This window comes from Neltuma alba, unplaced genomic scaffold (genome assembly GCF_004799145.2).
Source record: "Neltuma alba isolate B1F8T4 unplaced genomic scaffold, ASM479914v2 tig00010746_pilon, whole genome shotgun sequence".
NCBI lineage: Eukaryota > Viridiplantae > Streptophyta > Magnoliopsida > Fabales > Fabaceae > Neltuma > Neltuma alba.
In genome coordinates this window covers 961,996-1,106,174 of record NW_021635573.1, presented here as the reverse complement: position 1 = coordinate 1,106,174, position 144,179 = coordinate 961,996, and the positions used below count along the sequence as shown (strand labels likewise).

The window sequence follows — 144,179 nt, the reverse complement described above, 5'->3', positions numbered from 1 at the left end:
ATTTAGTAATATGTAAATTATTATGCTCACAACTATCTTCTTACATTGTCCTCCAATCCTTAATATAAGATTTATTTAATTAATTTGATTGGATTAAAGAAATTAAGTAAGTTAGTAAATTATAAAAAAATGACATAATTTTCCTAAAATACTATAATCATCTTACTTAATATCCTATCTTCTTCTTCTACTTGATTATGATTGATAGAGTATTAATAGAGATGATTTGAAAAAAAATTGATAAATGACAAATAAATCTTACATTTAGAATCAAAATTAACTTAATAATTAGATTTTATATTAAGAATTGGATGGGTATATATAATGCATAATCTAGTTGATTTGGATCATTAACAAAATTAATCTAGATATATATTGTGTGAGAGCCATATCATAAGCTACTAACACCATTTCTTTGACAATTAAAAAATTATAAGTATAAGGATCAACATTTATAATTGAGAAAACTATAAGAATCCAATAATTATAAAAGATTGATTAAAAGTTGAGATAAAATTACAATAATTTACATATTAATTATTCCTTTTTTTTAATGTAAGATTAGATTTGACAATTTGCCATCCAATACCAATACTAGCAGTTCTAAACTTCTAATCTGTAAACACGTTTATTCCATTTTGTTTAAAAAAAACAAAACGTTTATTCCGTGACATGATGTCATGATCATGTCACTTCTCCGGATTTTATTCTCGGATTAAAGATTACTATTAAAAAATTAGTAAGTGGAATTGTAGAAGGATAAAAATTGGTCTCTTAATTTCACCCAAAAGAAAATTGGTCTCTTAATAAGTCATAATTTTAATTATTTTAACAAGCTGCTTTGAATGAGATTAGATTCTAATTATTTTAATTTTAAGAAGTATTTTCAAGTAAAAATTTTTTTTTCTGATTGTAGTCAAATAAAAATAAATTCTTTCGAGACAAGGAAAAAAAACAATATACTCTTTTTTTAAAATATATTTTATACATTTAAACATACTCATGTCCAAATATATCAATACCAAACCCGAGTCTAGAGTTTTATTCAAAGCGTGATGAGTAGTGCTGTTATTGAGAAAACTTGCCATTAATGAATTAACTTCTTTTTTCTGGGTAAAAAATAAACTTCCTTTTAGAACAATATGAAAATCACTTTCTTAAATAATTGGGTGATAAATTTGAAAGATTATTATTTTAAAGTTTAAAAATATTAAAATAGTCATTTATTGAGAGAATCAAGTTAATTATTATTATTGAGAGAAGAGAGCATCATGCTATGATCCAACAAAATTTGATTGTTTTTAGACATTTTTCTGAATATACATTGATTTATAACTTTTAATTTTAGTCATTTTTTAATTTAAACTAGACATGTTTTTTCCCATATATTACACATATTTTTAAAAAACGGGTTACACCATTTATTGTTTATAAAAAATGGGGTTTAATATGTACATAAATAAATGCATAGATATATAATAGACACACTCATGTGTGTGTGTACCTTTATGCTAAGGAAATTGGAGAGTGAAGGTAGCAGAAAAAATTAGAAAAGAAAAATAATTAAGTAAAAAGTAAAAACACAGTAATTTTCAATACTTCAGACTTTTAAGAAAAATGTCATATTTTATCGATATGACTTGTATTTTATTTTTCTTTATTTTGATCAACAAATGAAAGATAAACTCCAAATGCAGTATAGACATTTTTTTTTTTTTTCATTCTGGCGAATGGATAAGTTCAAGTTGTTGCCCTGAAAATCAAGACAGACTTGTGTAAGTTACAAGAAAGTGATACTTTGAGATTATATAATCACTAATTCAATTTCGCTTTTGTAGTATTTGAGGGCTTCTTTTTTGTTTGATTATATGCTTAAAGCTTAAATCTTTTCAAACCCACACAGTGAAAGTGTTCACCTTAGGATTATCTTTAATTATTTACAATAATTCTTTCTTCATATAACACCAAAAAGAAAGAAGGAAATAGCTTTCTTGTCCCTGAAGGAAAGATACATAAAGACACATGGAAATGGAACCCTGTACCAATCTTCAGTCTTTCCGTTTCGTGCAATCCCTTTTTCTCCCTTATCTTTTCTCAAACCTTATACTGCAACAAGTTTCTAGAATTCTTTTCCCATTTATTTACATTCTTTATTGATATTCCTTACTCTCTCTCTCTATATAAATATATATAGAGAGGGAGAGACACACGGACACAAACACCAGTAGAAATCACCAAAATCATATTTAGTAGTTATTTGTAATTTTGATAGTTTTTAACATGAAAATAAACGCAGTTATTTTAAAAAAAATATTTATTACATCAAGTTTTTCAATGGTCCTATTTTTAAAATATTAACACTTAATAATATTTAATTATAAATTCACATAAAATAAAAAAATAATCAGAAAACTTGACATAAGCCCTCCCTCGAAAAACATGGTTACAAATAGAGCTGGTAATATGGGTTCAACCCGCAGGTTCAACCCGCCAACCCGTCAAAAATAACGGGTTAGGGTTGGCTAAAAACCAACCCGCCAATAAACGAATCTTTCCAACCCGCACCGTTAGGCCCACAACCCGCCGTGGGTTAGCCCGCCAACCCGTGGGCTAACCCGCATATATTTTTTTTATTTTTAAAATTTTTAAAATTATTATAATTGTATTATTATATATGATATTATATCTAAAAAATTAAAAAAAAATACCTATATAATTTATTTGGTATTTTCAATCAAATATTTCAAGAAAAAAGTAAAAATATCATTATATTTTTTTAAATATTGAATAAAAAAATAATATTAAAAGATTAAAAAATTAAAAAAAAAAAGTAAATAATTTTTGGCGGGCCAACCCATCAACCCACCTTGGCGGGTTAGGGTTGGCTAAAAGCCAACCCGCCTTTAAACGACGCTTTTCAACCCGAGTCATATGGATTGAACCCGTCACGGGCCAACCCGTAACCGCGGGTTGGCCCGTATTACCACCCCTAGTTACAAAACGTTCAAACTCCCATTTAACTATTCAAAGCGGGAAAAGAAGCTTCCATTATTTAATTATTCTTAATTTTTTAAAATTAAAGAATCATTAGACATATCATTATTTTGATTTTATTATTCAGACACTATACAGAACAACTAAAATCGTTCACTATGAGAACCTACCAAACCATATTATCATTGGTCTCAAAATTACCAGTACAAATAACGTAAATATATTTGAACTTGCTAAATTGACCCAGCTGTTCTTCTCAGTTTTCTGAACAATGATAGGTAAGCAAGCCTGTTCCTTTGCCCAATTATAACTTTAGGGGAGGATAGCCGGCAAAGCTATCTTAAATTTATGGCAGGTAGGATTTGGAAACAAATGATGTTGTCATCAATAAATCTACTTTGCTCATGCGCGAAACTTCAAACTTAATTGACTCGATCTGCTAAAGAAAGCAACATCATACAATATCCACATGAATAACCAATGGTTTCAGGTTCATCTAATCCCCTAATAATGTATATCAAAGTTTGTCCACAAGTGCTTCAAAAACTTCCAAACCCTTTGTAGCAGATAACACGCTTTTTATCATAGCCTTATTGTTAGGGTACTGGGGAAAGAAACTACATTAAAAAGCAGTAAATGCACAGGACGATGGAGAAAAATACAGAGTCTAACAAACATCCGGCAGAATCTGCAGCCAGAGTACCAATATGGGTACGCTGGAAGAATCAAAAAGGGAAGCAATGAGGATGCTTGAATGTAATTTTGGTCGAACTTCGTGCATTTAACGTAATCTGATGGCTCAGTACTTGACCAAACTATAATTAAAGCAGAGGACATATTATTGAGCATTGATTTATCGAAGCTCATTTGCCAAAGATCTGTAGACTTCAATGTTCTGTCACCTTGCCTTTTTATTTATTTCAATAATCGCTTGCCATTCCCATTCTTTGCCTAGACTCAATATAGTCCGCTTTCTGTTGCTCCACAATCTTACGTATCTTGGGATCAAAGAAGCGATCGCGGACATATTTCCTCTCTTCAGCTTGTATCTCCTTAACTGCACTAGGATAAGGGTTTGGAGGAGGTTTCTTCCCTTGAAGACGGGCAATTTGTTTCAAACGAGCATGTGCTTTCCTCTTTGCTGTCACCTCTGCTCGATATTCCCTCTATGAAGCAGAAGAGCCAAGTGATTATTGGAGTAAAGGGAAAAACATATTGTGGAGAATACATTCAGCAAAGTAGGAACATACATCAGCTACAGCCATTGCTTGTGCCTCAGTAACTCCCCGCTCTGTCAACTCCAAAACCCTCGAAGCATAGACCCGAGATGGAGGGGGATCAAAAGCAGATATCCTATTGAAACATTAATCATATATATGAATAAGCGACATAATCAATGCATTTGACTTTTCACTTTCACCATTACCAATAATATATTTTGGCATGGTACACCTCATTTGAGAAGTCTTAAAATAAGAATCAAATATTGAGCTGAGGAAGCATGGCACTTGAATAAAACATTAAAACCTGATATGCTGGTTTGAAGCTTAAAGGATTTATTTGTTGGTAGAAGAATACTTGAAGACTCTGCGTAACAGAAAAATATACAAGAAAGTAGGGTTGTCTCAATGTTGACACAGACTCAAACAAAATAGTTTTTCACGCAGTTCAATGACGAGCCCTTAAAAGTATTTTATCAGCCAATATAATTAGCGATATGATTGAATCCTCATCAATTAACTCAGTCCACCACTGATAAGGCAGATCTAGAAAATTGAAAAGAGAGAATAAACAAGAATCAAACTTTATACATTCCATCCTTTTTCTTGGAGAGGAACTGAGACTATAATCCACTAAATAGATCCGAATAATCATTTTATTTTTCAAACTTCTACTAGAAGGAGATATAGAGCAGTGGAGACCGATACACCATCATAGACCCAGACACAAGGTCGAGAAAGACAAACAAGCACTATTAAAATGTAACAATGTTGTCCAATCCCCATACGTATCATACATTGAATCCTCACAAATTTCATGTGCAGATCATCATTGGAGGTCACAAACGACACTCCCATAACAAGCCTAAGAGCATATTTTTGTAGTTACAACACAAATGACAAGGGATTAATTAGGTTGAGAGTAGTATATAAGGGCCACGGATACTTATGCAAGCTTGTGAACAGAACGGCAGAGTTAATGATGGGAAATTTTATGGGAAATGGTATTGGAGCTAGCTTCATTAATGCACATGCACAAGGGAAGAGTGGCGCACAGTGGTGACAGAAATGCATCATGCCAGAAAGGAAATACAAGAAGCCAAGGAGTAGCCACCGAAGAAAGTGGCGGCAAGGATTATGAAAGTTGAAGAATATAAAAATCCAGTTTCATCAAGCCAAGAAGTGCATCATAAAATTCAATAACCTCCCTAAGATTACAATAATGGAAGCAGTGAGAATACCCAGATTCAGGAATTTATCTCTTGCCCGCTGGTTTTCACTGGCTGGAGAATACTCAATCACGATTTGCAAAACAGGAGGGAAACTGGGTCTCTTGGCCAAGCTGGTTTAGTTAAGACGAAGAGAGTAGGGAGGTCAGAACCTTGTATGAAGCATCTCTTCTGCATTGCCAGGTCAGAGAATATTCAGTCTGCACCCAATGGCAGTGTTCATTGGAACCCAATCACTATCATCTGACATCATAGCAGGCGCACGTGTGGGGGGAGACAGCAAGACAGCTATGCACTTTCTCTAAGTTCCAGAGAACTTCTTAGAATCAGTAGCAAAGGAAGGTGCAGTGGAGATTGTGCTACTAGCTCAAAATATCAGCTTAGTCACTTTAGCTCCAACCCAAAAGAATAAACGGATATGAAAAATAGGGCTTTGGATTACAGGTAATTCGCTCAAGTTACATTACATTTCGTGCTTTTGAAAGAAACACAAATCCTAAGTTGCAGAATAGGAATCTCAGGAAACTACAATAAATTTTGATTTTATTTTTGAATTCTTCTGGACTTTTGCACTGTATCTTTGAAATTTGGAAACATCCAGACCCTCGAGGACAGGATGTTTTAGCAGAGTTGTTATAATGCAGATGATGATAGGAAAGGATTATTTAGATTGCTAGGCTGTTATTACAGCGAAGTGCAGCTGGGGGCTTGTATCCTGGGTATCTTGACTGCATGCGACGGCCATGGAACTCAAGTAAAAATCATGAAGTGAATAATAGAGTGAATAGTGGAAAACTTTGCACCAAGCATAGAAATGCCTTTCGATATACAGGGCTTTTATTCTTCCAAATACATTTTAAGAGAACAAAACCAATATCCAGAAGTTTATTAGAGCTCATGTGTCTGGTCTATAACATAACAAGCATTTGCATAGCACTTTGCTATATAACGTGGACATGTCTACAAAAAGTAAACACAAAATAAAACCAACCATGATGAAGTTGTAGTTCTGGGGACCCAGGAGAAACAAAAATATACGACAAATCTGCATTTTATAAGTGCATCCGCTCTAATATTGGTGGAATTTCGTTTTTTGCAATATGTTAATAGTGACTAATGTAAATGATCAACATAATACAGGCTAATGTAATCTAGCGTGGCTACAATTGTGAGATCCAAAAAGTTTCTACCAATGAAAGAAAAACGACACAAATAAAGCTCACTCAGAGAGGTAACAGTGCAAACGAGAGAAACACAATTCCAGCTACTGATAGATGGCAGCAACCACTTCTGGTTTATACCAGAGAGAAGAGCCAAAATTAGGTGGTTTAAAGCAGTTTAATGTTAGTTTATATCAGTCGTTTAAGTTTCTATCTTAGGGGAGTCAGTTATTTTCTATTGTTGGTTACTTTCGGTTATTTGGCAGACTAATATAAACTTGTCGTGTAAGACGTTATGGGCATGATGATATGTACTATTCATTCAGATAATCTCTCTTTTCTCCCTCAGGATTGCAGATACTGGTCCTATGTCCCTCTCTTCCATCTCAACTCTTATTTCCAATTCTGTTCTCCTACTTTCTGTTCTTATCTTTCTTTTTGTAAGCCCAATCAGTTACCCATCCATAAGCACCATAATTGATGAAAATCACCGCTTTTTGTCCTGTTCTACCATTAATCAAATTGGATATGAGTAAATTAAATTTTGGATCATCAGTATTCAGTAACAATTTCTCATGAAAATGCTAGAGCACCACACAAAAGCCAAACTCATTGCAATATGTGAATCTTACAGCATAACGGAAGATAAAGGATTATATACTAAAAATTGTAAAGGAAGATAATAAAGATATAGAAAAAAGAGCATACTTGATGGCATCAAAGTATTTTGAATCCGGATATTTCTTATAAAACTTCTTTATGTAAATATCCTCCGGAAGAGTGATTGTTTTAATTTTCCCTTCAGGTCGAGGAAATGTTGCAGGCGGTGCTCTGTTAAAACACAATTAAATGAGATATTAAAAACACCACATTCTTCTTAAAAGGACAAAACAAGCCAGCATAGACAATGAAGCTACTCATATATTTTCTTGACCAAAGTATGAAAATTCAACAAAAACACCACACAATACAATTGTTCACTAAAACAAACAACAAAACAGCAATTTAAACCAGAAAGACAAAAACAAAAACCAGAATAGTAGCCATGCGAGCTAAACCCAAAACTAAATAAATAAATCAGAAGATAAGACCAGAAATCCTTATTGAGCTCAATTATCCCTATGCTGACGGAAATTACTGTTTTAGAGAGAAGTATTCCTGCAATTGTTAAACCCTTTCGGGGACTGAACTGCAATTGTTAAACTTAAGAAGAACATGCCTTTATTAAAATACCCAGAACCAAACACATTGTAATATTAACACTAATAATTGCAGTAAAAAAATTCAGTTTTCAAGGATGACATCGAAATGAATAATTCTCCTTTCTATTGGGCTCAAAAACTAGATACAAGAAAAGGATGCAAAGCATCCTTCACCAACCAAAATTTCATATGCAAATTTTCAACCATACACCCACCCCATGAAGTCATGATTCAAAAATAACAAAACGCAACTAAACAGAATGACTCTGAAATCAAGGTGTTGAATCAAAAGGGCAACAAAACGCTAGGAACCATTTAAAGACAAACCCAAAATGAAGGATACCAGACGAGAGAGGTGACACATACTGTTCCATGGCTTTGAGCCATAGGGGTTCGGTCTGGGCCAAACCCTTCACAAGCTTTCTGGTTCGACACAGCAAATCTCCCCGCATAAACGACATTGCTGCTGCTTCTTTCTTCTCCGGCTTGCGCCGTCCCTTGCTCGACAGCGATCCTGCAAAACTTGCACGCACTGAGCTCGACGACGCCGTTTGGACTTTTCTTTATGGGCTTTGTTCGCTCTTCGTAAAAATGGGCCGATAAACAGCTAACAACTCTTTTTTTTTTTTTCCTGCCATCCAAACAAAGTCACTTCAACTATTGGTAAAACATTATTGGAAAAGTAGCCTATATGGAAGTGAAGCTGGTAAAAGTTAAATTATGTTTGAATTGGAGTTCAGAAAAGCTAATTTGTAAAAGTGATATTAGTAAAAGTTCATTTAGATTATAGTTGAATAAAAGTAAATTTGGTTGTAAAATGACCAAAATGAGTTTGAGTTTTAATAAATAATAGAACATGATTAAAAAAATGATTTAACATAATACAATGAAATTAAAATAATTTTTTTATGAAGGAGTCAAATTTAATGAGTGAATTAAATTTTAAAATTTTAGAGAAATTATAAAAAATATTTTAAATATAAAAAATGAATTGACATAATACAATAAATTTAAATTAATTTAATATAAAGAAGTGAAATTTATTAAGTGAATTAAATTTGAAAATATCAGAAAAATGTAAAAAAAAATATTGCAAATTCCCTTAGCTCCATATTCAGTCGGCCTCCAGCTCCTCACTTGCATTTTGCTCGCTTGAAAAATTAGAATATGAACAGCGATAGTCCAGTCGGTGAACTCCCCCTCTCCTAGCACGTTGAAGATGATGATCAGTGGCCCCAAAGTCCCCTTAAAAGCCCGATCTCATAAGATAAAAGCAGAACCATCCTACTTATTCAATCGGGCTTAAAAATCATAGCTTTTGACTACAAGTGAGATTGGTTAAATGCTGAACCAAACATCTAGTGAGAGACCAACAGCACTTATAGCTCCCAAAGCTACTTAACAAGACCTCAAACGCTCAGGCTAACAGACGAAACATCCTAGTGAGAGAGCAACCACACTTATAACTCCAAAGGCTATTTAACAAGACAGTGGATAGGCTATAGGGTCTCGGCATACAGTATGGTCAATTTAAAAAATTACAGGTACAATAATGTCTTTCTATCTTAATTAAAATCTCTGCCGCGTAATATCATCATTGCTAATCCTTGCCCTGCTTAAACCATCCAAATCATTTAAGGAAAAAAAATTGTTTTATACTTTTATGAAGAAAAACCTAATCTTATATATTTATCCATGCAAAATAAAATCACTTGAAATAAGTCAAGTTAAATAATTAAATAGTCTTCTAGAAAAATTTCAAAAAAAAAATTATAGTTGAATTTTCAAAAACAAAATGTTACTCAATTTTGCAAAATTTCAAATCGGTAATTAAATTAAAATTTTCAAATATTGACTAATTTACAATGTTGACAATTAATTTCTTAAGAAAATCACAAATAAGGACCTTGGAATATACTACCTCCGGTCCTTAATATAAGACCCCATTTGACTTTTTGTTTGGTCGTAATTATAAGACCCCAATCTATTTTTTCTCTCACATTTATGCATTTTTTTCCAAGATAGTCCTTCTAATAATAATAGTTCTAGCCATACACTTAATTAGCAAGGATATTTTAGGAATGACAACACTTATTTATTACAAATAACTAACTTAACTTACTTCCTTAATCTCCTCAAATAAGTCAACTAGGTCTTATAATTAGGATCGAAGGTAGTATAAAATAGCGATCTAAGTCCTTGAATTTATATAATTACTATAGAGACCTGATCCTAAATAGAAATTATGAAATCTTGATTAAAAGACGAAAATACCCTTCTACTTTTCCCCTAATCCTTCATCTATTCCTCGACTGAGATGAGAGACTGGTTCTTTTCCAATTCTTCCTCTGCTCCCCAAATCCTCATCCTCCTTCAACGCCGATGACGAATCCTTGTCCAAAGTTGAATGTCGTCTCCCTCAGTCTCAATCTCGACAGCAAGCAGGTGCGGCTTTCACTTTTCCCTCTTGCTCCATCTCTCTATTTCTGAACAATATGGGGCTTTGTTTGAGAGAGCTGTGAAGAAAAGTCTTTAAATCAATATTCCAAAATTCTTCCTTTGTAAGTTAAGAAAATGACCCAACCTCTTCGCATTGGAGATTTGATTTCATTGCACCATCTCATGCGTGCATAGTCTCTCTCAAGGGATTAAAGTCTAACACTACGAAGCCCGATAAGATTGAGGTATTTGGTTTTGGTTTCAATGTTCCATTAAAATTGGGATGAAATTATGTTAGTTATTTGGTTAGGCTTGCTCGTGAATTAGATGTCTTTTGCTTTAACCTTTGAGCAACCCTCCAAATATGCAAAAAGAATACGCTATCCATGGGTGATGATATGTAATTCTTTTTGAATTTATGTTGTGCTGTCATTTAAAATTTAAAATCGGATATAGTTTTTAATTTGTTCTATATTATACTAACAGTTGGCAGAAATAAATTGGCAATTGATAGGGTTAATTTGACATGATAATCGATACAACAAAATTTTCAATGCCTCTCAAGCATCACCATTTATGCCTCCTTTTCATTTATGCCTCATAAAGGATGGTACTAATGCCTTCTATATTAGTTTTATGCTAGGATTCAACAGTAAGATATGACCCATATCAGAAATTCATTTCTGATGTGAAATTGTTTTTTTAGAGTTTTCTAAATCTTAAAATCCATTTTTGAGTTGGGTAATTCTCTTAAATATCAAAAGCATTTATCTTTCTGCTATTATATGTTAAAAGAGTGATTCCCAACATTATGATAAAATCCCTTTCATGTTTGAAAGAAATTAATTTTTCTAGTTGAGGTGGTGAGGAACTGATCATACAGGTGGGGGGAAATTTGATTTTAGTCAAATACTTTGTAGCTTTGGAAAAATGTGATAAGATTGATATAAAGGAAGCTTTCTAATTTTATTATAGTACAAGTTCTAATTGGAAGCATGATAAATCTTTTAACGACCCAGTGACATCGGTGAAGACTGTGATGCTAGAGAAATAGAGTTTTGATGAGTTTCTGTCCAATATCAATAAAAGAAAGGCTGTGAATGTGTCTCTCTCTTCCCAATCAAGGGTTTCACTTGCAGTTCATTTCTCTGTTTATCCTCTTCTTTGCCTCCATCTTGTACAGTTTTCTTTGCCTTCTAGTTCTTACCATTTGAACTATCTAATATATTTGCTTTCCCTGGTTTTCATGTCAAAGGATCGAATTTCAGTTACATTCTTTATATCTGGACTTTCTAATGAGTGAATATTTTATAGTTGTAACTACATGCTTTCTGCATATGATGACATCAATTTTACATTGTGTTCTGAAAATCATGGTATTTTGTTGATAGGCATAACAATATCATTATTTTGTATATATATGCTATTAATGATAAAAATGCGGATGTATTACTTTTTTTGAACTGTATGAAAAAGTTGCTGCCATGGATATACTGGTTTTTTATTATTGGTGATAACATTATTGTTATTTCTCAATGATGACTCGTTATTGGCAAGTAAAATATGAAAATAATGTCACTTTTCAGACTAAACTAAGTTAATGGTATTAGCTTCTTAGGACTTGTTATTTCCTAATCACCGCTTGTTATTTCCCAATAATAACTTGTTATTGGCAACTAAAATGTGAAAATAGTATCATTTTCTGGACTGATTTAAGTTAATGGTTTTTGCTCAATTGAATGTGATAATGAAGTTATTATTTGATATATTTAACTTGTCATATATAATACTTAAGTTTTGATTTGTTAAACTGAACTCATTATTTGGAATAGTAAAATTGTAATTTGATACACGTAACTTGTCATATATTATACTTAAGTTATAATTTTCTAAACTCAACTTGTTATTTGCAATATTTAAGTTATATTTGATATAGTTTTTTATGTAATATTTTAGTTGTCATTTACTAAACTCAACTTGTTATTTGGAATAGTTAAGTTGTTATTTGATATACTGAACTTATTATTTGTTATACTTAACTTACAGGAACTAACAAGGGACAGAAGACCAAAAGAAAGAGGAAGTCTTTATAAATAGTTTCAATAGGAAAATAAGGATAAATTGTATATATTGTTACTGCATTTAAGATAGGTATAATATGTTTTACTTTGTTGATGAGTGGCCATTGTTGATAGTTATGTATTGCTGAAATAACATTTAAATTTGAGATTATTATATGTTTCACTTTGAATTGTCACTATTTTCATATTTCACTACCAAATGACAAAAGTGGTAACTCAAATAATAAGTTTGATAAGCAATATCATATGCATGTGACTGGATTTCTAATTAAATTAAATTTTATAAAAAGTTATTATTTTCACATTTCATTGTCAAATGATATGAGTAGTAAGCCAAATGACAAGATTGATAAGCGAAATAATAATTCTATAATTGAGTTTCATAAAATGTTGATATTATTTTTGCATTTTACTGTCAAATGACAAAAGTGGTAAACTAAATGACAAGAATAGTAAGCCAAATAACAAGTTTGAGAAGTGAAATTGTAAGTCTGTGATTAGATTTCTCATTAACTTCAGAATATTCAATAGATCTATATTGTTATCATTTAGAACTGATAAGACAAAATGTTAACATTATTCTACCCATCAACAAAATATAACCACTTCCAAATCATCATATAATGTTACTGTCATCAGAGTAACAAGTCTGTAGTTGCAATTCCATCATGAGAAATTACAACAATGGTATGTAAAATAACCAAAAAAACATGTGCTGACAGTAATAATTTTTTGCAATATTCAGTGGCAACTGACAAGCACACATTAAGATAATCTATCCACTTAATGTTTTCTTATCACCAAACAGACTACTTACCAAAAAAGTAGTGTGCACATCTACCAACACCCTCCCTCTAAAAATAATTATAAAGGGTGGAGCTTTTATACATCAAGAAATTAGTTTTCTCACATCTAAATTAACTTCAAAATGAGTTAGGATTTTTGTAAGTCCTCTTTATGTGTTTAGATTGGTGACATTTAGTGCAATAGTAGACTTTTTTTGTTCTAAAATTATGATTCCCATTTTTTAGTTCTTGGTTCCCCATCTTAGTCATTTCTTGTGATAGTTCCAACATATTCTCAATCCTACCAACAAAATAACAAGTTAGAACGCATATATTTAAATTACAGGAATAACAGATATGGATATGAAAATTATAACTTTAGTAAGTAAAATAACAAGTATGTATATAAAAATTATAAGTCTAGTAATTGAAATTACAAGTACAGTATATCAAATAACAAGTCTGCATATAAAAATTACAAGTCGAGTAAGTAAAATAACAAGTCTGATAAGTGAAATAACATGTCTAGATATAGAAATTACAAGTTTATTTAGTGCGATTACAAGTTTAAATATTCCAAATTATAAGTTTAGTTAGTGAAATAACAACTTCGAATATGAAAAATTATAAATCTAGTAAGTGAATTAGTAACAATTCATTACCAAATAATAACTTATTGCAAAAACATAAACACTTACATTTCTGTATCATTTTTTGTTCCGGGTTTTTTATCATTCCCTTTGGCTGCTATGTACAAATAAACACTACTGTCTTTATATCTAAACATATTGTAAATATCACCATCATCATAAAAATCAATCAATGTTATCTCATCAAGCAAACATCCATTACCTTGTTTCATTTTTCCTCTCACTCTTCCATTCCTAACATTCCCAACCTCTTTCTGTCGCAACCAATCCCACGCAAATCACAGGTCAACAATGGGACATCCATAAACAAAAATACCCTATCTCAAACTAATAACAACCTCCTCTAATTAATATTTCCCATTATCAACTTCAACTCCCATTCTTTCCCAACGTATAAACCTACTCACCCACAACGTAGCTCACCAAAATGAAGAAGAAAATCATTTTTCTAGGTCTTAGAGGGAAGAATCTAAAAGAGTGTAGTTAGAAATATTACTCACTTGATTCCCATACTTGCAAGCTCCTAAACATCAAAAGAGAATGAGGAAAGAGAAGGAGATGTGGTGATAGAAGAAAGAGAAGAAAGGAGGGCATTTTCGTCTTTTTGACTTGATTCTATAATTGCAATTTGAGACCCGGTCCTTCCAAGTAATTAAGCTTATTTAGGTGTGTTATCTGCTAATTTACTAATTCAGGGGTCTTTATTTGTAATTTTCTCTAATTTCTTTTTTTTAAGGAAATTCAAATCCTGATTCTAGAGTTCCGACCCCAACGGCTATTATTTCCATTTTTTCTACATTCGTAATATGATTAACAACTCTTATAATAATATACATAACTTTATTAAAGTTATTTATCATGTATTTTTTAGGTTTTTAAACTGGGATTTTTCTTTAATATTTGTAAAGTAGATTGACAAATCTTATAACAATATTCACTAGGAGTGTGCATAGACTAGACTCGATTAAATTTGCCAAAATCTAGTCCAATAAAGACCTCAGGCTGAAAAAGACAGCCCGAGGTCCGGTCCAATCTAGTACCATCCCAAGATCAGATTAGATTGGACTTTTGTCTGCTTGACTGCTTGGGACCATAATTTTTTTTTTTTTTAAAGATTTCAACTTACTATATAAAATTTTTCACATGTTTTGATCCAAACTTCATCAATTTTGATTATTTCCTTTCAATTTCTCCATAATGTCATGTTTTATTTATTAATTCTCATCAATATAGATCTTATATTAAAGAAAATACATATGCATACTCATCACTTAGGAAGTTAATAGATAAATTTTGATTATTAGAATTGATAAAGAAAACTTGTATATAAGTATTAAAATAAATAAAAATTATATAAATAATAGTTAAAAACGTAAAAAAAAGGAGGGGTTGGATTGGACTAAAGCAGCTAATCTGAGGGGTCAGTTACTAGTCCAGTCCGACCTAAAGAGATCATTCGGTCCAGTTTTGCTTCCGGTTAATTTTTTCTAGACTGGACTAGATCATGTTTGCTTGTGTTAGACTAGATCATATCGGACCATCGGGTTTTTACACAACTCTAATATTCACAACTCCATTGATGTCATTTAAGTTGGGACTAAACATTTATAATATGGTTGCCAACTCTTATAATAATATTCACGGCTCTATTAATGTGCTTAATCACCTTATATGATAGACTTTTAAACATGGAGAAATTAGTAAGTGCCTAACGTTTTGGAATTTTTTTTTAAATTTGTAACGTGATTAATAATTGTTTTAATGACAATCACAACTCCATTAACATTACATGGCAGGTTTTCAAATTGATATTATTAATTTAATATATATTTAAATTAAATTAAATAAATGAATATTAAGTATATAATGTCATTAATAGTATTAATATAGTCGTGAATATTGTTATAAAATATGTTTCAAGTATTGAAACATTTCAGTTCTAAATCCTAAAAAATACATGATAAATGGTGTTAAAAAAATCTCATACGGTTAGGTACTCATTAACTTCTCCAAGTTTAAAAATATAAAGTGGTCAATGATATTAATAGAAATGTAAATATCGTTACAAGAATTTGCAACTACATTACAAATATTAAAAAAAAGGGAAAATGACACTAAAATATCACTTGAATTCCAAAAAGACAAATAAGGCACCTGAATAAGCAAAATGACAAAGAAGGCATCAGGTACCAATCTGGAATTTTGATTTTTGGCCTAAAGACTGAATTGCCCTTATTGTGTTTGAAAACTGAGGAGATAGAGAAAGGTAGAAATTGCCTCCTCCCAGCGAAAGCAATTCCCCCCACTCGGCGAAAGAGAAACTGCCCCCACTTGGCGAAACCAATCCATCTACTCGGTGAAACTAATCCCTCCCCTCAGTGAAACCGAATCCCTCTACTCGATGAAACCAATCCCTCCACTCCACGAAACCGAACCCCCTCCAGTTGACGAAACTAAATCCTTCGCATCACCATTCTATAGAGATTGTTGATTTGGTGGGTTTTGGTTGTGGGAAAGAGGATTTGTAGTGAGAGAGGGAGTGAACCTGTGGGAAAGACGAAGCGGAAATCAGAAAACAATGGCAAGCAATTACGTAATGTAACTGCTGTCATATGCCTGCTGGTTTTTGGTAAATCCCATTACGTGAATAGTAAATTTCACTATACATGTAGTTAATTATGAATTTTACAAAATACATATTGTGATTTACAACTTTTGTAGTGAAAGTGACTACTTTGTTAATGGGTTTTGCAACCTGTTTTTAGGAGATAAACAACTTGTTTGTAAAAACTAATAAAATTCCACGTTAAATTTGACAAAACGTATAGTGGGATTTACAACTTCCGTAGTAAAAATGACCACTTATTGAATGGGTTTTGTAACTTGTTTTCAAGGGATGGGCAGCTTGTTTCTAAAAACTAATAAAATTTCCTACTAAATTTGACAAAACACATAGTGAGATTTACAACTTTCGTAGTGAAAATGATCACTTCTTCAATGGGTTTTGTAACATGTTTTCAAGGGATTGGCAACTTGTTTCTAAAAACCAATAAAATTCCAGCTGAATTTTACAAAACATAGAATGATATTTACAACTTTTGTAGTGAAAATTACCACTTCTTAAATGAGTTTTGTAACCTCTTTTCAAGGGATTGGCAACTTGTTTCTAAAAACCAATAAAATTCCATGCTGAATTTTACAAAACATAGAATGATATTTACAACTTTTGTAGTGAAAATTACCACTTCTTAAATGAGTTTTGCAACCTCTTTTCAAGGGATTGGCAACTTGTTTCTAAAAACCAATAAAATTCCATGCTGAATTTTACAAAACAGAGAGTGATATTTACAACTTTTGTAGTGAAAATTACCACTTCTTAAATGGCTTTTGCAACCAGTTAATTCAACGTGACTACAAAAGTTGTCACTTTTATTAGTTTTTACAAAAAGTTGTTTATCTCCTGAAAACAGGTTGCAAAACTTATTAACAAAGTAGTCACTTTCACTACAAAAGTTGTAAATCACAATATGTATTTTGTAAAATTCATAATTAACTACATGTATAGTGAAATTTACCATTCACGTAATGGGATTTACCAAAAACCAGCAGGCATATGACAGCAGTTACGTTACATAATTGCTTGCCATTGTTTTCTGATTTCCGCTTCGATTCACTCCCTCTCTCACTACAAATCCTCTTTCCCACAACCAAAATCAACAATCTCTACAGAATGGTGATGCGAAGGAGTAAGATAATAGCATTTCCAACATTCTTCTTTCCTTCTTCCCGCATTTCATCAGCGTCGGTCTTCCTCTCTCCTTTCTCTCACTGCGTCGGTCTTCCTCTCTCCTTTCTCTCACTTTCAGCGTCGGTCTTCCCACATTTCATCAGGGCATTTTGGTCTTTTGGCCGAAAATATGAATTCCAGATTGGTACCCAGTGCCCTATTTGTCATTTTGCTTATTCAGGTGCCCTATTTGTCTTTTTGGAATTCAAGTGATATTTTATTGTCATTTTTCCTAAAAAAAACTTTATTTAAAAACCTGAAAAATACGTGGTAAATGATGTTAATAAAATTATGAATATCAGTATAAGAGTTATCAATTGTATTACAATGTTGAAAATGGTGCCAACTGCCAAAACTCTAGAGCTGTAGCACCAGTCGCCAGGTAATAAGAGTAACTTGGGGTTTTTTCTAATTTAAAAAAAAAAATTAAAGAGAAACATTGTCAATTCTGTTATGAAATTAACCAATAAAAAAAGTAGATTAGAGAAGAGATGTGAACAAGAAAATAAGAGAATGATATTATATTCCTTCACTTGCTTCACTTATATCACAATATAATGGCATGCCTTATTTATATGCATAGTCTTACACATAAGTTACATTTGCACTTAAATGATAGATAGTGGACAATAAACAACATGAATATGAGTGGAGGGAGTTACAAGATTAAAGGTATAGTAGAAAGGTAATGGAGTAGTAGAAGATTAATACCCAATGGAAGTAGTGGGAGTTAATGATGAAGTTGAGAGGAAGAGGAAGAGGAAGAAGAGGAGATGGACATCCATATGTTATAATATTCATAACAAATTCACCAATACTTTAAAATTTTAGTCTGGTAATTGATTTGGAACTTTCGCAAATTCGTATGACCTTTTAGATTCTAGAAATTCACCTGTCATTTTTTTTGTAAATTTTCATAGTCTTTTCTTATTATCCGTAAGTCAAACTATACATATAAAATTAATACATCATAATTACATATAAACCCTTTTAATAAAGGGAAATCTAATTATAGTTTTCGCAAGTTTTGAATCTAAGTCCTTAGACTTTTTTTTTTTTTTAATTATGTCTTTTAAGTTTCATCTACTAGATTCATTAGTCATTTATATATAAAACCATTAAATAGAGATTGATGGTGTTAGAAAATTGAGAGAATGACAGAAAAATAAGTTGGAAATTACAAATTTCAAATCAAGTTTGGTAACACAACTTTATTTAGTATTGACAAGTCTGAATTTATAAATGATAATAAATTTTTGTTGATATTTCTTGTTTGGCGTTTATAAAATTTCAGCTTATTTTTGGGTCATTGTCCCTAAAAATTTTTTTAGACTCCGATCGATGAAGTGGAGGATAACAGACATATTTATCTTACATCTAGCAGAAAAAACAAAGCCACGTTGGATATAAGTCCCATCGACTTTGCTCATTTAAAAGAGAGCCGTGAAGACGCAAGCATATGACAGACGTTTCACACCAGGGTTTGCTTGTCTTCTGCTCCCTTATATTGCATTGAACTTCAGTATCCATGCAAGGGGGAAGGCAATAGGACTTTGTTCTACCTGGGAACTTCTTTGCCTAATTTTGAAGACGATTTTGAACATGATTTCTACGTATGCCACAGATTTTGCAGATGGTTTTTTCTTAAAAATTGCTACAAGAGCCGATTTTGACTCTGGATTTTGTTTTGCTAATAAGAGTTTCTTTGCCTGATGCTTTTGATCTTAACTACTCCATAGTCGTAGAATATCGACGTTTTTACTAGTTTCGTATGAAGTACCATCGGTTTGAGAGTTTGTCGCAGACGACATTGCTCGGCGGCAACTTCTCTTGCCCTAGCCTCCTCTGCAATTGATTATACGCGACCTTCTCTCCCACAACCTCCTCTACAATCGATGACTTAATCCTTTTCTCACTCAAAAAATGCCCTAACTCGATCCCCAAACAAGAGAAGTACTATTATAGTTAGCATGGACTTACTCATGTCTGATCAGATTCATCTTATCAGCATATCTGTCATGTCTTCCATTTTTAACTCATTTTCTAATGTTAATATATGTTTAATGGTTTTATATATAAAAAAGTAACGGATCTAATTAAGTGACCTCAAAGGAGCCAATAAAAACAAAAAATTAAGAACTTGATTCAAAACTCATGAAAACTATAATGATTGGGAAATAATTTTCCCTTTAATAAAAATCAAAGCAACTGGGGCATTTATGACGAGCAAAAGGTATGTACTTGCTAAAATAGGAATATTTCATATTTTTATAAATCTATACAAGAAAATTTTGTTAATTTTGAATTTACTAGTACAAATCGTTGCATACTTCATAGCAGAAAATTTTATATTGACAACATGCAAAGCCTATATGAAATTTAGAATAACTTAGACTAAACTTTTTTGGAAAAAGTATATCTTTTTATTTATTTTTAAAGAAACTTTATATACATTTTAAAGGGAAGAGTTCTATATCATTTTAACACAATTTATAAGATTATATAAATATCTTATCCCGGTATACACAACTCGCAAGAAAGATTAACGGCTTCGCGCCTTTCAGACACTCAAGCTCAAGCTGTCAAGCAAAGACCAGCAGAAGGCTCAATGGCTTCTGCCATTTTCTCTGTACTTCAGGGCTCTGCTTTTCCTTCTTCTTCTATATCCCACAAAATCAACTCCTTCACCTTTCCGATCTCAGCCAAAGTTCCACTTGTTCACTTCAGAAAAACTCTGTCCGCTAAATCTCTTGCTTCTGTCGAATTTGACACATCATTGTCGCCTGCGATTCAGACATTCTGGCAGTGGCTATGGGAAGAAGGGGTCATCTCTTCGAAAACGCCAGTGGAGCCCGGGGTCGTGCCGGAAGGCCTCGGACTTATTGCCAGGAGAGACATTTCGCGAAACGAAGTCGTTTTGCAGGTGCCCAAGAGACTATGGATAAACCCCGATGCCGTGGCGCGTTCGGAGATTGGGAACGTTTGTAGCGGATTGAAGCCTTGGGTGTCGGTTGCTCTGTTCTTGATTAGAGAGAGGTCCAGGGATGAGTCTGTTTGGAAGCATTACTTCAAAATTCTCCCAGAGGTCACTGATTCGACGATATATTGGTGGGTTTTTGTTTGTTTTCTGTATTGACACATTTATTTGAATTCATACCTTTGAATGGAATGGATTGATCGAGTTGGTAATTCTAAGTGTTTTATTTTGCTTATTCCAGTGCAGGTCAGAGGAGGAGCTCTCTGAGCTTCAAGGTTAGTGATCAGTGAAGTCGCAGTTTCTAATGCCATTTCTATGTTATCGTAATCTATACTTGTGAATTTTAACATCATGCTCCTCACGTCAATGAAAATTGGTTCATATTTGTGACATAACAAGACTTTGTAAGGTTTTCTATCTTGTTATATCCATGCTTTTCTCATAAAATAATATACTAAATGCCATGTTTGCTAAAGTACCTCGGTGTTCCAACATATGTCCAACAACAACATGCTTGGAAACAAGTGGCTATGCTTGATATAACAAGTGGCTATGCCGTGGCGCGTTCGGAGATCATATTTCCAGCATATTGTTGTATGGCCTGATTGAATATGATATCTGCAGGTACTCAACTTCTGAATACAACACTAGCCGTGAAAGAATACGTGCAGAATGAGTTTCTAAAACTGGAAGAAGAAATCATACTCCCTAATAAGAAGCTTTTCCCTTCTCCGATCACACTGGATGACTTCTTCTGGGCATTTGGAATTCTCAGATCAAGGGCTTTCTCTCGCCTTCGCAATGAAAATCTAGTGGTGATTCCGCTTGCAGACTTGGTAAGGTTCATTTCTTCTTCCTTTCTGTTCTGCGGCAGCTAAGGACTTCAACAATATTACTAGTAGAAAGAAAAGATAGAAACATGATGTTATGATCCTAAGTGTTCCATGTTGAAAAGAAGAAGCGATGCTCATTTTTTCTTAGAGAAATTTTTATTTCCAACTAACGCATCTGTTAGATACCTTTTCCGTCACTGTAAATATTTGGGGGGAATGACAATCTGGTCCCAGTTAAGAAAGACACTGACAATTTAGTTCCAGTCCCACGAATTTGATAAACTGACTTGGGTGGCCGGTGAAGGCGGTCCGGCAGCCAATGAAGGTGGCTAGTGACTAGGGAGGTGGAAGGAGGGAGCGAGGGGAGAAAATAAAGAGGAGGGCTGTTTTGTTCTCATTATAATTGTGCAAATGATACTCAGGTCATGAGACCTCTGTATTAAATTATGGAACTAAATTGTGACTATAATGGGGAATGAACTGTCATTTCTCCTAAATCTTTTCTCTTTTCCAGTCGGCGGATCTAGAAAAAGTTCTAAGAGATTTTTGTATTTTGAAAGTGACTTGTTGGAAATCTCATAACTAATGTAATTATCTCTTCAACTATTGTAATAAGGAATTGAGTCTTACGTTGAAAGCATGAGATTCTATTACAAGGTTTATGTAAAAACTAGACATGACTTCTCGTGCTCTAGAAGTGTGCCAGACTGATTAAAACCTGTAAACAGTGCGGCTTTTTGCAAACTTCATACCGTATAAATGGATAGATTAGACTGTCCAAACTCATTAGTCAGTTTTTCAAATACAGCTATCCTCAAAGGTTCATATGACCTCAAGTTGACATCCTTTGTAGTTATTCTCTGTACTTTCTTCTACCAGTGTGTTGCCTTGCATTGAAAAATTGGAGTTCTAAAAGTTCTATTTGTGGATCAGATAAACCATAGTGCCAGAGTAACAACAGAAGATCATGCTTATGAAATTAAAGGGGCAGCAGGTCTTTTCTCGTGGGATTACCTGTTTTCTCTAAGGAGCCCTCTTTCTGTCAAGGCTGGGGAGCAGGTGAGTTTATCCCTCCTCTTCTTTTCCTTTCCATTTTCTAATGCCATGCAATACCCAATATGTTTGAAGAACTGCTGCAAAGTTTTGATACGAGGCCCCTACTATCCATTAGTGCACTGTACAGTTACACAAATTTGATCTCCAATTCGGATCTTAATACAGTGCATTTGAAGAGAAATTAAGATTGATGTGAATAAAAATAGAGCTACCCAGTTACACTATTCTGCGTCACTTTCTCTCTCGATGTATATTAGTATGACTGTAGAAAATTCAAATTATTAGACATCTCATCCTGAAGATATTGCGTTCTTTATTGTTGGCCCTCATTATAATCATCAATTATGAATCGTAAAGCAGGACTCGCTTATTTGTGTTAGTGTTTCAATTTTCTACCATTTGTCAGATATTGTAACGACAGTGTGAACACGTTAAAACATGTATCCAATATATATACAGACAATGAAATAAGAAATGCAAAATTTCGACAGAGCTGGGACTGGCCAGGTCTATGATCCTCGAGGACAAGGATCTTATGTAAGGTGAGTATTGTTATGTAGGGAATTGAAAGTTAATTAGGTGAATGGTAGAGAGAGGGTAGTTTGGGTATTTATAATAATATGTATAGGTAGGGTCTTGAAACATGTAATTGGTATCTAGTGAAATCAAATCTCAGTTTTCTTTGCTTTGTGTATTATATTTGTATTACTGTTGATCCTTTAAAAAATGAAGATATTAAATAACATAAAATGAAATTAGAAGTCCTATGAAAATTCGTTTTGCATGATACAATCTGGCATTTTTTATTCAGCATATTTTGCTATAAAGGTTATAGTGTATGAAATAAAAATTTCACGCGCGCACATGTGCACACAAAATATTTTATAATTTTGAACACTTGACCTGTATTTATTTGTTATTTGTGTCATGAAGTATGATCATGGACCGAAATGGGCATGGCGCTGTATATTCTTTTCTCTGGGACCCATTATATCCAGATCTATTTGCCAGTGAATTTTTAAAACCAGTGAACTCATTTCAGGATAGAACTTACCAATCTTTAGTCCACTCATATAAACTAACAAAATAAGAATATCTACAGATTTCAAGTAAAGTCTTCAAAAAACAACTTTCCTGGACCCTCTGATCAGATTCAAATTGATAAATCTCTTGGGATGGTGAACCGTCTTTTTGAAAAAAATAATTCATCCTCACTGATGGAGATTGTCCCAGGGGTTGGTGATGGAAATTATAAAATTCCGCGTAACAATGTTTGGAATTTTTGCTGCAGATATATATTCAATATGATTTGAAGAAAAGCAATGCAGAGTTGGCTCTAGACTACGGCTTCATTGAACCAAATTCAAACAGTATATTCTTTCTCTGGGACCCATTTATATCCAGATCTATTTGCCAGTGAATTTTTAAAACCAGTGAACTCATTTCAGGATAGAACTTACCAATCTTTAGTCCACTCATATAAAACTAACAAAATAAGAATATCTACAGATTTCAAGTAAAGTCTTCAAAAAACAAACTTTCCTGGACCCTCTGATCAGATTCAAATTGATAAATCTCTTGGGATGGTGAACCGTCTTTTTGAAAAAAATAATTCATCCTCACTGATGGAGATTGTCCCAGGGGGTTGGTGATGGAAATTATAAAATTCCGCGTAACAATGTTTGGAATTTTTGCTGCAGATATATATTCAATATGATTTGAAGAAAAGCAATGCAGAGTTGGCTCTAGACTACGGCTTCATTGAACCAAATTCAAACAGGAATGCATTTACTCTGACGCTACAAATATCTGAATCAGATCCGTTTTTTGATGACAAACTAGACATTGCTGAGTCCAATGGTTTTGGTGAGACGGCATATTTTGACATCTTCTTTGACCAAACACTTCCACCAGGAGTGCTTCCATATCTGCGTCTGGTGGCACTTGGTGGCACCGATGCTTTCTTGTTGGAATCTATATTCAGAAATCCGTTTGGGGTCATCTTCAGTTGCCTGTAAGCCGTGACAATGAGGAGCTAATATGTCGAGTTGTTCAAGATGCCTGCAAATCTGCCCTTGCTGGTTATCATACTACCATTGAAGAGGTATGTATGCGTGGCTTTGTATTTTGCTTGGTATCATTCTCACGTGAGGAGGCTCAGTATCGGTATATGGATATTGGTTTTTATAGGTAAATTTAAACGGAACTTAAGATTGCTGAACAAGAATTTCTGATCCCATGAAAGATTAGCGGCATTCAAAATACTATTACGCATAGATAACTATTTTATACCACATAAAAATTATGGAGATATCACCTTTTCTTTTTTTAAGAATAGCTCTCTTAGAAACGGGTTGTAATTTCCATTGCAATTTCAATTGTTAAAAAAAACATGGGAATAATAAATACCAGGGTATTTGATGCCATCCTTGTTGGTATACAATGCCAATTTGTCAAAGTTATTAAAAAAAATGTAAAATAAGAGCTTGCCTAAGGCTTTCATGATATATTAGATAATTATGGTATGCTATCGTGTGTAGCAACGTGTAAAGCTAAAATCAACTGTGCAACATTTTGTTTACCGTTACTTTATAGTATCGTTTCAAAAACTATGACTTAGAAAATGGTGCATTAAAATGCCGAAATTTTGATAACAAAATAGTAAAAACTTTGAGGATGATAAAATGCCGAAGAACTGATTGAACACAAACATGTCAATGGCAGGATGGGAAGTTAAAAGAAGAAAAGCTAGATTCAAGGCAGGCAATTGCAGTGGGAATAAGAGGAGGAGAAAAGAAGGTGCTGCAGCAGATTGAAGGGATCTTCAAGGAGAAAGAGTTGGAATTGGCTCAGTTAGAATATTATCAAGAAAGGAGGCTCAAAGATCTTGGTCTTTGCGGGGAAACTGGTGAGATCCTTGGTGATCTCAGCAAGTTCATGTAAGATGGCAGAAAAAGCGCCTTAAACTTGCACTATATTCTACATTTCCCAGAGGAAGAAGAGAAAACAGAACTTGGCAAAAGGGACTCTCTCTCAAAGATGAATCTGTGCCATTCACTCAATCAATTCATGGAAGAGGGTCAAAATCAAGTTTTTGACATTGCCTAATGCTTCATCAGAGAAACATGTAATGCAGGAATTACAATTCCTTCTGTATTAATTGTATAACAGTTCAACAGGTGTGGTAAGAATCAGAATGAACGTTTGGATGTTGATATGGTGCTGGTCTGGTGTTACCAGGATATCCATAACCATAATTCATGAACACATAACTGGAGAAGAAAAATAAATCAATAAATGGGAAGTGAAGCTGAAGACCTAAATCAACGTATGGGAGTAGTCGCAAGATTTTGGTCCGTCCAAAAGGATGCCCTATCAGTTTCCATGTCATAATTATGAAGCTTCCAAAGTTGAAATATGAGGATCTAATCTTGGAATGGAAGCATACAAGTATGAGAACGTGACCAGAAAATCAAATTTTAATTCCTTAGAGTAGAATCTGAAATAATTCGTCGATTTAGTCTCAATATTTTTGCAAAGCATGCGTTGAAATCTGGATTTTTGAAAGGCCATGACGTTGACATATACTTACAAATGCTAGTTCTAATGTCTAGGCATTGTTCTTATGTAATAAAATACTCATTTATCAATACTAATCATTCCACTTAAAACAATATTTAGGCTTGAACATTAACAACCACTTAAAAATTTAAATAGAATTAAATAAAAATTAATAACCAGATTAGATAAAAAAAAAATATTGGATCATTCTTCATCCCATTGATCAATACACATATTTGTACCACATTGCAAGCATAACGTCGTTTTATAAACCAATTATGTCTTTACCTAAAAAAAAAGCACGAAGAGTATGACCCAAAAAAAAAAAAAACAAAGAACATCGTAGAAGAATTAAAAAAAAAGAAGAAGATAATTGTACCCAAAGGAAACGACGACAAAAATAATAGAAGATGAAGTCTGACGGTTTTTTTTTTTTTAAATTAGGTTGGGAAGGGTATAGTTTTCCCCCCCTTACTCTAATTTCTTTAAAAATATTTTGATTGTAACCAATTTCTTCTAAACCAATTTTAAATAGCACACTGATTTGTTCTCAGTTTTTTTTTTGTATGTGGCCCAGAAACTAATAAATAAGTTAGAATGAGTGACAATCATTTGAATAATCAATCAGAGACTTTAACTCTTCTTCGCCTATAAAATAAATCTAGTGTGAAATGATTGTATTTTCTTTGTTGATAAAAAGAGAATACTCCAGTTTGCTCATAAATATTTTAATAAAAATTGTTTTCATTGAAATGGTTGCCTTCAAAGTGAATTTGAAATGATAACATCCTGGTAAATTCTTTTCATCGTGTAGGGTTTTTCTGGTAGTATTTAGCTCAATAACAACCTAATCAATGCAATTAACAAATTAAAATGACTTCAGTCAGTTTCATAGTATGCCTCAAGATGGCTCCTCCCCACATTTTATTGTTCAAATCAACAGCAGTGCGAGAAAATTTGTTTTTTGTTTTTCATTTTTTCTATTTCTTCCATTTCCTTCAAATTTCAAAATCTAAAATGCAAAATGACCACTTGACATTCTCTATTTCCCACCATTTGGATCCCTCATCTCTTTTACCATGCTCTTACCCTCTTTCATTTTGGCCCCATCTCGTCTCTCTCAGCCTCCAAAGACAATTCATCAGTTTGTTTTTTCTTTGTTTTTTTTTTTGCCTTTTTCTCTCCCTTCTTCATTGATTTCTTCTTCTTCATCTCTGATATGCTGGGAATGGGATGCTAAGATTCACGGATCTTACTTCTTGGTAACTTGGCACCAAGGACTTTTCTTCTCAAATTCCATGGAAAGCCTTCGGGGCCAAGCGTGGAAAACCCTTCTCTTTTCAAGAGTTGTGTTGGTTGAATAAGGGATATTGGTGAAGGGAACGAAAGCAAAGGTGGCAATGACAACGACATGGAGACATTCTCTTCTATCTTTAGTGGGTGCTCCTGATTTTCAATATTTGTTTCTTGTGATTGCTCAAAACTGTGAGGTTATCGCCTGCCATCAACCAAGATGATTTTTATCTTCTTGATTTTATTTATTTTTTTCTCATTTTCATTGATTAATACTCCTTCGATCCTAAATGTAAGACATATTTCTTATATTTATCAATTTTTTCTGAATTATTCCTATTGACACTCATTCGATCATAATCAAGTAGGAGAGAGAGAGAGATGATATTAAGAAAAAGATGATTGTGGTGTTTCAAGAAAAACATGTCATATTTCTTGTAATTGACTCACTTATTTCTTAGAATTGACTAACTTACTTAACTTGTTTAATCTAATCAAATGAGTTAAATAGGTCTTATATTAACGATCGGAGAACTGGTATGTTTCATCTCATTTTGGTCATCATTTTTTCTCTCTTGCAGCACAGCTAATAATTATGAATGTTGAATCCACATGTCAAATACCAAGTTTCTATTATTTGGAAGTGGGTTCTATTTAGTCATGATTCAAGCACCAGCTAATGGTCAAACCATTTTGGTTTCCTAAAGGGCTGGGGGACTTGTAGATGAAGGATTTGGAGTTGCAATGTAGTGGCAGCAACCATGGTTACCACAACTGGTGTGGCTTTTCTTTTATACTACCTCCGGTCCTAATTATAAAAGCTAGTTGACTAATTTGAGAAGATGAAGTAAATAAGTTAAATTAGTTATTTGTAATAAATAGGTATTGCCTTTTCTAAAATATCCTCGTTAATTAAGTGTTTGGCTACAACTACCATTATGAGAAGGACTATCTTGGGAAAAAAAAGGCACAAATAGGAGAGACAAAGTGGATTGAAGTCTCATATTTAAGACCAAAATAAAAATTAAATGAGGTTCATATTAAGGACCGGAGGTAGTACTATATATCAAATCAACAATTACAATAGGATATAAGAGATTAAGAAGAAAGTATTAGTTATTCATCCGCCATGGTTGCTTCAAGAAATATTTTATCATGGGGTATGGTGATGTAAATTGCTGAGTATTGTGTTAAATTGTTAATCATGTTTTTATCTCTTCAAGAAATTTATACTCCAATCATAAAACCCTCTAATTAACCATAAACATTTAATTATACATTTCATCATGATATTTCATGATTAATTATCCATATATCTAATAAATAAAAATCAAAGCTAAGCCGAACTATTTTGCTATTATATTGGCTCCTCACTCATTTTATTGTGCTATGAACAGTAAAGACTTATGAACAATGATGGCTCATGCATGTGGCTCTCTGCTTTCTTTTCTTTTTTTTTTTTTTTTTTTTGGTCAGGCTATCTCATGGTAAGTGACTATGGTAAGTGACTGAGGTCTTTTTTTTTTTTTTTTTTTGTGTTAAGCACCCGGTATCTTGAACTAGACTATCTTTTAAGCATAACAAGTTAGACTAATCTAGATCAAGGCAAGACAGGAGTCATTAAAGTTGGTGCCCTTGGCCCCTAAGATATTGCATTCCTATGTCTCGAACTCGAGACCTATGATTAAGTTAGAACAGTCCCAACCAACTGATCTAATTGTCAAGGTTGTGACTGAGTGTCTTTCATCTGGTAGCTGCGTTAGATTTAAATTTCAAATTTTAAAATCCCCTCCATGTTTTGTGGTCTCTCTCTTTCATTATTATGGAGTATGTATTTTCTTTTTTTTCTTTCAAATGCCTTCGTCCTTTCTCTTTCACTACTTCTTTGGTCCTTCGAGCTCCAATTCTTGCCAATTAATTAAGATAAGACTTATTTTATTTTATTTTTTGGCCTGAAGATAACACTTATTTTATTATATCCTACCTACCATTTGCATGGAGAATAATACCAGTGACAGAAGTAAGGCAAATATTTTGTTATTTGGTTCATGGAAAGGGGAAAAACAAAAAACAAAACAAAACAGATCCCATGCCAATGGTACTCACACAATGGTCAAATACAGGCCACTGGGTACTGTATAAGCCGTTTTAAAAACTATGCCTGACACGCATGTTTTTGTATACATCAGATTAAGTAATTTTGCTATTTGTCTATTTTGATTTCTGTGCGGGTTAATACTAATTTGGTTCTTTAAATTTTTTTATTTTGGTTTTGATCTTAAAGTTTCAAATAATATTGTAACCCCTCAAGTTTTTTTTTTTTAATTCAAAACATTGGTTCTTATAATCTAATAAAAACTTGAACTATTTTGTCTGAACCAAAACCTATAATTTGAAATTTGATGAATTAAAATCAAGATGAGAACAAATTTAAAGGAATAAAAATTATATTAATATTTTTCATTCTAATTAAAAGGCATGATAGTAAAACCTCATACTCTTCATCTTTCTTAATTTGTTTCTTCAAGTCTTGGCCTTAATGTTTTTTTTTCCTGATGATGATGTAAAATTATACTAACGCAGTGGTCAAAATGGCATCAGAAGTGAAGTAATCATATTTAGGGGTGTTTGGCATTCTCAACCGAGGTTTCAGGCATTTTCGCAAAACGAGATAATGCCTCACATATTAGTAATCCGTAAATCACTTCTGAAACCATGGTTTGGTCCAAACCCCCCTTAAAGAATGTGGAAAACATACCCGTGGTGAAGGCATGTCCTGTGATACGTACTGTAGATTGATGTGACTTCACCTCTCATGTTTTGTAGTAGAACTGTTGGCTTATGAGGTATTTAGATAGAAACCAAATTACAGTTTTAAGAGTGTTTTTATGGTATGTGAAGTAAATATGTGGAGAAATTTGTATCGTTTTACAAAAAAATTGCTTTTGAAAAGCACTTATATATAATCCCAAACACCCTCTTAGTCTATGGCTCTCTTTATACATTGATGAAATTTTTCTCATCAATTTTTACTTCTGCCATCTAACTTTAGAACTCATCCCAGAAATATATAGTTATTTTGCTTTAGGATTCAATTGACGCCCTCACGTATTTACGTTCCATCAATGGCACGACTTATCAGTGATATTCTAAATTTGCCACGAGTAACTTCTTAAATTAATTTTTTAAACTGTTTTGTTTTAAATTTCATTTATTCAATTTAATAAATTAATATCAATATTATTTTATTCAATTTCATTTATGAATTTAATTGCATACAATTTAATCAATATTAATATAAAATATAAAAATTATACTAAACAGGGAGTTCCTCAAAAATTTTATTTGTTATTTTTTATGTTTAAATCTCAATCAAAGCTAAGACTCAATTATTTATTTCCTGAAAATAATTGATAGGATAGCAACAAATAAATATAATCTCCCTTAAATCAATGTGTGGTTTGAGTTGGCAAATAATGTGGAGTTTGAGATTTGCAACAAAAGAAATAATAAAATAAAATGTAAATTAAGGAAAATTAGTAACACAAGTCTCTAATTTTAACTATGATATAAATCAAAAGCATATTTAAATGTACAATGATTTAAAAAGATATAAATTTTATCTCGCACACCCCACAAACACATAATATTTACATTTATTAAGGGAATGATTTCACTTAAAATATATAACAAATATACAGTATAAAATTTTTATTCAATATTTTATTCTGCCAGAAAATTTTTATTCAACAAAAACTAAAGCAAATAAAGATCAAAATAATGATAAATAAAAATTAAATTACGACTGATCAAACCTCGTACCCCGCATCTACTCACCTAGTCATTAGTATCGGAAATTTTATGTTTAACCGCATCTAGATTTTAAAAACATGATATATACCGGCTTATATCACCGGCTCTCGATACACATGATTCTAACAACAACACTTGAGGCATTATTGCATTCTAGACAGCAATATATCTGTCTCATCCGACACATTTAAGAAATACTAATACAACTCAGCTCCGATGTTGTAGCAACTAGGCAAGAACTTCAGTAAGAAAGTTCGCACGTCCTTATCCAAGCCTTAACCTATGTGGCAATTTGACGACTATAAAAAATAAAAGTAACACTTGTAATTTGCAAGTGGGAAGGCAATATCTCTTACCCCTAGCTTTGATTGGTCTCATCAAGAACAGGAAAAGCTTGGCGCAAGCTCAAGCTCTTGTTCTGTTATAATTAGTGGAGGAACAAGCCTGACAACATTTCCTTTTCCGGCTGTTAAAATTAGAAGACCAGAATCTCGGCATGCACCGACAAGAGGCGAGGCGGGAACATCTAAATCAATTCCTATAATTAAGCCAGCACCACGAATTTCTCTCACGTGCCGGTTTCCTCCCAACTTCTGTTTTAGAAGATCTTTGAAGAAGGAACCTTTCTTAGAGACTGAAGCCAGGAAATCAGGTTTTGATACTTTGTTCAATACAATAAGAGCAGCAGCACAGACAAGAGGACTTCCAGCAAAGGTGCTTCCATGGTCACCATAATTTATAGCAGAACCAACCTTTTCAGTTACCAGCACTGCTCCAGTAGGCAGACCGCCAGCAAGAGGCTTGGCAAGTGTCATCATATCTGGAAAGACACCATAAGCTTCATGGGCCCAAAGATACCCTGATCGGCCTAAGCCACATTGAATCTAGAAAATTGTACAAAAATGCCTATTAGAAAAAATGGAATAACCAAACATATGATGGCACCATATAATTTCCTCAGGCAAAAAATAAAATAAAATAAGATGATATGTTGGGGGAGGGGGGGATCCAAGTGACTATGTCCTCAGAAGTGATATGACAGCAAAAATTGTAAATTAAACTAAAATATCAGATGAATTTAGGAAAAGGCTGCTTGTTAGCGGCTCCCCAAAATTAGCTAAGAAGAAATGCATTTAATTACTTCTATGCAAGAAGACTATATACCTCATCAAACACAAGAAGAGCCCCAGTCTCATTACATACATTTCGCAGAGACTCCAGAAATTCTTTTGTGGCACTGTATACTCCCCCTTCTCCTTGGATAGGTTCCACAAACACTCCAGCAATCTTACCCTGGCGAATTAAGTCTATTGCTGCCTGGGTATTTCCATACTCTAGAAATGTCACTCCAGGCATAACAGGTTCAAATGGCGCTCTGTAATTCTCTTTGCTTGTCAAAGCAAGTGACCCCAAGGTTCTTCCATGAAAGCAATTGCTAAAAGCTATAAACTCTGTGGCTGGCTCTTTTCCATCAGCACATGTATGTCTTTGATATTTCCTAGCAAATTTAATTGCCGCTTCATTTGCTTCAGTTCCAGAATTGGCAAAGAATACACGGTCAGCAAAAGAATGAGCTACTAGAATCTTTGCAAGTTCTACCTGCGCCAAAGCCAAATTAATTATGAAATTTATAAGCGGTTCAAAACATTGATGTGACAACATAAAACACAAGACATGAAATCAACTAAACTAGAGTTACAAGTTAATAAACGAAGTAACAAAAATAAATCTCAAACCCTGAACAAGGACACAGCTATGATATTAATGGAGGGACAAGTAGGATTATAAACAGACTGTTTTACCCCTTCTAGACAGACTGTAGTATTTTTTATATGTTGCTTTATTTGGTTTACTATTTTATATCTATAATTCAAAGAGAACTTTGACATACAGAAATACAGGATTATTACGTAAACATTGCACACACTTCTAAGTTAACCAATACTTTTGAGTACCGAATTTCAGACCACTCACAAATGAAACATTAGTACACTGAATTGCACTCCTCAGAAATTTAGAATTTTCTTGCCATTCACAGTCCTTCCCTTTTGATGCCATTGCAAAGTTTAAAGCTGTATGATTTTTTATCAACTAGAGTGGGGCCAGTGCATTTCCACAGAGTCTAAGATGCACCACACTGTTCACGGTTTGTGAATAGAATTTCCTAAAAGTTCTATGTATATAACACTGATAATGATTTCTTCTATCTGGCTTAACCTTTGCCATTGTGAGTAAAGTGAAGCACTTCCAGAATCTCTATACAAACCTAAGCAACAATTTACACACCGTATACTCAACAGTGGGCACTAAATGATATTAACACTTTTGACACCTCTACAGCTCAAACCCTGACCTAAAGATAATCTCTAACCCTAAAAACCCTGCTAAATTAATGAAAATCAATACAAGGAGGAAGCATTCAACTTTGAAAAGGTTTATGATAAAAAATAACAAGTAGCAGTATTATTTCCTGGTTTACATTTTTCTAAGATCATATCTCAATGTTGACAACTTAAGAAATCATTAGCAGTTAATGTTATTTCCATGCTTTCTCAGAAGCTGAAGACAGTTTGTTTCAAATACAAGCAAATGAATCATGGCATGCCCATACCTGTGGGACTGAATGGTACAGATTGCTGACATCAGTGAGTGTTCTGGCTTGCTCAACTAGAGCCTCAAACCAGTCTTCATCCCCATGCCCTAGTGCATTAACTGCAATCCCAGAACTCAAATCTAAATATTCTTTGCCTTCAACATCATACAACTTACACCCTTTACCACTTTCAAGCACAACTGGAGTTCTTGCATACGTTCCAACCAAAAACTTCCCTTCTGACTCAATCACCTCCTTAGTCTTTCCCAGTGATATCTTCCCAGCATTATTTGGTGCCTCAACATCCACATTTAGACAAGCAGTCACAACCCTCTGACAACTAATTTGAGTAGATTTTTTTTTCTCTGGCTGATATGCTTTGTCTATCCACGTTGAAAAACCTCCGAACAATGCATGACAATTGAGAAGCTGAATCATTAAGACCAATGTTAACAGCACTCATTGTGTTAGCCAGCGGTTGCAGCTCTTGACCTTTTCACCCTTTCTCTTTGCTACAAAGAACGTCAAACTGACAATCAGCTTACCACAACTGTTTTAGAGAATCAAAATGTCAAGCCAATTTATTTTTTTTTTGGTTCAACTATATTTGTTCAAAGGAAAAAAAACATAAAAAGAACTAGGACTACTTTTAGTTTAGAAGAGGCCAAAACATGGCTGCATTAAAGTCAGAAGCAAAACGGGCCACATAAAATGGAATCCATTGAATGGCAATTGTTATAGAATATAGTGTGAAAAAAGGAAATGCTTACAATGACACTCAGATGAATGATAAATTTTTCCATATTAAGTAGACCTAAATATACAAAAATTACACATAATTTCTGGGCTATAACATGCTATTTCAAAACCTATCTTATATTCCCCTATCGTGGCCAACTTGAATAGAAGGCACAATCATCACGACCAATCATCTGATCATCTGAACTAGAATATATATATATATATATTTATATATATAAATGAAGAAGTTAGTGGAGGGTAATAAGAGAAAATGGACATTTTCAATTACATTTTAGGGTTTACAAAATCAAATTAGCTGCGAATCAGGATGTATCTCCATGCCTTCAAACAAAAGCAGCACTTCAATTAAAATGAACTAGCTCATACTGACCACTGAAAGAACGAAGCAAAAATAAAAATAAAAGAAGGGTTCTTACTTGCCTTATCACGCAATTCCAGAGTCTCTCCCAAGTAACAATGCGTCGATGTATAGAATGACCAAAAAAGAAAAAAAAAATCGTCTTCTTCTTCCGCTTGGTAAGGATCAGAATCAGAAAGGAAGAGAAGCTAACTAAATGTGAAGTCCTTCTCCTTCTCAATTATAGTGTTTTTTCCAAATTGGCCTGGCAATGGGGATTTGATTTATGAAAGAATCACTATGGCGCTATACGAGTCAGAGGCGGTGGCCTCAACTCTTGTTCGGTTGGCTAGCTACTATCTGAATATGATGAGGCTTTCTAGGTTAATTTTTTTGTGTCTGCTTAATGTTAATTGATGTTATGAATAGATATAACAAAAAGTCCAAATAAATGTTTGTCCTTTGATTTAAAAAAAGATAAGCGATAGTTTGAAAGAATCAAAATCTTTCGATTTGTTATAACTTCTAATTGCTTGTTATCATTTCCAATTGGACGATCCATTAATCCAATTAACGGAAAATTATAAATAGATCCAATATTTTTATTTTCACTCGAGATTCAGAATAGATGGACTCTCTGTAGGCCCTATTTTAGTGACATGATTTATCACCACTTTAGCAACACAACCGGTTACTTGGGAATCCCGGTTATTACATTTCTTGATAGCATCAATTAGCATTAAGTAGACACAAAAAAGTTAGGCTAGAAAGCCTCGTCATATTCAGATAGCAAGTAGCCACCCCAATAAAAGTTGAGGTCAACACCTTTGACTTGTATGGCCCAATAATGATTCTTTCATAAATCAAATCATGATTGTCAAGCCAATTCGAACAAACACTCTAATTGTAGCACAAAGCAGAAGAAGAAGGACTTCACATTCAGTCAGCTTCTCTTCCTCTCTGATTTTGATCCTTACCAAGCAGAAGAATTTTTTTCCCCATCCTGTACTTCGACATGTTGCTCGGGAGAGACTCTGTAGTTGCGTGATTAGGCAAATAAGAACCTTTCTTTCGTTTTTGATTCATTCTTTCAGTGGTCAGTACAAGCTAGTTCATTTTAATTGAAGTGCTACTTTTGTTTGAATGCATGGAGGTACATCCTGATTCGTAGCTGATTTGATTTTGTAAGCCCTAAAATGTAATAAAAAATGTCAATTTTCTCTCGTTACCCTCCACTAAATTCTTCATTTACATATACATTCCAGTTCAGATGATTAGATGATTGCTCGCGATGATTGTACCTTCCGTTCAAATTGGCATTAGTTGGCCATGATAAGGGAATATAAGATAGGTTTCAAAATATCATGTTATAGCCCAACAATTATGTGTAATTTTCATGTATTTTGGTCTACTTAATATGGAAAAATTTATCATGCATCTGAGTGTCATTGTAAGCATTCCTGTTTTTCACACTATATCTTATAACAATCACCATTTAATGGATTCCATTTGTTGATGTGTTTCCCTAACCACTTCATATTCATAATAGGAATATGGCAAATCATGCACAATGCTAGCCTTAGCAAGCAATTCCCAGAATTTGTTATTATCAAGATGTCTAGCTCTCATTTTCCTAGCTTAATCTAACATCATACTACCAATGTAATGGTATTTAGGGACTAAATGACATGACTTTACATGACGCCAAAGGGTGGAAGTGCCACAACTCTTACTCCCACAGCAAAAGGCTTTCCACACCCATTACATGTAGCCTTTTCTTGCCCATTTACTTTGCTAATTTTAGTAAAATACTTCCACACTTCATATGTGCATTTTTTTAGCTTTCTTTCCACCATTGTCATGCACATGCACAGAAGAGTCAGGTTCAGACCTTTTTTCTCCATCAACAACATTGGTTTGAGTTTGAGACTCATTAACAACATTCTTAGCACCGTCATCAGGCACAAGCATACTAGGACTAGCAGAAGACATCCTATATAAAACCAATACAACCACCACCAGCACACACCCAAAATACCCACATCAATACAACATTCAGCAATATATTAATTAAAAAAATCCAGATCGAACAGTGAAGAGACAAAATCAGAACATATTCAGATTCAGACTCCAGTGACCAGTCGACCAGGCCAGAGGGAGACGACGACAGATAGGGAACTAGGAACTAGGAAGAGACGAAGTGTACCTGAGATTGAAGACTCGAGAGCGAAAAGACGGGTGTCGAGCGTCGACACGCCTTCAGGTCCCGAGTTTGCGACACAGCCTTCAGGTCCCGTGGTGCGACTCTCGACTTGCCGGCGTTCAGGTTGACGAGAGGAGGTAGGTAGGGGCGACGCGGCGACGCCGATGACGATGAGACGATAAGCTCTGGACGGCTGGAGCCTGGACCTCTGGACTCTGGTTGTGGAAGATGAAATCGAAAGGTCAGCATTCAGGGCGTGTTTGGTTTGCTAAGAGTGCTTCTTTTATAATCATTTTCACACAAATCCAGATAAAATTTTTCCTGTCATAAAATTACTTTTGTTTTCACCCAAACAGTTATAAATGCAGGCAGCAAAGTGAAGGTTAGAGCCGGGAAAACGGGCCGAGCCCGTCGGGCCGGCCCGTTTAAAACCCGTTTAAGTCGAGGGCCGGGCTTGTATTTTGGAGTCTTGAAAGGGAAGTCGGGCTTTAAAAGGACCAGCCCTGTAGGGCCGAAAAATAAACGGGCTGGCCCTGTAGGGCCGCGGGCCGGCCCGTTTAGGCCCGCCAATTTTTTTTAATTTTTATATTTTTTTCTTAACTTAAAAAAAGAAACCCTAAATTTTAGACATAGCATATCTTAATTTTACTTATTCCAACCGTTCACATAGATAGCATTCACAAAAAGAAAAAAAGAATCATTATAGTTGTGGGAAAAATAACCAAAAAACGTGAAAATTGCAAAATTTAAAACTAAACATATTCACAAAAATATATTGTTATTTATAAGTTGTCAAAACTTGTTAAAATACTGTATGTGTAATTTTTATGGTCTTTATTTGTTATTCTCCCATATTTTTTATACTTGAAATATAATTGATCAAAAAATCTTTGAACTAAAATAAAGATCTATATCATTTTTATAGTTAGAAACAAATTTAGAACTAAAGATGATGGACTCTTTTCTTTTTTATCGGTATGACAAATGATTATTCTTTATGTATACTATGTTTGTTAGTTAAACTTTTTTGTTAATTATTGATAATTAAACCAGATCATCTACATTGTAATTATCTACTGAACTTAGTGCTTATTTAGTTGTTTACGTCTGTCCTCTATTTAGTTTGTTTATTCAATAGACTCTATTACACTGTGATATATGTTTAGACATGATGATGTTTATATTTGTGAGTTAATTTTATTTATATTTATACCTTTTATTAGTAACTTTATTGTTTTATTTTTATTATTTTGATAAAATATGCAAAAAAAATTTAAAAATTTCATTTTAGTTAAAAGGGCTAAAAGCCCGCGGGCCGGCCCGAGCCCGTTATCTCGCGGGCCGGGCTTGAAAAAATGAGTGATTTTTGGAACTCGGGCTTAAACGGGCCGGCCCTGCAGGGCCGGGCCAGCCCGTTTTCCCAGTACTAGTGAAGGTCCCGCGTTGCAGCGTGAAATGGGAGGAGAGAGATAGTGCATTTTGAACATTGAAGGAAAGACAAAAAAAATTCAAACAAAAATAAATAAATAAAACAAGCTAGCCTGCTAACCTTGCAAATTAGCCCATCACGGTTCAGTTTTGATGGTTATGGGTTTAAAAAATTTGTTTTAAAATGATTTCAATTTTTATCAATCCAATCAATTATTTCTTAGCATGTTGATCTCACAAACTTACCTATATTAAGGGCTCTATCTTAAACTTCATAAAATTGCTTTTAGATATGTGTTTGAATGAGTGTTTTGAGGCAAAAACGTGACTTGAAACACATGAAAAAAATTATTTTTTGAATAATAAGCTGGCTTTTATTGTTTGAATTAAGAGGTGTTTGGATAACTAAGGGTGTGTTTGGATGAAACCAAACCGTGGTTTGGAAAAGTGATTCTGGAGAATAGATTCTGGAGTGATTTTGAGAAGTGAGAGTGTTTGGATAGTTGTTATCAGAAGCACTTTTTATATACACAAATTACTAAAAAAAAAGACATAAGTTAATATGATAATTACAGAAAAATAGATTTTATAATATATTTAATTTGAAGGAATAAAATTGTTAATAATATATTTTTTACCAATATATTAATAATACTAAATAATATAATAATTAATAATAATTGTATGTATATTTTTTAAAATATAAGATTAAATATGTTAATAAAAAAATATGTTTATAAAAAAAATAACAAGATACATATCCTATAGGCTCTCACACTCTCCCTTTTTTTTCTTCAAAAGCAAAAATTTTTTGCTTTTTCTAAAACCATGGTTTTGGAGTCAAAACCATGGTTTTGACCCAAAACCATGGTTTGATTTTTGGAATGACTGTTTGGACAGTTTTTTACCCAAACATGGTTTGGGCCCCCAAACCATGGTTTGGATAAACATCCAAACGGTACCTAAGATAGTGTTTTTAAAAAGCACTTTTTTACAAATCGAAGTAAAGTTCTTCACATATTTAGTTTGTATATCATAAAATCACTTTTAAAACTATAGTTTGATACTCATTCAAACACCTTTTTATTAGTAATGTAACTTTTGTCTCCAAAACTAAAGCTTTTTTTTTTTTTTTAAAACTTTTGATGCTTGTTATTGTGGTGGCAATTTCATTCTTTCTCTACTCTTTACTTCCCATAGTTTATCGGTCACTTGATATTAGAAAGACTACTTACTTTACTGAATATCATATGACTAAAAATTAAAGTAGAATAACTTTTTAATAACTTTTTATTATTTTTTTTAATTTTCAATATTATTTTATACATTATATACTTACATATATTTGTATTTTTATTCATAATATGTTTTTATGATATTTTATAAATTTTATATTTGCATGTAATTATATTTTATTTATTAAATATTTTTTTTTTTTATAACTTTTCAATAATACATTAATTCTTTTTATTTTTAGAATATCCATATCATTTTTAGTTATTTTATATTTAAACTGATTTTTCTATTAACAATGTAAATAAGTTTCAACTTTTCAAAGTGACTTTTTATAAAAGTCAATTCAAATATAAATTACATTATATTAACTGATTTTTACAACTTACATTTGCAAAAGTTATGTGAAATAAAAGTTATTTTTATCACCGCTAATCTAAACATACCCTAAAAGCTAATTCAAATACCCTCTTTATCTCTTAATAAAAGAAACTATTAATAAAAGAATTTTTTTGTACTCCAATTACAAAATTCTCTAATTAACCATAAACATTTAGTTAAAATTTTCAAAATGAGTTTTCATAATTAATTATTATTAGTAACAAATAAAATATTGAAACTTATATAATAAATTATTAAGTAAATTTTGAATAATTGTGTAAAAAATTATGGAATAAATTTAAACAACTTATTTTCAAATATATTTCTTCATTAATATTCCTAATTATTTATGAAATTTTTCTCATCAATTTGTACTTCCGCCATCTAACTTTAGAACTCATCTTAGAAATACATAGCTATTTTGCTTTACAATTTAATTGAAGCCTTATGAAAAATAATATTTTGTGGCAGTTATTTTTTTCATGTTTGCAGCAGTTTATTTGTAGTGATTTATAGAACTGCTATTAAAATGGGTGTGGCAAAGTACTTTGCAGTGGTTATTTAAAACTATTACAAATGTTGTCAAAACTAGAAACTGCTACAAACCATGCCAGAACTAGAACTGCTACAAAGTGTGTTAGAGGCATTGATCGAATTTAAAAATTAAAAAAAAGATTGTTGTCTAGGGATTTATATTGATTTCGTTACAACTATCTTATTATCTACTTAATGTCCTTCAAGTATCCTATTTTATCCTATAAGGCAATGGAAGACACTTTCTTGCCCCTACCATGCCTTTGTGTTGGTTGCTTCTGACTGTAACATCAGAATCTTCCTGAGAAAATGTTTGATTATTATCTTGTAACTAAAAATTAAAAGCATGTTGTAGCAAAATACTTTGCTAGATTAAATCTTTCAATTTATAAGCGTTGTTGTCATTGCCCCTTGTCCTCTGTTGTCTGTTTATCTAATATTTCAACTGTTATACAACTTCACATGTAATCCCCCCTTTCTTCGCTTTAAAAGATTTCTTGATAAAAAAATAGAGAAAATTTTGATTAAGGACAACAGATGGGAATTAATTTCAAAGAGCCCCTAAAAAAATCTGAAATTTCAGTTCAGGATTCTAAAATTTCACTGAAGGACCTAGGGGGCAAAATGAAATTAATTCCTCAACCCAATTTACTTCAAATACCCTTCAAAATTTGCTGAGTTGAAAAGGCAGAAGAAAGAGGAAAAAGAAGGAAGTTGGCGCCAATTATTCCTATACCCATATAGTGATGAAGGGAGGTGATCGATGAGAATAAACTGAGAAAATGTAATGGGTGATGATCAGTCTGAAGGTGTATCCGTCAGTAGTCTATGGAAACTCATCGTTAGTGTTGGTGGTAGTGAGAGAAACCAAATCCCCTGCTTATGGTGTGGCATCGTGATCATCTCTGGTGCTTGGTGTATGAGGTAAAAATTTTTTCCAAATATTTGTTTTTTGAGCTAACTTGTTAAGCACAGTTGGGTTGTGGTGATTGAATAATGGAGAAATGAGTGTTTAAATGCATGGGTAAGTAGGTAATGAGGGGGAAAAAATCTGATAGTGCTTTAAATTTTAGAAAGAGACTGTTATTGTATTGTTGTTTGAAGTTAATAAACAAGAGGTGTTAGTGATTTTTGAAACCTTTTCAAAAGTGGATGAGAATGGGTGAGAATGGATGAGCATGGGTGAACAGTGATTGAAATGCGTGGTTGAAGGAACTTGGGGACGAATGAAAGGGAAATGATGTATGTGCTGAAATGGGTAATGTGAAAGGTAAAAGTGCAAAGAAATGGTAACCTGAAGTTGTGAAAATATGTATTCGGATTGTGATCTGGCAAATTAGAGTAGTGTAGGAAAATGGCAATTTAATGTTGTGAGGACCAGTATTTCTGTTGTCAAATTGTAAATTCATATTGTTAACATACATTGTCTATTATTGTTTACAGGTAACTGAAATTGAAAGCTAAAGGATGTGCAGGAATGGATTATAAATGGTTGCTAGTGGGGGGAAACAATTGTTTTGCTTCTTCCATACGAGAGGGGAATTTGTGAACACCCCAGATGGAAAATTGATATATAAAGGGGGTATTGTAAGTGGAAGATTGATCACAGCAGGGATGATATACGAAGAACTACAAAGAATGGTAGCAGATGATGTTTGGCCAGGGAGGGATCAATATAAAATGAATTACACAGTTAGATTTGACACAAGAACATTCTTGGACCTTGTTGATGATATTGGAGTTGCCCAATTAATTGAGTATAATGATAATAATGGGCATGTTTATATATCTAACAATGAAAAAGAGTTGAGACAAGCATCACAGTTGGAGAGTGCACAAGAGTAAGTTGTTTTTAATTGGAATTATTAAGATTTTGGTATAATTTTACAGAATTGAATTGCAAAACTCACATGTTATATTTATATATGCAGAATAGATGATTTGGTTGGGCCTACATTTGTAAGATCAGTATCTCCAAGTGTATTTGATCAAGATATGGGTAACCTGGACACATCTCCAACAGAAGATGTGGCAACACTGATAGGAATTGAAAGAGGGGGAAGACAGTCAAACATTGGAAGTTTAAGTGCAGAAATGTTGCCAACCCCAATGCCGGTGATGAATTCTACGAAGTGGACAGATCTGTTGATATCAAAAGGTCAAACTTTTGTTAATGCTACACATTTCAGTTTAGCCTGGCACACAAGTTTGGATACCTATATGTTAAGTGCTGTGTGGATGGTTGTCAATGGCAAATTTCAGCATATGGTATAGGCAAGAAGAATGAATTCCTAGTTGTAAGAAGATTTGATGATGAACACTTGCACTATGCGCAAGACAACTTAGTTTGTTCCCTACAAGAAGAAGTACAGACTTATTTTAGGAGTGATTGTAGATGAGTTGAGTTCCAGCATAGACAAATATCCCAACGACATTAGACGGGATCTAGAGAGAGAATATAGGTTGAGCCTTAATTACCAACAAGCATATAGGGCAAAAGAGAAAGCAGTGGCCCAGATTCATGGTTGTCTAGAGGATTCTTTTATGTTAATCGCTTGGATATGTGAAAGGCTAAAACAAACTGATCCAGAGACTATAGCAAAGTAGGTTGCATCATCAGATAATAGATTTTAAGCTGTATTTATTACGTATCGTTGCTGTATAAAAGGGTTTTTAGAAGGTGGTAGACCTATGCTATATGTGGATGGATGCCACTTGAGTGGTCTGTACAAAGGGATTTTATTGGGAGCACAAGCCTATGATGCAGACAATGAGTTATTTCTGCTTGCATATGCAATTGTGGGGGGTGAGACTTTCAAGGAGTAGGTATGGTTCTTGGGTAACATAAAGGATGTTACTAGATCATTGCAATTAGTAATAGTTTCGGATAGGCACAACTCAATCAAAAATGCAGTGCAAGTTGTGTTTGGAGGAGATCAGCATGCTTTTTGTTATTGGCATTTGAAAGAGAATTACAGTGCCGAGTTCTTAAAAATAACAAGGGGAAAGAGGAAGACCAATGGACAAACAAAGGAAGTTGCTCTGAAATTACTTGATTCAATTGTATATGCAAGACTGGATGGGGACTTTGATCGTAGTATGGAGAAGCTAATGGGATTTTGTCCAGAATTGGGAGGATGGCTACAACGGAATGGAGACATTGAGCATTGGACGCAAAGCAAATTTTCTTACAAGAGGTGGGACAATATCATGACAAATCTGGCTGAATCCTTCAATACCTAAATTGTTCGTGAGAGAAAGCACAACATTGCTGTCTTGATATGAGCATAGGAAAAAAATTAGCAAATAAGATGTATCGTAACAAATTGGCGATGAGCAATTGGACCAATGGTGTGGGACCAAATATAGAGAAAAAATTGATGGATCATATGGCTAGATCGGAAAGAATGGATGTACAAGACTATGGAATAAACACATTTAGGGTGAGGTGGGGAAACATGGATGTGCGGGTAAATCGGATATTACGTATATGCACTTGCAAACGTTGGCAGATGTCAGGACTGCCATGCCCACATGCATGTGCTGCAATCAAAAAGGTATATGGTAATTTATATGCATATGTGGATGATTGTTTTTTACTTCCATCTCAAGAAAAAAATTATCACAGATTTATTATCCTAGTTGAGACACATGACATTCCTAGGCCAGATTCCTTAGGTATGAAGAATACTCATCAACTACCTTTCTACAACCACCAATAACTACTCGGCATCCTAGAAGGCCTAGAGTTAGGAGGATTGAGTCACAATTTCAGGACAAGAAACTGTATCATTGCTCAAGATGTGGTGAAGGTGGTCACAGAAGAAAGACTTGTAGTAACCCAAACCGTATATGACTTTATTGCTAATAATAGTATTGTTTTGCTTCAATATACAACTACTTTTGTACATGAATGAACCCCAAAATGTAATTTTTTAGATTGGGTAGGGAAGTAGCCAAAACAACCCATTTAGTATTTTTGGTGGTAGGTTGGAATATATTTTGTATAGTGACATGATAGTTAAAATATTTTAGGATGATACTTGACGACATGGTATCCCAAGTACTGCATTGAAATCAATACAATTATGCTGTAAATGTATGGAAGACATTGCCCACTTGTGAGTGGACATATTTCTGTTGTTAGTTAGTGTATTCCTACTGCACATTGTCTTATTTGTGTTGTTAACTACACAAAATGTAATACAATTTCGTTACCCTATTAAGAAAATGAAGGCATTTATGCAAAGTCTAGGTTGCGAATAGTTGAGTCAGTGTTGTTAATAATGTAAATCCAGTTGCAAATTTTTTGAGCCTATTGTGAACTTTGGGGTCAAACTAGATAGAGAATGATGGCATTTGTGCCAAAAAAGGGTATAGTAAATACACAAGTCCCAATTGTTAATAATCTAAATCTAATTGCAAATTAGTTCATTAGACTTGTCAACTCTGGGGTTAGGCTTGTAGAAAATGATGGCATTTGTGCACAAATAGGAGCTACGAATACACGAGTTCCTATTGTTAATAATCTAAATCCAGTTACAAGTTGGTTAATTGGTGTTGTCAACTATGGGGTCTGACTTCAAAATAAAGGCATTTGGGGAGAAATGGGTGTTGTGAATACATGAGTTCCTATTGTAAATAATCTAAATCCAGTTGCAAATATATTAATTGGTGTTATGAACTGTGGGGTCATACCTGTAGAAACTGAAGGCATTTTCTGAAAAAATGGGGTTGCGAATACCCAAGTACCTGTTGTAAATAACCTTATTCCAGTTGCAAAATGGTTAATTGGTGTTGTCAATGCTGGGGTCAAACTTGTAGAAATTGAAGGCATTTCTGAAAAAAGGGGTTGCTAATACCCGAGTCCATGTCGTAAATAACCTTATTCCAATTGCAAATTGGTTAATTGGTATTGTGAACCATGGGGTCAAACTTGAAGGCATTTCTGGAAAAATGGGGAGTTGCAAATACAGGAGCTCCAATTGTTAATAATCTAAATCTAGTTGCAAATTTGTTAATTGGTGTTGTCAACTGTGGGGTCAAGCTTGTAGAAAATTAAGGCATTTGTGAAAAATGGGGAGTTGCAAATACACGAGTTCCAGTTGTTAATAATCTAAATCTAGTTACAAATTTGTTAATTGGTGCTGTCAACTATGGGGTTAGGCTTGCAGAAAATTAGGGCATTTGTGAAAATAGGGAGTTGCGAATACACGAGTATGAGTTGGTAATAATCTAAATCTAGTTGCGAATTTGTTAATTGGTGCTATCAACTATGGGGTTAGGCTTGTAGAAAATTAAGGCATTTGTGAAAAATGGGGAGTTACGAATACACGAGTTCTAGTTGTTAATAATCTAAATCTAGTTGCAAATTTGTTAATTGGTAGTGTCAACTGTGGCTTATAGAAAATTAGAGCATTTTTGAAAAATAGAGAGTTACGAATACATGAGTTTGAGTTGTTAATAATGTAAATCTAGTTGCAAATTTGTTAACTCGAGTTTGTAAACCTTGGACTAAGAGTAGATAGAAAATGGATATATAAGGACAGAGTTGGGGTTGTGAATAAACGAGTCCCTGTTGTGCGTATTTATAATTCTACTTGTAAATTGTGTAAAGCCAGGTATTCGTGCACATGACAGTCCGTAGGTTGATAGTTATATGAGGTAAAAACCACTTGTGAAAACATGAGTCCCTATTGTAAACTGAACTATCATTGATGCAAATTCCCTAATTTCAGTATTGAAGATTGTCAATCAAAGTGTGATATTTCTGGGAGAAAATAGCATAGCATCACTGGACATGTAATAAATACATTATATATATGTTCAATCTGATGACATAAAATGAAAGTGTTGATAATCCTCATATGGAAAATTTTGACACATCCTATGGTTGTCTAAAACACATATTTAGTAGACAGCTCCGTCTTTAATTTCCTCTCAGTTGTGTCTACATCTGTGAAAGTAGTTCCACAACAGCTGCTGACCATGTATTTCTTGGATGGGTAACAAGTCACCACAGCAACTCTGCCCTCATATAACTGAGTTCTTCCTGTTACACAACATAAACAAACATCAAACAAGGGGACATAGTGGAGTCCAGGATTGAGATATAAAAATAACACAGTCATACACAAACACTAAATGAACTCATACTTCTGTATAACAAGAAATTGTATATTCAATCCCATCTTTGTCTTCTGCGTAGGGCCACTCTCTGCGATATGTGATGACATAAATCCCACAATCATCGCTGGAGAATTGACAAACCCACACAATTAGGTTGTATTAAAAATGGGAAACGTAGCACATAAACGCTATTCAAAACTCATGTGTTCTGTTGGAGATGAACAACAGGGTAGAAGATCTCATTGTTCTTATCTGGGTTGGTCAGTGACTCCAGATCAAGCTTAAATCTCTTTAGTATGTCAACAAAGTTTACTCGCTAGACAACAAAAATACAACTGTCAAACACAAATTTCACTCAATGGTGACATAATTAGTGCATTAATAATTACTAAACTAACACAAATTTGAGCCATCATGTGCTGGTCTTTGTCTTTAGGATCAGCTTTTCTCTTCTACTTTTTCTTGGTATCTGTATCCACATCGCCACCATGAAGGGAGTCCAACACATAAAACCTTAGCGTGCTTGGTTGAAATACAAAGCAGAACTAGTGCATAGCAAATATGACAAGTCCAAACAGATAGTCATAATCTCCTAAATTATAGCCTAGGTTTTCTGGTAGTAGTTCTTTCAAGTGTTTCTGCACCTCCCACGATCTTGTTGTTGCGCTATTCCTATCTAGGATAGAAAACATTGGACACCATGATGTTGTTAAAATCCAAACTTTCATAGAAAAGACCCTAATTCTTATTATGTGCAAAAATTTTAGGTGTGAACATTGTTGCTCTATATGCAAATTTTTGAATTTTTTTGGTCACGGGACAGTGCAACTCTATGCATTGTCAGACACATGTACACCATAAAGTTGTTAATATCTAAAATTGAGTGTATATATCCTAAATCCAATTGTAAATTTTTGAATTGTTGTTGTAACAGGACAACGTTATTGAATGCATTGTGCGGGATAAACTAGTAAGCACTAACCATGAAATCAGCATCAAATATGTGCCTCTTCACCACAGAAGCTTGTTCTTTATGTTCACCATTCATTACACAGGCAATCAATGACATTATCTGCATATTTATGCAACATGAAAATTAAGATTGATTCACAATATATGCCTCTACAAAATCATTTCAACATCACACATACCCGGTTGCTTATCTACTGCCTTGGACCAAGGACCTGCAAGTCTTGCCGTGTTGCATAATAGCCAAACATGTTCACCAAAACCTTACACAACAAACATGGAAGCAAAATGAGCATAGTGCTATTATTCCCATCACAGAAACAACTCCAACCACTCCTACTTACTGTCCAACCTCCTCTTATGGACACCAATCACAACAAAGTTTATAAAATGATTTCTTCTCATTGACTTTGATCTTTCTCATGTATGTCGCTTGGTATGGTGACTTTACAGCTGGTTTATGACGTCTTTTTGACCTCCTTGCTGGTAGTTACACCGCTTTTCATTTTCTCTCCCCTTTATCAACTTCTTTTTCTTTTTCAAGTTCACCATCTTTCTCTTTTCCTTCATTTTCATCTTCATCTTCTTCTGATTGATTTTCTTCATCCTTTTTCTCATCATCATCTTGCTGTTCCCCTTTTTCTTCATCATCATCTTCTTCTTTTTCTTTTTCTTCCTCCTCATCTTTTTGCCCATTTTTTCCTCATGTTCAGCTTCATATGTTTCTTACCTTTTTCTTCGCCTCCATCTTCTTTTTCTTATTCTTTTCCTTCATCTTTATTTTCATCTTGTCCTACCTCTGTAGCATCTTCTCCTATCTTTTTCTTTGAGGGTGCATCTATTCCTTCTTCATCTTCTCCTTTTTCTTTTTCTTCATCTTCATCTTCATCTTCTCCTACCTCTGTAGCATGCATTCCTTCATCTCCCCCACTAGTAGGCTTTTTGCTTTGTAACTGCATTAGTTCCTCCAAAACAAAACTTTTAAGCTTTTCCATCTCATTATTTAATTTATTGTTGAATTTCAGCCAAAATTCCTAAATGTCCTGCATATTTAAAAGTTTATCAGTAAACTTACATTCACTGTCAGTGAATTAGACTAATTTCTTAGTACTACTTACTGGGTTTTCAAAACTTGTCCCCCTTGGCTGTGTTGCTGACTTGACTTCTGCAGTATTGCACTGTGCCATAGGCCATGTTTACTTCCCTTTTCTACTTTAATCCTCTCTTTCACAGTGTTCTCATCTCAAAACTTCATTGCCTAGGGTGATTTTGGTACAGCATTCCCCAAGGGGAACCTTTGCAAGAAGTAAAGGTGAATAAGAAAAACACAAGAAGTTATTAATCAGAGAAGGCAATACGGGAACAACTTAACTAGTGAGATCTTCCATTTAATTATGTGGACAAGTACTAGTAACAAATACATGCAGCCTCCAATGACTCCCTTCTTTGCTGCCCATGTTGTACCATTGTATTTCATCACTAAGTTCATCAAGCACAAATGTTGCCCAATCAAATTCTGCCCACTTATTCTTTGTCTAGGCTATTACTTTCAACACTTTCTCACTGACACTTGTACTCCTGGTGGGACAAAGAAAACTTCCTAGTGTAAAGGGAACAAAATAGAACTTAAACGTTCCATCATCTTCCTCACTCATTATCTTTTCCTGAACTTCAGCATGTTAATGGGGTGTATTTCCTTTTTAGCTCTTTCATTTCATCTTTGAAGCCATCTAACTTCACTCTTACACCTTTATCCTATAACCCCATTAGCACTTTCACATCTTTTGGTGTTATCATCAATGTCTTCCCCCTTATGGTCAGTTGTTTTGACAAGGGATCAGATGCACGCATCATCTCCATACATAATCCTCTTGGAATCTTGTTCAGGGTCATATTTAACAGCTTCCCAAACCCCAAATTTTGTACCCTATTCTTCAAATTTGTTTTCCCCTTAACAAATTTAGCAACTTCCTTGAATTTAGATGGGGAGCATTGTGTCGAAAATGGTGTCACGTATTTCTTCTTCTTTCGTTCTGATGCCTCTTCCTCCTTTATTCTATATGGCTCCTTCTCAACAGTAGTCATGTTCTTCTAAACTTCCAATGCTGTATCTGACACAGTTTCCATCCTTTGTATGTCCTCTTTATTCTTCCTCCAAAATTCAGTCTTAAAAACCTTCTACCCTGTAACTTTGGGATCCTTCTTACTCATCTTTTCTAGCCCTACACACAATAATTCTTGTTTTATTAATCAATATGGTGCACAGTTCATCAACATCGATTACATGTAGCTCTATTTGTTCAATGACCTCCACACTTGTAAATACTCTATTATTGAAAATTTCTTTACTTCATTTGTTATAGGATGACACATGACATTGTTCTAGTTAGGTTGTAAATGCATTTATTCGTCATGTAAATTGCCTAGAATTGATTGTCAGTACACTTAAGATAAAGTTGCCACAATGAACTTGTTAATGCACTACTTCTTCTGGTAAATTCCCTAATTGCAATTGTTACACCACTAAATATCAATTAACCACTTTCAAATTGTAAATGCACTATTTTTTCTGGCAAATTGCCTAACTTCAATTGTTATCCCACTAACCACAAACAATCACAGACAATAAGTTCTTCTCTTAAGCCCAAAACCTTGTCCCAAATATAACGTTCCCCCTCACAATTTCGTTCACCTACCGCTCATCAAAAAATTTCAAATGCACACAAATGCAGTACCCACCTTTATTAAAGTAAAAAACAAAGCACCCACCACAATAATAGACCCACACAATTAGTGTTTTTTTCTCAATCTACTAACAAATAAATGGATGATTCAGTCGCACAAATAGAACTTCATTCGCCTATCTCACTTACAAATAAACCCAATAATGCAAAAACAGCATTACAGATACATGAGGAGTCTTACCTTCACTGAACTTCACTCTGCTATTTGCTTGAAGTCTCTTCTACTTTTCGTTCATGCTATCTCAGTCGCCTTCCAACTGATTTCTACTTCTCCTTCTTCTTCTTGTTGTTCTACCGACTATCATGCATCAAAGAGCTGGCCTTCCAAGTTTCCTCCTTTATCCACGGCAATGGCTATACTGGAACCATGGCCATGGCGATGCCCATAGTCTCCTTCGGTGGTTGAATATCTTTGATAGTTTTCAGAGACACAACGCAACTGTGCGGAGGGAAGAGGGAATATGACTAAAATGAGAGAGGGAAAAGTAGGATCATGTTTTCATATTTTTTTAGCCATCTCATTTCTAAATTTCAGGCAACAATTTCGCAGGGCATTTGACTAAATTGGGTTAAGGAATTAATTTCAGTTTGCTCAGTAGGTCCTTTAGTGAAATTTCAGAATCTTGAACTGAAATTTCAGATTTTTTCAGGGGCTCTTTGTAATTAATTCCCATATGTGGTCCTTAATCAAAATTTTCCCTAAAAAATATTACCTCTGATCCTTGATATAAAGTGTAGCACCTCACATAAATATATCTATACACATAATAAAATACTTCATTTAAAAGCTAAAACGTCTTCCTAGCATTCAAAATAGGTCATAATTTCAAAATATTTTTCTGACTTAACAAAATAAACAATTGAAGTCTTATAGTCATGGCAAATAAAAATATAACATAACATGTGTTTAAGGAGCACAAAAACATTCACGACTCACTCCATCAGTGCCTTCTCTTAATTCTTACTAAATCTTTTAGTTAAAAATATTAATATAAAGGATGAAAGCTAACGTCTCAATAACTACTAAAATTCTAACCTATACCGGCAAATCATATATGACAAACAAAAATCTGTTTGTATGTATATATATTTGAATATGAAAATCACGGATTTTTACATTCAACTTAAATTCACATTTACTTCAACAATATGTCAATATCATTTTCCAATATATCAAAAAAATAATGCAACATGCAACCTCCCTTATATCATCGTCCATCCTTATACAACTGATTGGAACCATAGGCTAAAACATAATCCAATAGAAACTAATCCATTTTACTGGATTATTTCAAGCTCACCAAAACTGGAGATATATCCGACCAAAGATATAGAGCTCAAGTTCAAACTATAGCTCCTATCCTTTGCAAACAAAAATAAGGAGGTGCCATATGTCTCACAGCACCAATAAATTTCTGGCGAAAGAAAAACATGGAAGAAGATAACCTGACAAGTGCCATACACTGTGCACCAAGTGATAGCATACCACGTGATAATTTTATGTTCATGCATATCTGCTTCTATTTTTAGCCTAACAATGCATATGTCATATGCAAATAGTATCACATCAGAAGTATGTCCTTAAATATATTAGTAAAATAAGAGAGCACTAAAATATCTATACCATGTAACTGTAGCTCATTATAATTCAACAACTATCAATATATTTAAATATTGATCATAACTAATAGCAATAAATCTTAACAAAATAAAGTAACATATTAAAACATTTATTTGAAAAATCATAATATATACATATATTTCAATATGATATAAAAACTAGTAAATCCACTACATAATCATACACGATTTACACGTACATGAAAGAATTTTTAGAGTTACCTACTACTTTTTAGCTTATAAATAATCACATAATAATTACTCCAAAATTCTCAAAAGTTTACAAAATTACACATAAATATTTACTGATATATATCTAAAAACTATTATAAAACTATTCTAAAATTCTAATACTACCCTTTAAACCAAAATTGTATAAACATATTAACTCTCACATATTTAACTATTTGTAATAGATACAATATTATTCGACAAATACAAATTTTCGTACAACAAGATTTAAATTTAATAACTTAAATATATATAATTTTTATTACCCAAAATCAAAGTATGTCACATTATAATATCAATTTATTATAGTATTATTAAATTTTTCCTTTCAACCAAAACACTTCTTTTGAATTATAAATAAACTTTAATTTTTATGAAATTCTCAATTTATAATTTTTCAAGCCTTCAAAATTTTTTTGAACTATTTATTTTTAACCTATTCAATATTCAAACTGATTAGAACCTCAATAATTTATTAAATAACCCAAATAAGTTATTTAACTTAAATTTAATAGGTGAAAATATTCTATATGTCTTGAATAACAAATTTTCAACTAAGATATTAATTTAAAGTTATCAAAACAATCAATGAACAAATATAAACTGATTAAAATTCTTTAATAATATATCTTTAAATTTCTACGATCATATATTGTCAAAACTCTATATTTACTCCATATTCAAAACGTAAAATTTTCTCTAAATATTATAATGATACTAAAATATAAAGCTCTAAATATATGGAAAATATTCATAAACAAAATATGATAAAAAGAAGTATTTTTGTGTACCTAAATGATCCCCAAGTATAATCTTATCCTGCAGACAGCACGTAGTCTGCAAAAGTTCTAGCTTGCTCTCTCTCTCTTTTCCTCTCTACCTCTCCTTCTCTTCTTCACCTATTACGCTCCTTTTATTCTTCCAACTTTAACCATCCCTTCCCTAATTTTTCTTTTTATTTATTAACTCGTTCTCTATTTTTTTCCTCTCATTTAATACAACCACTCCCCCTCCCCCATCTTTTCCACCGAATTGGCTTTTTTTTAAAATTTAAGTGTTAATAAAATATTAATTTATTTATATATTTTTTTATTACAATTTTTTTAAAAAAACACAGTATGTTACATAAAGTGTGCCTAGCACTATATGCTTTTTAAAAGTACAAAAATACCCATAAACTTACAAAACTATAGCAAAAATAATACAATTGTTAAATTTACCTATTAGCAGTTACGTTTGTAATAGGGCTTATGGTAATATTATGAAAGTATCAAAATTCAAAATACCTCAGCTTAAATAGCAAAAAAAAAAAAAAGGTCAATGTGTAAAAATACTCATAAACTTTTAGTTAAAATGCCAAATACCATATGCTTTTTAGAGGTGCAAAAGCACCCATAAACGTACAAATAAATTAGGGTTAAGACACAATTTTAACAATAAAATTTTATGCCAAAAGCATTTGGGACAATTTGGCTTTGAAAGACGCAAAATTTGACATAAACTTTTAAAAATGGAGCAATTTTACTATTTCTGTCAATAAGCCCAAACATCTATTATTTATAATTTGGTGGATCCCACTTCATAGCCGTATCATTTATATGCTCTAATGAAAATGCTCCACTTGGCTTCGGTTCTACAAAATTTGACCTCTTTTCTCTCTTTGGCCAAAGCATCTTCCTTGCCTCCTATCTTTCTCTCTCCCATCTTTTCACCAGAGACTCATTATTAACTCAAAACAAATGGTATAAAGACTTCAACTACAGCTTAGAGTCGAGAATCCTTTTACTTGTTGAAATTATATTTATCGTACTTCTTGCTGATTGAATCAACTCTAGTTAGGATATTGATAACACTCATTTTTTTACTCAATCCAAATCCGATTTGCTTGAGCACTAACTAGCAAATCAGTCATCAAAGAGTTCCTTAAAAAAATTAAAAAAAAAAGCTTACCTAGATTGCAATTAAACAATTCCTTACTCCAATGTTTCACCCCTCGCCATCTCTGACCTCTTAAAAGGTTAATCCCACTCTTAAACTGACTATTCGCTGGGCATTTCATTCTTAAATTAGATCAAAACCTGCAAGGTACAAAAAGACACTTGATTATATCATAATGCTAAGGTTAACTCACAATCTAGATCAAAACTAGTGAGAGGAAAGCAAAACAACAAGGGGCAGTTACAAGAGCAAAGATAGAGAGAGACGGACAAGGGAGCAAAATAACCCAAATCACCACCAAGCACTCATTATCTTCAGCTTTTTCCATTCTTCACCTTCACTATATTGGCAGTGAGTTCTGCATTGCTAGAGAGAGGGGAGGGAGTTTGAAAGAGAGAGACAGGATGAAGAAAAGATGAAAAGGAAGAAGATTAGGTGGAGAGAGACAAACAAGCATGAGGATTGAGGAGAGAGAGTTTGGTAAAAAAAAACATTTTTAAGAAGGGATGGACGTTTGGGCTCATCAATGAAAGTGGTAAAATTGCTCCATTTTTTAAAGTTTATACTCTTCAAAACTAAATAGTGCCAGATGCTCTTGGCATAAAACTTTATTATTAAAATTACACCTTAACTTAATAAATTAATGGGAAAATGGCACTAAAAAACTCCTGAATTACTAAAATTCTTAGAAGCACACTTGAATAAGCATGGGGAGAGGTAGTCTTAAATTGCAATTGATAAATCATGCCTACTACACTAAAATAGCCCTTAGTTTCTCAAACTAAATAATGAAGGCAGAGATAACATATTAATGGAAGGAGAGCTTTTAGAGAAGGAAGATTGGATGTTGCTTGTAGTGTACGAGCTTGAGAATAAAGTGGGTAACACTTCTAACTAAACTATTTTTCTCCTTTGGCCTCTAAGACTGAGGAATGTGATCTTGTTCTTCAATGTGGTGAGTTGCATTATAGGTTGATAGGTTATAGGCATGGAAGGAGTGAGAGTGAAGTTGATGATGGAAGATGGTAGTTTGATGAAGTTTTGGTTAGTTTAGGGTTGGATATTTTTGTCTTTATGGTCAAATTTTTAACCTCTAATTTCTATGGGGTATGTTACAATGGATAGGGGTCGGGAATGTCATGAATGATAGAGTGTGGGAGGAAAAATGGAAGGAGATAATAGTTGTTAGGTTGAGTGTGAAGTTTCATGTGGTGCAATGGGGAGAGGGAATCAGTATCTTATCATTTTTGAATGTTGAAGTTGTAAAACCTTAATATCAAGTTGGGAAGAGAAGAGGTCATTGGTGTTCATTTCTTTACATAAATGATTCATTTGATTGAATAAAATGATATTGAAGCTGATATATTTATTATATGTAAATTCTTGTTGCATGTTAGCATGAAAAATGAACTGTAACAATGGCCCAAGCACTAGGAAGGATTTGTTTTGTTTTTTTTTCCATGTTGGTAGAGATTTTGAAAGAAACAGTGAAGGTGAAGTTAAATACATTGGAGGGAGTGTGAGAATAAATAGCATAAAAGAATAGATAATAATTGAGGAACTAAGGGAGACAATATCACAATTGATTGGCAGTGATAGTAAAGGGTGTGAGATTAAGTACACAGTTAAATTTGGTAAAAGGACACTGATTGATATTTATGATAAATGTGGTATTTTTAATATGTTTAGATATAACGATAGCAGTGCTCATTTGTGTATAGCAGCAAAAGGGAATGACAAGGAAGGTGGAACAATGAATGATAGAGAAATGAAAGTGGTTATATTTTTACAGTTGATTGTTGTTATTTGCTAATGGATTGTTGTTAATACCCAAAGAAATCTTGTTGTCATGTGTATCGTGTAGCAATTGAAAGTTGTTATTTACTAATGAATTGTTAATTGGGATACAAATCTTGTTATTAAGATTGTGAAGTTGCAATTGAAAGTTGTAATTTGGTAATGAGTTGTTGCTATTTCCTATACAAATCTTATTATTATGCTTAGTTTGCTACAGCAGAAAGTTGTTTTTATGTAATGAGTTTTTGCTAATTCCCATTGAAATATTGCTATTATGCTTATAAGATTGAGAATTTGTTTGGACTATAAGAAGAAATGAATAAAGGTGTGGTGAACTTTGATAATGACTAGGAGCCAGTCAACGTTGACAACGGTGGTAAATGCCTAACGTATAAAGGAGGGGGTTTAAGTCAAAGAAGCTTGTGTAGCAGTTCAGAGAGTGAAGGGACATTGATAGGTAATTTAAGTTGTATAAAATGGGTTAGAGTTTTTCTAAGAGTAGGGTAATATATTCCACATACTGAAGCTTTTAGACAGGCTATGTACAGGTTTAGTATTGCACAGAAGTTTGAAGCAAAATATGTATGAAATAGTAAGGAGAAGATGAATGTCAGGTGTAAAGTGGAAGGGTGTCTTTAGGAGATATGTGCAAATACTATTAGGAGGGATATTCCTTTATTATGCGTCACTATATTCTGCAATGAATACATTCATTCAGTGTAAGACAATCTACATGTGACTTATGGTGGGAGCACTACTTTGACATAATCACTAATACTTGAGAAGATAAGAAACCATACAAAAAAGTATCCCAATGAGATAAGGAAGATACTGGAAAGAAAGTATGGTCTGAGATTAACATATTATCAAGCTTATAAAGTAAAGAAAAAGGCAATGAAAGACACATATAGGAAATTAGAACAATCTTATATGTTCATACCATGGATATGCCAAAAATTGAAGGAAATTGATGATAAAACAATTGCTAAATACGCAGTCATTGGTAATACATTTGAGCATGTTTTCATTGTGTATGATGCATCTATTGAGGGTTTTTTGGGTGGTACAAGGGCTATATTGTATATTAATAGAATCATTTAAGTGGTTCATATAAGGGGATACTTTTCTCAATTTCAGGATATGATGTAGATAATGACTTATTGCCTTTTACAATAGCAGTGGTGAAATCAGAGAATCTTAATGATTGTATTTGGTCTTTGTACAAATTAAAGAATTTATTACTCCGGTGCAATTGATGATTGTGTCAGACCAACACAATTTCATAACAGGAGTTGTGCAAGCAATACTTAAAACATGCATATTATTATAGGCATATGAAGAAAAACTGTAGTGCTGAACAAGTAAAAGTAAACAAAGGTAAAAGGAGGACAAGTCAATGTTTAAAAGAAGATGCATTAAAGCTACTTAAAAATGTGGCTTATGTAAAGGTTGACAGTGAATTTGATCATGCAATAGCAGAGCTGAGAACTTTGTCTTCTGAGTTACATGATTGGGTTATCAATGAATATGATGTGAATACGTAGGTAATGAGCAAGTTCTCATATAAAAGATGGGATAACATAACAACCAATTTAGTTAAATCTTTCAATGCTTTGATGGTGAAAGAGAGAAAACATAATGTAGCTCAAATAATCTATGAGCATTGAGAGAAAGTAGCAAGAAGATGCATGTATTATATGTGGCAATGACTAAGTGATGAAATTGTATTAGGCCAAAAATTAAGGCAAAGGTTCTGGAGAATGTGCATTTCAGTAAGTATATGGCTTGTGATAATTATGGAGGCGGAAGACTGTGCGTACATATATCTCATGGAGACCAAAGAGTAGATCTTGGTCTACACCAATATAGTTGTCTTGGTTGGCAAATGTCATGAATTCCGTGCTACCATGTTTGTGCAGCTATCAAGACTGTATGGGAAAATGTATATATGTTGAAGAGTGTTATAAAATTTCAGCACAAGAGAAAATTTATACCAGGAGTATGGTTCTAATGATGACAATTAATAAGCCTAAGCCAAATAATTATAAGTTTGAGAATGTTGCTCAATAAATGCTTTTATCACCAAACACAACTTAGCCTCCTAGAAGACCAAGAACTAGATGGCGGGAATCACAACTCCAAAACAAAAAAGTCTATCATTGCACCAGATGCCACCATTTTGGACACACAAGAAAGCCTATAGGACAACTAATTTGAACATCTATAGAGGCTATACCCTTTTTTTTTTTTTGAAAGAAGGGTGTTGGTAGAGTAATATGTGTGGTGATAAGGGAACATTAAGTAGACAGATATTGTTGATGTGCACTTGTCACTGAATATTAAAAAATCTAGTTGCTGTCAAAGCACCTTTGGTTTTTTATTATTTGACTTAGTGTTGTTGTAATTTCTCATGGTAGTGTTGTAACTACAGATTGAGTAATTTAATAATGGCAACATGACATAACAATCTAAAAATGTTGGTATTTTGTTTATGGGCAGAGCAATGTTGATATTTAGTATTTAACAGTTGTAAATAGTATTGTGTAAATTCATTTAATATTCTGAAGTTGATAATAGACCAACATAGTTATAATTTTTACTTATCATAGTTGTTATTTGTCTTTCTACTCTTGTCAATCGCTTTTCATAACTTGTTATTCACCTATGTTGTACCTAACATATTGTGGAATTATTTGTCATGCATGATAGTTAGGTTCCCAACGAGTGGGGTCACAGATCATTAACTCTTGATAAAAGCACAAATTTTTTTTGAGCAAATCATAAAGCACAAATTAAAATTGTCATTTTGTAATTAATTTTTTAAAATAGTAAATGCCTATATAGACTTATTATTATATATACTACACGTGTCATAAATTGCTTAAGCAAAAAACTCATCATGCAAATGATATCGTAGAATCGATCTCTCCACACATATATCTGACTATAATTTTAAATAATAATAATGCAGTTTAATATATCAAGGTCATTCTTACACATCCTATGATGACCATTTCTTGAGGGTCATACGTGATAGCCTTCTTCTTCTTAGTTGTGGTCTTCTTAGGTTGAACAGTTGCTCGTATGGAATTGAAGATATTGAATTTTTTGGTCTTTGGCTCAAGGTAAAGCAGAACCAATGTTTACCATTATCAAGTCATACTCACCTATGTTATACCTAACATATTGTGAAATTATTTGTCATGCATGATAGTTAAGATCCCAACAAGCTGTATCACGGATCATTAACTCCTGGTAAAAGCACAAATTGAAATTGTCATTTCTTAATTAGTTTTTTAAAATAGTAAATTGCCTATATGTACTTGTTATTTTATATTCTACACTTGTCATTTTCCTATCCATGCTTGTCATAAATTGCCTAAGAAAAAACCTTACTATGAAGTTCAAATCAAATATACACCTCCTAACTTGCCCTTTTACTACCAGTTGCTCACCCACCACATCCTTATAAACCAATGACATGACCCTATTATTTACTCTGTTATTTCCTCCCAATGACCATCAAGTAATGTTTTCATCAAACATTCAAATCAAAGGACTGACAATCATTCAAGTGAGTTAATATATAGGTTATGTTAATATTTGCTAACATAACATCACAAAGGCTGAGAATGATAATACATACTAGTTACCCTTATCACTACTTCAGCTGACAACGGTGAAAAAAAAATCCTTGTCCTCTATAGGCCTCTTCAACCTCATTTGTGCTATCAACTTTAACCAAGGAGACTTAATTTTGCTGAAATAAACCCTCGTAGATCTACTTACTTGTTGTGGCTGCACAGCTTCAGCTGCTGTCGCAGATTGCACTGTTATGGGGCTTTGATCCTCAAGAGGGTCAATATATTGAACAATTGCCAATGGGAATACTGCCACAATATATCACCCTTCACATTATCACCTTCAACATTGGATGACACATTTATGGGAGAATTAGGCGTGGGTATGTCATTCTTCATTTCATCATTGTCTTTATCTTTACTCTTCCCTTCATCTATTTGATCAATATCCCCATTACCACTGCCTATATTGTCCTTGTCATCCTTCTCTTCACTCTGTCGATCATCCTTCTTTTTACTCATCTCACTACTCTTATCTCTATTGTCCCCTTCATCCTTGTCATTATTGTCTCCTTCTTCACTATCTTCATCATCACTCCCTCTATCATCCTTCTCCTTCTCTTTCTCCTTACTAGTGTTATTATCACTCTCTCTATCATTCTTATTCTTCTCTTCACTAGTCTCACTAGCATTCTACCTCTCTTTATCATCATCTTTAGAGTCATTGACAGTTGATACGACTGTTTAACAGGAGCCTTTCCTTTTAACTTACCATTTTCCTCTCTTGAAATGTGTCCCTTCAATAGCTCCTCATCTATCATATCTATCAACTTCTTTTAGCTTTCATCTATCCTTTTTATTAGTTGTGCACACAACTGCTTTAGTTCTTGCATGAAAATGACATTTATCAAATAAATAGCAATGTAACTATATGACATAATGACCTAACAATTGCAATGACAAGTTGACTTTACCTTATCACAACTTAAGTATCATATATGATAAGTTAAGTTTATCAAATAACAACCTAAACTATAGCAAATGACAAGTTTATTTTACCCATCACGACTTAAGTATCATATATAACAAGTTTTATCAAATAACAGCCTAAACTATAGCAAATGACAAGTTTATTTTACCCAATCACAACTTAAGTATCATATATAACAAGTTTATCAAATAACAACTTAAATTATAGCAAATGACAAGTTCACTTTACCTAATCACAGCTTAAGTATCATATCTAATAAGTTAAATTTATCAAACAACAGTTTAACTATTGCAAATAATAAGTTTAGTTTAGCAAATAAGAATATCACTTTACTAAAGATACCATATACTAGATCCAAAGAGTCAACACATATCCTCTCCTCTTTGCTAGACACAACTTTATTCCCTTTCTTTACATGCAAAATTCCTTTAACGTTCTTCCTCTCCTTACTCGCCATTTCTTTTATCTTCTCATAGGTTAAGTATTGGATCACACTAGTGGAGCCTCGGTCTACAGATTTGTTGAGGTTAAAATGCTCACACAAAAAAGTTGCAATACCACATATCATCAACATTAACATTATCCAGAAGCCAGTATATGCAGCCACCACAGTGCTGCTCCCTTGCCCATCATTAGCCTACCCATATAGTTTCAGATAGTCAGCTATCTGTTTCCATAGGTCCTTTGTAATATGTGTGGCCTAATCATAATTTATAAAGTCATCCATTATGCAACGGTTGACTCTTATCAGCTTGTTACTTACTTTTGAGCCTAACGAGGGACATAGAAAAGTACCTAGCATGTATAGGACAAACAAGAACTCAAATATGTGATCCTCTTGGTCAAAAATAATGTCTTTCAGTATTTTGCTAAATGACACTCCGATAATCATTCTTAAATTCTTATACATTGTATCATCCTTGGAAACCTTAGCTGTGACCTTTTCCCTACTATGGTGTATTCCTTATGCTCCTATTTTCTTAGTTTTATCAATGAGTTGGTGGGTCATATGATCTGAGCATAGTCACAATTTGATCACGGGAATTCTATTCAGTCTAACCTTCAATAAGCTTTCAAAACCTATCCTCTCTACCCTGTCCCTTAAGTCATCATTATTATTTACAAAGTGTAGTAATTTTTTAAAACCCTTCATGAATACTCAAGTTAAAAACGACAGTACATATTTCTTTTTCTCCTCATCTTCTACCTTTTTTGGCCTTGTTTTCTTCGCCTCCTCCATATACCTCTTCCTCTCTTCATCAGGCAAAGCTCTTCAAGCATTTGATACATCTTCTCTTTTTTGTTAGCCTTTGATATCATCGTCACCTAATGTTGCTAGAAACTCCCTCTTGAATAGAAACCACCCATTGTGTGCCAGTTTCATTCCAAATGCTCCCTCAGATGCCATCTCTTTTTTCCTGCAAAACATTTAACATACAATCCTTCACAATGACAACTTATTAACTAACAACAATTCCATCAATACTAGGTTTTTTCCAATCAAAAGCCTTCTTACTTAATAAGCACTAACTTCTTATTTCCTAACGTTAACTTGTTATTTTCTATACAAAAGTTGTATAATCCTCGAACCCAACTTGTTATTCACAACTACTTATCATAATTGTTATTTCTAATCATAGACTTGTTATTTACAATTATGAACCTATTATTTCAAATGAGAAACTACTCAAACTGTTATACTCAGCTTTGTTATTCAAACTTGTTGTTTCATATTATAAACTTGTCATTTCTTGTTATCAACTTGTCAAGTCCACATAGCAATCTTGTTATTCCCAACTACTTAATAACGTGTTATTCAATATTATAAACTTGTTATTTCCTGTTAGCAACTTGTCAATTTCGCATAGATATCTTGTCATTCCTAATTACTCAACAACTTGTTATTTCCTACTATAAACTTGTTATTTTCTATAGGTAACTTGTCAAATACCAACATCCATTTTGTCATTTACAACAACATAAGCACTTTAATGACTCTTCAATTCAATTTACACTTTACCAAATCATTTATCTTTATTTCTCAAACCATTGTTCTCATCTGCCAAATTGATCTTGTCATTCCTTTCCCACCTAAACATTATTCCCACAAGTTATTTAACAAAAAAACATATATATTTCACAGCAAAACATTCATCGTCACTCAATCACAATTGTGTCCTACTTTCCCGCCCTAAACTCCTTTTCTCTCCTCAATGAATCACACATACTCACAGCAACCAACCCAAACAAATTAACCATTAAACTTACCGCAATTAGTGGCCCAATGTAGCTGCTAACTCGAATAACCAAACACAGCCACCACCTACTGTGCGATGATGCCTCAACCTTTTCCTCTCCCTTCCATAATGCCCAGAAACCACTTTTTCGTTTGCCTCTCTCACAGCAAATATACACTTCTCTCAAGCAACACTCCTCTCAATGCTACTCTTAGGGCAAAATGGCAGCAAGATCGTACACAAAAATGAAGAGAATGAAGGGAATGCAGAAGAGAATAGGAAGTCATCAATAGTGGAGGGAGTAGGTGCCAATAGGGTCTTTTTTTCAAATTAATAATTAGGGGTGTGCATGAGGCTCGCATGCCCAATAAGCCCGCCCTAGCTCGCAAGAAAAATGCTGATTCACGGGCAGGGCAGGGCCGCGGGCAAGGTATGCTGCCCTGCCCATTTGGCCCTGTCCGAAAAAATATATAATTATATATATAAGATAATATTATTTCAAGTAATTATCTCTTTTATTTTGGCTAAAAAAAATTAGGTAAAATTAGAAAAAATGAAAGGAACATAAAAATTATAATTATATAAAAGAGCTAAATATCAAAATATAAGATTCAATATGCTAAATTACTCCAAGTCAAATTTTCTTCTTTTTCTCTTACATCCAATTTTTTAAAACAAAAAAAAAAGAAAAATAAAACCACCTTTCAAATTTTGTGCTTTCACATGATTATAAGAATTCACCAACTATATGAGTAAACTAAGAAATAAAAATACTGATTTAGCCTAATTATTAAATATATTTTTTTTTACCTCCCATAAGAAATCAAAAGCTAAAGAATAAGACTACATAGGCCTTATATATATATATATATGAGTGATAGACTCATTCGTGATAATTTTTTTTCCTCTCACTTGTCTCAAAACGCGATAATTGAATTTTTTTTTTTACATATGACATAGGGCATTGTGTCATTACGCTTGGCAGAAAAGCCCGCCCTGCCCAGCCCGCCCTTGTCCTGCCCAAAATGGTTAGGGCTTCTACTGGGCAGGGCCGGGCAGCGGGCTGTAAAACACAGCCCGCTCATCTTTCGGGCTGGGCATCGGGCAAGGGGCTTGCCCTGCCCAGCCCTACCCATGTGCAACCCTATTAATAATAGTCATTTTCATCTTTCCAACCTCATTTGCTAATTGCAATTTAAGACCAGGTCCCTTAGGCATTTTGGCTTATTCAGGTGTCTATGTCACAATCTTGATAATTCAATGGTCTTTTAATGTGATTTTCCCTAAATTAATTCTTTTAATTTTTATCAAATGTGATAGTCTGAAAGAAAATTTATAAGTTTGAAAGGCAAAGTAAATTGAAGTTTTACATTTAAAATTAAAGCAAACTCTTCAACTAATTCTTTCATAGCAAAGAGAGTATTTAACATGGTAGTTGTATTATTCTATAATAAGAAACTTTTATCCTTAAGAACTAACTTCTTTCTATCTTGATAAACACTGAAAATGCAGACTTTGCATTCTCTGTAATAATGTTAGTAATACAATAACAAAGAGGGTGGTATAAATAAATAGTATATAGTACTTGTTTTATTCCTTTACATTTAAACTTTATCCCTCTATATTTTGCCCTTACAACACTATGAGCGAAAAATTTAGAGAACCCCAATCCAAAAACTTTGTAGCTTCACTGTGATTAGCCAAACCACTTTTGGGCACATGCAAGTAAATTATGTACTCTGACCAAAAGAAGCAAATGAGTTCATCTAATTCAATTCATTGAAAGAAACTGCAAATAGACAAAAAAAATCTGACTACTGATATGATTTTATAAAAATATATTATCTCATTGGCTATCTCAGCATCAACAATAACTATCCATCTATACAAGAAAGCAAAAATCATATAGGCAAAACAGTCTTCAAATCCTTATGCATTGTCCTAATCACAGTGGAGACCTGCTCAGTCTGATCCTCATTGGAACATGCTGCTAGGAGTACCTTAGCAGTTCCTGCATCTGGGTAACAACCAGAATCAACCATTTCTTCAAATATTTCTAAGCACCTACCATAAAGTTTCTTTCTAGAATAAGCTCCAATCCGAGATGTCCAAGTCACCACGTCAGGTTTTAAATCCTTTCCAAGAAGAGACTGGAACAACTCTTCCATTTTCTCGATGAAACCAGCTCGTCCATACATGTTTATTAAGATGTTGTATGTGCTGATATCATTCACATGTGATCTTTTCTCCATTACTAACAGTACTTCCTCCATCTTCTCAAATTGGCCTAGCCTTCCATACAAGTTTAACATACTGTTGAGAACATAAGTATCTAGTTTCAGGCCAGATTTATGCATTTGGCTAAGAATGTCCTCGCATTTACCGACATTGCCTGTCTTGGAATAGGCAGACAAGAGAACCATATGGGATTTCATTGTTGGTGTCATTCCTACTCTCTTCATCTCTTCAAAGGTCGCTTCTGCTTCTACATTTCATAAAAGGATACGTTTAGAAGTAGAATTATAAAATCATTTTGTAAGGAGAATTAGTTTATGGCAATACATCAAAGTTTGTTGCTCCAGTTCTTCCCAATCAAATTCAGTCCAGTTTAGACAAAACATGACCCAAGTCTTTGTTTTGAAATTAGTAAAAGAAAGAACAAAAAAGAAATGAATCGATTCTATGATATGTTGTGGAAGATTGATAAATAAAATATAACTTGATAATTCCACAGTTACAACAAACCATATACCACTTAAACGTTCCACTATTGATGATCCCTTTATGTAACGGTGCAAAATTAGGAAAGGTTAATATGAAACTTATGAGACTTATTTTAAAGTTCAGTGGCTGTTTACAATTGACCCAGAGTTTAAAGGCTTTTTCTTCAATTTTCCCATTTGCAATTCCTTCATTTCATATTCATAATTCTTTAATCAGAATGCAGAGCTTGCCACAATGTATAAGATAATTAATAGTCCAGTTATGTAAACAAAATCAGTTGATAAATTTACCCTCTTGAAGACCTGCTCTCCCATACGCATCTACTAAGATATTATATGAAGCTCGATCTGGTTCACATCCCATGTGCTGCATTAATGAAAAAATTTCTGCAGCCCCATATGGATAACCTGCACGACTGTTGCAATACGTCAGGATTTTTTTCTAGACATTGAAGCATAATATTCTATAGCATAAATTACTATAATTAAAACTTCTATTGTGAAATGCATGGTGCATCTCATTGAAAACAAATTCATGATCTTCTCATGTGATTTAGTTATTTTCTAGCACTTCACACTGAAGTAATTTAAGTTGTTCTTGGACTCATGCATACTGAAACTTTTTTAAATCAATCAATCATTTTTTCAAATTAGCATGTAGTTGCCTATCCGTTTTAAAAATATGTGATTCTATTTTTTTAAAATGAATTCTGTTACCCTATCCATATCTTGCGTAGTGGACAACTTCAGTAAAGAAAGGATTAATAATTGCACCAATATTTACAAGGCACAGGTGTTCACTCTATCAAAGTCACTAATTATTATTACTAATAATGAAATAAAATAAAATATACTGGAAAGTACTCATGAATAGAATACCAGTGATAAAGAACATCCCTCTAGTTATTTGAGACACTGGAATCCTATACCAACATTTCCTTAGTTATTTGAGATTCAGGCAGTAGATTCCAAGCTTCTGTCCATGAATTCTAAAGTTATGATTACTAAATTTATTTATACATCTTCAACAAAATTAGAGAAAATGAATTTATATGGATTAAATTTTAATAAGAATGCATTCAAAAAAACACATTGCATATCAACCTGTAAGCTTCCATAAGGGCATTATAAGCATATACGTCTGGTTCAAGCCCAGCTTCTTGCATTTGTTCGAATATTTCTTCTGCCTTCTCACACAGTCCCTCTCTTGCAAATGCATTCACCATGGCCGTGTACGTGCAAACATTTCGTTTACAATTGATTTTCTTCATTTCATAGAACAATTTTAAGGCCATGGAAGATCTGCTTGCCTGTACAAAATTCAAATTTCAAAGCATAAATAATTAGATGAAAATAATATTAATTGGACATGCAGACGAAGTGATAAACATTGTTGACACAACGCCATCAAGCCAAACACATTTACACCATATATCTGTAACTGCAGTTTAAGTTGACTCAGAAAATCAGTATTTTGCCCTCAAAAAACAAGGACACATGTGCACACACACGTTACAAATGGATAAAACAATCAAAAGTACCAAGTATGTGAATCAAACCATTGGACAAAGCATTGTTTTTATGTTGCAGATCTCCCATCATCTCAACATCACGTTTGACTTAAGCTTTGGGTAACTTTATTTTGTTTTAAACGTCAGGCCGGCCTGAACCAACCAGATGCTATAGGACATATTCCAAACGGCCATGAAACTTCGAAAAGGATGGGTCCTCATCTGAGATGGCCATGCCTACCGGCCAGGCACAGTTAAAACTGCTCATCACAGGGCACAAACATAACAGACTCAATTTTTGCCAATTGTATCAATTTGTTAGAGGTTAGGTGTGAGAAAAGCTGGACAAAGTTACTTTTGGGAGAATCAAACAACGAAATCAGCACTGACACTCCTGCAATTTACTCATGGACCATAAATCCATATGAATGTAAGCTATAAATATTTTCATAGGCCATCAGATCAATTGGAAACTTATTGCCGGATGTTCATGACAATGACCATTTAAAAGAATTAATATTCAGATGAACCTAACTAGCTTACCTTTCCATATAAGTTTATCATCATGGTATATGTTTCAGTAGTTGGCTTGCAGCCATCCCTCCTCATCCTCTGGAAAATCTCTTCAGCTTTTTGGGGATTTTGGCCTTTCATTAGCCCATCAATATATGCATTGAATACAACTGCACCTGGGTTTTTCAGTCCGAAATATTAATTACCTAACATCAAAGATTAAATGTATGCACATAAATATCCAATGTTACATATGAATGTGTATCAAAAGTTCTCTTAACATATATAGTCATCTGCTGTAAAGTGAACTTAGAACACACTGAGTCTGACTGCGGAAGCTTGCTATACATGGAGTATGAAAATAATGCTGAGGTTTTTCTGTTCTACGTGAAACTTCCCCCCACTACATTGTATTTATTTCTTGGTGTCTAAAACCTTAAAAATGGAAGCTCATCAAGCTTCTAAATAAATTAAAAATAGAGTAAGTTTACAAAGGAAGAACAAATACAAAATTGTCGTTATTCTTATAGTGGTAAACAAGAAAGAATAGTCTACACCAACAGATGGTTCTATAACTTTCCTAATCCCCGGTCAACCAATTTAACTCATGCATGAACTCAGAAGGAATTAGAAGAAAGGAATATGGCATATTTCACGGAAATCAAAAGATTGACGTTGAACAACCAACTAGCATACTTAGCTTCTATGATATTTAAGTGTAACTTGATCATCACTTTATCATACCAGCTTCACCTAGAATCTCAAATGACCATTTAAATTCACAAGCTGAAGTTGTTATTAAGTGAAAGACTATGAATAGTTTAATTATAATCTCTAACCACTCTCACACAAGAGACCATTGGGCATGAAATGCAATCAAAGCACTAGCACACCAACATTGTGCTGAAATTTCATTTAATTATGAAGAGTAGATAGGAAAAGATTGAACTCTAGACCACTTGGTCAAAGAGACTCTAATACCATGTTAAACACTAATTCAGCAAAAAGCTTAAATTGTCAGGCAATTACTTCTAATGAATCTTATTCAATATATGTGGGGAATCAGCGGATTTAGAAGGTTCATACTTGAAGGAAGGCCATAGTTTCGCATTTCAGCAAAGACAGCTTCAGCTTTGCCAAACAAACCAGATATGCAATAGGCCTTTATGAGAAGAGCATAGGTATCTTCGGTAGGAATGCAGTGTGCCTCAAGAAGTTTCAAGTAAGTGGATTCTGCCTCCTTGTATTGCAACTTTTGCCCAAACGCATCAATGAGTAAATTGTAGCATATGACATCTGGCTTAAAGGAGCTCCTATAAAGTATCCATTGACATAACTGCATAGAAGATTGTGCTATGCCCAATAAAATGCAAATTGCAAGCCAAATAGAAATATCTCAAGATAGTTGAGATAGAGCCTAAGGTAAGACTATTTAACTGCAGTATGCTGAAAGGAGAAAAAGAAATTTCAGTGCGAGGGTATCTTCAGCTTCACTTATTTGGTAGTACTAGTATAACTTTTTTTTTTTTTTTAAATTTAATCTGGTGATATATCACAAGATATAACTAAGTAATCACAACAGGGTAAAAAGAACAACAGATAAGAGTTGCTCACTGAAATTATTGGATTCCATTGTTTTCTCATTCGGAGCTGAACAGCTACATTAACTATATCATCCCATGTGGAAAGAGAAGAAGGAAGTGTGTCAAGTGAACTCCAAATCTCCTCACTATTTACTTCGCTTTGAACATAGTCCAGAATCTTCTGTGCAGCTGGACTTAAAACTGGGAAAATTCCGTCAACAAATCCAGACCCATATTTCCAACCTCGTCCTCTCAAAGAGCCACCTGCTCGGAAGAAATCACTAGCATTATTGAATTATAACTCCAACATACATCACAGAGACAAAATAGTATTATTTTGTGATTCAGTTATACATCTTTTCCTAGACAACTTGTTGTGATTGAAAGTTCTTAAGTTGCCACGTTTATCAATATAGAAGCTGTCTTGCTTGTACTTCTTCAAAGGGCCACCATTGGAATCATTTGCCTTCAATTCAAAATCACCAATGCAATTCCTTGGTCCTATAAATATATTATTCGAAGTGCCCGCATAATTTGGCCTGCAAAACAGCATAAAGCAATTTCAGTTTCAAAATGCCATGGTAGGTGTGTCATGTTCAAGAATTTACAAGTACACCAACAATCACTACTAAAAAAAGCAGTACCATATATATATATATATATTTTGATTGGTAGTGTTTTTCAAATGTTGTCTAATCCAGTACTACCAATAGCCCATTAGGTAGTGCTTAAAAAAGCACTACAAGAGGAAGTGTTGTTACTTGAATTTCTTTTTTGTTCAAAAAATAGACAAGCCATAGCGCTTGTGCCCATAAACACCACTATTTGCGTACCATCAGGTAGAGTTTGTGAGGAAAAAGCACTACCGGATGTCAAAAAAATTAAAAAAATTAAAAAAGAATAATGCATCAAGTATCGCTTAAGCATCACAAGCACTACTTGATGCTTTATTCTTTTTTTATTTTTTAACATCATGTCATACTCATGAGGAATAAGTACTACCTAATATTTATAAGAAAAAATAATTTCATTTTTTAGGCTCTTATTTATCATCAGTTTTCACATAAATTCTTATAGATCTCATAATAAATAATAAGTTTTCATACATGTTTTTTGAAGTTTCAATAAAGATAGGTTCTTTCGGCAATTGCAGAGTTGATTGGATTTATTCGTGGTGTCAATTTGTGTTGGTCAAAAGGATATAGATAGATTCTTTTGTACACAGATAGTACTGGAGCCCTCTCACTTTTCGGCAGAGGCAGTGAGGCAAGTCACCCTTTCAAGGACATTATTAAGGAAGCTAGGCATTTGTGTCCCAGAAATTGGTCCACTGTTCCATCTCATTTATCGAGTCTCTGTCAACTGCAGATCACTTAGCTAAATTCTCCCATTCTTTAGAAGGTAACTTTTGTATCCTAGATCAACCACCTCCCAATTTAGAGGCCTGGAGGTTGATAGAGGAAACTAGGATTCTTTTCTTTCGTCTAGTTTGTTTTGTTGTTTTCAGTACTATTCAAAAAAAATTTATTATAAATACACGACAGAATATTTACAAAAGCTCTGAAAAAAAAAAGGAAAAATTCTCTAAACAACCTTGATAATTAGAGGCAATAATAACAACAGAGAAAAGGTTTTATTGCTCCAGATGCAACCAATGCAGATTACATAGCTTAACTAAAGAAGAAAAGATAAACTAATAATAATCCAACAAACACATATGTATACCCCAAACATAATACGCCAAATTCCATAACCTCAATAAGAACATGAAAATATGGTTTCATTGTTATTACCAATGAAATACAGTTTGGGATGGACATGCTATCATTCTTTTTGATTTCCAGTGATACCAGTAAGCTGTCTATATCTGCTTCTTCAGAAGACTCTCTCTCTCTCTCTGCAGGGAGAAGCATATTTACATGGAGACATGTTTGCTTTAGATGGAAATGAAAAATATAAAAGGATGACACAACACCAACACAATTTTCAATAATGTAAAGGCCCCTGGTTCCTATCAAAATGCTATTGAATCTCCAAAAGGGGCAAGGCTAAGGCAGCGTACAATGGTATGATTCAACATAATCACTACCTATATACGAATAATTTCAAGGATCTTTTGAAAAACTTTCTGGTTAGAGCTAGTAAGTCAAAATCCATTACACATCAATTCTATAACTTCAATATATAAAGGACATTTCCCCTTTGGCTCTCGATTTCTCAGCAAAAATGGAAAACAGTACAGAAAGTATTATTATGCCACAATAAAGCAACTTAAATCTCTCTAAAGATAATTCAAGTTGCCACCATTAATCATCAATTGCATAAGATAAACTCAAAATGCCCTAACATTCGCAAATCTTTCAAGATTAATAAAATTGAGACTAATATTGCAATGTCTTAAAGTCTGAACCTCCTTCTTAGGACCCGGACAATCTAACTTCTATGACACAAGAAAGAGAAAGACATGAAAATAGAGCTATTCATGATCATGATGATAATTACAGTTCTAGACTTAGCAATAAATCCTTGAAAAACTCAGGATCCAAATTCTTGAGTTTAAGTAGGGAGATCACAGAAAAAGCACGATGCAGAATTTGAAACCCATGAGATAATTTAAAGAACAAGACGTAGAAGCAGAATAGGACTTTGCAGGGGATATGCCTGATAGAACCATAACAAGAATAATTACTGATTTGTTAATTAGTTTCCTAACCAAGTAGCCTCAGCTACTAACTTAGTTAGGAACTAATTAACAAATCATCTAAAGTCAATCCTGAAAGTTTCATCAAACCCCGGCATGGTTCAAAGAAGACGTCAAGCCAAATCCTCAAACATAGAAGCAAACTCGAGCAGAATCAAGAGGCTTCCTTTAACAAGGTGAAGTATGAAAAATTATATCCAGCACAGAGAAAGCAAGTCACAGTAATCACTTATCAGTCTGACTTCGAAGTAAGCACGGAGAAGCAAGTTACAATTATCACCATTTTCCCATTCCAGTAATAAATGTAAACAAAATGATAATCTTGCAATGGAAGCTTGGGGAAGGAGGTGACGAACATGGAAGGGAAGCTTGGAGAGGGATGCGACAAAGAAAGATGTAGACATTATGCTTGCGAGATGTGACAGAGATAGGATAGCAATCTACACCGTGAGGGAATGGGAACCACATCCTCTCACCTCAGCGTCCTAAAATCCCATCCGTCCAGATGATCCAAGAGGTCACATTGCACCAGCTATTTAAAATGAATCAACGCTCACAACGTCGTCTTCTGCTCTTCTAACTATGAATATTCTTCGACCTTCGGCTTCTGGTTGTTCTTCCTCGATCTCCCACCTCTATTTCTCACCATTTAACATCCTCTTCCTCGTTACAAGTGCTCACTCATTAAGATAGTTGCATATGTAGATGAAAATAAAGACAAACACCTAAGGCTTGTTCCCAAATCACACACACACACACACACACACACACACACACACACACACACTTCATGTTGTTTTTCACAGTGCAGGCATAGCTTCGAGTTCAGTATTATGGCTATCCTCTTCTTCTCCTTCTTCTGCGCCAATTCGTTAGGTTTCAATGCAAAATAGGATTATAAATCACTCGAAACAGGACATGATTCAGAATTGGTTGGATTGGCAGATAATTCAACCGATGCTTTGATATTACAAGTACTACTACTTTTCCATGATACAACAAAATGAATCAAACTCTCTTCAACAAAATATGAAACAAAATCATGGATGGCAGACAAATTTGCCATGTTAAACGTTGGCAAGCGAGTCCAACCACTTAGAATAAGTGTGATTCGAGGTGTTTAAACCCGGTGAATGAATTGAAGATTAGTAAATATCCAAGTGCCTCCTTAATTTTGCAGCATGGTACCATCTCATACCAGAGACTGGTTATACGAAGAACAGGGGAAAATCAGCTGATATTTTAAAGCAATGCTAGGTCCTCATCAATGCTGTTGTTGCTTCCCTTAATCTTGTTTGACTACGAGAGGATGCGTACTTGGTTCACCCGCCGACCCCCTTATACCTCACTTTCAACTTTCAAGATCTCCTGCTAATTACATTATTCAAGTTGTTTATTTGAGTTTTTTGATGCTTGCTTTTTTTTTTTTGCCCCCAAATACAAATTCGATGCTTGTTTTGGCTATCCTCATTAGATTATTCCAAGATATGACGTGATTGGAGTGGTGGTGAAACAGGGAAGTGAAATAACTAACTTTTAAGGTTGTAGTTTTTTTTTTTTGGAGCAAAACTTTTAAGCTTGCAGCTGACTAAAGTTCTTGAGGGACTTTTGAGTTGACTTGCCTATCAAGACGAAGCACAAATTTGAGGATTTTATGATGCAGGACGCAAAAGGGGAAATGGAGGAAAGAAAGAAATGGGAGAGAAAACTCAATAATTCATCAATCAATTATTAATCAATTTAAATCAATCAATCAAATCATCAAATCAAATCAAATTTATGCCTAAAATCTTGTGAAATCTGATTCAATTAAAAACATATTAGTTATGTTCTACATAATAATCACTTTTGATGTCACTAATTATATTTTTTTTTGGCCAATAAAACATTAATTATACTCTTCAAATCTTTAATATAAGACTTATTTAATCAATTTGATTAGATCAAGAAAATTAGATAAATTAGTTAATTATAAGAAATATAATATGTTTTTTTTTTGTAAAACACCATAATCATCTTTCTTAATACCATACCTCCCTCTCCTACTCGATTATGGTTGAAGGAATATTAATAAGGACAATTTAGGTAAAATTGATAAATATGAGAACTAGATCTTACATTTAGAATCAAAATCAACTCAACAATCAGTTCATATATTAAGGACCGGAGTAGTATATTATTAATGATTATTCTTTATTTCTCTTATTTATATGCCACAATGACTATTTCCCATTTATTATCAATTAATTACGCATTGTTAATGATTATTTCCTTTTTTCCATTCTCTTTATCTCTTTTAGCTCTCCCTGATATGGAGACTAGATGAGCAAATAGAAGTAGTGCAACACTGGTGAAGGAATAAAGAAGAACTCAAACGTATGCAGTGACTAAGGACTCACAACAGTAATCCTAAGAGGCAATGGCCAGCAACGACGACTGGTGTAAACAAAGCACGTCAAAGATAGATCTCTATTTTTCGTTTCTCCGTTCTACTTAGATATGACATGCTCTCTCCTTTCAAGTTGCGACTTCCTCTTCTTTGCCTGCAAAATTATTAAATTATATTGCGTTGAACTTCTATTATTTCATAAATGCATATAGAGATTTGCTACATTACTGTTTAGAAGCTTTAGCATATTATTTCTCAAAAAATATTATTCAAAAATATAATATCAAAATGAAATATGGCTTGCTTTTTGTGTGTTTTGTGGGAGGGAAGGAGTTAATATGCTTTTCTTTTTCAAGAATGTTAGTGTCATATTTCATGCATTTTTGGATTTTTTTTCTCTTTTGCTTAAACATGCATGCTTATTGGGGGACTATTTCTCATCTATTCTGAGTAAATCATCCATTGAAATATGTAATGAGATATGATTCTACAATTTTTTTTTTTTAGCATCTTTATCTGTCTTTAAACGGTTTATTATGGTTATACAGTCTGTTCTAAGTGAATCTACAAATGTCTAGGATAATACAATCTATTACAATTGTAGTTTTAATCAAATCTACCACCTGGTTTCTAGTTTTATTCAATTTACAACACATTTACAAATGAGAAGTGATGTGGTGATGAGAGATATTTATAGCATATGCTCTAACTCTAGAAAATTTTTTTTTTGTTAAAGAGCTATATTTCATTCATGATATAAACCCAAAACAAAGCAACAAGAATCAGAATCTTTCATCGCTAACACTAAAAATTTAGAATCCAAAAATAAGAGTAACATACCTCAAACTAATACTTGTTCGTCTATTTAATCAAATTCTTGTTCCTCTGTTGTTGTATTACTGTTGGTAGCCTTCACTGGCCACTAGAAAGCATTCACGGAGGCATCATGTCAATGATTCTATTCATCCCTTTCTTGATTTCATTTGCATGGAATTTGATCTATCATGGTTGTGAATGTTTTTCCCATGAATCATCTCCGAGTTTGCTCATAAGCTTCTTCCTCATGTCCAAAATAATTAGCATATAACATTGATGAAGGCTGACATATTCACGGTGATCCCCATATTTATATCTATGATGGTTAGTATGCTCATATCATTGCTTAGCTTATTCGTCCTGATCAACATGTTCATATTTCTCACTATTAGTGTACCTATATCGGCGAGAAACTTACTCATTATGATCACAATCAACATAGTCCTATCATAATTGATCAATATATATATTGGTGATAATGCGTGTAAAGTCCACCTCCTAAAACAAAAAAATGTACTTACTTTAAAGCTCTTTTAATTACTAGTATGGTAGAAAAGAAAAATAATTAAAGTAGCTACTATAGTAAAAAATGTTCAACTCTTTTTGTTAGCATGATAATCTCCTATTTTTCAGGGGTTTTATAATCTCTTAATTTTCAGGGATTTTTATTCTGTCTTTAATATTATTCCTTTTCTTCTTAGAGCAGATTTGATGTATCTTGTAATTATTATAGAATTGCTTAATCCTAGGCTAGAATACGGGATATTACAACTAATGGCATCCCATCTACACTATTTGTGTATTGTGATTTACCCATCTAGAATATAGAAAAATTTCAGCATCTCTTTGTTCATGGTATTAGAGGAGGAACAAAGTAACAAGAGATGATAACTTTTGGGTCGATGAAAGCATTCCATGTTGAGTGAGAACAAAAAACTGACTCTGGTTCTAGTGATGGAATGCCAAAAATACTAAACCCCAATAATGTTTCAATTTCACAGACCCTAGAGAGTCCGTCACCTATAGCCAATCATAGGCTGAATGGACATAACTACTTGCAATGGTCATATGCCATGTTAATATTCCTCAGAGGAAAGAGGCAAGAACAATACATATCAGATGCTGCCGATGCCTGAGTCTACTGATTCAAAACACCAGATCTAGGTTGTTGAAAACAATCAAGTCATGGGCTAGCTCATTAACTCCATGACATCCAATATAAGTAAGCAATTTGTTCTAGCCACCAGTGCAAAGGAAATCTGGAAGAGTGCTTGAATTACTTATGCCACCATTGAAAATACAGCTGCACGCTTTCACATCCACAAGATCCTCCGTGAGACAACTCAGGGAAGTAATTCTGTTACTCAATATTACACTACTCTTGTCAAACCTTGGCAGCAATTGGATATATATATATATGATCCTCAACAGTGGCATTGTAATGCTGATCTGGCTTGTTATAGGAAGATTGTTGAGCGTCAATGTGTCTACGAATTTTTACTAGGCCTCAACCCAACATATGAAGCGGTTTGAGCCCGAATCATAGCCACACGTCCACTGCCATCAGTTACAGCAACAGTTAACCTAGTGAAATGTGAGGAGAGTCAACAACAACTCACTTAAGGCACACCCGTTGTTGCTGATTCATCAGCTTTGGTGGTAAAAAGAGGCGTGGGGGCTAAACCTAACAAGAAACAAGGAAAGGGCTGGTGTGATCATTGTCAACGAAGTGGTCACACACGTGACACTTGTTGGAAGCTGCATGGAAAGCCTCCAAATCAGCGGACAAGGCAAAGAACTGAAGGCAGGGGCAATGTTGCAACAAATGCACCAGAGGAAGACAATTCTAAAGGGCGCATATTGTCATTTATTGAATTGGATTTACTCAAAAAAATTCTCAGCCAACATGAGCAATCAGATAAGAAAGTTAGTGCTAGTAACCTAGCACAATCAAGTATTATACATGTTTAATTGCTACAAACCTCCTTAATGACACCTAGATAGTGGATTCAGGTGCCACTGATCATATGAGCGGAGATTCTACTATTTTCTCTAGTCTGCAAAAGTATTTGAGTAACCAAGGGATTAAAGTAGCCAATGGTGACAAAACCAAAATTCAAGGAAATGGTACAGTTGATCTCACAGAAAAGATCAAGCTTAGTGATGTTCTTTTTGTACCGGGTCTCGATTGTAACCTGATAGATATTGGCAAGGTTACTAAAATGCTTTACTGCGTTGCTATTTTCTATGCTGACCATTGCATTTTCTAGGATATGAGGTTGGGGGAGATGATTGGACAAGGTAGGGAACTTTGCGGATTATACTACCCAGTTATGGATTATGAGAAGAAGATTGCTACTGCTGTCTTTAAGAATAATGATGTTGAACTACTGCATTATAGACACCCTAGTTTTTCATACATGAAATTTTTGTATCCATGTTTATTTAATAAAGATGATGTTTTATCGAGTGATTTTTGCCAATTCTCTAAGCACACCAAGAGCTCCTACCCCTCACAGTCCTATGAACCAACTAAACCTTCTTCCATCATTCAAAGTGACATTTAGGGACCCTCTAAAACACACTATTAGCCACCATCACTAGTTTGTCACATTCATTAATGATCACACAAGAACTACTTGGGTTTATCTTATGAAGGAAAAATCCCTGGTGTTTGACATTTTCAAAACTTTTCATAAGCTGATCCAAAACCAGTTCAAGGCTAAAATTCAAATTTTTAGAAGTGATAATGCAAAAAAGTACTTAAGCTAATCTTTTACTCAATATCTTGAATCTTATAGCATTATTCACCAAACGTCTTGTGTCTATACACCCCAATGAAATGGGATTGCTGAAAGGAAAAATAGACACCTCCTAGAAGTCACTAGAGCCATCATGTTTACAAGAAATGTTCCATATCAATTTTGGAGAGATGTTGTTCTTGCTGTTGCTTTTCTTATCTGCTGCTTATCAATAGAATGCCTTTAAAAATTCTCAAATTTAAAACTCCTTTGCAAATGTTGTATGAAGTTTATCCCTCTATGCCTTTAGTAAACACAATTCCTCAAAAGGTTTTTGGATGTGTTGCTTTTGTCCACAACATGCATGGGAATAAGCTTGATACTAGGGCTCATAAATGTATTTTCTTGGGTTATTCAGCCACTCAAAAGGGTTATAGGTATTATTCTCCTATCCTCAAATGATACTTTGTCACAATAGATGTTACCTTCTTTGAAGAACAATCCTATTACATTTAGGGGGAGAACTTTAGGAATGAACAGACTTTTTCCCCTTTTGTACTTCCTGAAACAACACCAACCACTCAAGCACCTAGACCTAAATCACCTAACCTCTCCAAAATACCCAAAACAATACAGAGCCTGAACCTGTTGCAGAATTCGAACCTGCTAGAGAACCAGAACCTAATAAAAAGACCATAAATAGTGTTGAACCAACACTTAAGGAATGGCAATCTTGAGGATGCACTGGATACAAATGCAAGAGGAGCAAAGGGACACAAGAAGGAGGTCTTTATTTACAAGAGAAGGCCGAAACAGCACGTCCCGAGTGTTTAATCAATGCAACCTAACAAGAACCTAGAAGAATCTGCCCAAGTTCCCATGCCAGACCATGAGTCTACCCCAACTTCTAATCCTGAGAAGTTGGATTTGGACCTGCCAATAGCCTTATGTAAAAGTAAGAAGTGCTGTACCAAACACCCTATTTGCAACTTTGTTGGATATAACAAGTTGTCGCCTAGAATGCAGGCTTTTGTAACTAAGCTAGATGAGGAAAATAATACTAGAATACTTCCATGAAGCTGTACAGCATCCCAAGTGGAACAAGGCCATAAATGAGGAACTAAGTGCATTGCAAAAAAACTAGACTTGGAAGTTAGTTGACTTACCACCAAGAAAATCAACAGTTGGATGCAGGTGGATATTCACTAAAAAATTTAATCTAGATGGCAACATTAATAGATACAAAGCATGATTGGTGGCAAGAGGTTTCACACAAACAGAGAGAATTGATTATCACGAGACATTTGCTCCAGTAGCTAAATTTAATACAATTAAAATTCTTTTCTCACTTACTACAAATTTAGACTGGCCCCTACAACAGCTTGATGTAAAAACAAAAACAAAAAAAGCTTTTTTAAATAGCAACCTAGTTGAGAAAGTCTACATAGATACCCCTCTAGGCTTTGAAAAGACTGGTGGCAAGGTGTGCAGGCTCTATAAGCCCCTCTACGGCTTAAAACAATGACCTAGAGCATGGTTTGAGAAATTCTCTAAAGCTATCAAAGCTTAAGGGTATTATCAGTGCCAGGCTAAACATACCATGTTTGTGAGACATAATCCGAATGGTAAAATGGTTGTACTAATAGTTTATGTTGATGATATTGTGATCTCAGGTAATGATTTAGAGGGAATAAAGTAATTGAAGACATCCCTAGCTGAAAACTTTGAAGTAAAAGACCTAGGAAACTTGAAGCACTTTCTAGGAATTGAAATAGCCCATTCAAGCAAAGGAATAATAGTTTCTCAAAGGAAATATTCTCTTGATCTACTCAAGGAAACTAGCATGTTGGAAGCAAGTCCTGAAGATACCCCAATATTCACATATTTCAAAAACATGTTGGAGGAACCCGGAGCACCAGTTAATGTTGAAAGATATCAATGTTTGGTGGTTAAGCTTATATATCTCTCTCATACCCGTCTTGACATATGTTTTCCAATGAGTGTTATTAGCCAATTTATGCATCAACTTAGAGAAATACGCATACAAATAGCATACAGAATATTGCACTATCTAGTGTTAGCACCTAGCAAGAGTATTCATTTCAGAAAAGGCGGTGTAAGGAATCTGGAAGTATACACTGATGCGGGCTATGGAGGAACCCAAGATGATATGAGATCAACTTGTGGTTACTTTACCTACCTATGGGGGAATTTAGTTACGCGGAAGAGTAAAAAACAAAGTGTGGTGTCTAGAAGTAGCACCAAGTCTGAATACTGTGCAGTAGCACTTGGTATATGTGAAGGCATTTGGATCTAAAGGCTTATGGCAAAGCTGAAAATTAAAATGGATCCAAAAATGAGATTGTATTGTGACAACAAGTCTGCAATCTGTCTTGCCAAGAACCCTGTGGCTCTTGATCACACTAAGCACATAGAGATAGATAGAGACTTCATTATGGAAAAACTAGAGTCAGGTCAGGCTAAAATAATTTTAGCACAAAGCAAATCATGATTGTCAAGTCAATTCAGACAAACACTCTAATTGTAGCACAAAGCAGAAGAAGAAGGACTTCACATTCAGTCAGCTTCTCTTCCTCTCTGATTTTGATCCTTACTAAGGAGAAGAATTTTTTTCCCCATCCTGTACTTCGACACGTTGCTTAAGAGAGACTCTGCAGTTGCGTGATTAGGCAAATAAGAACCTTTCTTTCGTTTTTTATTCATTCTTTCAGTGGTCAGTACAAGTTAGTTCATTTTAATTGAAGTGCTACTTCTGTTTGAATGCAAGGAGGTACATCCTGATTCGTAGCTGATTTGATTTTGTAAGCCCTAAAATGTAATAAAAAATGTCAATTTTCTCCTGTTACCCTCCACTAAATTCTTCATTTATATATACATTCCAATTCAGATGATTAGATGATTGCTCGCGATGATTGTACCTTCCGTTCAAATTGGCATTAGTTGGCCATGATAAGGGAATATAAGATAGGTTTCAAAACAGTACAAGCTAGTTCATTTTAATTGAAGTGCTACTTCTATTTGAATGCATGGAGGTGCATCCTGATTCGTAGCTGATTTGATTTTGTAAGCCCTAAAATGTAATAAAAAATGTCAATTTTCTCTCGTTACCCTCCACTAAATTCTTCATTTATATACACATCCTAGTTCAGATGATTAGATGATTGCTTGCGATGATTGTACCTTCCATTCAAATTGGCATTAGTTGGCCATGATAAGGGAATATAAGATAGGTTTCAAAATAGCATGCTATAGCCGAAAAATTATGTGTAATTTTCATGTATTTTGATCTATTTAATATGGAAAAATTTATCATGCATCTGAGTGTCATTGTAAGCATTCCTGTTTTTCACACTATATTCTATAACAATCACCATTTAATGGATTCCATTTGTTGATGTGTTTCCCTAACCACTTCATATTCATAATAGGGATATGGCAAATCATGCACAATGCTAGCCTTAGCAAGCAATTCCCAGAATTTGTTATTATCAAGATGTCTAGCTCTCATTTTCCTAGCTTAGTCTAACATCATACTACCAATGTCATGGTATTTAGGGACTAAATGACATGACTCTACATGACGCCAAAGGGTGGAAGTGCCACAACTCTTACCCCCACAGCAAAAGGCTTTCCACACCCATTACATGTAGCCTTTTCTTGCCCATTTACTTTGCTAATTTTAGTAAAATACTTCCACACTTCATATGTGCATTTTTTAGCTTTCTTTCCACCATTGTCATGCACATGCACAGAAGAGTCAAGTTCAGACCTTTTTTCTCCATCAACAACATTGGTTTGAGTTTGAGACTCATCAGGCACAGGCATACTAGGACTAGCAGAAGACATCCTATATAAAACCAATACAACCACCAGCAGCACACAAAAATACCCAAATCAATACAACATTCACTCATTCAATGTATTCCATATTTCAGATTTCACAAAAATGAGCAATATATTAATTTAACAAAAATCCAGAGCGAACAGTGAAGAGACAAAATCAGAACAATATTCAGATTCAGACTCCAGTGACCAGTCGACCTGGCCAGAGGGAGACGACGACAGAGAGGGAACTAGGAACTAGGAAGAGACGAAGTGTACCTGAGATTGAAACTTGAGAGCGAAAAGACGGGGTGTCGAGCGTCGACAGAGCCTTCAGGTCCCGAGTTGCGACACAGCCTTCAGGTCCCGTGGTGCGACTCGCGACTTGCCGGCGTTCAGGTTGACGAGAGGAGGTAGGTAGGGGCGACGCGGCGACGCCGATGACGATGAGACGATAAGCTCTGGACGGCTGGAGCCTGGACCTCTGGACTCTGGCTGTGGAAGATGAAATCGAATGGTTAGCATTCAGGGCGTGTTTGCTTTGCCAAGAGTGCTTCTTATAATCATTTTCACACAAATCCAGATAAAATTTTTCCCGCCATAAAATTACTTTTGTTTTCACCCAATGCAAGCAGCAAAGTGAAGGTCCCGTGTTGCAGCGTGAAATGGGAGGAGGGTGATAGTGCATTTTGAACATTGATGCTCCGTTTGGGTGGATAAAAAAGTTGGGAAGAAAAAAAATAGGAGGAGAGAAAGTAGAAAAAAGAGAGAAAATGTTATCACCTCTTTTATTTGGATAGACAAGAAAAAATAGAAAAAAAAAAACATAAGCAAAAACATGAATGACCAAAATATCCTTATATATAAGAATGTATCATATTTAAAATCAAAGTCAAAATTAGAATAACAAAATGATATTAAAGTTGACATGATCAAAAAATTTAACATCAAATAATTTGATAATAAATATATAATTTCATAATTTTGTATTTTAAACGAAATAATTTCAAAGAAAAATATTATTTTTGAAGGTTACAAAGTGAATAATTTTAAAATAAAATATAATTAAAAGAAATATATAAATTAAATATTATCCAATATTATTAATAAATAGTAAAAATAAAAGGATTAAAGTAAAATATAATAGCCTTAGAAATTGATTTCATGAAAATGGCCAACATTATGATCATGGAATATTATTTAAAAAAAAAAGAGTGAATATGTTATTTACATCATAAGCATAATGCTAAAAGATCTATGTTCCTCAACAAAAAATGACTAACAAATCAATGCATGACTAAAACCATAACGAAAGTTATGTGTTCCCCAAACAAGAGTTTAAAATATCACCATTCTGCAAAAGATCTGTACTTGTTAAACTAACAAAAAGCCAAGACTTCACTGAACCCCAGCATCAGTCATCGTTCTAAACAATGTTTGTAGTCATATAGGAGGTGGAACACCAAAAAATTTAGCTTGTATCTTTCTTCGTTACATAAGAAGAAGTAACATTTGAATTTATGCTCTTCAGGTATTCCAATTTCTTCAATTGCATTCCACACTTCCCCTTCATTATAATGACAAGGCCTACTCTTTTCAAGTATTAAAATACCTTTTTCAGCTATTTCAACATTTTTCTTAGCAATTTGAGCATGTTTCTCAGTAACAACATTGCCATCTCGTATGACATCAACTAGTTCCTTTATTCCTGCTGTTATTTTCTCACATCTTTCTTCAATAGACAAATCCATTGAAGCCTTACGCTTTTGTCCTCTAGTTGATGTAGCTCCTACCAATGCCCTACATGTTGGGCTATAGTCCAAATTAACTTGTGAGTTTGGTGAATTATTTGAAAAATCACATTCAGTTTCAACATTAGTTGTACCTGCAATAGAGTCATTTAATTGATTGACCTCTTGATCCCATTGTGCGACCCTTTCCTTGGGACATTTGGAGTATTTTCTAGTTGCCCTGTCCATACTAAATAACTCATACAACTTATCATAATGTAATACCGGGGTGTTTTTCCACTTTCTTGCATTTGGTTTTTTTTGGCAAAGACAGAATAAGATATATAAATCTCATGTCTTGTAAATAAGTGTAAATTATACAATTTACTTACCTCAATTAAATCATGCCAAACTTGATTATCAGCTTCAAATAATTTTGTAATAGAACTCTATGAGAATCCACTCAATCCATTAAACAAATCATAAAGTTATGCAAATCGTTGTGATAAAGTCTTCTTCTTATTTTTCAAATGCTGCTTGGTAATATGAGAACCAAAAGTACTGTTAAGCGTTTGGACCATATTATCATATGCAAATGTTGAAAATGTGCCATTTGGATGATTTCCTTTCATCGTTTCTTCCAATAAAGCATCAATAAAAGATTCATCCATTTCAGAAGTCCAACGCAAATTATCCTTTGTCGATTCCTTCTTTTTTTGTGTCATTGTTGAATCTAGATAAAAAACAAAGGTAAAAAACCATAATTAATTTGAGATTATATAATCAAATACATGTCAACTAATGTAAAGAAACACATGTTTTCGAGCAATACAAGGCAAGATCAATTTCATACTTATACAACTTAAATAACTAGTCAAAACACATTTTGTCAAATGCTACACATCAAATAACAGAAGAAAACATATACTTTCAAGCAATACAAGGTAAGATAAATTTTATTGTCATACAACTTAAATAAATAGTTCAAATCACAATCCATGTGACATATGGGTTGAGTAGTCATGCCACATATGGGTTACTATATTATCCAATAAAATTGATCCTTGTCTATAGTTTTTCTCTTGATTGTGTGCAAGTTGATCGTCTATGTTGGTATTGTGGGATAGTTCATGAGCAACCTTAGCGATTAGGTTCTCATCAGGGTCAACACCCATCAAAAAATTATGTAATATGCAACAGGCCATCACAATGTCAACCATTGTTTCTAATGAAAAATGTGGCTCGGTGCCACTACTAATGATAGGAAATCTTTTTTTTTTTAAAACCCCAAACGTTCTTTCAATAACATTCCGCAGGGATGCATGTCGATAATTGAAAATTTCCTTTGCATTTTGTGGTGATCTTGCTGAATATTCCTTTAAATGATAACGAACTCCTCTATAAGGTGTTAGTAGACCACGCTTGAGTGGGAAGCCAGCATTGCCAAGATAAAATTTTCCTGCAAAATATAAATTAGTCAATAAGCCTAAACATGTATGTGTAAAATAAAATAAAACAAAATAATAATTTGTCATTTGTTATTGATCTTGAGGAATTATAATTTTATCTTCTCTTGATAAAGTATTTTTTAGGATTCTTGCATCAGAGGAAATTCCTTCCCAACCAACTAAGACATATATAAACTTTATGTCAAACGAACACACAACAAGAACATTTTGAGTAGGGTAATCTTTACGTCCTCGAAATCGAGCAGCTTCTCCTCTAGGTACTTTTGATCAAATGTGAGTTCCATCTATATTTCCAATAAAATCCTATTATAAAATTTGGTTATACATAATATATACGCTGTAAAATTCAAGAAGCATTAAAAAATATAAAAACATACCTTAAAATATTGGTAGAATCTTTGATTAGTAAGAATTTCCGTAGGAACTTCTGAGCCAGAAGGTTAGACGAGATATTCGGCCTCAAGAGAAACAATAGCTCGTAATACATTATGAAAATGACGACTAATAGTTTTCCCAAACCGATTAAAGTAAAAAGCCATTGTTATATTTCTTACATTATGTGCTAATGTGTGAAGAAATTTTGCCACCTGCTCTTCAACCGTAACATTTCTAGAATCGTTAACTCTACCACTGTTTCTAAGTTTAGCACATAATTGTAGAAATGCTTGGGGTCCCATACGAATAACATCATGACATTTATCTGTCTCTTCTAATTGTCTCATAAATATCCTCCGCATGCTCTCTCTTTTAGCATTCTCATAACTTATAGGCTTATCAACTATTGTTGCCATTTCTCCCAACCAATAAATTCCATGTACAATATAGCAAACAAGTTGTACAACACACATTCGTTATGCCATTCCCAATCTTGTAACACATGATTTAAGTTTGTCAACTTGAAATTTATCAACTCTTTAACTTCATGCTCAAAATCCAACATTTCTCTCTCAAGATCCTTGTTCAATTCTTCAATATTATGGTTGCTCATCTATATAACAAGCTATATAGATTAATAAAACATACTTATGAACCCATTTTCATTTGGTTCAAGACATATGCATACATGAACACAACAAATGGTTCATTACAAAATTTCATAAATTCACTTGGCCAAAGGCAAAACTTTCTTGGCTAGAAAAAGTTATATGAAATTGCTTTAGACATAGCAGACGATGCAGAAGAAAATAAAGCCCACATCTACTATCCTAAATGGATCTATAATATTTTAGAAGGAAGGGAAGATATAAGAATTCATATTGAGGAAGAAGAGGATGCTATAATTGCCGAAACAATTAGAAGTAGTGGGACTGTGGCACATCCAATATGCTAGGAACTCTTTGGTATCGACTTAAGGACCTTTGGATCGTGTTGCTTTTCTCTTTGTCTCTTTCTGAGTTTTCGGGTGTGTAATATTCTAAAACTTGGCATTTAGCAATCAAATTCCTAAGAGAGCCCTCAGTTCTGGACTAATTTTTTTCCTTCTCTAGTTAAGAATATGTAAAGTGCTATGAAGAATATATTACTTCTGATCTGAATCTTGATGTTTTGAGTTCAAATGCAGACCAACTATCTATAAGCTGTATACTGTTTCATGACAAAGTGTAGTTCAGCATGGATACGTGGAGAGACTCTTAGTGACATTTTATTTGCAAAACTAAGTAGAATAGTCTTGAAGTGCACGTTAGGATATTTATATGAGTATTTATTATTAATTTAAATCTATTTAATATAGAATGGATGCTTGTAAACAATTTTATATAATTCATTTAAGAATGCTTTAAAAGAGAAGTTGACCAACTAGCAATATTTTTTTATCCTTTTTGCTTCATATAAAAAACAGCAAGTGTTATCCAAAGAGACATAAATCCTGCCAATGCCAAATAACTGAGAACAACAAAATAATGCATTATATAGAAAGCTTCTACCATGAGTCATTAATAACCCGTGTTACTAAGATCTTAATTCATTCTACAATGTCTAATGTATAAGGAAACTCAACTCAAAGGCCTAACATAGAAAAAAACCATACTGACCTGACTGGTAGAAGCTTGCTGAACTAGTGTATTTAATTTGGAGGAGTTGTTGGCGACTTTCTTTTTATATCCCCTATATTGAAGAATTTATACCAATTGTGTATATATTTATATTTTAGCCCCACTGTATAAATTAACCTACCCATTAGAATAAAGCTCTTTTGTCTTTAATAATACAAGATTCGAACAAAACTCCCAAAGCAATATTTCTCGAGTCCCAGATATAAAGTCTCTCAAAGATTCCATATTTGTCTAATAAATTGAACTCTCACTTAGAATACATTTGTTTTCTGCTGAGACAGAAATGAATTCATATGAAAGTGAGCAGTAAGCGAGGTAGGGAGATCAACCCTATCCTCATCTATAGGCAAAAAGATAAATCAAAGGGGACACACACACACACACACACACACACACTCTTATGCCACGCTGCTTCATGTAGTGGAGAGAACTATAGATATCGATTTGTGACAGAAACTTCAGAAAAAAGCATAGCGAAGCATGCTAGAAGGTATACAGATAGACTACGAGATGACAGGATTTGTGAGTTGCGAAGCATATCTTCTAATGTTGGATGATAATATGATTTAAATTCAAAAATCTTTGTTGTTTTAAATCTGAATCAGAAACTTCACTTGAAAGCTATGGCAAGCACGTAACAAAGAAACCCCAACAAATTTCAAAAATAGAAGACTAGCAGCAATACCCATGAAGTACGTTTTAGCCTCCAAAACCAAAAGGGAGAAAAAGCACAAAGCAAAAGGAAGAAACGTACGTGAGCAAAGAAAACTCGCTGACAAGATGAGGCTTGGATGCACAAATCAGAGATGCCGCAAGAGAGGAGCTCTGTTTTGATGAATGGAGGACCAATTTTGCGTGGAGTTCAGGCTCGGCTAGGTATGAGAGTTTACGGGCTCAAATATTTAGAAAGGAAAAAAAAGAAAGCACGAAAGAAATAAGGGCAAGCATAGAAAAATGAATTTTCTTCCCATTTTCTCTACATATGTGGAGAGAAAAGTTGGGAGAAAAATAGGATGGGTCCCACATCTTATTTTCTTTCCAACTTTTCTTTCCTCTCATTTTTCCTCTCCCATCCAAACAGGAAAAAACACGTTTCTCTCCTCATTTTCTTTCCTAGTTTTCTTTCCTCTCTCTTTTTCTCTCCATCCAAATAGGGGGTGAAGGAAAGAAAAAAAATTCAAACAAAAATAAATAAATAAAACAGGCTAGCCAGCTTTGCAAATTAGCCCGTCTCGGGTTCAATTTTGATGGTTATGGGTTTAAAAGATTTGTTTTAAAATGATTTCAATTTTTATCAATCCGAGCAACTACTTCTTAGCATGTTGATCTCACAAACTTACCCATATTACGGGCTCTATCTTAAACATCGTAAAATTGCTTTTAGATATGTGTTTGGATGAGTGTTTTGAGGCAAAAACGTGACTTGAAACACATGAAAAAAAAATTACTTTTTCAATGATAAGTTGCTTTTTATTGTTTGAGCTAAGGGGTGTTTGGATAACTAAGACAGTGTTTTTAAAAAGCATTGTTTTACAAATCAAGGTAAAATTCTTTATATATTTACTTTGTATACCATAAAATCACTTTTAAAACTATAGTTTGATACTCATCCAAATACCTTTTTAGTAGTAAAGTAACTTTTGTCTCAAAAACTTAATTTTTTTTTATAAAACTTTTGATGCTTGTTGTTGTGGTGGCAATTTCATTTTTTCTCTACTTTTTACTTCCCATAGTTTATCAGTCACTTGATGTTAGAAAGACTACTTACTTTACTGAATATCATATGACTAAAAATTAAAGTAGAATAACTTTTTATTATATTTTTTTAATTTTCAATATTATTTTATACATTATATACTTACATATATTTGTATTTTTATTTATAATATGTTTTTATGCTATTTTATAAATTTTATATTTGCATGTAATTATATTTTATTTATTAAATATATTTTTTTAGTTTTTATAACTTTTCAATAATACATTAATTCTTTTTATTTTTAGAATACCCATATCATTTTTAGTTATTTTATTTTTAAATTGATTTTTCTATTAACAATGTAAATAAGTTTCAACTTCTCAAAGTGACTTTTTATAAAAGTCAATCCAAACATAAATCACATTATATTAACTGATTTTTACAATTTACATTTGTAAAAGTTATGTGAAATAGAAGTTATTTTTATCACCGCTAATCTAAACATACCCTAAAAAGCTAATTAAATACCCTCTTTATCTCTTAATAAAAGAAACTATTAATAAAAGAATTTTTTTGTACTCCAATTACAAAATTCTCTAATTAACCATAAACATTTAGTTGAAAATTTCAAAATGAGTTTTCATAATTAATTATTATTAGTAACAGATAAAATATTGAAACTTATATAATAAATTATTAAGTAAATTTTGAATAATTGTGTAAAAAATTATGGAATAAATTTAAACAACTTATTTTCAAATATATGTCTTCATTAATATTCCTAATTATTTATGAAATTTTTCTCATCAATTTGTACCTCTGCCATCTAACTTTAGAACTCATTTTAGAAATACATAGCTATTTTGCTTTACAATTTAATTGAAGCCCTATGAAAAATAATATTTTGTGGCAGTTATTTTTGCATGTTTGCAGCAGTTTATTTGTAGTGATTTATAGAACTGCTATTAAAATGGGTGTGGCAAAGTACTTTGCAGTGGTTATTTAAAACTATTACAAATGTGGTCAAAACTAGAAACTGCTACAAACCATTCCAGAACTAGAATTGCTACAAAAGTGTGTTAGAGACATTGATCAAATTTAAAAATTATATTAAAAAGAAAAGGATTGTTGTCTAGGGATTTATATTGATTTCGTTACAACTATCTTATTATCTACTTAATGTCCTTTAAGTATCCTACTTTATCCTATAAGGCAATGGAAGACACTTTCTTGCCCTACCATGCGTTTGTGTTGGTTGCTTTTAATTGTAACATCAAAATCTTCTTAAGAAAATGTTTGATTATTATCTTGTAACTAAAAATTAAAAGCATGTTGTAGCAAAATACTTTGCTAGATTAGATGTTTCAATTTATAAGCAGTGTTGTCATTGCCCCTTGTCCTCTGTTGTCTATTTATCTAATATTTCAACTACTATATAGCTTCACATGTAATCCCCCCTTTCTTAGCTTTAAAAGATTTCTTGATATAGAAAAATAGGAAAAATTTTGATTAAGGACCATAAATGAGAATTAATTTCAAAGAGCCCCCAAAAAAATCTGAAATTTCAGTTCAGGATTTTGAAATTTCACTGAAGGACCTAGGAGGCAAACTAAAATTAATTCCTCAACCCAATTTACTCAAATACCCTTCGAAATTTGCTGAGTTGAAAAGGCAGAAGAAAGAGGGAAAAGGGGGAAGTTGGCGCCAGTTGTTCCTGTGCCCATACTGTGATGAAGGGAGGTGATCGACGAGAATGAGCTGAGAAAATACAGTGGGTGATGATCAGTCTGAAGGTGCATCTGTCAGCAGTCTGTGGAAACTCATCGTCAGTGTTGGTGGTAGTGAGAGAAACCAAATCCCCTGCTTATGGTGTGGCATCGTGATCATCTCTGGTGCTTGGTGTGTGAGGTAAAAAAATTTTTCCAAATATTTGTTTTTTGAGCTAACTTGTTGAGCACGGTTGGGTTGTGGTGATTGAAAAATGGAGAAATGAGTGTTTAAATGTATGGATAAGTAGATACTGAGGGGGAAAAATTTTGATAGTGCTTTAAATTTTAGGAAGAGACTGTTATTGTGTTGTTGTTTAAAGTTAATAAACAAGAGGTGTTAGTGATTTTTGAAACTTTTTCAAAAGTGGATGAGAATGGGTGAGAAAGGGTGAGGATGGGTAAACAGTGACTGAAATGCGTGGTTGAAGGAACTTGGGGACAGATGAAAGGGAAATGGGTGTATGTGCTGAAATGGGTAATGTGAAAGGTAAAAGTGCAGAGAAATGGTAACCTGAAGTTGTGAAAATATGTATTCGGATTGTGATCTGGCAAATTGGAGTAGTGTAGGAAAATGGCAATTTAATGTTGTTAGGACTCGTATTTCTGTTGTCAAATTGCAAATTCGTATTGTTGACATATACTATTTATTACTGTTTACAGGTAACTGAAATTAAAAGCTGAAGGATGTGCAAGAACGGATTATAAATGGCTCCTAGTGGGAGGAAACAATTGTTTTGCTTCTTCCATACGAGAGGGGAATTTGTGAACACCCCAGATGGAAAATTGATATATAAAGAGGGTATTGTAAGTGGAAGATTGGTCACAGAAGGGATGATATACGAAGACTACAAAGAATGGCAGCAGATGATGTTTGGCTAAGGAGGGGTCAATATAAAATGAAGTACACAATTAGATTTGATACAGGAACATTCTTGGACCTTGTTGATGATATTAGAGTTGCCCAATTAATTGAGTACAATGATAACAATGGGTATGTTTATATATCCAACAATGAAAAAGAGTTGAGACAAGCGTCACAGTTGGAGAGTGCACAAGAGTAAGTTGTTTTTAATTGGAATTATTAAGATTTTAGTATAATTTTAAAGAATTGAATTGCAAAACTCACATGTTGTATTTATATATGCAGAATAGATGATTTGATTGGGCTTTCATTTGTAAGGTCAGTATCTCTAAGTGTATTCAATCAAGACATGGGTAACCTGGACACATCTCTAACAGAAGATGTGGCAACACCTATAGGGATTGAAAGAGGGGGAAGACAGTTAAACATCGGAAGTCTAAGTGCGAAAATGTTGCCAACCCCAATGCCGGTGATGAATTCTGCAAAGTAGACTGATCTGTTGATATCAAAAGGTCAAACTTTTGTTAATGCTACACATTTCAAAGAAGCATTATATAAGTTTAGCCTGGCACACAAGTTTGGATACCTATTTGTGAAGAATGATAAGCATAACATTATCGTCAAGTGCTGTGTGGATGGTTGTCAATGGCAAGTTTCAGCATATGGTGTAGGCAAGAAGAATGAATTCCTAGTTGTAAGAAAATTTGATGATGAACACTTGCACTATGCATAAGACAACTTAGTTGTTCCCTACAAGAAGAAGTGCAGACTTATTTTAGGAGTGATGTAGATGAGTTGAGTTCCAGCATAGACAAATGTCCCAACGACATTAGACGGGATCTAGAAAGAGAATATAGGTTGAGCCTCAACTACCAACAAGCATATAGGGCAAAGGAGAAAGCAGTGGCCCAGATTCATGGTCGTCTAGAGGATTCTTATATGTTAATCGCTTGGATATGTGAATGGTTAAACCAAACTGATCTAGAGACTATAGCAAAGTGGGTTGCATCATGAGATAATAGATTTTAAGCTGTATTTATTACGTATCGCTGCTGTATAAAAGGGTTTTTGGAAGGTGGTAGACCTATATACTATATGTGGATGGATGCCACTTGGATGGTCTGTACAAAGGGACTTTGTTAAGAGCACAAGCCTATGATGCAGACAATGAGTTATTTCTGCTTACATATGCAATTGTGGGGGTGAGACTTTTGAGGAGTGGGTATGGTTCTTGGGTAACATAAAGAATGTTACTAGATCATTGCAATTAGTAATAGTTTTGGATAGGCACAACTCAATCAAAAGTGCAGTGCAAGCTATGTTTGGAGGAGATCGGCATGCTTTTTGTTATCATCATTTGAAAGAGAATTACAGTGCCGAGTTCTTAAAAATAACAAGGGAAAAGAGGAAGACCAATAGACAAACAAAGGAAGTTGCTTTGAAGTTACTTGATTCAAATGCATATGCAAGACTGGGTAGGGACTTTAATCGTAGTATGGAGAAGCTAATGGGATTTTGTCCAGAATTGGGAGAATGACTACAAAGGAATGGAGACATTGAGTATTGGGCACAAAGCAAATTTCCTTACAAGAGGTGGGACAATATCACGACAAACCTGGCTGAATCCTTCAATGCCTAGATTGTTCGTGAGAGAAAGCACAATATTACTGTCTTGATATGAGCATAGAAAAAAAATTAGCAAATAAGATGTATCGTAGCAAATTGGCGATGAGCAATTGGACCAATGGTGTGGGACCAAATATAGAGAAAAAATTGATGGATCAAGTGGCTAGATTGGAAAGAATGGATATACAAGATTATGGAATGAACACATTTAGGGTGAGGTGGGGAAACATAGATGTGCGAGTAAATCTGATATTACGTGAATGCACTTGCAAAGGTTGGTAGATGTCAGGACTGCCATGCCCATATGCATGTGCCGCAATCAAGAAGGTATATGATAATTTATATGCATATGTGGATGATTGTTTTTTTACTTCTAGCTCAAGAAAAAATTTATCATAGACTTATGATCCTAGTTGAGACACATGACATTCCTTGGCCAAATTCCTTGGGTATGAAGAATACTCATCAACTACCTTTCTACAACCACCAATGACTACTCAGCATCCTAGAAGGCCTAGAGTTAGGAGGATTGAGTCACAATTTCAGGATAAGAAACTGTATCATTGCTTAAGATGTAGTGAAGGTGGTCACACGAGAAAGACTTGTAGTAACCTGAACCCTATGTGACTTTATTGTCGACAGTAGTATTGTTTTGGTTCAATATACAGCTACTTTTATACATGAATGAACCCCAATATGTAATTTTTTAGATCGGATGGGGAACTAGCCAAGACAACCCATTTAGTATTTTTGGTGGTAGGTTGGAATACATTTTGTATAGTGACATGATAGTTAAAATATTTCAGGATGGTACTTGACGACAAGGTATCCCAAGTACTTTACTGAAATCAATACAATTACGCTGTAAATGTATGGAAGACATTGCCTACTTGTGATTGGACGTATTTCTGTTGTTAGTTAGTGTATTCCTGTTGCACATTGTCTAATTTATGTTGTTAACTACGCAAAATATAATACAATTCCGTTACCTTGTTAAGAAAATGAAGGCATTTATGCAAAGTCTAGGTTGCAAATAGTTGAGTCGGTGTTGTTAATAATGTAAATTTAGTTGCAAATTTTTTGAGCCCTATTGTAAACTCTGGGGTCAAACTAGATAGAGAATGATGGCATTTGTGCCAAAAAAGGGTATAGCGAATACACGAGTCCCAATTGTTAATAATCTAAATCTAATTGCAAATTAGTTCATTGGTGTTGTTAACTCTGGGGTCAGACTTGTAGAAAATGATGGCATTTGTGCAAAAATGGGAGCTGCGAATACACGAGTTCCTGTTGTTAATAATCTAAATCCAGTTACAAATTGGTTAATTAGTGTTGTCAACTATGGAGTTTGACTTCAAAATGAAGGCATTTGGGGAGAAATGAGTGTTGTGAATACACGAGTTCCCATTATAAATAATCTAAATCCAGTTGCAAATATGTTAATTGGTGTTGAGAACTGTGGGGTTATACTTGTAGAAATTGAAGGCATTTCTGAAAAAATGGGATTGTGAATACCCGAGTACCTGCTGTAAATAACCTTATTCCAGTTGCAAAATAGTTAATTGGTGTTGTCAATGCTGGGGTTAGACTTGTAAAAATTGAAGGCATTTCTGAAAAAGGGGGTTGCCAATACCCGAGTCTATGTTGTAAATAACCTTATTCCAGTTGCAAATTGGTTAATTGGTGTTGTGAACTGTGGGGTCAGACTTGAAGGCATTTCTGGAAAAATGGGGAGTTGCAAATACAGGAGTTCCAGTTGTTAATAATCTAAATCTAATTGCAAATTTGTTAATTGGTGCTGTCAACTGTGGGGTCAGGCTTGTAGAAAATTAAGGCATTTGTGAAAAATGGGGAGTTACAAATATACGAGTTCCAGTTGTTAATAATCTAAATCTAATTGCAAATTTGTTAATTGGCGCTGTCAACTATAGGGTCAGGCTTGTAGAAAATTAGGGCATTTGTGAAAAATGGGGAGTTGCGAATACACGAGTCTGAGTTATTAATAATCTAAATCCAGCTACAAATTTGTTAATTGGTGCTGTCAACTGTGTGGTCAGGCTTGTAGAAAATTAAGGCATTTGTGAAAAATGAGGAGTTACAAATACACGAGTTCCAATTGTTAATAATCTAAATCTAGTTGCAAATTTGTTAATTGGTGCTGTTAACTGTGGGGTCAGGCTTATAGAAAATTAGGGCATTTGTGAAAAATGGGGATTTGCTAATACACGAGTCTGAGTTGTTAATAATGTAAATCCAGTTGCAAATTTGTTAACTCGAGTTGTAAACCTTAGACTAAGAGTAGATAGAAAATGGATATATAAGGACAGAGTTGGGGTTGCGAATAAACGAGTCCCTGTTGTGCGTATTTATAATTCTACTTACAAATTGTGTAAAGCTAGATGTTCACGCACATGACAGTCTGTAGGTTGATAGTTATATAAGGTAAAAACCACTTACGAAAACATGAGTCCCTGTTGTAAACTGAACTATTATTGATGCAAATTCCCTAATTCCGGTAGTGAAGATTGTCAATCAAAGTGTGATATTTCTGGGAGAAAATAGCATGGCATTACTGGACATGTAATAAATACATTATATATATGTGCAATCTGATCAAATAAAATGAAAGTGTTGATAATCCTCATACAACAAATTTTGACACATCTTATGGTTGTCCAAAACACATATTTAGTAGACAACTCCGTCTTTAATTTCCTCTCAGTTGTGTCTACATCTGTGAAAGTAGTTCCACAACAGCTGCTGACCATGTATTTCTTGGATGAGTAACAAGCCACCACAGCAACTCTGCCCTTATAGAATTGAGTTCTTCCTGTTGCACAACATAAACAAGCATCAAACAAGGGGACACAGTGGAGTCCAGGATTGAGATATAAAAATAACACATTCATACACAAACACTAAATGAACTCATACTTCTGTATAATAAGAAATTATATATCCAATCCCATCTTTGTCTTTTGTGTAGGGCCACTCTCTGAGATATGTGATGATATAAATCCCACAATCATCGCTGGAGAATTGACAAACCCACACCATTAGGTTGTATTAAAAATAGGAAACGCAGCACATAAACACTATTCAAAACTCACGCATTCCGTTGGAGATGAACAGTAGGGTAGAAGATCTTATTGTTCTCATCTGGGTTGGTTAGTGACTCCAGATCAGGCTTAACTCTCTTTAGTATGTCAACAAAGGTTGCTCACTAGACAACAAAAATACAACTATCAAACACAAATTTCACTCAACAGTGACATAATTAGTGCATTAATAATTACTAAACTAACACAAATTTTAGCTGGCCTTTGTCTTTAGGATCAGCTTTTCTCTTTTGCTTTTTCTTGGTGTCCGTATCCTCATCACCACTATGAAGAGAGTCCAATCCATAAAACCTCAGTATGCTTGGTTGAAACACAAAGCAGAACTAGTGCATAGCAAATATGACAGATCTAAACAGATAGTCGTAATCTCCTAAATTATAGCCTAGGTGTTCTAGTAGTAGTTCTTTCAAGTGTTTCTCCACCTCCTGTGATCTTTGTTGCTGTGCCATTCTTGTCTACGACAGAAAACATTAGACACCATGATGTTGTTAAAATCCAAACTTCCATAGAAAAGACCCTAATTCTTATTATGTGCAAAATTTCAAGTGTGAACATTGTTACTCTGTGCAAATTTTGGAATTTTTTTTTGTCACAAGACAGTGCAACTCTATGCATTGTCTGACACATGCACACTATGAAGTTGTTAATATCTGAAATTGAGTGTATATATCCTAAATCCAGTTGTAAATTTTCAAATTGTTGTTGTCACAGGACAACGTTATTGTATGCATTGTCTGAGATAAACTAGTCAGCACTAACCATGAAATCAGCATCAAATATGTGCCTCTTCACCATAGAAGCTTATTCTTTATGTTCACCATTCATTACATGGGCAATCAATGATTATCTGCACATTTATGCAACATGAAAATTAAGATTGATTCACAATATATGCCTGTACAAAATCATTTCAGCATCACACATACGCGGTTGCTTATCCACTGCCTTGGACCAAGGACCTGCGAGTCTTGCCGTGTTGCATAATGGCCAAACATGTCCACCAAAACCTGCACAATAGACATGGAAGCAAAATGAATGTAGTGCTATTATTCCCATCACAAAAACAACTCCAACCACTCCTTCTACTTACCGTCCAGCCTCCTCTTATGGACACCAATCACAACAATGTTTATAAAACGCTTTCTTGTTATTGACTTTGACCTTTCTCATGTACGTTGCTTGGTATGGTGACTTTACAGCCGGTTTATGATGTCTTTTTGACATCCTTGTTGGTAGTTACACTGCTTTTCATTTTCTCTCCCCTTTATCAACTTCTTTTTCTTTTTCAAGTTCACCATTTTTCTCTTTTCCTTAATTTTCATCTTCATTTTTTTCTGACTGATTTTCTTCATCCTTTTTCTCATCATCATCTTGTTGTTCCCTTTGTTCTTCATCCTCTTCTTCTTCTTTTTCTTTTTTTGCCTCCTCATCTTTTTGGCCATTTTTTTCCTCATGTTTAGCTTCATATGTTTCTTACCTTTTTCTTCATCTCCATCTTCTTTTTCTTGTTCTTTTCCTTCATCTTCACTCTCATTTTGTCCTACTTCTATAGCATCTTCTCCCATCTTTTTCTTTGAGGATGCATCTATTCCTTCTTCATCTTCTCCTTTTTCTTTTTCTTCATCTTCATTTTCATCTTCTCCTACCTCTGCAGCATGCATTCCTTCATCTCCCTCCTAGTAGGCCTTTTGCTTTGTAACTGCATCAATTCTTCCAAAACAAAACTTTTAAGCTTTTCCATCTCATTATTTAATTTATTATTGACTTTCAACCAAAATTCCTGAATGTCCTGTATGTTTAAAAGTTTATCAGTAAACTTACATTCACTGGCAGTGAATCAGACTAATTTCTTACTTCAAAACCTGTCCCCCCTGGCTGTGTTGCTGACTTGACTTCTGCAGTATTGCGGCTGTGCCATAGGCCATGTTTACTTCCCTTTTCTACTTTAATCCTCTCCTTCACAGCATTCTCATCCCAAAACTTCATTGCTTGGGGTGATTTTGGTACAGCATTCCCCAGTGGAAACCTTTGCAAGAAGTAAAGCTGAATAAGAAAAACACAAGAAGTTATTAATCAGAGAAGGCAACACGGGAACAACTTAACTAGTGAGATCTTCCATTTAATTATGCAGAAAAGTACCAGTAACAATTACATGTAGCCTCTAATGACTCCCTTCTTTGCTGCCTATATTGTACCATTGTATTTCATCACTAAGTTCATTAAGCACAAATGTTGCCCAGTCAAATTCTACCTACTTATTCTCTGTGTAGGCCATTACTTTCAACACTTTCTCACTGACACTTGCACTCTCGGTGGGACAAAGAAAAGTTCCTAGTGTAAAGGGAACAAAATAGAACTTAAACATTTTATCATCTTCCTCACTCATTAGCTTTTCCTAAACTTCAGCATATGTTAATAGGGTATATTTCCTTCTCAGCTCCTTCACTTCATCTTTGAAGCCATCTAACTTCACTCTTACACCTTTATCCTGTAACCCCGTTAGCACTTTCACATCTTTTGGTGTTATCATCAATGTCTTCCCCCTTATGGTCAGTTGTTTTGACAGGGGATCATATGCACGCATCACTTCCACACATAATTCTCTTGGAATCTTGTTCAAGGTCATATTTAATAGCTTCCCAAACCCCAAATTTTGTACCCTATTCTTCAAATTTGTTTTCCCCTTAACAAATTCAACAACTTCCTTGAATTTAGATAGGGAGTATCGAGTTGAAAATGATGTCACATATTTCTTCTTCTTTCCTTCTGATGTCTCTTCCTCCTTTATTCTATACGGCTCCTTCTCAACATTAGTCATGTTCTTCCAAACTTCCGATGCTGTATCTGATAAATTTAGCAACTTCCTCGTATGTCCTCTTTATTCTTCCTCCAAAATTCAGTCTTAAAAACCTTCCATCCTATAACTTCTGGATCCTTCTTACTCATCTTTTCTGGCCCTGCACACAATAATTATTGTTTCATTAATTAGTATGGTGCACAGTTCATCAACATGAATTACATGCAGCTTCATTTGTTTAATGACCTCCACACTTGTAAATACACTAACTATTATTGAAAATTTCTTTACTTCACTTGTTATAGGATGACATATGGTATTATTCTAGTTAGGTTGCAAATGCATTTATTCATCATGTAAATTGCCTAGAATTGATTGTCAGTACACTTAAGATAAAGTTGCCACAATGAACTTGTTAATGCACCACTTCTTCTAGCAAATTCCTTAATTGTAGTTTTTACACCACTGAATATCAATTAACCACTTTCAACTTGTAAATGTACTACTTTTTCTGGCAAATTGCCTAACTTCAACTGTTATCCCACTAACCACAAACAATCACACACAATAAGTTCTTTTCTCAAGCCCAAACCTTATCCCAAACATAACGTTCCCCCTCACAATTTCGTTCACCCACCTCTCATCAAAAAATTTCAAATGCACACAAATACAGCACCCACCTTTATCAAAAGCAAAAAACAAATCACCCACCACAATAATAGACCCACACAATTAGTGTTTTTTTCTCTCAATCTACTAACAAATAAATGGATGATTCAGTCGCACGAATAGAACTTCATTCCCCTGTCTCACTTACAAATAAACCCAATCATGCAAAAAACAGCATTACAGATACATAAGGAGTCTTACCTTCACTGAACTTCACTCTGCTATTTGCCTGAAGTCTCTTGTACTTTTTGTTCATGCTATCTCGGTCGCCTTCCAATTGATTTATGCTTCTCCTTCTTCTTCCTGTTGTTCTATTGACTATCATGCACCAAAGAGCCGGCCTTCCGAGTTTCCTCCTTTATCCACGGCAATGGCTATACTGGAACTATGGCCACGGCGATGCCCACAGTCTCCTTCGGTGGTTGAATATCTTTGACAGTTTTCAAAGACACAACGCAACTATGCTGAGGGAAGAGGGAATGTGACTAAAATGAGAGAGGGAAAAGTGGGATCGTGTTTTCATATTTTTAAGCCATCTCATTTCCAAATTTCAGGCAATAATTTCGCAGGGCATTTGAGTAAATTGGGTTGAAGAATTAATTTCAGTTTGCCCCCCGGGTCCTTTAGTGAAATTTTAGAATCCTAAACTGAAATTTCAGATTTTTTTTTTAGGGGCTCTTTGAAATTAATTCCCATCTGTAGTCCTTAATCAAAATTTTCCCTAAAAAATATTACCTTCGATCCTTGATATAAAGTATAGCACCTCACATAAATATATCTATATACATGATAAAATACTTCATTTAAAAGCTAAAACGTCTTCCTAGCATTCAAAACAGGTAATAATTTGAAAATATTTTTCTGACTTAACAAAATAAACAATTGAAGTCTTATGGTCATGGCAAATAAAAATATAACATAGCATGTGTTCAAGGAGCACAAAAACTTTCACAGCTCACTTTATCAGTGGCTTCCCTTAATTCTTACTAAATCCTTTACTTGAAAATATTAATATAAAGGATGAAAGCAAACGTCTCAGTAACTACTAAAATTCTAACCTATATAAGCAAACCATATATGACAAACAAAAATCCGTTTATATGTATATGTATTTGAATAAGGAAATCACGGATTTTTACATTCAACTTAAATTCACATTTACTTCAACAATATATCAATATCATTTTCCAATATATCAAAAAAAATAATGCAACATGCAACCTCCTTTATATCATCGTCCATCTTTATACCGCTGATTGGAACCATAGGCTAAAACATAATCCAATAGAAACTAATCCATTTTACTGGATTATTTCAAGCTCACCAAAACTGGAGATATATCCGGTCAAAGATATAGAGCTCAAGTTCTGACTATGGCTCCTATCCTTTGCAAACAAAAATAAGGAGGTGCCATATGTCTCACAGCACCAATAAATTTCTGGCCAAAGAAAAACATGAAAGAAGGGAACTTGACAAGTGCCATCCACTGTGCACCAAGTGATAGCATACCACGTGGTAATTTTATATCCATGCATATCTCCTTCTATCTTTAGCCCAACAAATAGTATCACATCAGAAGTATGTCCTCAAATATATTATTAAAATAAGAGAGCACTAAATATCTGTACCATGTAACTGCAACTCATTATAATTCAATAACTATCAATATATTTAAATATTGATCATAACTAATAGCAATAAATCTTAACAAAATAAAGTAACATATTAAAACATTTATTTGAAAAATCATAATATATACATATATTTCAATATGATGTAAAAACTAGTAAATCCACTATATAATCATACACAATTTACACATACATGAAAGAATTTTTAGAGCTACCTACTACTTTTTAGCTTATAAATAATCACACAATAATTACTCCAAAATTCTCAAAATTTTACAAAATTACACATAAATATTTATTGATATATATCTCAAAACTATTATAAAACTATCCTGAAATTCTAATACTACCCTTTAAACCAAAATTATATAAACATATTAACTCTCACAGATCTAACTATTTGTAATAGATACAATATTATTTGACAAATACAAATTTTCGTACAACAAGATTTAAATTTAATAACTTAAATATATATAATTTTTATTACCCAAAATCAAAATATGTCACATTAAAATCTCAATTTATTTTAGTCTTATTAGATTTTTCTCTTCAACCAAGACAATTCTTTTGAATTATAAATAAACTTTAATTTTTGTGAAATTCTCAATTTATAATTTTTCAAGCCTTAAAAATTTTTGAACTATATATTTTTAACCTATTCAATATTCAAACTGATTAGAACCTTAATAATTTATTAAATAACCCAAATAAGTTATCTAACTTAAATTTAATAGGTAAAAACATTCTATATGTCTTGAATAACACATTTTCAACTAAGATCTTAATTTAAAGTTCTCAAAACAATCAATGAACAAATATAAACTGATTAAAATTCTTTAATGATATATCTTTAAATTTCTACAACTATATATTGTCAAAACTCCACATTTACTCCATATTCAAACCGTAAAATTTTCTCTAAATATTATAATGATACTAATAATATAAAGCTCTAAATATATGAAAAATATTCATAAAGAAAATATAATAAAAAGAAGTATTTTGTGTACCTAAATGATCCCCAAGTGTTATCTTATCCTGTAGACAGCATGTAGTATGCAAAACTTCTCGCTTGCTCTCTCTCTCTCTTCCTCTCTGCCTCTCCTTCTCTCCTTCACCTATTACGCTCCTTTTATTCTTCCAACTTCAGCAATCGCTTCCCCAATTTTCCTTATTATTTATTAACCCTTTCTCCATTTTTTTCCTCTCATTTAATATAACCACTTCTCCTCCCCCATCTTTTCCACCGGATTGGCTTTTTTTTATTTTTTAAATTTAAGTATTAATAAAATATTAATTTTTTTATATATATTTTATTACATTTTTTTTTAAAAAACACAGTATGTTACATAAAGTGTGCCTAGTACTATATGCTTTTTAAAAGTACAAAAATACCCATAAACTTACAAAACTATAGCAAAAATAATACAATTGTTAAATTTACCTATTAGCAGTTACGTTTGTAACAGGGCTTATAGTAATATTATGAAAGAATCAAAATTCAAAATACTTCAGCTTAAATAACAAAAAAAGGGGTCAATGTGTAAAAATACTCATAAACTTTTAGTTAAAATGCCAAATACCATATGCTTTTTAGAGATGCAAAAGCACCCATAAACGTACAAATAAATTAGGGTTAAGACACAATTTTAACAATAAAATTTTATGCCAAAAGCATTTGCGACCATTTGGTTTTGAAAGACGCAAAATTCGATATAAACTTTTAAAAATGGAGCAATTTTACTATTTCTGTCAATGAGCCCAAACGTCTATTGTTTATAATTTGGTGGATCCCACTTCATAGCCACATCATTTATACGCTCCAATGAAAATGCTCCACTTGGCTTCGGTTCTACAAATTTTGACCTCATTTCTCTTTTTGGCCAAAGCATCCTCCTTGCCTCTTCTCTTTCTCTCTCCCATCTTTTCACTAGAAACTCACTATGAACTCAAAACAGATGATATAAAGACTTCAACTACAGCTTAGAGTCGAGAATCCTTGTACTTGTTGACATCATATTTATCGTACTTCTTGCAGATTGAATCAACTCTGGTTAGAATGTTGATAAAACTCATCTTGTTACTCAATCAAAATCCGATTTGCTCGAGCACTAACTAGCAAATCAGTCATCGAAGAGTTCCTTAAAAAAAAAAGTTTAGGAAAAGCTTACCTAGATTAAACAATTCCGTGCTCTAATATTTCACCCCCTCACCATTTTCAACCTCTTAAAAAGTTAATCCCACTCTTAAACTAACTATTCATTGGGCATTTCATTCTAAAATCAGATCAAAACCCACAAGGTACAAAAAGACACTTGATTATATCATAATGATAAGGTTAACTCACAATCTAGATCAAAACTAGTGAGATGAAAGCAAAACAACAAGGGGCAGTTACAAGAGCAAAGATAGAGAGAGATAGAGAGAGACGGACAAGGGAGCAAAATAACCCAAATCACCACCAAGCACTCACATTATCTTCAGCTTTTTCCATTCTTCACCTTCACTATGTTGGCAGTGAGTTCTGCGTTGCTAGAGAGAGAGAGGGAGGGAGTTTAAAAGAGAGAGACAGGATGAAGAAAAGATTAAAAGGAAGAAGATTAGGTGGAGAGAGACAAACAAGCGTGAGGATTGAGGAGAGAGAGTTTGGGAAAAAAAGCATTTTTAAGAAGGGATGGATGTTTGGGCTCATCAATGAAAGTGGTAAAATTGCCCTATTTTTTAAAGTTTATACTCTTCAAAACTAAATAGTGCCAGATGCTCTTGGCGTAAAACTTTATTATTAAAATTACACCTTAGCCTAATAAATTAATGGGAAAATGGCACTAAAAAACCCCTGAATTACTAAAATTGTTAGAAGCACACCTGAATAAGCTAAATTGCATGGGGAGAGCTAGTCTTAAATTGCAATTGATAAATCATGCCTAATAGACTAAAATAGCCCTCAGTTTCTCAAACTAAATAATAAAGACAGAGACAACATATTATTGGAAGGAGAGCTTTTAGAGAAGGAAGATTGGATGTTGCTTGCAGTGTACGAGCTTGAGAATCAAGTGGGTAACACTTCTAACTAAACTATTTTTCTCCTTTAGCCTCTTAAATCGAGGAATGTGATCTTGTTCTTCAATGTGGTGAGTTGCATTATGGGTTGATGGGTTATAGGTATGGAGGGAGTGAAAGTGAAGTTGATGGTGGAAGATGGTAGTTTGATGAGGTTTTAGTTAGTTTAGGGTTGGATATTTTTGTCTTTGTGGTTAGATTGTTAACCTCTAATTTCTATGGGGTATGTTACAATGGATAGGGGTCAGGAATGTCACGAATGATAAAGTGTGGGAGGGAAAATGGAAGGAGATAATAGTTGTTAGGTTGAGTGTGAAGTTTCATGTGGTGCAGTAGGGAGAGGGAATCAGCATCTTATCATTTTTGTATGTTGAAGTTGTAAAACCTTAATATCAAGTTGGGAAGAGAAGAGGTTATTGGTGTTCATTTCTCTACATAAATTATTCATTTAATTGAATAAAATGATATTGAATCTGATATATTTATTATATGTAAATTCTTGTTGCATGTTAGCATGAAAAATGAATTGTAACAATGGCCCAAGCACTAAGAAGGATTTGTTTTTTTTTTTTTTTCATGTTGGTAGAGATTTTGAAAGAAACAGTAAAGGTGAAGTTAAATACATTAGAGGGAGTATGAGAATAAATAGCATAAAAGAATAGATAATATTTGAGGAACCAAGGGAGACAATATCATATTTGATAGGCAGTGATAGTAAAGGGTGTGAGATTAAGTACACGGTTAAATTTGATAAAAGGACATTGATTGATCTTTATGATAAAGGTGATATTTCTAATATGTTTAGATATAATGATAGCAGTGCTCATTTGTATATAGCAGCAAAAGGGAATGACAAGAAAGGTGGAACAATGAATGATAGAGAAATGAAAGTGGTTATAGTTTTACAGTTGATTGTTGTTATCACTAATGGATTGTTGTTAATACCCAAAGAAATCTTGTTATCATGTGTATTGTGTAGTAATTGAAAGTTGTTATTTACTAATGAATTGTTGTTAATTAGGATACAAATCTTGTCATTAAGATTATGAAGTTGCAGTTGAAAGTTGTAATTTGGTAATGAGTTGTTGCTATTTCCCATATAAATCTTATTATTATGCTTAGTTTGCTACAGTAGAAAGTTGTTTGCTAATTCCCATTGAAATGTTGCTATTATGCTTGTAAGATTGAGAATTTGTTTAGACTATAAGAAGAAATGAATAAAGGTATGGTAAACTTTGATAATGACTAGGAGCCAGTCAATGTTGACAATGGTGGTAAGAGCCTAATGTATGAATGAGGGGGTTTAAGTCAGAGAAGCTCGTGTGGTAGTTCAGTGAAGGGACATTGATAGGTAATTTAAATTACATAAAATGGGTTAGAGTTTTTCTAAGAGTGGGGTAATATATTCCACATACTAAAGCTTTTAGATAGGCTATGTACAAGTTTAGTATTGCACGGAAGTTTGAAGCAAAATATGTATAGAATAGCAAGGAGAAGATGAATGTTAGGTATAAAGTAGAAGGGTGTCTTTAGGAGATATGTGCAAATATTGTTAGGAGGGATATTCCTTTATTATGCATCACTATATTCTGCAATGAACACATTCATTCAGTGGAAGACAATCTAAATGTGTCTTATGGTGGGAGCACTACTTTGACATCATCACTAATACTTGAGAAGATAAGGAACCATACAAAAAAGTATCCCAATGAAATAAGGAAGATACTAGAAAGGAAGTATGGTCTGAGGTTAACATATTATTAAGCTTATAGAGTAAAAAAAAAAAAAAGGCAATGAAAGACACACATAGGAAATTAGAACAATCTTATATATTCATACCATGGATATGCCAAAAATTGAAGGAAATTGATGATAAAATAGTTGCTGAATGCGCAGCTGTTGGTAATACATTTGAGCATGTTTTCATTGTTTACAATGCATGTATTAAGGGTTTTTTGGGTGGTACAAGGGCTATATTATATATTAATAGAATCATTTAAGTAGTTCATACAAGGGGATACTTTTCTCAATTTTAGGATATGATGTCGATAATGACTTATTGCCTTTTACAATAGCAGTGGTGAAATCAGAGAATCTTAATGATTGTATTTGGTTTTTGTAAAAATTAAAAAAATTATTACTTCAGTGCAATTGATGATTGTGTTAGACCAACACAATTTCATAACAGGAGTTGTGCAAGCAATACTTAAAACATGCATATTATTATAGGCATATGAAGAAAAACTGTAGTGCTAAACAAGTAAAAGTAAACAAAGATAAGAGGAGGACAAGTCAATGTTTAAAAGAAGATGCATTAAAGCTACTTAAAAATGTGGCTTATGTAAAGGTTGACAGTGAATTTGATCATGCAATAGCAGAGCTGAGAACTTTGTCTTCTGAGTTACATGATTGGGTTATCAATCAATATGATGTGAATACGTAGGTAATGAGCAAGTTCTCATATAAAAGATGGGATAACATAACAACCAATTTAGCTGAATCTTTCAATGCTTTGATGGTGAAAGAGAGAAAACATAATGTAGCTCAAATGATCTACGAGCATCGGGAGAAAGTAGCAAGAAGATGCATGTATCATATGTGGCAATGACTAAGTGAAGAAATTGTATTAGGCCAAAAATTAAGGCAAAGGTTTTGGAGAATGTGTATTTCAGTAAGTATATGGCTTGTGACAATTATGGAGGTGGAAGACTGTGTGTACATATATCTCATGGAGACTAAAAAGTAGATCTTGGTCTACACCAATATAGTTGTCTTGGTTGGCAAATGTCATGAATTCCGTGCTACCATGCTTGTGCAGCTATCAAGACTGTATGGGAAAATGTATATGAATATGTTGAAGAGTGCTACAAAATTTCAACATAGGAGAAAATTTATACCAGGAGCGTGGTTCCAATTATGACAATTGATATGCCTAAGCCAAATAATTATAAGTTTGAGAATGTTGCTCAATAAATGCTTTTATCACTAAACACAACCAAGCCTCCCAGAAGACTAAGAACTAGATGGCAGGAATCACAATTCCAAAATGAAAAAGTCTACTATTGCACTAGATGCCACCACTTTAGACACACAAGGAGGCCTATGGGACAACTAATTTGAACATGTATATAGGTGATAGAACCCAATCCTTATATGGTTTTCTCAAGTGTTTTCTAATGTTTTGCAACAATTTTACCCTCATTATGTATGCATTTATATCCATTTGATTACATTGAGTCATGCATTGCATTTTGTTGTTTAAGGGGTAAAAAAAGGTCATTTTTTCTTCTAAATTTTAATTTCCTTGATCTGTAATTGTTTGGTCTTTACAAAGCTCTTTGTTGTGACTTTCAGGCAATTAGAGAAGGAGCCAAGAGTCATGATAGAGCATGGATGGAGCCAAAATGTTATAAGGACCAAAACATAAAAGTTGGGAGTGTTATGCCTCCCCAGATCGCGACATGGACTCCTCAAGTCGCGACCTGGATGCCTCTTAGTTAGATTACGCGTTTTGGGCCAAGTTTAGACTAGAGCTCTCTGTCTTTTAGTGTCGCGACTTGAACCCCTTGAGTCGCGACCTAAACCCCCTGAGGTCGCGACCTGAGTATGTTAAGTGAAGCTGTGCATTTTGAAATAGGTTTCTGAGCTTCTATACCTAAAAGGGGTAGCCACCACGAAAAGGGACTCTTCCATTCTGCAGATTTGCCCAAGGTTGAGCCACCATCATTTCCTCTTAAGTCTCCATTTACCTTATACCCAAAACTTTTATTTTTTTTTCATCTCTTCACCATTTTTCTGCATTATTGGACCGATCAAACTATTCCAACACCCTTCTTATCCATTTTTTCAACTTTATTTTTAGCTTCAACCATGGCTGTTCATTCCTGAAGCAATTGCGATTGGTTGGAAGGCATGAGAGGCTAAACCCCTTAGCCTCTTGGTGATGGAGAATGAAGCTTGAGTTCAATGATCTAATCGAGGAATTTTTTTTCTATAGTCTAAACCTTTGTTTAATGCTGTGTTGAATATTTATAGATTTAGGAACTTTCTGCACTTGTATTAAACTTGGTTTATGATTGTAAATCTGGTGTTTAGATTATTCTATTGTATTTGGATTGGATGATGTTAATGTTGATTAATCTATATAATATTTCGTTTGAATCCTTGTATTCAGTTTGATTTTCAGTGATTATTGTGATTAATCTAAGTGCTTGGTATTCTGTGTTTTGTCGATTGACATTCAAAGGACATTTGCATTATTCATTCATCTACACTCTAAGTAGTTTTCAACAGTGTCTTAAGAGATGTTAATTAACTTTGATTAAAGTGAGTTTTCATTAATTAAGACATTAGACCCAAGTGATTACTTGGGGTTTTCTTCAGACTTAGAAGTTTTTCAAAACTCCCAATCATTCTAAAGAGCAGTGATAACTGAATATTTATCATCAAGAAACTATTTAACCATAATTCCCTTTTAATCCAAAACATTTCTTTATTCATTCAAAATACCAAAAATAGTTAATTTTTTGTATTTTACATTTGTTGCACTACTTTTAAAACAACTACAACACCCTTTTTACAATGTTTTTGAAACCCAATTTAGGCTAGGTTTCCAATAACAAGCTCCTCGAGAAGAACGACTGGTTGCATCCTGTATTGCATTTTATCTAGTACAACTCTCTTTCTTAACGATCCGGAAGGCGACATTCCGGCTATCAATCAATAGGCTCTACCCTTCTTAATTTTTTTTTGAAAAAAGGGTGTTGGTAGAGTAATATGTGTGGTGATAAGGGAACATTAAGTAGACAGATCTTGCTGACGTGCACTTGTCACTGAATATTAAAAAATCTAGTTGCTAATCAAAGCACCTTGGTTTTTTATTATTTGACTTAGTGTTGTTGTAATTTCTCATGGTAGTGTTGTAACTATAGATTGAGTAGTTTAATAATAGCAACATGACATAACAATCTACAAATGTTGGTATTTTGTTTACGGGTAAAGCAATGTTGATATTTAGTATTTAATAGTTGTAAATAGTATTGTGTAAATTCATTTAATATTCTGAAGTTGATGATAGACCAACATAGGTGTAATTTTTACTTATCATAGTTGTTATTTGTCTTTCTACTCTTATCAATCGCTTTTTATAACTTGTTATTTAGTTTACTGAACTTGTCATTTGCCAAAAAAATATGAAAATAATGCTATTTGAACATAAAATATACTTCATATACATCGCTTTTCATAACTTGTCATTTGATTTACTGAATTTGTCATTCACCAAAGAAATCTGGAAATAATCTCTATTGAAATGTAAACTTTTCATAATATGAATATAAATGTCATTTAACCAACATATAATTGTCATCAATAAGTAATAATTGAGCCCAGTCAGTAACATTATGTACAGTGTATTCCCATTTTTTTATTTTGTTCTCTATAAAGACTTTTTCCTTTTTTTTGGGGTCATTTTTCCTTTTCTAGATGTGGAATAAGATTCAACACATCTTGATGCCATTCACTGTTATCATGATTGACCAACTACCACATCAGATCATTCCAAAAAGTGGCAACTTCATCCTGCACAACAAATTTGATATTCAATTAATCTGAGGCACTTTACCAGTTACAATAAATAACAAACCACATCACTTGACTGTATTTAAGTAAAACACATTAGGTTCTTATTTGCTAAGCCATATTAGGTCATGCACACCATAGTTCCTCTTGACCATACCACCATGATTACTATTTAAGTTCCTTAAATCAACATAACAGAATAACATATAACATGGGCAGGATGTCTATATGCACAAATTACTCTGTGATGTACATCGAGCCTTATAATTTAAGTTTGGCATTTTCTTAATCAAGTCTGTTTTAACCATGTGGATAATGTCACAAAACCTATCTCTTCACACACACACACATATATATCATATATTCATCAATATGACTATAATTTTTAAAAAGTAAGAATGCAATTTAATATATTGAGATCATTCTTACACATCCTATGATGACCATTTCTTGAGGGTCATACATGGTAGCCTTCTTCTTCTTAGTTGTGGTCTTCTTAGGCTAAATAATTGCTTGCATAGAATCAAAGACATTGAACTTCATGGTCTTTAGGTCAAGGGCAAAGCAGAACCAATGTTAACCAACAAGTACAGGACCTATTATCAAGTCACATTCACCTATGTTGTACCTGACATATTGTGGAATTATTTGTCATGCACGATAGTTAGGGTCCCAACGAGTTAGGTCACAAATCATTAACTCCTGATAAAAGCACAAATTTTTTTTGAGCAAATCATATAAGCACAAATTAAAATTGTCATTTTGTAATTAATTTTTTAAAACAGTAAATGCCTATATAGACTCATTATTATATATACTACACGTGTCATAAATTGCTTAAGTAAAAAACTCATCATGCAAATAATATCATAGAATCTATCTCTCCACACATGTATCATATATTTATCTACATGACTATAATTTTAAATAATAATAATGCAATTTAATATATCAAGGTCATTCTTACACATCCTATGATGACCATTTCTTGAGGGTCATACGTGACAGTCTTCTTCTTCTTAGTTGTGGTCTTCTTAGGCTGAACAGTTGTTCGTATGGAATTGAGGATATTGAATTTTATGGTCTTTGGCTCAAGATAAAGCAGAACCAGTGTTCACCAACAAGTGTAGGACCCATTATCAAGTCACACTCACTTATGTTATACCTAACATATTGTGAAATTATTTGTTATGCATGATAGTTAGGATCCCAACGAGCTGTATCACAAATCATTAACTCTTGGTAAAAGCACAAATTGAAATTGTCATGTCGTAATTAGTTTTTTAAAATAGTAAATTGCCTATACATACTTATTATTTTATATTCTACACTTGTCATTTTCCTATCCATGCTTGTCATAAATTGCCTAAGAAAAAACCTCACCATGAAGTTCGAATCAAATATACACCTCCTAACTTGTCCTTTTACTACCAGTTGCTCACCCACCACATCCTTACAAACCAATGACATGACCCTATTATTTACTCTGTTATTTCCTCCCAATGACCGTCAGGTAATGTTTTCATCAAACATTTGAATCAAAGGACTGACAATCATTCAAGTGAGTTAACATATAGGTTATGTTAATATTTGCTAACATAACAACATCACAAAAGCTGAGAATGATAATACATACTAGTTACCCTTATTACTACTTCGGCTGACAATGGTGAAAAAAATATCCTTGTCCTCCATAGGCCTCTTCAACCTCATTTATGCCATCAACTCTAACCAAGGAGACTTAATTTTGTTGAACCAAATCCTCGTAGATCTCCTTACTTGTTGTTGCTGCACAGCTTCAGCTACTGTCGTAGATTGCACTGTTATGGGGGTTTGATTCTCAAGAGGGTCAATATATTCAACAATTACCAATGGGAATACTGCCACGGTATGTCACCCTTCACATTATCACCTTCAACATTAGATGACACATTTATGGTAGAATTAGGCGTGGGTATGTCATTCTTCATTTCATCATTGTCCTTATTTTTACTCTTCCCTTCATCCATTTGATCAATATCCCCATTACCACTGCCTATATTGTCCCTGTTATCCTTCTCTTCACTCTGTCGATCATCCTTCGTTTTACTCATGTCACCACTCTTATCTCTATTGTCCTCTTCATCCTTGTTATTATTATCTCCTTCTTCACTATCTTCATCATCACTCCCTCTATCATCCTTCTCCTTCTCCTTCTCCTCACTAGTGTCATCATCACTCTCTTCATCATTCTTATTCTTCTCCTCGCTAGTCTCACTAGCATTCTACCTCTCTTTATCATTATCTTTAGAGTTGTTGACAGTTGATGCGACTGTCTTAACAAGAGCCTTTCCTTTTGACTTACCATTTTCCTCTCTTGAAACGTGCCCCTTCAATAGCTCCTCATCTATCATATCCATCAACTTCTTTTAGCTTTCATCTATCCTCTTTATTATTTGTGCACGCAACTGCTTTAGTTCTTGCATGAAAATGACATTTATCAAATAAATAACAAGATAACTATATGACATAATGACCTAACAATTGCAAATGACAAGTTGACTTTACCTTATCACAACTTAAGTATCATATATGATAAGTTAAGTTTATCAAATAACAACCTAAACTATAGCAAATGACAAGTTTACTTTACCCAATCACGACTTAAGTATCATATATAACAAGTGTTATCAAATAACAGCTTAAACTATAGAAAATGACAAGTTTACTTTACCCAATCACGACTTAAGTATCATATATAACAAGTGTTATCAAATAACAGCTTAAACTATAGAAAATGACAAGTTTACTTTACCCAATCACGACTTAAGTATCATATATAACAAGTGTTATCAAATAACAGCTTAAACTATAGCAAATGACAAGTTTACTTTACCCAATCACAACTTAAGTATCATATATAACAAGTTTATCAAATAGCAACTTAAACTATAGCAAATGACAAGTTCACTTTACTTAATCACAACTTAAGTATCATATCTAATAAGTTAAATTTATCAAACAACAGTTTAACTATTGCAAATAACAAGTTTAGTTTAGTAAATAAGAATATCACTTTACTAAAGATACCACATACCAGATCCAAAGAGTCAACACATATCCTCTCCTCTTTGCCAGACACAACTTTATTCCCTTTTTTTATATGCAAAATTCCTTTAACATTCTTCCTCTCCTTACTCACCATTTCTTTTATCTTCTCATATGTCAAGTATTGGATCGCACTAGTGGAGTCTCAGTCTATAGATTTGTTGAGGTTAAAATGCTCACACGAAAAAGTTGTAATACCACATATCATCAACATTAACATTATCCAAAAGCAAATATATGCAGCCACCACAGTGCTGCTCCCTTGCCCATCATTAGCTTGCCCATACAATTTCAGATAGTCAGCTCTCTGTTTCCACAGGTCCTCTATAATATATGTGGCCTAATCATACTTTCTAAAGTCATCCATTGTGCAATGCTTGACTCTTATCAGCTTGTTACTTACTTATGAGCCTAACAAGGGACATAGAAAAGTGCCTAGCATGTATAAGACAAACAAGAACTCAAATATGTGATCCTCTTCCTCAAAAATAATGTCTTTCAATATTAATTACTAAATGACACTCGATAATCATTCTTAAATTCTTATACATTGTATCATCCTTTAAAACCTTATCTGTGACCTTTTCCCCATCATGGCGTATTCCTTATGCTCCTATTTCCTTAGTTTTATTAATGAGTTGGTGGGTTATATGATCTGAACATAGTCACAATGAGATCACGAGAAGTCTATTCAGTCTAACCTTTAATGAGCTTTCAAAACCTATCCTCTCTACCCTGTCCCTTAAGTCATCATTATTATTCACAAAGTGTAGTAATTTTTTAAAACCCTTCATGGGCACTCAAGTTAAAAACGACGGTACATATTCCTTTTTCTTCTCATCTTCTACCTTTTTTGGCCTTGTTTTCTTCACCTTCTCCATATACCTCTTCCTCTATTCATCAGGCAAAGCTCTTCGAGCATTTGATACATCTTCTCTTTTTTGTTAGCCTTTGATATCATTGTCACCTAATATTGCTAGAAACTCCCTCTTGAATAGCAACCACCCATTGTGTGCCAGTTTCATTCCAGATGCTCCCTCAGGTGCCATCTCTTTTTCACAATGACAACTTATTAACTAACAACAACTCCATCAATACTAGTTTTTTCCAATCAAAAGCCTTCTTACTTAATAAGCACTAACTTCTTATTTCCTAATGTCAACTTGTTATTTTCTATACAAAAGTTGTATAATCCTCAAACCCAACTTGTTATTCCCAACTACTTATCATAATTGTTATTTCTAATCATAGACTTGTTATTTACAATTATGAACTTGTTATTTCAAATCATAAACTTCTCAAACTGTTATGCTCAACTTTGTTATTCAAACTTGTTGTTTCGTATTATAAACTTGTTATTTCCTATTATCAACTTGTCAATTCCACATAGCAATCTTGTTATTCCCAACTACTTAATAACTTGTTATTTACTATTATAAACTTGTTATTTCCTATTGATAACCTGTCAAAATTCCTACTGAATTAAGCTGATTTAACATTCTTTTATTGGGTTTATAAGTCAATTTTGCAGGAAACAAAGCCTGAGGAAAGTAAAGAATGGAGAAGGAGCTGAAAAGAAGTATCCGCCGCGGCCTTTGGAAGAATCCGCCGCGGCGGATAACACAGAGAGGGAAGACTGAGCCTCTGTGAAATCCGCCGCAGCGCCCTGCTGCATCCGCCGCGGCGCCTGAGCTACATTAGGAAGCAATCCATTCGGTGAAATCCGCCGCGGCCTAGTATCACGTGCGCCGCGGCGCCTGAGTGAAAATCCATTCTGTAATAGGCGCCGCGGCGCCTGAAGCAATCGCCGCGGCGCCTGGCCCCTCGCAGCTGTGCGTTTTACTTCCTAACTTAAAAAATTAGGGCTTATAGAGTGAGAGAAGGGGTTTTTCAGGGAGAGTTCGACTTTTGAAGCAATTTTGGAGGGTGGCTCTGCTAGGGTTTGGAGTTTTGAAGGCTTGGAACTTTTGGGCTTGAAGCTAGAAGAGATTCAAAGCTTATATCTTAAATTTTCTGGGTTTCCTTCTTCTTCCCTTCTTGTTTCTACTATGACTACTAGATATTCCTATAGTTGTAGTTCTTTACTTGCCATGTATAGCTAAATCCGTTTTTCTAGGGTTATTTTGATCTATTGTATGGATTGAGATTTGGGTTTTGCTATCTCTTTAGTGTTAATGATAATATTCAGTTGTTTTTACTTTGAGCTTAATGCTTCCTTTTGTCTGGCCATCATTTGGATTGATTGGTTGATTAGTTTAACTTGAGAAAGTTAGACTAATTCGTGAACTTAGGTAAAAACATGCTAGTCCAGAAATTTATTTGAGTGAATAGATGGTTTGTCGATTGATCAGAGATGTATTTGTTGACCTAGCATAGACTAAATGGGTTTTGGTTTTTAAAGAGAAACCTTTTCAAACAAAAGCAAGAGATTGCTGTGTTTTAATGGTGTTTGCAACATTTGGTTTTGACTTGAGAAAGCTTAATCAATTCTATAAACCCAGGCTAACTGAATTTATTGTGAAACACTATTTGAGAGGTAATTAATCCAGTTTCATGAAGTACTTTAGTGAAGAATAACCCTAGTCTATTAATTGTTTCAAGGTCGATTCGATTTTATACTGCTTTAAACCATTGTTTTCTTAACTTTCATTTCACAAACTCTTTTACAACAATTATTTCACTTAACCTAATCAAATACACAATTATGATTTTTCAACTCATCTAGCCTTAGTCTCTGAGGGAACGATACTTTTTATATTACTTGTGACCCGTCCACTTGCGGTCAAGTTATTTGGTGAACAAGTTTTTGGCGCCGTTGCCGGGGACTAACGGCTAGAGTTTTTGAGGTTGATTGTCCTTATTGTGTGCTTGGTTACGCTTAAGTTCCATTTAGCATTTGTAGTAATTATAGGTAGTAGCAGTAGTTTATTTTGTTCATTTCTCTTGATAAGTTTGATACTTTTGTTTTTGATTTGAATGTGCAGGTAACCCCTGACGCATGCAAGGAAGACTGGAAGTTATTGTGGAAGAAGTTACTGAAGAAGTATCCAGGTCGGGAGAAACTGAAAACACACCGGAGATTCAACAACAACCTCAGAATCAGAATCAGAAGAAAATATGGCGGAGGAAGATGAGAACGATGTGTACACCCTGGATGACTATTTGGATAAAGAAGGGCAGACTTTTCACTCAAGTATCCGGTTACCAGACATTCAAGCCAGGAATTTTGAAATCAAGCCTGTTATGATTCAACTACTGGGGATGATGGGCACTTTTGAAGGAAATTTTAAGGATGATCCGAATGAGCATTTGACCAAGTTCATAGAGGTTTGTGAGAACTTCAAACAAACTGGGGTTACTAAAGATGCACTGAGATTGAGATTGTTTCCCATGTCATTATCTCACAAGGCGAAAACATGGTTGAATTCTTTACCTGAACACTCCATTAAGACTTGGGATGAGCTTGTATCTAAGTTCAAGGCCAGATTTATTCCAAGGGGCAAACGTGCTACATTAAGGGGTGAGTTGCTTTCTTTTGAGCAGCATCCGGATGAGCTATTTTATGAGGCTTGGGAAAGATTTAAGGATATGTGGAGAAATTGTCCAAATCATGAGCAGAAGAAATATGTTCTAATGGAAGCTTTCTGGAATGGATTGAATGATCAGACAGTGACAATGCTGAATACCGCTTCAAACGGAGGAATCGGAAAGATGAAGGTAAATGAGCTATATGAACTGTATGAAGAGGTGGCATCTAGCACTATGCAACAATATAACAAAAGAAGGCAAAGTTCTGGGAGACATAAGGAGCCTAGTTCTTCATCATCAAGGGACATTGCATCGCAACTTGAAGCAATATCTAAAAGATTTGACAATCTGGAATTGCAGATTAAGAAAGGAAATACTGCAGGAGTTCATGCACTTCAGGCTCCGGGATACACTTGTGACCATTGTAATGAGGAACACCATTCTGATCAATGCCCATACACCTTGGAGACAGTCAATTATATGAATAATGCACAAAGAAGACCACAAGGGAACCCTTATTCTCAAACTTACAACCCAAATTTGAGAAATCATCCAAATTTCTCTTGGCGAAATGGGCCAAGTCTGAATCCCCCACAAATATTACCATCCGGTGCTAAACAAATGGGGCCTCCTAGTTTTCATGGTCAACCACAGCAAAATCAATTGCAACAGCAGCATCCTCAAAAGGAAGATTCCAAAATTGAGAAGATGTTTGCTCAATTATTGGCCAATCAAGAATCTGCAAGGGCTAAGAACAAGGCAACATTTTCTCTCCATGAAACTGCCATCAAGAATCTTGAGGTGCAAATGGGTCAACTGGCTTCACAAATGAATGTACTCACAAGAAGCAGCTTACCAAGTGATACCATTCCCAATCCAAAAAGGGATGGTAATGAAGAGTGCAAAGCGATCAATTTGAGAAGTGGAAAGCAGCTACCTGACATTCAGAGACCTAGTCAGACCGGCAAGGACACCATTAACAGTAAGGCGACTGATCTTGATACAAATGAGCTTGCAGAAGAAGGTGGTATAGTAGAAGAGGAAGAAACCAAGAAAAGGAAACAAACAGAAGAAAATCTCACTGATGTGGTTCGAGGAAAGAAAGTAGAGGGTGAAACGGTTGATGATAAAAAGAGGAAGACAACTCCTCCTCTTGCTACACAGATGCCGCCGCTTCCATTTCCTCAAAGGTTCAAGAAGAAAGATGAAGATGTCCAGTTCAAGAAATTTGTGGACATGTTTAAGCAATTACACATCAACATCCCGTTTGCTGAAGCATTAGAGCAGATGCCTAAGTATGCTAAGTTTCTTAAGGATGTTCTCTCCAAAAAGAAGAGATTTGGTGAATTTGAAACGGTGGCTTTGACTGAAGATTGTAGTGCTATCTTGCAGCGAAAACTCCCACCCAAACTGAGAGATCCAGGCAGCTTTTATATTCCTTGTAACATAGGCAAACACTTCAATGGAAAAGCCCTATGTGATTTGGGAGCAAGTGTTAACTTGATGCCTCTAGCTGTATTCAATCGATTAAACTTGGGTGATGCAAGGCCAACAACAGTTACATTGCTCTTTGCCGACAGAAGTATCTCATATCCAAAAGGGATTGTAGAAGATGTCTTGGTGAAGGTAGACAAATTCATATTCCCAGCTGATTTCATTGTGTTAGACTGTGAGGTAGATTGGAATATCCCCATTATTTTGGGATGGCCATTTTTAGCCACTGCAAGAACCCTCATTGACGTAGAAAAGGGTGAGATCACCATGCGAGTAAATGATGAGAAGGTGATATTCAACATGAATCAAGCCTTGAAGTTTCCAGATGATTCTGCTCACTGTAATTGTATTGATGTGATTGATTCCACGGTGCAAGAGGAGCTGATTAACTCTTTGACCAAAGACCCATTAGAAGCAGTGTTGATTGGAGAAACAAGTAGTATTGATGGCAAGGTTGAAGCTTATGCAGAAATGATGAGTATTGAAGCGTTTCCGTATCGAAAAGCTAAGACTTTTGAGCCTCTAGATGTGACTAGTGCTTTGAGCTCTCCTCTAAAGCCTTCTGTGGATGAACCGCCGGTATTGGAGTTGAAGACTTTACCATCACATCTCAAGTATGCCTACTTGGGTAATTCTACCACTTTACCTGTGATTGTTTCTTCTAAGTTGTCCACGTTGCAAGAAGAGAAACTGTTAAGGGTCTTGAGACACCACAAGAAAGCTATTGGGTGGTCCATAGCTGACATCAAAGGGATCAGCCCTTCTATTTGTATGCACAAGATTTTATTAGAGGATAGTCACATACCTTCTATTGAGCATCAAAGGAGATTAAACCCAGTTATGAAAGAGGTAGTCAAGAAAGAGATCCTTAAATGGCTTTCTGCTGGAATAGTCTACCCTATTTCTGATAGTTCATGGGTGAGCCCAGTTCAATGCGTCCCTAAAAAAGGCGGTATAACTGTAGTGGCTAACACCCAAAATGAGCTAGTTCCAACTCGTACTGTGACAGGGTGGAGAATTTGCATGGATTATCGAAAGTTAAATACAGCAACCAGAAAAGACCATTTCCCGCTGCCATTTATTGATCAGATGTTGGATAAACTTGCTGGGCAAGAATTCTTTTGTTTCTTGGATGGGTATTCAGGATACAACCAAATTGTAATAGCCCCAGAAGATCAAGAGAAAACAACCTTTACTTGTCCATATGGCACATTTGCTTTCAAAAGAATGCCATTTGGTCTTTGCAATGCTCCAGCAACATTTCAAAGATGCATGATGGCCATCTTTGCTGACATGATTGAGAAAACAATTGAAGTGTTCATGGATGACTTCTCTGTTTTTGGAGATTCTTTTGATTGTTGTTTAGATAATTTGGCGGCTGTTTTGCAAAGATGTGAAGAAACTAATTTGGTTCTGAATTGGGAAAAATGTCACTTCATGGTGCAAGAGGGCATTGTCCTTGGTCATCGAGTATCCAAACAAGGCCTAGAAGTTGACAAGGCAAAGATATCTGTTATTGAGCAATTGCCTCCACCAACAAGTGTTAAGGGTATTAGAAGTTTCTTGGGTCATGCGGGATTCTACCGTCGGTTCATTAAAGATTTCTCTAAGATCACTAAGCCTTTGTGCAATTTGTTGGAGAAAGATAGGGAGTTCAAGTTTGATGACACTTGTATGAACTCTTTTGAGGAATTAAAGAAGAAGCTCACCTCAGCACCCATTTTAGTGGCACCTAATTGGGAGCTACCCTTCATTATTATGGCAGATGCTAGTGATTTTGCCGTTGGAGTAGTTCTAGGACAAAAAGTAGATAAGGTCTTCCATCCCATCTACTATGCTAGTAAAACGTTGGATGATGCCCAACTTAACTACACTACTACTGAGAAAGAATTGCTTGCAGTGGTGTTTGCTTGTGAGAAATTCCGGTCTTATATTGTGGGCACCAAAGTGACTATCTATACGGACCACTCGGCCCTAAAGTATCTGTTTACGAAGAAAGATTCCAAGGCACGCCTAATTCGATGGGTCCTTTTGCTTCAAGAATTTGATTTGGAAATTGTTGATAGGAAAGGCACTGAGAACCAAGTGGCCGATCATCTATCTCGATTAAGTAATGAAGCTCAACATGATCATTGTCAAGAGATCAATGCAGCTTTTCCTGATGAATGCTTGTTCTTTGTGGATAACTCAACTACTCCATGGTATGCAGATCTGGTTAATTATCTGGTTTGTGGAACTCTGCCACTAGACCTTAACTCTCATCAAAAGAGGAAATTTCTTCACGATGCAAAGTTGTACTTCTGGGAAGAACCTTATTTGTTCAAGAGATGTGCCGATCAGATGATAAGAAGATGTGTTCCGGAGGTTGAGCAGCAAGATATTCTAGAGTGTTGCCACTCTTCAGCTTATGGTGGACATTTTAGAGGAGAGAAAACGGCTGCCAAAGTCCTTCAAAGTGGTTTTTATTGGCCTTCACTATTCAAAGATGCATATGCCTTTGTGATTTGATGTGATCAATGTCAACGAGTGGGAAACATATCAAGAAGGAATGAAATGCCTCTGAATAATATTCTGGAAGTTGAACTCTTTGATGTTTGGGGAATTGACTTCATGGGCCCGTTTCCAAAGTCTCTAAATCAAGAGTACATTCTGGTTGCTGTGGATTATGTCTTGAAATGGGTTGAAGCTACTGCATGTGTATCCAGTGATGCTAAAACGGTGATCAAATTCTTAAAGAAAAACATCTTCACGAGATTTGGAGCACCTCGGGCTATTATTAGTGATGGTGGCTCTCACTTTTGCAATCATCAATTTCAAGCTCTGATGAAGAAATATGGTGTAAAGCACAGGGTAACTTTGGCTTATCATCCTCAATCAAATGGCCAAGCAGAAATATCCAACCGAGAGATCAAAAGCATTCTTGAGAAGGTAGTAGGTGCAACAAGAAAAGATTGGTCATTAAAACTGGATGATGCTCTTTGGGCCTACAGGACAGCATATAAAACTCCGATTGGGATGTCTCCCTATCGGTTGGTGTTTGGAAAAGCATGTCATTTGCCTGTAGAATTGGAACATGGAGCTTATTGGGCCATAAAAAAGCTCAACTTTGACTTTCAAGCTGTTGGTGCAAAAAGGCTCCTACAACTGAATGAGTTAGAGGAATTTCGCCTTAATGCCTATGAAAGTGCAAGGCTCTATAAAGAACGGACCAAGAAGTATCATGATCAGAAAATTATTCCCAAGATCTTTGAAGCAGGGCAAAAGGTGTTACTTCATAATTCCAAATTGAGACTATTTCCGGGCAAACTCAAATCACGTTGGTCAGGGCCATTTACTGTGGTACAAGCTGCCAACCATGGTGCAGTGGAGCTGGAAAATGAAAAAGGTGAAAGATTTCATGCCAATGGCCAACGTTTGAAGCATTATTGGGGTGGAAAGGTGGATCGTCAAGTTTCCACGATCTACTTTGCTGAACAATCATAACAAAGCTGAAGAGTCAGGCTGAAGACTATAAACCAAGCGCTACTTGGGAGGCAACCCAAGCTCTAAACTTGCCTTTGATGTGTTTCTTTTATTTCAGTTGTGTTTTAGTAGATTTATGTTTGATCTTTGTTTTTGTAGGCCTCTTGGTTTATTCCTCAAACTTTGGAGCTCGGCAGGAGTGGTTGATTTCTAATTAGCGCAACCAGGGAAGTGCACCTAACTTCAATCTCTAGCAGTGGACATTGACCTTGTTTGGTTTGAACTTATGATAAATTGAGACTTGTGGGTTTTGCTTTTATGTGGTTATTTGTCTTGTGTTTGTTTTTATGCTTATGCTTGTGCTTAGTCTTGTTTTATTATGTGTAGGGTTCTTGATTGTGGTAGGTCCGGTTTGTGTTTGTTAATTTTTCTTTGTATGCTTTCTCTGTGTGAGGCGCCGCGGCGTGTTTGATGAGACGCCGCGGCGCCTAGTCTTCTTCTGAGTGCCTGTTCTGTATTAGGCGCCGCGGCCCCTGAGTTAATCCGCCGCGGCGCCTTAGTCCTAAGTTGAATGTCTGTCTCGGTAAAAACCGCCGCGGCTCCCTGATTAATCCGCCGCGGCGCCCTGCTTTGCCCAGCTGCAGCAATTCTGTGAAAGGCGTCGCGGCTCTTTTCATAATCCGCCGCGGCGCCTTCTCGCACTTCCAGATTTGTGTTCCCCGTTTTAGCCTTGTTCATTTGTCTCAATACCCACTTTACCCAGATGTATCTGACCGGTTTTGAAGGTAAGTTCATTGATTTAATTTTAAAAAACCTAACCCTTTGGTCTTTTCACTCCCAAGCCCAATTTCAAGCACCACCCCTTTTCATATTAGATACCCCCGTCGGTTCCTCCTCTCCCTATCATATTCGAAATACTCTTTCCTTCCAGCTCAGAATTTTCTCTCCCTCTCCCGTCGCCTCGCCGTCTTCCGTCGCCCATCAGGCTCGCGTCGCCGGTCGCCGGTTGCCGAGCTTCTCCGTCTTCCACCGCCAGTCAGTGTCTCTACCGCTGCCGCCCTCATTTCTCCCCTCACCGTCGGCCTTCCTCTTTCCTCTCCTTTAGTCGACCGAATAGGTACTCTTTCTTACTCTTTTGTTTATTTTAATTTCTTCTAGTCTAGTTTAGATGGAGATGGGTAGTGTTAGGGTTGAGCTTTGTGGTTAGATGAATTTTTGAACTCTAGATGGTAGCATTTTGATTATCTGAAGTTACATTGTGGTTAGGTGATAATTGCTTATTGCCCAACTATCTGTAAACATTTTGATGAAAATGTGATACATGTGAAATTGAGTGATCATAACTTGGACCTGATTTGAGAAAAGGATATGCTTGTCTAAATTTTCAATAACACCGGTTCATTACCCAAGTTATGTTGTTCTATTTCACTTGTAGCTGATTTGGAAATGTTATTCTGATCTAGTGAAATTAGTTTCAATTGGTAGCTACTGATGGTTATCTGATTTTGAAATCACTAGATATAGAAGAATCTTTGTAAACTTGTTTTGAATTGGAGGTAGTTTATAATTCAGGTTGAGAAAGGGATTAATGGTGAGATTGTGGTCTAGCTCCTTGATTTAAGTTTGGGGGATAGTTTTTCTTTATTTTTAGGTTAGTTTTCTTCTTTTTCTTTGTTTTTGTGCTTAGTTTGTGTGTGGTGTGCTTTGTTTGTGTCCTCTTAGCAGGTAACAATCCAATGGCCCCCAGGAAGAAAGCCCGTGCCACCTCCCCTGATCCTCCAATTAAAGAGCTCATTGAGAAAAGAGGGTTGCATTTCGAAAGAGAATTCCCGTGCAAAAATAAATTCGGGTTCTATAAAAAAGCAAGGAAGCTTCGTCTCCTCAATTTGATTGGTCCCAAAGGTGAGGGGAATGAGAAGTTGGTCAGAAAATTCTATGTGAGGGTGGCTACAAACTTGAGTAATGAGCTGTTTATAAGGTGCAAGCGTTTCCTCATTACTCCAGTGAGCATTAGGAATCACTATAAGCTTCCCGAGGTGGACAAGTGCCAATATCAGTATTATCTCAACCATCAGAAGGAGATTCCCCTCGATGCCATCTCAGCAACACTCACCGATTCTAAGGAGATGTGGGTGCGGCCTAAGAGAGGCCAAGCATATATCCTGAGAAAAGACATGATACCGGAGGCCAGGATTTGGTTGCATATTGTTACAAGAAACATTATGCCAACCACACATCTCAGTGAAGCCCCAAGGAATCTGGCACTCCTGATTTATCTACTTATGATCAAGGCAACAGTAGATATACCAAAATTGATCTTTGATGCTATCTGGGATGCCTGCAGAGCCCACAATACAAACCTCGTCATGCCTCACCTCATCTCAGATTTGCTATCGAAAGCAGGGGTAGAGTGGAAAGACAAAGACCGCAAGTTCAAACCTGTGTCACCATTCAACTACTCTAACCTGGTGCCTGAACGAGAACAACAACGGATCACTGAAGCCCTGTTTGCTGAACAATTCCCTGACGAGTATAGGAGGCAACAGGAAGCTCAAGCCAGTGCCAGTGTTGACCCTACCACTAGAAGCTTGGATCTCCTTCATGAGAAGTTGGACAGAGAGATACGTCACAGGAGACGTAGACAAAGGCGCATGGAGGAGTTATTAGTCTAGATTGCAAGGAACTTGGCCATTGATGTGCCGGATGTGGAGGATTCAAGCACTGAGGCAGAGTCACCGGAAGAGGAGCAGGAAGCTGGAACTTCTGGTGCTGGTATTGGCTCGGGCGATGATATGGCTGTCAATCCATATGAAGAGGGTGCTGAGGATCAGGGGGATGAGCATTCTGAAGAGGAGGAGGACTAGCTGGGGCCATTTCTGCTGCTGTTGTTGCTTGCTTTGCTGTTTTTTATTTATTTTTGTGTGTTTCTGAATTTTCTTGCATTTTGGTCTTTTTTGTGTGTTATTTGCTTCTATGATTCTGGCAAGGCTACTGATGGCCTATTGAATTGATTCTGACTGTTGACCAATATCTATCATTGCTGATTTTCACAGCATTAACTATTGCGAAATGATTGAACATGTGAATGGTTAACAGATCTTTTGATTGATTAATTTGTGGATGTCTTTAGTAATTAATGATTTCATAATGCTTATCTGATGATGATTTTTTTTTTGCCAACATTATCTGATGATGATACTATTGATAGTTGTGCATACTGATATACTTGTACAGGAAGCAAAGCGAAATTTTGACCTTTCATGCAGCGAATTTATTGTTTTTTTTCAATTCTGCCTGCATGCCTTGATCCTTACTTCCCATTGTTGACAGTGAGGACACAGTCAATTTTAAGTTTGGGGGTGAGGATTGAAATTTTTGGATAATAGGACAAAAGTTTTGTGGATAACAGAATTAAATTTGAAAATTTTGTGGATAACAGGGTTATATTTGAAAATTTTTGAAAGGTCATTTTGTTGAGAAAATTTTGAAACAGCTGAAACAGTAGAAATTTTGTCAGCTTAAATTTTTGCTCGGTTGATTTTATGAAATATAAGCTGAAGTGGCAAGTGGTAGTTGAGGATGTATGAATGGTCCAATGATTGAACAAAATGCTTGGTTACTATGCTTGATAAGAAGTTTTGAACTGCTTTTCGAGACTTGATTTATGAGGTTGAAACCTATGTTTCTTTAATTTTGGAGAAGCTAATGCACTAAAAGGGTCAAGACATTTCAAGGGGTTATGTTGAGGTTGAGTGGATAAGTTAGCCTATATACTCTTGTTTCAACTAAATTGTTTCATAACCTTCTTATGATTTCTCAAAGTTTATAGTTTGTTTTATATGAATTTGAAAAAGGATTAGGGCAGTTCTTAAATGCGTTTGAGCCTTTCAAGCTGACCTTATAGGTTTTATCCTTTGAACCCATGCTTTGAGCCTTAAAAAAAATATATATATATATATGTATGTATCAGTTTTGTTTCAAACCCTAACCTCTTCCTAACCCAAAACCAATTAAGAAAAACCAGGAAATCCCTAGCTTTGAGATAAATGGAAGTTGAAAGGATAAGGGGTTTGATGAAATGTGGAGATTTTGAAAGGTTGAAAAGGGTAGTCTAGTATTCTGACAAGTTAAAGTGTTAGGTGCTAAGTTGTTTTTACTTTGAAAAAAAAAAAAACAAACAAAAACAAACAAAAAAAAAAAAAGAAAAACAAAAACAAAAAAAAATTGTATACTTATCTATATACAAATAATTGTGGTACAAGTTTGGGAGAATGAAAGTGGTTGAAGTAAGTTCTGATTGTTGGATATCTATTTATCTCAAAGTATTTGTATGATCTACTTTCCCCTTTCTTTCTTAAACCATTACCTCTTGGCCACGTTATAAGCCGAAAAGTCCCTCTGATTTCAAATGTATATGGGGTGAGCTGTAAACAGAGAGAGAGAAGAAGTTAGGATTATGAAAGGATACGGTTGAAGGTTAGTATGTTGACTAAAGTCTCTCATTCCACTGAAACAGTATCTTAAGAGATGCTCATTGACTCTATACACACACTCACACTCCAAAATCATTGAAAGTTTGTTTTAAGTTCATGAAACTTGTTTCTTTGGGTGATTCAATAATTTCCTATCCTGTATAGTATCTTGAGCATTTAATGAGGATACAACTGTTCCTACAATCTTTAATGTGCAATTTTGTCACTTAGTTGCTGGTTTGTTGTTTTACTCGAGGACGAGCAAAAGTGTAAGTTTGGGGGTGTGATAACCTCTCAAAATTCCTACTGAATTAAGCTGATTTAACATTCTTTTATTGGGTTTATAAGTCAATTTTGCAGGAAACAAAGCCTGAGGAAAGTAAAGAATGGAGAAGGAGCTGAAAAGAAGTATCCGCCGCGGCCTTTGGAAGAATCCGCCGCGGCGGATAACACAGAGAGGGAAGACTGAGCCTCTGTGAAATCCGCTGCAGCGCCCTGCTGCATCCGCCGCGGCGCCCGAGCTACATTAGGAAGCAATCCATTCGGTGAAATCCGCCGCGGCCTAATATCACGTGCGCCGCGGTGCCTGAGTGAAAATCCATTCTGTAATAGGCGCCGCGGCGCCTGAAGCAATCGCCGCGGCGCCTGGCCCCTCGCAGCTGTGCGTTTTACTTCCTAACTTAAAAAATTAGGGCTTATAGAGTGAGAGAAGGGGTTTTTCAGGGAGAGTTCGACTTTTGAAGCAATTTTGGAGGGTGGCTCTGCTAGGGTTTGGAGTTTTGAAGGCTTGGAACTTTTGGGCTTGAAGCTAGAAGAGATTCAAAGCTTATATCTTAAATTTTCTGGGTTTCCTTCTTCTTCCCTTCTTGTTTCTACTATGACTACTAGATATTCCTATAGTTGTAGTTCTTTACTTGCCATGTATAGCTAAATCCGTTTTTCTAGGGTTATTTTGATCTATTGTATGGATTGAGATTTGGGTTTTGCTATCTCTTTAGTGTTAATGATAATATTCAGTTGTTTTTACTTTGAGCTTAATGCTTCCTTTTGTCTGGCCATCATTTGGATTGATTGGTTGATTAGTTTAACTTGAGAAAGTTAGACTAATTCGTGAACTTAGGTAAAAACATGCTAGTCCAGAAATTTATTTGAGTGAATAGATGGTTTGTCGATTGATCAGAGATGTATTTGTTGACCTAGCATAGACTAAATGGATTTTGGTTTTTAAAGAGAAACCTTTTCAAACAAAAGCAAGAGATTGCTGTGTTTTAATGGTGTTTGTAACATTTGGTTTTGACTTGAGAAAGTTTAATCAATTCTATAAACCCAGGCTAACTAAATTTATTGTGAAACACTATTTGAGAGGTAATTAATCCAGTTTCATGAAGTACTTTAGTGAAGAATAACCCTAGTCTATTAATTGTTTCAAGGTCGATTCGATTTTATACTGCTTTAAACCATTGTTTTCTTAACTTTCATTTCACAAACTCTTTTACAACAATTATTTCACTTAACCTAATCAAATACACAATTATGATTTTTCAACTCATCTAGCCTTAGTCTCTGAGGGAACGATACTTTTTATATTACTTGTGACCCGTCCACTTGCGGTCAAGTTATTTGGTGAACACCTATTAGCAACTTATTAATTTCACATAGACATCTTGTCATTCCTAATTACTCAACAACTTGTTAATTCCTATTATAAACTTGTTATTTCCTATAGGTGACTTGTCAAATACCAACATCTATTTTGTCATTTACAACAACATAAACACTTTAATGACTCTTTAATTCAATTTACACTCAAACAAATCATTTATCTTTATTTCTCAAACTATTGTTCTCATCTGCCAAATTGATCTTGTCATTCCTTTCCCACCCAAACATCATTCCCACAAGTTATTTAACAAAAAAACATATATATATTTCACAGCAAAACATTCTTCGTCACTCAATCACAATTGGGTCCTTCTACTTTCCCACCCTAAACTCCTTTCCTCTCCTCAATGAATCACACATACTCACAGCAACCAACCCAAACAAATTAACCATTAAACTTACCACAATCAATGGCCCAATGTAGCTGCTAACTCGAATAACCAAACACAGCCACCACCTATTGTGCGATGATGCCTCAACCTTTTCCTCTCCCTTCCATAATGCCCAGAAACCACTACTTCATTTGCCTCTCTCATAGCAAATATACACTTCTCTCAAGCAACACTCCTCTCGATGCTACTATTAGGGCAAAATGGCAGCAAGATCGTATACAAAAATGAAGAGAATGAAGGGAATACAGAAGAGAGTGGGAAGTCGTCGATAATGGAGCAATAGGGTCTTTTTTTCAAATTAATTAGAGTCATTTTCATCTTTTCAACCTCATTTGCTAATTGCAATTTAAGACCAAGTCCCCTAGGCAATTTAGCTTATTCAGGTGTCTATGTCACAATCTTGATAATTCAATGGTCTTTTAATACGATTTTCCCTAAATTAATTCTTTCAATTTTTATCAAATGTGATAGTTTGAAAGAAAATTTATAAATCTGAAAGGCAAAGTAAATTGAAATTTTACATTTAAAATTAAAGCAAACTCTTCAACTAATTCTTTCATAGCAAAGAGAGTTTTTAACATGGTAGTTGTACTATTCTATAATAAGAAACTTTTATCCTTGAGAACTAACTTCTTTCTATCTTGATAAACACTGAAAATGTAGACTTTGCATTCTCTGTAATAATGTTATAATACAATAACAAAGAGGGTGGTATAAATAAATAGTATATAGTACTCGTTTTATTCCTTTACACTTAAACTTTGTCCCTCTATTTTTTGCCCTTACAACACTATGGGCAAAAAATTTAGAGAACCCCAGCCCAAAAATCTTGTAGCTTCACTGTGATTAGCCAAACCACTTTTGGGCACATGCAAGTAAATTATGTACTCTGACCAAAAGAAGCAAATGAGTTCATCTAATTCAATTCATTGAAAGAAACTGCAAATAGACAAAAAAAATTTGACTACTGATATGATTTTATAAAAATATATTATCTCATTGGCTATCTCAGCATCAACAATAACTATCCATCTATACAAGAAAGCAAAAATCATATAGGCAAAACAGTCTTCAAATCCTTATGCATTGTCCTAATCACAGTGGAGACCTGCTCAGTCTGATCCTCATTGGAACATGCTGCTAGGAGTACCCTAGCAGTGCCTGCATCTGGGTAACTGATAAATCCTGATTTTAATATATTGTTTGATATCTTTTTAGAGATATTTATCAATTAAAGTGGGATAAATTGCATTGATTGTAGATATTTTGAATCAAATATTGATTGCATGAAATTAGAGATTTAATAGGAGATTTTATCATATTTTTATCTCTTTTTAAATAATTGATTTTGGATTTGGTGATAATATCTCAATTTATCTTTTGCAGGCCTTAAAAAAAATAAGGAAATAAAGATAATGAGAAAACTGAAGAAGGAAATAAAAAAAATACAAAAAAAGGAAAATTGGAGACACAGCTTGGATGGCATCAGATTATGATATTATCTGTATTTTTATGGATTCAAAAAGAGGATACAGAAATTATCCACACGCCTATCCTTCAGATTTGATTTGGATATATATTATATCTCCTCCTTCACACAGGTATCACGGCCGCACCCCTGTTCCATTCCTATATATACCACCGTACAGACACCTCACACTACCACACCTCACTCACAAGCCTTCAGATTCTCTCACGCATACGCTACCTTCGTACGTCGCCACGCCAAATCCCTTTTCCACCAGCTTTTGTCTTTTCCCTTTCGGCCATATCCACACCCTCATACCGCCAAGACCTTTCAATTCCATTCACACGCACAGCCACACGCAAGACCCAAGCCGCCAACATCAATCCACGTGGAGACGCCATACATGCACACCGCCGATCTCATCTCCAATTTCCATCTCCTTCTTTTCGGCCATACCAGTGCTTCCTTTTATCTCTTTGCTATCAATCGTCACATTCATTCTTCCCCCGTAGCCTTCATGGATTCTCATTGCTTCAAATATATTGTGGATTCTTCTAGAGCTATGAGAGGCTAATCCCACCGTGCTTCTTGAAGATGGAGGAGTAGCTTGAGCTTGGAACTTCAACTAGGGGAGTATTTAGTTTTCCAATTAATTTTCTCTTGGACTTCATTAGATTTTTCCTGTGTTAGGAATATTTCATTTGATTTGGAGACTGAGATTATGCGTTATAATTTCTGTTAATTGGATTTTTGCAGTTTAATTTGAGTTATATTACTTGGGGTTTGAATTTATATATACTTCATTTGCATTCATTAAAATTATCTTATCTGGCGCGTTGTTAGATTTTATGATTGAGATGTATTGCAATTTGAGTGTCTCCGTGAGTATTCTTTGAGAGGGAAACAAGTTTTATTAACTCAATTTAAATTGCACATCAAGTGGTTTTTAAAAGTGGCTAAATAACTTGATTACTATCTAGCGTTTAGGGTAGTTAAGTGTTGAGTTTACTTGACCCAAACCGTGTTTGGGGTTGTTTTTCTTAACTTGGTGAATTATTTTACTCCCATATCTTTTATTAAGCAAGGATAGCTACATTCCGTTTTCAAGAAGCATTCTCATTACTGATTTTCTAAAATTCAAATTTGCATTTTTCATCCTTTCTTTATTAAAAATACCCAAAAAAAAATAGTTTAGATTTATTTCTTATTTTCATAATTAGTTTTATTAATTGAAAAATCCTTTTTCAACCCCCCTTTTTATTCTTTGTCACTTAATTAACTTAGGAATTAATAAAAGGCTCCTCAAGAGACACGACCCGAGTTGTGCTTTACTACATAATTTGGTTTTATTTTTTATTTAACCCAAGACGACTAAAAAGGTTCAAATTAGTAACAACCAGAATCAACCATTTCTTTAAATATTTCTAAGCACCTACCGTAAAGTTTCTTTCTAGAATAAGCTCCAATCCGAGATGTCCAAGTCACCACGTCGGGTTTTAAATCCTTTCCAGGAAGAGACTGGAACAGCTCTTCCATTTTCTCGATGAAACCGGCTCGTCCATACATGTTTATTAAGATGTTGTATGTGCTGATATCATTCACATGTGATCTTTTCTCCATTACTGATAGTACTTCCTCCATCTTCTCAAATTGGCCTAGCCTTCCATACAAGTTTAGCATACTGTTGAGAACATAAGTATCTAGTTTCAGGCTAGATTTATGCATTTGGCTAAGAATGTCCTCGCATTTACCCACATTGCCTGTCTTGGAACAAGCAGACAAGAGAACCATATGGGACTTCATTGTTAGTGTCATTCTTACTTTCTTCATCTCTTCAAAGGTCGCTCCTGCTTCTACATTTCATAAAAGGATACATTTAGAAGTAGAATTATAAAATCATTTTCTAAGGAGAATTAGTTTATGGCAATACATCAAAGTTTGTTGCTCCAGTTCTTCCCAATCAAATTCAGTCCAATTTAGGCAAAACATGGGCAAAGTCTCTATTTTGAAATTAGTAAAAGAAAAAACAAAAAAGAAATGAATCGATTCTGTGACATGTTATGGAAGTTTGATAAATAAAATACAACTTGATAATTCCACAGTTACAACAAACCATATACCACTTAAATGTTCCACTATTAATGATCCCTTTATGTAACCGTGCAAAATTGGGAAGGTTAATATGAAACTTATGAGACTTATTTTAAAGTTCAGTGGCTGTTTACAAGTGACCCAGAGTTTAAAGGCTTTTTCTTCAATTTTCCCATTTGTAATTCCTCCATTTCAGATTCATAATTCTTTAATCAGAATGCAGAGCTTGCCACAATGTACAAGATAGTTAATAGTCCAGTTATATAAACAAAATCAGTTGATAAATTTACCCTTTTAAAGACCTGCTCTCCCATAGGCATCTACTAAGATATTACATGAAGCTCAATCTGGTTCACATCCCATGTGCTGCATTAATGGAAAAATTTCTGCAGCCCCATATGGATAACCTGCACGACTGTTGCAATACGTCAGGATTTTTTTTTCTAGACGTTGAAGCATAATATTCTATAGCATAAATTACAATAATTATAACTTCTATTGTGAAATACATGGTGCATCCCATTGAAAACAAATTCATGATCTTCTCATGTGATTTAGTTATTTTCTAGCCCTTTACACTGAAGTAATTTAAGTTGTTCTTGGACTCATGCATACTGAAACTTTTTTAAATCAATCAAGCATTATTTCAAATTAGCATGTAGTTGCCTATCCGTTTTAAAAATCTGTGTGATTCTATTTTTTTAAAATGAATTCTGTTACCCTATCCATATCTTGTATAAGGGATAACTTCAGTAAAGAAAGGATTAATAATTGCACCAATTTTTACAAGGCACAGGTGTTCACTTTATCAAAGTTAGTAATTGTTATTACTAACAATGAAATAAAATAAAATATACTGGACAGTACTCGTGAATAGAATACCAGTGATAAAGAAAATCCCTCCAATTATTTGAGATACTGGAATCTTATACCAACATTTCCCTAGTTATTTGAGATTCAGGCAGTAGGTTCCAAGCTTCTGTCCATGAATTCTAAAGTTATGATTACTAACTTAATTCATTTATACATCTTCAACAAATTTAGAGAAAATGAATTTATATGGATTAAATTTTAATAAGAATGCATCCAAAAGAACACATTGCATATCAACCTGTAAGCTTCCATAAGGGCATTATAAGCATATACGTCTGGTTCAAGCCCAGCTTCTTGCATTTGTTTGAATATTTCTTCTGCCTTCTCACACAGTCCCTCTCTTGCAAATGCATTCACCATGGCCGTGTACGTGCAAATATTTCGTTTACAATTGATATTCTTCATTTCATAAAACAATTTTAAGGCCATGGAAGATCTACTTGCCTGTACAAAATTCAAATCTCAAAGCATAAATAATTAGATGAAAATAATATTAATTGGACATGTAGACAAAGTGATAAACATTGTTGACACAGCACCATCAAGCAAAACACATTTACACATGTATCTGTAACTGCAGTTTAAGCTGAATCAGAAAATTAGTATTTTGCCCTAAAAAAACAGGGACATGTGTGCACACACAAGTTATAAATGGACAAGACAACCAGAAGTACCAAGCATTGTTTTTATGTTGCAGATCTCCCATCATCTCAACATCATGTTTGACTTAAGCTTTAGGTAACTTTATTTTGTTTCAAATGTCAGGCCGGCCTGAACCAACTAGATGCTATAGGACATATTCCAAACGGCCATGGCCTAATTAAAACTGCTAATCAAGGGCACAAACATAACAGACTCAATTTTTGCCAATTGTATCAATTTGTTAGAGGTTAGGTGTGAGAAAAGCTGGACAAAGTTGTTTTTGGGAGAATCAAACAACAAAATCAGCACTGACACCCCTGCAATTTACTCATGGACCATAAATCCATATGAATGTAAGCTATAAATATTTTCATAGGCCATCAGATCAATTGGAAAGCTTATTGCCGGATGTTCATGACAATGACCATTTAAAAGAATTAACAATATTCAGATGAACCTAACTACCTTACCTTTCTATATAAGTTTACCATCATGGTATATGTTTTAGTAGTTGGCTTGCAGCTATCCCTCCTCATCCTCTGGAAAATCTCTTCAGCTTTTTGGGGATTTTGGCCTTTCATTAGCCCATCAATATATGCATTGAATACAATTGCACCTGGGTTTTTTAGTCCAAAAAATAATTAGCTAACATCAAAGATTAAATGTATGCACATAAATATCTAATGTTACATATGGATGTGTATCAAAAGTTCTCTTAACATATATAGTCATCTGCTGTAAAGTGAACTTAGAACACACTGAGTCTAACTGTGAAAGCTTGCTATACATGGAGTATGAAAATAATACTGAGGTTTTTCTGTTCTACATGAAACTTCCCCCCAATACATTGTATTTCTTTCCTAGTGTCTAAAACCTTAAAAATGGAAGCTCATCAAGCTTCTAAATAAGTTAAAAATAGAGTAAGTTTACAAAGGAAGAACAAATACAAAATTGTCGCTGTTCTTATAGTGGTAAACAAGAAGGAATAGTCTACACCAACAGATGGTTCTATAACTTTCCTAATCCCTAGTCAACCAATTTAACTCATGCATGAACTCAGAGGGAATTAGAAGAAAGGAATATGGCATATTTCACGGAAATCAAAAGATTGACATTGAACAACCAACTAGCATACTTAACTTCTATGATATTTAAGTGTAACTTGATCATCACTTTATCATACCAGCTTCACCTAGAATATCAAATGACCATTTAAATTCACAAGCTGAAGTTGTTATTGAGTGAAAGACTATGAATAGTTTAATTATAATCTCTAACCACTCTCACTCAAGAGTCCATTGGGCATGAAATGCCATCAAAGCACTAACCCACCAACATTGTGCTGAAATTTCATTTAATTATGAAGAGTAGATAGGAAAAGATTGAACTCTAGACCACTTGGTCAAAGAGACTCTAATACCATGTTAAATACTAATTCAGCAAAAAGCTTAAGTTGTCAGGCAATTACTTCTAATGAATCTCATTCAATATATGTGGGGAATCAGCGGATTTATAAGGTTCATACTTGAAGGAAGGCCATAGTTTCACATTTCAGCAAAGATAGCTTCAGCTTTGCCAGACAAACCAGATATGCAATAGGCCTTTATGAGAAGAGCATAGGTATCTTCGGTAGGACTGCAGTGTGCCTCAAGAAGTTTCAAGTAAGTGGTCCTTATATTGCAACTTTTGCCCAAACGCATCAATGAGTAAATTGTAGCATATGACATCAGGCTTAAAGGAGCTCCTATAAAGTATCCATTGATATAACTACATAGAAGGTTGTGCTATGCCCAATAAAATGTAAATGGCAAGCCAAATAGAAATATCTCAAGATAGTTGAGATAGAGCCTAAGGTAGGACTATTTAACTGCAGTATGCTGAAAGGAGAAAAAGAAATTTCAGTGCGAGGGTATCTTCATATTCACTTATTTGGTAGTACTAGTATAACTTTTTTTGTGATTCAGTTATACATCTTTTCCTAGACAACTTCTTGTGATTGAAAGTTCTTAAGTTGCCACGTTTATCAATATAGAAGCTGTCTTGCTTGTACTTCTTCAAGGGGCCACCATTCGAATCATTTGCCTTCAATTCAAAATCACCAATGCAATTCCTTGGTCCTATAAATATATTATTCGAAGTGCCCGCATAATTTGGCTTGCAAAATAGCATAAAGCAATTTCAGTTTCAAAATGCCATGGCAGGTGTGTCATGTTCAAGCATTTACAAATACACTAGCAATCACTACTACAAAAAGCGGTAGCATATATATATTTTGATTCGTAGTGTTCTCCAAATGCTATCTAATCCAGTACTACCAGTAGCCCATTAGGTAGTGGTAGTGCTTAAAAAAGCACTACAAGAGGAAGTGTTACTGCTTGAATTTCTTTTTTATTCAAAAAATAGACAAGACGTAGTGCTTATGTCTATAAACGCCACTGTTTGCGTACCATCAGGTAGAGTTTGTAAGGAAAAAGCACTACCGGATGTCCAAAAAATTTTTTTTAAAAAGAATGATGCATCAGGTATCACTTATACATCACAAGCACTACTTGATGCTTTATTCTTTTTTTATTTTTTAACATCATGTTGTACTCATGAGGAATAAGTGCTACCTGATGTTTATGAGAAAAAATAATTTCATTTTCTAGGCTCTTATTTATCATCAGTTTTCACATAAATTCTAATACATCTCATAATAAATTATAAGTTTTCATACATGTCTTTTGAAGTTTCAATAAAGACAGGTTCTTTGGGCAATTGCAGAGTTGATTTGATTTATTCATGGTGTCAATTTGTGTTGGTCAAAAGGATACAGATAGATTCTTTTGTACACAGATAGTACTAAAGCCCTCTCCCTTTTTGGCAGAGGCAGTGAGGCAAGTCACCCTTTCAAGGACATTATTAATGAAGCTAGGCATTTGTGTCACAAAAATTGGTCCACTGTTCCATCTCATTTATTGAGAAAGTCTCTATCAACTGCAGATCACTTAGCGAAATTCTCCCATTTTTTGGAGGGTAACTTTTTATCCTAAATCAACTACCTCCCGATTTAGAGGCCTGGAGGTTGATAGAGGAAACTAGGATTCTTTTCTTTCATCTAGCTTGTTTTGTTGTTTTCAATACTATTAAAAAAATTTATTATAAATACATGACAGGATATTTACAAAAGCTATGAAAAAAAAAGGAAAAATTGTCTAAACAATCTTGATAATCAGAGGAAATAATAACAACAGAGGGAAGGTTTTATTGCTCCAGATGCAACCAATGCAGGTTACATAGCTTAACTAAAGAAGAAAAGATAAACTAATAATAATCCAACAAAAACATATGTATAACCCAAACATAATACGCCCAATTCCATAACCTCAATAAGAACATGGAAATACGGTTTCTTGTTATTACTGATGAAATACATTTTGGGATGGACATGCTATCATTCTTTCTTATTTCTAGTGATACCACTAAGCTGTCTATATCTGCTTCTTCAAAGGACTCTCTCTCTGTGTAGGGAGAAGCATATTTACATGGAGACATGTTTGCTTTAGATGGAAATGAAACATAAAAAAGGATCACACAACACAAACACAATTCTCAATAATGTACGCATACGATCAAACTCTTCATCACAACAACAATACCCCAACTCACCTCTCCCTGAACCCAATAAAGAAAATACAGGAATAATTACAAACAATATATAAATTATTTTAGAGAAAAGTCAAACATTAATCAGATTGTTTTGTTGTATCTCTATCAATATATTCCTTTGCTGAAGTTCCTTTCCCAATCCAATGAGTATCTTAACTTTTTCAGTTTTAATAACTTCAAAAGAACAAAGAACACATGAACATTTTTCTAGGACCTACTAAAACCTATATATGATCTATTTCACGTCCAAATACATGCCTTGACCAGGACAAGTGAAGAAGCAGACACTACCAAAGTGTTCATATAATTACTAGCTATGAGGTTATAAAATTTGAGATCACATTCAGCGTCCTTATCTGAAAACTAAACCAATTGCTATTTATTTAGTTTCTCCTCCAAATAATATTGGTCCAGATAATTACTTGATTCTTCCTGGAAGGCTTACTGACAGTATCTTTTAGATAATACTGTTTGGAGCTCTGAAATAGTAGGTCGAAGTGATTAATTTTGCATAATTCCTCATAACTTGAATCTCTCTGCATACTGCTATTTCAGTTTCAATAATATACACAATTCATTTAAGAAAAATTGCTAGTTCTGTCACAGCTTGAAAGGGTCCTTCTTAATTCCAATAAATATGGAGGCATAGTTTTATATTCAAATGTATTTGAGCATTTTGAAAATAGTCTTATACTCAGAATAGGCAATGAGTTCAAAGAAATAATTTTGAAAAGAAAACAAATCCTAACTGCAAATGTGTTAGATCTTGAGAGTTAGGACAGAAAGAAAGGGGAAGAGAAGAGAAAAGAAAGAGAGAGAGCCTAAAATGAGAATATGAAATTCTAGGAGGATGGGAAGTTTAAGGCAAATTGAATAATATTTTCCATTCATCCCCCCTTTTGGCTGAATACATGTATGATATTTATAGTATGGTATTTAAACTGAAAATAACTACCTTATCCTATCCATATAAAACCAACAATGATGTAACCAACGCTAGACCCTTGTAACAGTTAATACAAGACACATAATAAAATATAGAACACATAAAACATAATAATTCACTGAACAATAAACTAGTAAAGGCCCCTGGTTCCTATCAAAATGCTATTGAATCTCTAAAAGGGGCAAGGCTAAGGCAGCGTACAATGGTATGATTCAGCATAATCACTACCTATATGCGAATAATTTCAAGGATCTTTTAAAAAACTTTCTGGTTAGAGCTAGTAAGTCAAAATCCATTACTCATCAATTCTATAACTTCAATATATAAAGGACATTTCCCTTTTGGCTCTCGATTTCTCAGTAAAAATGGAAAATAGTACAGAAAGTATTATTATGCCACAATAAAGCAACTTAAATCTCTCTAAAGATAATTCAAGTTGCCACCATTAATCATCAGTTGCATAAGATAAACTCAAAATGCCCTAGCATTCACAAATCTTTGAAGATTAATAAATTGAGACTAATATTGCAATGTCTTGAAGTCTCAATCCCCCTTCTTAGGACTCGGACAATCTAACTTCTATGACAGAAGAAAGAGAAAGACATGAAACTAGAGCTATTCATGATCATGATGATAATTACAGTTTTAGACTTAGCAATAAATCCTTGTAAAACTCAGGATCTAGATTCTTGAGTTGAAGTAGGGAGATCACAGAAAAAGCACGACACGGAATTTGAAACCCGCGAGATAATTTAAAGAAAAAGACGTAGAAGCATAATAGGACTTTGCAAGGGATATGCTTGATAGAACCATAACAAGAATAATTACTGATTTGTTAATTAGTTTCCTAACCAAGTAGCCTCAGCTACTAACTTAGTTAAGAACTAATTAACAAATCACCTAAAGTTAATCCTGGAAGTTTCATCAACCCCCGGCATGGTTCAAAGAAGACGTCAAGAAAGGATGAAGCCAAATCCTCAAACATAGAAGCAAACTCGAGCATAATCAAGAGGCTTCCTTTTTAAAAGGAGAAGTATGAAAAATTATATCTAGCACAGAGAAAGCAAGTCACAGTAATCACTTATCAGTTTGACTTCGAAGTAAGGACGAAGAAGCAAGTTACAGTTATCACCATTTTCCCATTCCAGTAATAAATGTAAACAGAATGATAATCTTGCAATGGAAGCTTGGGAAAGGAGGTGATGAACCTGGAAGGGAAGCTTGGAGAGGGATGCGACAAAGAAAGACGCAGACATTATGTTTACGAGATGTGACAGAGATAGGATAGCAATCTACACCGTGAGGGAATGGGAACCACATCCTCTCACCTCAGCGTCCTAAAATCCCATCCGTCCAGATGATCCAAGAGGTCACATTGCACCAGCTATTTAACATGAATCAACGCTCACAACGTCGTCTTTTGCTCTTCTGACTGCGAATATTCTTCGACCTTCAGCTTCTGGTTGTTCTTCCTTGATCTCCCACCTCTATTTCTCACCATTTAACATCCTCCTCCTCGTTATAAGTGCTCACTCATTAAGATAGTTGCATATGTAGATGAAAATAAAGACAAACACCTAAGGCTTGTTACCAAATTTTACACACACACACACACACTTCATGTTGTTTTTCACAGTGCTTGTATTACTAACAAAAGTTGTGTACTGAATCATGATTTTTCTTTCTTCATAGCTTCGAGTTCAGCATTATGGCTATCCTCTTCTTCTTCTTCTTCTGTGCCAATTCGTTAGGTTTCAACGCAAAATAGGTTTATAAATCACTCGAATCAGGACATGATTCAGAATTGGTTGGATTGGCAGATAATTCAACCGATGCTTTGATACTACAAGTACTGCTGCTTTTCCATGATACAACAAAATGAATCAAACTCTCTTTAACAAAATATGAAACAAAATCATGGATGGCAGACAAATTTGCCATGTTAAACGTTGGCAAGCGAGTCCAACCACTCAGAATAAGTGTGATCCGAGGTGTTTAAACCTGGTGAATGAATTAAAGATTAGTAAATATCCAAGTGCCTCTGTAATTTTGCAGCATGGTACCATCTCATAGCAGAAACTGGTTATACGAAGAACAGGCGACGATCAGCTGATATTTTGAAGCAATGCCAGGTCCTCATCAAGGCCGTTGTTGCTTCCCTTAATCCTGTTGACCACGAGAGGATGCGTACTTGGTTCACCCGCCGACCCTCTATACCTCACTTTCAACTTTCAAGATCTCCTGCTAATTACATGATTCAAGTTGTTTATTTGAGTTTTTTGATGCTTGCTTCTCCCCCCCCAACAAAAAAAAAAAAACAAATTCAATGCTTGTTTTGGTTATCCTCATTAGATTGTTCCAAGATATGACGTGACTAGTGTGGTGGTGAAACAGGGAAGTGAAATAACTAACTTTTAAGGTTGGAGTTGACTGAAGTTCTTGAGGGACTTTTGAGTTGACTTGCCCATTAAGACGAAGCACAATTTTAAGGATTTTATGATGCAAGATGCAAAAGGGAAAAAGGAGGGAAGAAAGAAATGGATTTGGATTCTCTCCACTTCTTCTCCCATCCTCTTCCCTTCCATTATCTTTTTTGGCTCTTCACAATCATTAGATCAAAGCTTCAATGGTCCAGATATAATATTTTACAACATTTTATAAAAATAAATATAATTATAAAAATAGATAAATAAATTTAAACTGTTAAAATCTAATTTGAACAGCTCATATCTACAGGCTATTATTACAGAGCAAATTTTTTCTACTTTTTTTTTTATTATAGTTGTTAACTGTTTAAACCAGACTTTAATAGTTTAAATTTATTTATTTATTTTTTAATAATATTATTTTTATAAGATGTTAAATCTGGAACATTGGAATTTTGATCCAATGGTCATGAAGGGAAAAAGAGGATAGGGGAGAGGAAGAGGATGGGAGAAGAAGTGGAGAGACTCCAAATCCAAAAGGAATGTTAGAGAAAACTTAATAATTCATCAATCAATTATTAATCAATTTAAATTAATCAATCAAATCATCAAATCAAATCAAATTTATGCTTGAAATCTTGTGAAATCTGATTCAATTAAAAACATATTTGTTATGGTCTACATAATAATCACTTTTGATGTCACTAATTTTTTTTTTTGGCCAATAAAGCACTAATTATACTCTTCAAATAATAAGACTTATTTAACTAATTTGATTAAATTAAAAGAATTAGATAAGTTAGTTAGTTATAAGAAATATAATATGTTTTTTTCTAAAATATCATAATCATTTTTCTTAATACCATACCTTCCTCTCCTACTTGATTATGGTTGAGGAAGTATTAATATGGGCAATTTAGGTAAAATTGATAAATATGAGAACTAGATTTTGAATTTAGAATCAAAATCAACTCAACAATCAGCTTCTATATTAAGGACCGAAGTAGTATATTATTAATGATTATTCTTTATTTCTTTTATTTATATGCCACAATGACCATTTCCCATTTATTATCAATTAATTACGCATTGTTAATGATTATTTCCTTTTTTCCATTTCTTTATCTCTTTCAGCTCTCCCTTATATGGAGACTAGGGGTGTTCACCGTGCCCGGTAGCCCGGTATGCCCGCCAGAGCCCGAAGAAAAAAAGCCTAGCCCAGCCCAAAAAATGCAGCCCGAAAGAAAAAAAAATGCTTCTAGGCAAGGCTGATCATGGACAGGGCCGGGTCGCAGGCAGGGTGCCCTGCCCTGCCCGTTTGGCCCTGCCCGGAGTATATGTAATAATATATTATAATAACATATAATATATTAATATAATATTTTAATTTTCCATTTTTCCCTCTTTTCCCCATTCGGTTTCCCTCTCCCTCTCTGATTCATTTTGATTTCAAATCTCCAAATCGTGCGCCCTGGCTGAGCTCCTCCCTCAGCCCAAATCGTCCGTTGTCGCCTCGTCGGTAGCCTCCTGTTCCAAGGCTCCAGCTTGGTTCAAGATTTCCACGGTTATTTCAGATCTCCAAATCAGATTTGTACCCTGGCTAAGCTCCTCCCTCCTCTCGCAAGCTTCTGCTCAGTGCTCACCGGTCACCGTCGGTCTGTCGTCGCCTCGTCGGTAGCCTCCAGTTCGAAGCTCCAGCTCGGTTCAAGACTTCCACGGTTCCACTTAAGCTCGGCTCGCCGAGACCCTCAGACGCCGACCGATTCCAACTTCCAGGCTCAACTCACCGAGCAGTGACACCACCTTTGTCTTCGCATTTTCTCAACCTCAACTCACCAAGCCGCCGACCAGTTCCAAGCTCAACTCGCCGAACACCAGCAACGACCAGTCGACCACCTCTGTCTTCGCAAGTCGCCATGAGTGCTCACCGTCGGTCTCTTCCAGGCTCCATCTTCCTCTATCGACTCAGCTTTGATATTCAGCCAGTGAGTTTATTTTCAAGGCCGTCGCATATCAATTTTCTGTTTGGCTGGAGAATTATTCTGTTTCTACGTTCTAACTTTACTCTTCTCCTCTGTATTTTTCATCAAATGGGATCAATTCAGTATCATTTATGTGGGAATTATAATTGCTTGCTGATCATTTATTTGGGAATTATAATTGCTTGCTGAGCATTTATCTGGGAATTATATTTGTTTCTACTTTCTGTTTCTACGGTCCCTCCCGGCTCCCATATCGATTTTATGTTTGCTGAACATTTATCTGGGAATTAAAAAATATGTTGTGTGTGTATCCTGAAGATGTATGGATCGAGGTAGCTTGAAGTAGGTCTAAAAATTGGCAAAGAAATTACTTTAAAGATGCCAGTGCCATGTTGGGAATTCATCACAGGTCTACCCCAGAAAATTAATTAATACATTGATACATGCCTGAAAGCATAAGTAATTAATTATATCCGATTTCAGTAACTAAGTAATTATAATGAAGTAGCAGCAATTTCAATTTTATCATGGACTTGTTAGAGTTTTCTTGCCCTTACCTTTTCCTCTGTCAATTGGAAACTGATAACAAATCAATAATTTGAAGAACTTCATATATGTTGTGTTGTCAAGTTCACTTGCTCCATGTGATGTAGGATTCCAATTGTGTATTATATAATTTTGCAGCTTTAATGGCAGAAGAAGCTTCTATTACATCATCATCATCCCAACCATCTCAGCCAGTTGGTGGAATGTCTCAAAGTGCTTCAACCCCTTTTCAAGCACCAACTCTTCCAAGACCTAATGAAATACCAAATCCTAATAGACCCAGTGAAGCTCCTACCCCTAACCCAACTCTTCCTATTCAATCATCTAATCCTGTGCTTACTTCTTCTACTCCCACTCCCACACAAACAGATTCTATGAGACAAGAAACAAATGTTGAAGGAAGGGGTACAAAGAGAAAGGAAAGAGAAACTAAGCACACATCAGAGGTGTGGGAGTACTTTGTGAGATTGCCAATAGAAGAAACTAATGGAGTGCACTTAGCAGCTTGCAAGTATTGTCATGCTACTTATAAAGCTGATCCAAGCCGCCATGGGACAAATTCTTTACTAAGGCATATCCCAAAGTGTTCAAAAAATCCACACAAGGCCACTACAAATAAAAAACAATCTATGTTAACTCTTTTGTCGGGTCGGACAACTGGGCAAGGAAAATCCTTAGTTTCACATGTGTATGATGAGAAGCGATGTAGAAGAGCTTTGGTTGAATTTATTATTGGTGATGAGCAACCATTCAGAATTGTGGAGAAGCCTGCATTTAGAAAATTGTTAAATGAGTTTGAACCTCGCTTTCCAATTCCTTCAAGAACAATAATTAGAAGAGATGTGTGGCAATTATACCTTGGAGAAGTTAAAATATTGAAGAAATTCCTGAAGCAAAGTGCAAAACGTGTTTGTCTCACCACAGATTGCTAAACATCAAATCAGAATTTTAACTACCTATGTTTGACAACACATTTTATTGATGATGAATGGAAGCTGCACAAAAGGATTCTAAATTTTGTCATGATTGAAAATCATAGAGGTGATACTATAGGGAGGACCATTGAGCAATGCTTGCCGGATTGGGAGATTGAGAAAGTGTTCACTATAACTATGGATAATGCCTCATCTAATGACTCAGCTTTGGGATATCTGAAAAGGCGTTTGAGGAGCTGGAAGGGCTTACTTTGTGATGGTGATTATCTACACCTAAGGTGTTGTGCACACGTCCTAAATTTGGTGGTCAATGAAGGTATTAAAGAAATGAAGGACAGCTTTGAAGCCATTCAAAATGCTGTGAGATATGTTCATTCTTCTCCTTCACGCTTTCTAAGATTCAAAACTTGGGCTGAAGCTGAAAAAATAGATACCAAGAGCCTTGTTTGCCTTGATGTAGCCACTCAATGGAATTCAACGTACTTAATGTTAGAAGCTGCAATGAAATTTCAAAAAGTATTTGAGCGAATGCGTGATGAAGATGATGACTATATTTCATACTTTAGCTCAAGCACTTCAAGCTCTAGGCGTGATGCTTCTAGTTCTGCTAGACGGCAGCGTGATGATAACTTTTCTAGTCCTATTATTGATGATTGGAATAATGCTCGAATCTTCATCAAGTTCTTAAAGGTCTTTTATGACATTACATTGAAATTTTCAAGCTCCCTTTCTGTATCATCAAATGAATGCTTCCACCAGATTGCCCGTGTTCAAAAAATGCTACAAAAGAATATCATGAATAATACTAATAACTTGTTGAGAGAAATGAGCACTAGCATGCAGGTGAAG

At 34.4% G+C, this 144,179-nt stretch overlaps 6 protein-coding genes and 1 pseudogene across 8 annotated transcripts; 2 read left to right on the top strand and 5 right to left on the bottom strand.

Annotated features, from left to right (window-relative positions):
- Positions 1 to 3,405: 3,405 nt before the first annotated feature.
- LOC114758785 (uncharacterized) lies at positions 3,406 to 8,406 on the bottom strand. 2 transcript variants are annotated; one of them, XM_028947879.1, is made up of 4 exons: positions 8,133 to 8,406; positions 7,312 to 7,434; positions 4,245 to 4,347; positions 3,406 to 4,160 (listed from the first exon to the last, which is right to left on the bottom strand). In XM_028947879.1, the coding sequence occupies exons 1-4, from the start codon at positions 8,264 to 8,266 to the stop codon at positions 3,915 to 3,917; spliced, it is 606 nt and encodes a 201-aa protein (XP_028803712.1). In that variant the 5' UTR covers positions 8,267 to 8,406; the 3' UTR covers positions 3,406 to 3,914. The 2 variants fall into 2 exon arrangements, with proteins under 2 accessions (XP_028803712.1, XP_028803713.1); XM_028947880.1 differs by having other exon boundaries at positions 8,172 to 8,399.
- An 11,736-nt stretch (positions 8,407 to 20,142) lies between these two features.
- On the top strand, positions 20,143 to 25,634 carry LOC114758732 (ribulose-1,5 bisphosphate carboxylase/oxygenase large subunit N-methyltransferase, chloroplastic-like). Its single transcript, XM_028947826.1, is given in 7 exon segments — positions 20,143 to 20,655; positions 20,771 to 20,799; positions 21,149 to 21,360; positions 22,291 to 22,416; positions 24,114 to 24,396; positions 24,399 to 24,517; positions 25,138 to 25,634. Coding segments are annotated over 7 exon segments (1,488 nt in total). The 5' UTR covers positions 20,143 to 20,155; the 3' UTR covers positions 25,357 to 25,634.
- A 5,481-nt stretch (positions 25,635 to 31,115) lies between these two features.
- On the bottom strand, positions 31,116 to 81,966 carry LOC114758762 (acetylornithine aminotransferase, mitochondrial-like). Its single transcript, XM_028947850.1, has 4 exons — positions 81,888 to 81,966; positions 33,692 to 34,185; positions 32,245 to 32,679; positions 31,116 to 31,964 (listed from the first exon to the last, which is right to left on the bottom strand). Exons 2-4 carry the CDS (start codon positions 34,109 to 34,111, stop codon positions 31,458 to 31,460), a joined length of 1,362 nt encoding a protein of 453 aa, XP_028803683.1. The 5' UTR covers positions 34,112 to 34,185; positions 81,888 to 81,966; the 3' UTR covers positions 31,116 to 31,457.
- LOC114758758 (pentatricopeptide repeat-containing protein At2g35130) lies at positions 64,621 to 81,993 on the bottom strand. 2 transcript variants are annotated; one of them, XM_028947845.1, is made up of 9 exons: positions 81,888 to 81,993; positions 70,912 to 71,015; positions 69,473 to 69,657; positions 69,150 to 69,382; positions 68,622 to 68,871; positions 67,566 to 67,711; positions 66,616 to 66,821; positions 65,803 to 65,927; positions 64,621 to 65,273 (listed from the first exon to the last, which is right to left on the bottom strand). In XM_028947845.1, the coding sequence occupies exons 2-9, from the start codon at positions 70,944 to 70,946 to the stop codon at positions 64,690 to 64,692; spliced, it is 1,764 nt and encodes a 587-aa protein (XP_028803678.1). In that variant the 5' UTR covers positions 70,947 to 71,015; positions 81,888 to 81,993; the 3' UTR covers positions 64,621 to 64,689. The 2 variants fall into 2 exon arrangements, with proteins under 2 accessions (XP_028803678.1, XP_028803679.1); XM_028947846.1 differs by having other exon boundaries at positions 68,622 to 68,787.
- Positions 81,994 to 111,541: 29,548 nt separating this feature from the next.
- LOC114758756 (prostatic spermine-binding protein-like) lies at positions 111,542 to 112,860 on the bottom strand. The gene is made up of 2 exons (XM_028947843.1): positions 112,753 to 112,860; positions 111,542 to 111,940 (listed from the first exon to the last, which is right to left on the bottom strand). The coding sequence occupies exons 1-2, from the start codon at positions 112,858 to 112,860 to the stop codon at positions 111,542 to 111,544; spliced, it is 507 nt and encodes a 168-aa protein (XP_028803676.1).
- A 3,020-nt stretch (positions 112,861 to 115,880) lies between these two features.
- On the top strand, positions 115,881 to 121,454 carry LOC114758755 (uncharacterized). The gene is made up of 4 exons (XM_028947842.1): positions 115,881 to 117,674; positions 118,587 to 120,149; positions 120,630 to 121,235; positions 121,407 to 121,454. The coding sequence occupies exons 1-4, from the start codon at positions 115,881 to 115,883 to the stop codon at positions 121,452 to 121,454; spliced, it is 4,011 nt and encodes a 1,336-aa protein (XP_028803675.1).
- A 9,173-nt stretch (positions 121,455 to 130,627) lies between these two features.
- On the bottom strand, positions 130,628 to 141,785 carry LOC114758754 (pentatricopeptide repeat-containing protein At2g35130-like; annotated as a pseudogene).
- Positions 141,786 to 144,179: the final 2,394 nt, after the last annotated feature.

Coding starts and splice junctions, on each gene's coding strand:
- LOC114758785 (XM_028947879.1), bottom strand. CDS start 8,266: ATGTCGTTTATGCGGGGAGATTTGCTGTGTCGAACCAGAAAGCTTGTG. Junction 7,435..8,132: donor TCTGGTATCCTTCATTTTGG/GTTTGTCTTTAA, acceptor GTGTTTTAACAG/AGCACCGCCTGCAACATTTC. Junction 4,348..7,311: donor AAATACTTTGATGCCATCAA/GTATGCTCTTTT, acceptor ATGTTTCAATAG/GATATCTGCTTTTGATCCCC.
- LOC114758762 (XM_028947850.1), bottom strand. CDS start 34,111: ATGATTCAGCTTCTCAATTGTCATGCATTGTTCGGAGGTTTTTCAACG. Junction 32,680..33,691: donor TGTACCATTCAGTCCCACAG/GTATGGGCATGC, acceptor GCTTTGGCGCAG/GTAGAACTTGCAAAGATTCT. Junction 31,965..32,244: donor CTCTTCTTGTGTTTGATGAG/GTATATAGTCTT, acceptor ACAATTTTCTAG/ATTCAATGTGGCTTAGGCCG.
- LOC114758758 (XM_028947845.1), bottom strand. CDS start 70,946: ATGATAGCATGTCCATCCCAAACTGTATTTCATTG. Junction 69,658..70,911: donor TCCCAAACTGTATTTCATTG/GTAATAACAATG, acceptor GCTGTTTTGCAG/GCCAAATTATGCGGGCACTT. Junction 66,822..67,565: donor TGATAAACTTATATGGAAAG/GTAAGCTAGTTA, acceptor AATTTTGTACAG/GCAAGCAGATCTTCCATGGC.
- LOC114758756 (XM_028947843.1), bottom strand. CDS start 112,860: ATGGTGAGTAAGGAGAGGAAGAATGTTAAAGGAATTTTGCATATAAAA. Junction 111,941..112,752: donor GTGTTGACTCTTTGGATCTG/GTATGTGGTATC, acceptor AAAGAGAGGTAG/AATGCTAGTGAGACTAGCGA.
- LOC114758755 (XM_028947842.1), top strand. CDS start 115,881: ATGGCGGAGGAAGATGAGAACGATGTGTACACCCTGGATGACTATTTG. Junction 117,675..118,586: donor TGACTGAAGATTGTAGTGCT/ATCTTGCAGCGA, acceptor GAGGATAGTCAC/ATACCTTCTATTGAGCATCA. Junction 120,150..120,629: donor TAAGAAGATGTGTTCCGGAG/GTTGAGCAGCAA, acceptor TATGGTGTAAAG/CACAGGGTAACTTTGGCTTA.